Genomic DNA, 120,804 nt, shown 5'->3' on the forward strand with positions numbered 1-120,804 from the left:
ACAAACCACATGAGTCTGCGCAGGGCGAAGACTCCCCCAACAACATGGTCAACGACCACGGGTCTGCGCAGGGCGCAGACACCGCAAAGAACCACGCAGAGGCCGGGCCTCTAGCGGAGAGCGAGCTGAATGACTTCAGCTCGGATGCAATCAGTTTCATCACCAAAAGACAAGCCGTGATTCGGTTTGTCCAAGACACTATAGCAGCTTCTGTTGATCAACAGAAGCTGAACGCAGACAATGCGGGCAGAGGCAACACAAATGAATTTAAAGTTGGTTCATTAGTTTTGTTAGCTACACAAAACCTGCCTAGACATGCAGTTTCGGATTTCGGAGTAAGCAAGCTTGCTCCGCGCTTCATCGGGCCGTTCGCTGTGTTGGCACGGCACGGCAACGCTTACACGCTAGACATACCGTCTAGCATGCGCCTCCATCCGACCTTTTACGTCGGACGGCTGAAGCCATACCGGCAGCACGAGCCATCTAGCTCGGCTGACCCGAAGCCTCGGCAGGAGCCGAGGCAGAAGCGGAGGACTTGGCCTCGGCGACGAGCAACCTCTCCTCCAGCGCGCGGACGCGCTGGAGCAACCCCTTCATCTGGGTCCCCAGCTCGACCTGGATGTTCGAGGCGGTCTGCGAGACCGCCGCGACTTGAGCCTTCTGGTTCGCCAGCTCCTGTTTCAGGGCGGCGAACTCAGCGCCCTGCAGACGCTCCACGGCGGTCACCCGGTCGTGGAGAGGCGCATACTGATCAGCCCGGGGCTGATCATACCCGGGGCGTGTTCCCACCCCCGCCACCGCCGATCCGTGACGCCCACGGCTCAACCCGCTGAATTGTTGAGCGGATGGTTGACCATAGTACCCGAAAACGAACCCTGAAGGGGCTCGTTTTCGTATTCGTTGGAGAGGATTTCCTCCCCATCGAGATACATGGGAGCCGCGGAACGTCTTGCTGGAGGACGTTCCGGAAATGGTGAGGGCGTACGAGGAGCAGTACGCGCTGGCACAGCGGAAGTAGTGCGAGCGCTGCGATCATCGCCAGCGCCCGAACCCTCACGTGCTAAGAACTTAGCACGGAGCTCTTTGAGACTCTCGGGCACACGGAACGACGTGTACCCGTTCAGGTCGCGGTCGCTCATGCGGACCGCGCCTGGGAAGCACTTCGTGCACTGAAAGCCCTCGGGCACAGCGCACGGCACATTCGCCTCCTCAGCAGCAACATGAAGTTGCTCCAGTTTTCCACGCTTCGAGTACGTCTCGAAGCGATCACGCGCTTGCTTAATCCGATCACGGTAAGCACTCGGCCTCTTGTTGAAGTTTTCAACAAAGGCGTTCCAACTTTGACAAAGTGCCTGCCATTCGGGCGCTTTGCTGCGAGAAGACGTCTTCTTGCTTTGAAACCATCGGAGCTCATGAAAGAGTCCGATGTAGTAATCGCGCTTTTGATGCGTTTCCGCATCAAAGTGCAGCTCGGCAACCACAGCGTCATCTTTGATGGTGCTGCATACGTACAGCGGCACTTAATTCGGAGGTACCGAGATCCCACACCGGTCCGCGATCTCGGACGCGGACGGCATCCACGGATCGCGCGCTGCGCCTGCAACGCGCGGAGAGCCTTGAGCTTTGACATCACGCGCTGCAGCAGCAGCGCGCGGAGTACTGAGAGCCCCAGCGGAAGCGAGTGGGGTATCGCTCTCAGTACGCGAACGCTTCGAACTCGAAGCGTCCGATTCGTCCCCTTCGCGCGGACGAACGTTCTTGGCGTGAGGGTCGAGCGATTCGCTCGACACTGAGTCTTTACGCTTTGAGGGCGAGTCCTCCTCGCCCTCCATATCTTCATCGTCGTCGTCGAAGTCGACGACGTCGCCGTACTTCGCCTTCTGGCGTTCGAAGTAGTCGTCGATGGAGAGATGACTCCCCACCGACTTTGTGGACTTCTTCAGAGGCGCGCTCATCGTTGAATGAGCGCGGATTTCTTCTCCAAACGCGGAGAATTGACGAATGGTCAATTCCAAAGATTGACGTGCGGGGACCCCGCGCGTCTAACCTTATGGGGGGGATGGTGTAACGGTTACACGCACAAGTGGCTGCAAGCCACTTGTGAATTTAACAGATAGGTTATCTGTTAAACGTTTTGGATACTTCCTCACATTGGTGTAAGACACACCAATGGATACATTGAAGTGGGCCACCACAATGAGTGGTCCACACATACCCAAAAGATCCTATTGGTAGAAAGCAGCATCTTTCTACCAATCAGAGACATGCATATTAGCGGGGCTATGACAGCCAGCCGCTGCCAACCCTTTCATAGATGATAAACAGTTTTTAGCAGATTTTAGAGGAAGATCAATTTACAAACAATACAGTTCTCATTTTACCTAATCTAAGTCACTTGGAATCCTTTCTTACTTAACTTATATTTGTGTATTCAAATATAATTAACATAAGTAATTACTAAGTACTTACGCTTCCTCATACACGTTGCGCAACGTGTAAGCTAAAGTAGTGAGTCAAGTTAGACCCACTACACAGGACATGGCGAACGCGACCTTCGACAGCGGGTCGACGATGCGTCGAGCCGCTATGGCTGTGTCGAGTTCGACAAGCCATCGGAGGAGAGGCTCGCCCTCTCTTCCCACGTAATTGCTTACGCTCAACTTTAATGGTTGAGCACGCGGTGTCGTCCCGACGACGCCGTAACTGAGGAAGCAGCATCACGCTGCTCCTTCATGATGAACCCCAGAGCAACACCATGTTGCTCTGTCGGCGATAGCGTACGCAACATCGTAGCTATCGCCGCCTCCCCAATGACTGTTGACAGTCGTTGGAGGGCCTCCCACTCTGGATCTGACAGGTGGGGGCAGTCGGCGCGTGCAACATGCGTTGCAGGCGTATTGGAGCTCTCCATGGGCACCTCCGTGCTCATGTGGTTCTCGGCTCCGCGTTCGTACACCCTGTACGAACGTCAAGCAGTCGGTCGTTGGACGGACTACAAAGTGCTACCAGGTGTAGTGGGTCTAACTTGACTCACTACTTTAGCTTACACGTTGCGCAACGTGTATGAGGAAGCGTAAGTACTTAGTAATTACTTATGTTAATTATATTTGAATACACAAATATAAGTTAAGTAAGAAAGGATTCCAAGTGACTTAGATTAGGTAAAATGAGAACTGTATTGTTTGTAAATTGATCTTCCTCTAAAATCTGCTAAAAACTGTTTATCATCTATGAAAGGGTTGGCAGCGGCTGGCTGTCATAGCCCCGCTAATATGCATGTCTCTGATTGGTAGAAAGATGCTGCTTTCTACCAATAGGATCTTTTGGGTATGTGTGGACCACTCATTGTGGTGGCCCACTTCAATGTATCCATTGGTGTGTCTTACACCAATGTGAGGAAGTATCTAAAACCTTTAACAGATATTTATCTGTTAAACCATAAGCGGCAATTGCCATGCACAAGTGACAGTTGTCACTTGTGACCGTTGTCATGCACAAGTGACTGTTGTCACTTGTGTGTGTAACCCCGTTACAGATTCTATATCCCGGCTGTCCAACCAATTCGACATGTCTCAATTTTGGCTCGAATCCTGGGACTCTGAGGCTGGGAATCTGAGCTGGGGGCAAAATTACGATGTTGGCCCCATATCTCAGCTGTGGCACCCCACAGCCGAGATGAAATCGGACGCCGCACGCCACGCCCTCTTCCCAGACCCCAGACTGCACATCTCAGGGTCTGGTGCACAGGCAAACCCCAGACCGAACTCCAAATCGCAAAGTCTTAGACTTTTGACATCACTCTAAGGTCCCAAAACCCCTGGCACTCCAAACTGTTAGATCACCAATCTGAGATCTGGAGTCTGAGACTTAAACAACCATGGGGCTCCAAATCACAGATCCAGAAGGCCAGGGCTCAGTTCTCTGCCCAGCGTCCGACTCGAGGCCTGGAACCTCAGATCCGTGGCATCTAGAGCGAATCTCAGACCTGGGGGTATGGAGGTCGCTGCAACTCGATGTTCGCAGGGCCCAGTTTCCAGATGTAGCCAGACAACTTGAAGTCTGTACAAAGACCAGACTTATGTCAACAAATATCCACGTTTCAAGTGACATGTGGCCGGTACGTGGTAGGGTTTGGGCTTCTGGCTGATGGGTCCTGGCCTAGAATTGGCTCGGACCTCGTCACAACCCAAACCGGTTAACCGAACCGGTCCAATACGACCACACGTTGATTCGACGAGCAGGTTGATTGGACGAGTAGTGTAGAATGATGGTTGATTAGACGCACTAGTTGATAGGACGCATGGCCGCGTGTCTTTACCACTAGCCTAGGGTGTAAGCTCCAACAATCCAATCACTTCTGCATTTCGATTCAACCCCCCCCCCAAGTGACCTTCTTCGCCTCGCCCCAAGCCTCGGCGGTGTCTACGACCATGTCAACCAGTGCAAGACCCAACTACGACCTTTTTCAAGGCCGACGTGGAGGCAGTGCGGGGCAAAGGGTGACTTGAGGACGATTAGGCGGTCTAGGAACTGGTGCGATCCATGATGCGTAATTAGATTCAAGCATTTTGCGAAAGAAGTGCTGATTTCAAGTGAAACAGCAGTCGCTCTTGTGTGATAGCGCAGTGCACGAGACATTCCGGCTTTCTACATACACGAGAGAACTAATATTAATAGTAAGGTACGCAACATAGAGATGCGGATGATGGTACCATTTATTAGTGCTGGGGACGTACCGCTGAACGGATAGTCTACGATCAGTACGTTCTGCGGGGGGTTGGACCGAGTATAGTCGTAAGTATGCTACGAAAATTTGTGTAACATACACATAATCAATTCGGCATTAAATGGTGCTAGTGGTGCTGCTTGCTTCGTCCGCAAAAATGGCCCCGAACGCTAGCTGCGTACGCCAGACGCTAAGGCTCGCCGTGTTCCACCACCCTTGGCCCGATCGCCACGATGGACTACCTGCTGAAGCCCAACGGTTAGTCTTGAGACCGAAAGAAGGTTAGGCCTGGCAAGGACATGGGTCACGCATGGTGGCGTGCAAGCCCCGCACAATGACTCGTGTTGCCAGGCAGAAGCTACCAATAACAGCAATTGCGCTAGCCTGACGCTCGCGGACGTTCTCAAGTCGCCGCTCAAGCACCAGCAGAAGTTCTCGGTCTGGATGACTGACCACGGCGTGACGCTGTCGGATGGGCTCGTGCTCGCAAGCCGCCTGGAGAACTACAACGTGTCGATTGAGGACACGCCGGAGTACAACGAGCTCTAGAAAATGTCGTTCGCCGAGTTTAAGTTCAAATTTACGTGGCTAGTACTGCCCCGAGGGACTGGAGTAGTGTCTAGCCTCGCGCGTGGACGGCCTCCGAAGCGGTGTGGAAGTGTCAGATGCCGTGGACTATAAAGCAAGGGCGGGGTGCGCCCATCAAGAGCCAGGACATGTGTGGTTCGATCACGGGCGCGGAGGAAGGCACCGCCATCGTGTCGAGCGGCAAGTTGCCGAGTGTCTCGAAGCAGGAGCTTGTGGACTGCGACTACGATGGAGGTTGCATGGCCTTGGATTGCGGAGCACGGCGGCGTTTGCAAGGAAGAGAACTAGACCAAAAGCGCAGGTTTTGCCGCAAGTGCTCTAGGTCAAGGGCATCTAGGACATGAACCCGCAGAGTGAACGCGCGCTTATGGTGACCGTGGTGCAGCAGCCCGGGTCGGTGGCTATCGACGTCGAACAGAAGGCGTTCCGGTTCTACAAGTCGGACGTGTTCAGCTTCATGTGCGGCACAAGGCTGGGCCACGGTGGGGTAGCCATAAGCTATGGAATTAAGAAGAAGCTTTATTGATAGCATGCACATGTATTTGCCAGCGTGCTTTCTTACTGGTGACCGACACGCCAGTTTTCAGCTATGAACACGAGGTCTCTCAGTAAGGTTGGTGATAGACTACTGTGCTTGACTGTCACAATATTTCCGCTCGTGGAGAACGCGCGTTCCGACAGAACTGTCGTTGCCACAGTTCCGAGCCACTTTCTCGCGAGCCGGCTCAAATTAGGGTAGTTGCCAGCATTGACCCGCCACCAGTCGAAGGGACTTGTGGCACTCTTCACAGTCGTGACAGCGCCCAGGTAGCGAGTGAACTCATTCTCGCAGTCTTCTTCCAGCTTCGTGGGCCGAGCGGGAACGATTTCAGGGCCAAACATGTGATCGTACATGTAATTGCGCACTTGCTGCTTGCTTGAACAGGGACTGGGGTGGAATGTTCGCGATCTTCACTCGGCAAATTGACTCGAGCCAATGCCGCCATTGCTTTTACGACTTCCTTGCATGCACCTGGAGTGTCCGATGTGACATTCGTTTTGCTACTCGCGGATACAAAAACGCAACCCATTTCAGCTCACTCGCCTCCAACGCTTGGAACCGCTTCGTATACAGCAGCTTCTCGACATTCGTTCATCATGCGCTTGGCTTCAAAGACATAATTTTCGTCCCCAGCTTCCGCGACAAGAGCATCGAAGAGGTCGGTTCTCTCTAAATGTTTTCGTATACCCGAGAGTATAGGCAAGCCAAGTGGCGCTGTAGGATATACCTGACCTCTGAATGTATCAGACGCAACTGCAAATGGACCCAGAAGCACCTGCAGACACTTGATAGCAAACCATTCTTCAGGTTTCGGCCGTCGAAGCTTCTTCTCCATGTCTTTGAATTCTGTGCGGCCTTCGGGTTTCTTCAGGTAGGCAAAACATTTTATCAACGCACCTTCAAGGGATATTAGTCGCTGCAACATTCCCTAGCAGCTGTTCCAACGGGTGGGGCAGTCAACCATGGGTCTGAGAACTTGGTCAAGCTTAACATTGCAGTGTTGAACCTGAATTTTCTCCAACCTGTTGTTTCCTTTCGGAGACTTGCGAAAGTAAACTGCTAATGTACGAAAATGCTGCACAATTTTCCGCATTGTGCTCATATCATTGCGACGGAGGCCCGCAATTGCGTCGTCCAGAAATTCTTCCATCTCGTCAATTGCGAGCTCTTGCAGCACTTCGATGCTGCCTCGATCCTCGCTTGATAATACTGCCTCTCCTTCACGTTCTACAATTTCTTCTATGCTTTCAGCAGCAACTTCATCAGTCCACGCAGGTTTGTCGGAGTTCCCACTCGTCTTCGACTTCTTGACTAGAGCGCCAGCAACTACAAGATGAAGGCTGTGTGCAATACATGCCATGTGCTTGATGCGCAGCTGGTTACCGGCAGAGACCATGTTGAATCCGCTGTCTCGAAGAAGCACCACACACAAACGCTTTGGCAATGCCCAATTCGCTAATATACGAGTTATGGCGGCTGCAATCGCACTCCCTGTGTGAATACCAGGAAACGCAAGGACTTCCCGTGTCCAATTCATGGGAGTAAAATTTTGATCTACGTAATGTATGGTCAGCGAAATGTAGCTCTTTGCATTCCTTGCTGTCCAGATGTCCACCGTGATCGAATAATACTCGCAGCCTGTTGCAATGTCTTTCCGAACGCGCCTGCGGTATTCCTCCGCCAACACGATGATCTCCTGCCTCAACTTTGCTCGCTTTGGGAGCGTCAACGTGACCCAACCCAAATCTTCAGTAATGAATCTAATAAACGCGACGGAACCAGCGTCCTCCACGATGATCAACGGTCTGAAGTGACGAGTAGCCCACTCACCAAGAAGCTCGTTGAATCGCTTCTGCACCTTCGCGGATATTACACGAAGCTTGCGTTTTTTTTCGTGGGTCCTCAGCTGCGGCAAATGCGTCGTCGAGGTTGCGAATAACAGGCTCTCCTTCACCACGTTCTCGCGGAACTGTTTGTGCGGTGTAAGCTGCAAGGTCATCGGGGTGCCGTGCCTCAAAGCGCTGCGGCATTTTGCTTTTTCCAACTCGAAATTTCATAGTAAGACCACGCAATAAACAATAAGCTAGCTCCGAACGCTCGTTGGTAAGGTCATTTCGCGGAATTTGCCAGCACTCCTCCTTCCGTACTAGACGAGCAAAGTGCCACACATCTTTCTGCTTTTGGCGTTTCATGATGTAGAGAAGTAACCCAGTTTGATCCTCTGCTTGTCTTCGCAAGGCATCTACATCAATGAACGGGCGCTCGTTCTCGATTACGCGAGCATAGCGAGATCTTGCAGGCTGCGGCGAAGGCGATTGCGTCAAATGGGGCAGCTCTCGTTGCTGCTGCTGCTGGAGTTGGAATTGTTGGAGATGGAGCAGTAGCTGTTGCTGCTGTTGTTGGAGTTGTTGCTGCTGAAGTTGCTGTTGCAGGAGAAGTTGCTGCTGGTGTTGCGAGGATGGTGTCGGAGGCGGAACCTGGCTACGGCGACATTCAGGTGTGCGAAAGCCGCCCAGTTGGGTTTGGTGGGGAGCGTCCATATTGGAGTATGACATCCCCACCTTTGACGCAGAGTCCGCGGCCTAGACCGAGTCGAACACCCTTGAAGCGCTAATACTTCCAAATTGTATTGATGGGGTTTGCGTCATCAAGGTCGTGAAGAGAGGTTCACGGACCGCAAGGAGGGAATACAGGGATAATACCGCTGAACCCCCGGAAGTAGAGCAAACGGGAGTTCGTGTACGATCAGAAGCAGTACGTCCCCAGCACTACCATTTATACGGTATTTGTAGCATATTTGTTGAGTGAGCTCTACCCGACAGAACCGTATCTATCTCACGAAGAGGTCTAATCAAATTATTAGAGAGATTTCGAAGGCGCTTTCACTGGAGCGATTTTTTATGGGTCAACAGCTGCGCAGGTCAAAATTGGATCAACACTTTTCTTTGGTCAACCACGGATCAACTTTGACCATATTTGATCCATAGCAAACCAAGTGATTGTATAACTTCGATACCTCTTATAATCTATAATTTATAATATACAATATATATTATGCTTTTCAAGAACATGTATTAGTAGCACTTGTTTTGTCATGAAAATTTCAGTATGCCCATAGGGTGTGCGCCTAGATAGGCAGGTGTCTATCAGGTGGCGTGGGTTCAAATCCCACACCTGTAGAGGAGCTCGATGCTTGAGGTAAGTGTCGTGTGGAAATCCTCCGTCAGATCTGAGACATAACCAAGGATTTGGGTCGTCCGGCACGCTCTTCTTAGGAGGAGTGAGTCTCCTATAAATCATGCTGATTAAAGGATCACGAGTAATAACCCACCGTGATAATTTGGTCATTAAGTCGTTTGGCGGATGGTAAATGGGATCACTCCCTGGACACAAACGTTCTCGGTTGGCAAGAGCACTCGACTTTACCATTTTTTGTTGCAAAATACTACTATACATTGATCAAGTCACTTTTTGGTCCGGTACACAACAGTTAGTCCTACACATTTTTGATGATTTATTTTTTGTGAACTGACTAAATCAGGAAAAATGCAAGTCTACCAAAATAAAAGATATGTTTCTTATGCTAACTACTTAGCAAGTTCGGGTCCTAATATTCAGGTGACATGGACCTGGTTGAATCATTATCTGAGTTAGGTTCATCAGAGTCAGAGTCATTGACTTCCAAATCAGAGTCAGAATCAATTTCAAACTCCGAATCAGATTCAAACCCTGGTGCACGCTGGGAGTCGGCATGGACTGGGGCACGGGCTCTACGGTTCGAAATGTCTCCCAGTAGATGAACATTCTCGCGACTTTGCTGCTCGATCACATTGACGAATTGGGTGATGTCTGGATGAGCTCCAGAGAAAGCTGAATTAAGGGTGCGGTTGTAGCGTTCGAGTGGATTGTTAGTCCGATTTACGATATCCTCGCTCACACTGTTAATATTCCACCACTCTGGGACAAACTTGTGGATCCAGACTTTCTTGAAATATTTCCAAAACTTCTTCCAGTTGGCCCTGGAGTAACTGATTCTCCTGTCGCGGCAGTCGCGTTTAATCATCGACCGGACGTCATGAACGCCTCGAAGGGTGATATCCATGCGTCGAATCAGTGTCAACCTGTCCATGCAGCCTTCCCGCATAGCCAAATCAAATTCAGCTTCTGAAATTTTCAACTTAAGCATCTTTCGACGGAGTGCTTGCTTGAAGTGAAACAAATATCCGACGATTCTTGATTCTGGAATTGGCTCTGAACGGCTTTAATCATGGCGAACGCAAAATCACACACAACATGCGCAGGGGCCATCTTTTTCTTAACGAGATATAAATGTTGTGAAACAGCCGATCGTAGACTTGAGACGTTTTTCCCGTCTTGAGGATGTACCAAACTGGTAAATAGAGCCGATATAGAGTCGTAAAGGATCACGATAACCAATTGGTAGAAGGGCGCCGGCACACACCGATATGTTGCGTCGACAAAAATTGAACTCTGGCGCTGCTTCATGCGATCCATAAGCAGCGGGTGAGCCCAGCCGATCAGTCGATGTTGTACTTCGTCTTCGTAATAAGTCACATGGAAGTTGAAGAACTTCAATCCAGCAGTCTCTTTTACGTCACAAAGCGGTTCCCGCTCCAACCGACCAAAAGTCTCCCGGCCAAAGAGCTTCGCACGGGTCCGATATAGTCGACCCAAAACTTGCTTTTTTGTCGCCCCACGTACTATTTCGTTTTCAGTCCCGTAAAATTGGTCGCGCAACATACGCCAGACTTCCGTCGGAGTCAAAGTGACATCTCGGACACAGATTTTATCCGTAACCAGCAACATCTCCTCCTGGCGATCGCTGATAGGTGGTGCCGGTCCAGTCGGGATTCGGTGAAACCCAGGGACACAATCGTGCATGTGCTCACCGGTCTGTGTGGTACCAAGCGGCCCCACAAAGAGCTTTGACATGCACTTGGTGCGTCGGTAGGCGCTGCAGCGATAGTGGTTGGTGTCCGTCCGGACGTTGAAATGGTACCGAGCGTAGGAATAGCCTCCAAAATGGACAGTCCCCGTTTCCAATCCGGCGGCGGGGGGATCGGCTGAACTGGCGCAATTAGCAGAATCGGTATCTTCGGATGACGTCGGCGCTTCAACTTGGTTACCATCACTCTCTTCGACTTCCGAGCTTGATGATTGACCCAGCAGTATAACCGTTTCTGTGTCGCTGAACTTGGATCCATCGGACAGGAGCGAGTTGGACATCGATTCATCGGAGGCGTATCCTGCGTTCATGGGGCTTGGTGCTTGGGTGCGGTGCGGTTGTGGTGGTGGTGGTATTTTGAACTTGGTAGATTCAAAATGACCGCTTAGGCGCTGTACGAATAACACCAAGATTTCTGACCACCCACGTTACTACGAAACGACTTAGCGAGCGATCAGACAACTGGCAATCGCGATGGAGCAATGACGATAGAGCGAACGAAGTAACAATTCTCAGCAACCCTACAATAGTGGGGTAGATATTAAGTCACAACAACACACAAAACTCCAGCGAATTCACAATTGTCTAGTTATCCCACAACGCTCTAACATATAGTTAACGGCCACGCAAGCGCACGACGACATGAGAAACCGCCGGTCTTCCACTTTTTTACAGCTAGTAGCATACCCTCTTCGTCGTGATAAAATTTGATCCAATTTTGACCATAACAAAAGGTTGCCCACTTTTGACCAACTTTTGACCCATAAAAAGTGTTGACCCAATTTTGACCTGCGCAGCGGTTGACCCATAAAAAAGGTTATCCTTTCACTACCACTACCACCAAAAACGCTTTTTAAAACACTGCTTCACCTAAACCTTCACTACAAAATCCTAGTGACACGTGACAACTTTCACTACCCTCACAACCATCCATATTTGCGGTCTGCTCGCCAAGCAAAACCACAGCACGTCTGAACGCGTTGCACTTGTGGACGGCAAGCGCAAGAACTTCTCGGGCGCTTATGATGCCCTTCTTCTTAAGCAAATTATCGCTGACGAGCCCTACAAGGGTGGCTACTGCAAAGAAACGGAGAAGTGGCAGCACCGTGCTGCTGCCAGCACGTGGCAGACGCCCTAACGACTTCTCGCGCAACAATGCACTCGGCTTCCTCCACGGAGCAGCGGTCACCGCGTTCAGAGATGATGACCGCCGGTAGGCGCAGCAGCCTCACCAGCCTAAGGATACCGTCCACAGGGAACCGAAAGTCGTGCTCAGCGTTCGCGTCCGTGCACGCGAGTAAGTTGAACCGGACAGCCGGTATCAGAGGCCGCTCGGGTGCGTGCACACCGCCGGCTGCCATCAGCTTCAACCACGTATCCTCCTCCCGTGCTGGACGAGCACAGCGCGAAGCTCAAGTGCTTTGCTCTGCGTCAAGCGCATCGAGATACACGCACGCAACGCTTGTGACGGATTCATGTAACGATACATGATTCGTCAAATTCTTCATACGTAAATTGTCAATTGGTACATTTGGTGTACACGTCAATTGATAATTTGACCAATGATAGTTGAGAAGAAGTTTTTGTCATTAGTTTAGCGAACGTAGCTACAACAGGGTAGTGCTGCAACTTGCTAGCGACAAGTTAAAACTTAATGCCATTCCTCAATTTACCGTCGTGTGTGCATTACTACGTAATAACGCTGTACTTGCTCAGAGACAACATAATGGTGTGCTGCGCCTGGAGAGCGACGCCGCTGGTGCTTCGGATGCGCTGCGCCAGATGTGGCGAGCGCGAGGACACTGAAGTGGGCTTAGTACTCTGTGTCAACGCCACTCCTCTCCACCGTACCGTAGTGAACAGTAGACTATTATGAATATTTTCCGGTAAGGCAAAATGTCAGGATAGTAGAACCTCAGAAAACTAAAAGCCTCGAAATGGCTTTCACTATCACCAAGCTCGGGCTGTGAGGGTAGTGGTAGTGAAAGCGCAATTTCGAAACCTCTCTATTGGTGGTGGTACGTTTATCCTTGGTGGGCACAGTCCGGGTTCTGTTGGCGTGATACATACAATAATGAGAAAGTAAGTGAGTCCGAGAAGCATTCGCAGACCGTACGATCCTCCAGGTTGAGCGCGACGGTAACTGCTGCTCATTCTTCTTTGCCGATGATTCAGCAACGTTGGTTTCTGCACCACTGCGTCACCGCGCGTACATTTACCAGGCGCTGGAGTTCGGTGACAGGGCTTTCTCTTCGCGTATGCAGCATCAAGCACGTCAAGCGGCAGGAAGTCGAGGAAATCGTCTTGCAAGGACTTCAGCGTATCAATGCCCGCTGTGGTATGAACAGCCAGCAAGAAATACTTCAGCGGAGGTGTACCGGACGTCACCGCACAGGTACCTCGATACTACGTAGAATAGACTCACTGTCGCTGGCTGCCGTTCGCGAGCTACGCTACAACACATCGTGAGCGAGCGTGGACCATGTGCTGCAAATGGCAGCTTCTGCAGCCAGCAACGACACGTAAAGACACTGGATAGTATGCATCAACGACACCATTTGAATGAAACGAAACTGTCTATCTCACAAAACGGAGCGAGCACCGAGCGCAGCAGTCAAGTGTCCAAATGAGGCTTTTTTCCAGTTGGCAGAGGCTGCTACGGGCGTCCGGACCCCCGAGCAAATGCCTCTACTTCCTCTTCCGCAGCGTCTCCTCCTCGCTCTCCTTCGCTGCTACCTGGGCCTCGATGCTCTTGACCGCAGCCTGGGCGGCCTCCGCCTGAGCGATGGCCTTCTCGCGCGCGGCCTGCATGGCCCTCATCTGAGCCTCCGCCGCCTTGCGCTGCGCCGCCATTTGCTGCTCGGCGATCTGGTTCATAAACTGCACGGCCTGGGGGAAGATCTTGTCGGGCCAGCCCTCACCTGCAGCAGCAAAATAAAATAACAAGAGCGGAAGCAACGTCAGCGACGAGCAGAGTCACCGACCGATTGCCCTGCTGGGGACGGCAGCGCGACGTACCGGGCTTGAGCTCCTCGGCTTCCCGGCGCACGTCGTTGATCTCGTCGTTGATCATCTCCTCGGCCAGCTTGTAGCTGAGGTAGGAGCCGTCCTTGAGGATGTCGTTCTTCTTGAGGCGCTGGATGCCCGAGCTCTCCGACTGGATCTTGCGGATGAGCGGGATGTCGGCCACGGCGCGGCGGAACAGCAGCTCGAAGCACTTGTCCGTGTTCTCCGGGTGCTCCTCCTTGCCCTTGCGGTATTGCTCCACCTCCTCGGGCAGCGCGAAGTCGAAGCCGTTGATCATGGCCTGCAGCGACTCGTCCACCTCGTCCGTCTTGCTGGGCAACAGCACGCGCGCCGCCATGGCCAGCAGCACCAGCGTCACGCCCGTCACCGCGATGGCCACGATCTGCAGGTCCGTCAGCTCCACCATCGCCGCTGTTTTGCTGTGTCCGTTGCCGTAGTCTCCTTCCCGTCGACGTCTGCGAGTTTGGCGAGTGACTGACGTCCTCGGCCTATGCCCCCACTCGCTACGTGTCGGCTCGACAGCAGTGTACCGCTCCTAGCGGTACATCGCCAATTGTGGCAGGCGCGCGTGATTCGCTGAAATTCGACTCATCTTTACACCCAATCGTATACGTTGGCGCCAAAAAGAGTGATGATCATCTTGCATTTCAAAGATGGCGAGCAACATGGCGGCGGCCCAGAGTGCGCAACACGCGCTGCTGCGCGCGCGGGAGCTGTGTCTGCTGGGCGACTACGAGCGTGGCATCCCGGAGTTCCGCGCCGTGCGGAAGACGCTGGAGACGACGCTGGGTGGCGCCCCCGAGGCGCGCGAGGTGCGTGTATCCTTTTCCCATAAAAAAAAGGAAGAATGCGCACTAAAGAGATATTATGTTTTATTATTATTATTAGTTCCTAAAGGACCTGCAGCGCGAGTACCGCGCCATCCTCGAGTACCGTGGCACGCTGCAGGACTTGGCGCTGGCCGCGAACAAGGTGCAGGACGCGCAGAGACGCAGCAGGGCCGCGAGGGAGAGGAAGCGCCGCCAGCAGCAGGAAGAGCAGGCGGCCGAAGCCATTGCCGCGGAGCCCGCTCCCGTCCAGAGAGTGCGTGCTGTTGGCTGTGGAGAGTTTGTAGCTGCAGAGCTGCTGCTAACACCGCGGGTGTTGTTGTGGGTAGTGGGAGAAACCACAGCCGGCTAGACGGCCGAGGACGGAGCAAGTTGTGGCGACTGCGGCCACTAGACAACGAGCAAGGGAGCGACAGGTGCCGCTGTGGATGCATCGAGGAGAGCCACGTGCGACCACAGTCGCGAGGTGGGTATTTACCGGTGGATACTTAGTGTTTGTCATTAGTTTTAGTGTTCACTTTTTGTTGCTGCTGTTGTTTAGAGCGCGACAGTTGCAGCAATCACGCAAGAGCACAGCGGTCTCTACGACCAGAATGAAGAGGACATCTCTCGGTAAGACTTTGGTTATCTGTTGCTAGGTGCTGTTCACCGACGGAAGTATGAAGAAATCGTTCACCGCGAATTTATTTGAGCAGAAAATAAGTCGCGGAATGTTGCAAAACGGAGCGGGGAGTCGTCGATTTCGAGTACAGATGCGAAACAGCGAAAGACTGGGCAGGGCCCACGACCGTCCAAGCGTCGCGAAAGTGTTCAGAGCACAGCTAGCTCGACCAACAACGAGTTGAGCCAGGAGACAATGTCGGGGAGAGTGAGATACTCTAACCTCGCCAAAGAAAATGATTGGGTGGATCGGGAGCTGATCGAAGCTATCGAGCGTGATATAGTCGATCACGGGGAGAAGATCACGTTTGAGAACATAGCAGGTCTTGAACATACGAAACAATTACTGCAGGAAACTGTCATGCTTCCGCAGATCGCGCCCCATCTCTTTACGGTACGTTGCTAGGTCCAGATTGTGCATGCCGCCGATAGTTTGTTAAACTAATGATTGATTATTGCTGTGCAGGATGGACTTCTAAAGCCGTGTAATGGCGTCCTAATGTTCGGTCCACCAGGAACCGGGAAAACACTGCTGGCTAAGGTAAGTGAAGCGTTGTGAGAATTGTAGAAATCTCCAGTTGCTAATGTTGGAACGTACTCTACTGCAGGCTGTTGCCCACGAGTGTGGAACGACGTTTTTTAATGTGTCTGCTTCAACGCTTTCATCCAAGTATCGAGGCGATTCAGAGAAAATGGTTCGAATCCTGTTCGATATGGCTCGCTATTATGAGCCCTCAATCATCTTCATGGACGAAATCGATGCAATCGCGTCAGCTAGAGGCGCAGCAACAGAACATGAGGCTAGCCGAAGGTACGTGCACTATTTTCCAGCATTCTATGGGATTGTCGGCGCCACTTAACAAAACCTTGTTTGCCTCATCAGGGTCAAAACCGAGTTACTCGTTCAAATCAACGGTGTTTCGTCCGGAGAGCATGAAGGAAGTCGGGTGATGCTTTTGGCGGCCACCAACCTTCCGTGGGAACTCGATGAGGCCATGCGACGACGACTCACAAAGCGTGTGTACATACCACTACCTGGAGCTGAAGCACGGCGAGCTCTTTTTGAGTTTAACATGGGGAAAATTGACGTGGGTACGGATGTGAAGCTGGACGAGCTCGTGGATGAAACTGAGGTAATTATCACAGAAGCCGTGTGAGGCATCCTTGTTCTTACCGTATACGTGCTCCCGTGCTGCTTTTCAGGGCTATAGTGGAGACGATATCACGAACGTCTGCGAAACAGGTGAGCTACGATTTTTGCAGCATTGCTCGTAAAGTGTCTAATGTGTCGCTATCACCATCACCATCACGTCCAGCCAAGCGCATGCCTGTGAAGCGCGTATATACGCCAGAGCTGCTCCTAAAAATGCGTCGCGAGATAGAAGCTGGTGAAGATTTCCGCGAGCTCGAGACAGAACGACTTGTCGTCACCAAGGTAAGTTTCTTTTTACTTGACGTGGCAAAAAGTGGTCAAATCCAGGTGAAACTCACGCCAAGATGTGAATGTAGGCGGACTTCGCGGAGGCCCTAGCCAATGTTTCCAAGTCTGTAGGGCACGACCAACTTCGTCGATTTGAGGAGTGGGAAGCCGACTTTGGTTCTAAATGATATCGTGGGCATCGTGCACGTCAACCCAGTTTGTTCTTTCTCTAGCGTTCGCATGGCCATCTAATTGGACAGCGCCACGCTTCTGCTGTACGCTTCCCCTCCACGATCTCCCGTGGTCTTTAACAAACTTCCGACGTGGACTTCACCTGCACACCGCGCCAGCAAACATGCTCGGTAACGATCTCCCGAGGAATAATGCGAATGGGGTCGGGTCTACGAAGAGACGCAAGCTGAATCATGCTGAGCTGAAGGTGTGCGCTGTACTTGTGCTCGTGTGCAACTAGTGCTCATTGCAGACATTGATTGTCACCACAGGAACGTCTCGGAAAGGAGATCCGGTTGTTGGAGTCCGAAGTAGCACTGCTGACAACTCGGAACCTACCTGCGCACTTGGTAGTGGAGGGAGACCCCATTCTGCGGCCCCTTGCTCTAGAACTTGCTGCGCTCCAGTACACAAGGCAGGCTCATCAGCTTCATGTGGCAAAGATGCAGTCCGCTTTATCGCGAGGCCTGGTGAGTGTGATGTTTTTATCGTTCCTCATTCTCTATCGGGAGCAATCTCTTTGACTCGGTGAAGTTTCGTCGGTATGCAGATCGATCAACCATACTTTCCTCTCTACAGTCGTATCTGTCTGACTAAAGATTGGAATGAGCGACGTTCGACCCTCCAACGTATGCGAGACCAAAAACTTCGCCGCGCGTACGAGTTTGTCATGTCCACGTCCCACCTCACCAACTCTGGTACAACGCAGTTTTCCGAGAACCGGTTCGAGAACGAGCAAGGCGACTTATGTTGTGTGCGCTTCGACACGGTCCATTTTCCAGGAGCCGTTTCACTCCAGCAAGTTTTCGACGGGCTATCGTTTTTCATGGTCAACATGGAGATAATAATCTCCGAGGAACTGGGCCACGTTATGCTTCGTGACGATTACGACACCATTGAGGACGAGGCATTCCATAGCCGATTTGTGTCGACGGATAAACGTGGCATTATAGTGGAGGGCAACGCTATCTCATTTCGGCACTTGTTTAGTGGAAACGATAATGGTTATATCACTGAGCCTTGTGGCGTTGCCATCGTTGACTGTGTCGATGACGATGAGTTGTACCCATATCGCTCCAGCGAGCGTGTTCGAAGAGATTCATCGGGTGCAATTGTGCTGACTGCTCGCAAAATGCGAACGAGCTCTGCAAGTGGATACGAGGAGGAAATGGTTGTCACGATGCGGAGGGCTACCTTTTTGAAAATCCGCCGGCCAGAGTTCCCGTTGTCTGAGCCTGCGCTTCAAGAGCTGCACGATGACATGATGCAGTGGACTGATGTAATGGTCAAGAGCATCCGCAGCATTGTGTATCAAAAGCAGTAGCTACAAAGATCAGATACGTGCCATACCAGTATATTGGCCATCGCCATTGGCCAGCTGGGCCTGCTGGCAGAGCTGGGTTTTGAATCTGGGCGGGAAATTCGAATTTGACACGAACAAGATGGAGCGGCAAGCACAGAGAATGCGCCTCACCAAGCAGCAACAGATCGACCTCTGTGCAATGCGCACCCGCGAGCCAACGTGGAGCCTCGCGACGCTAGGAGAATGGGCTCGGGAGAAGTTTGCGCTGGACAAGGCGCCGGGCAAATCGTCCGTCAAGAGGATCCTGGACAACGAGAGCTTGCTCAAGCGCATTGCGGTCGACTTTCGCTGCCGCCAGAAGGTGCCGCGGGCGTCTATGGTGGCCCTGGACTCCTTCCTCGTCGAGATGGTGCTGTACGCCGAGCAGGAGCATGTGCCCATTTCTGGGCGGATACTGATGATCCTAGGCCGCCTCTACGCGGAAGCCCTCCGTGGTGCAGCAACGCGTGGAATGCGCTGGACGCCAACACCATCAAATCTTGTTGGCGCCACGCCGGATTATACGTGCCAGACACAGATCAGTGACATAATTAACTAAATCAAGTATTTTGTCCCATCAATGGCCTCTAATTGGCTCATACCACTTGAAAGTTGTTATATATCAGGCGTTCCTTATTCACGCCCCCGTCTGTAGTTCATCCGCCATTAGCACTTGTCAGGAAAACGTCGTGTAAAACTTGTGGTTTCTATGCATTTCTTCGTGCACTGTGCACGAAGATTTCACCGAATGCAGTTATTTCAGGCATACAAAAAGCTAGTGGGTTCACGAGAATGCAATCATTCACTAGAATTCATCGTGCAATTTGCACGATGGGACTCGATGCGTGATCAGCTCGAAAAAAGAAAGAAAATATACATTTTTCAGCGTAAGTTTTGGGTGCTCATCTCTCTAGCTAGTGTTTTCCACGACAAGTGATCTAATCTTCGTTCTCTGCCCCTACTAGACACAGACGAAAACGGAAGACGAGATTTGATCTGCTCGTACAGAAGGCCAGCACAGTTGGTAGAGCTTTTAGCTCGGCGCAGCTCGGTGTTTGATAGTAAGCCTTCTATAACCTGCATCAGTCGCTGGAGCTCAGCCAGCCGAACCTTTCCAACTCGAGTAGCCATGTCATGCTTTGACAGCATCCGTAGTGCAGGTGATCCAACACACCAATGCTGCCATATTAGTCGGAGGGTCCTGTTAGGAAGTACAAAATCTTCTGCAACTCGGTGAAAGCCACCACCCCATTGCTGTAGCTCGAGAGGTGATTCCGTCGTGGAAACGACATCAACAGTCCTTCTATCCGGTTGTTCGCCAGCTAAATTGATACAACTAAGTTGTGAACGAGCAAGAACCGCAGCAAAAGCTGATTCCAACGCCTCGATCGTCATTATTGAACCATGGACGTGCCGTTTAAGTGTATTCTCGAAGGAATTAGTCAGACCGTGTTTTAACGAATCAATTTCCACTTTGTACTGTGCCAAGTTGACCATTATTCCCACATGTGGAGGAATTCCACTTGGAGTGATGGGATCATTGACTTGAAAATTACGACAAACAACTCGTTGGCGAAGCCACTCAAAATGCGATCGATTGCATGGTGTAAATAAAGAGGTAGTGAACAGCAGGTGATTATGTGGCAAGTGTTCGCGTAAGAACGCAAAGTGATACAGTATTGAAGCAAGACCGAACTGACACACCATTCGCAAGCTTGGTGGTGCTTCAGAATAGACGGTATCCATAGCAAATTTTAAACGCTTTTCTAGCTCCAATCGATCTTCTTCAGAGCTGGTTACTGGGCTAAAAAAATGGGGTAATGTAGCAAAGTTTGGTGAATCAAAGGGCAGACCAGACCCATAGCGCCCAACAATCATATCACCAGCAGCCTCAAGTCTCACATACTTGTCCTGGACCCCAGGAAGAGTCCAGCCAGCGCGAAGACATATTGACGCAGAGGATGGACCTGATGTTGAGCAACTGCTAGCGTATGTAGAAGCTCCTTTCCTCGCCGAATGAGTGCCAAAATCCTTCACTGTCATCCCTAACTTTGATAGCACATTTTGCAATACGTCTTCACTTAGCACGCGTTTCAGTAACTTGAAAAATCGACTGTATTGATTTCCACCCTTGAATAATTTTCCATCGCTGGCGAAGCCCAGAACAGCAAAATAAATCCCCAAGCCCAAAATCGGACAAATCTCTGGCATCGTCGGATTGGCGTAAATATGGCGAGGATCCCGAGGACGACTACCGTCTTGGTCGTTCTTCATGTGTGCTAATTTTATGGTAACGGCATTTTCTTGCCACGAAACATGTGCATGTCGAATGGTTACTGCATTCTTAGCGCGGCACATTAAATTCCAACAAATAAGTAAAAAGGAGTGACCAAAAACATCTTTCTTCTTGGTTGAGCGCAGCATAGCTTTGGCAATCTCTTTGTACATCGAAAATGAGAACGGCTCCTTACCCTCAGTAAGTCGCTCGTTGTTTCGCTGTGCAGTGCGGGCAACAGTGTGATGAAGTCCCTTGAAAAATCGTTTCATTTGGCGGTCAAAATCATGAGGACGTGAGTGCTCAGTCGTAGCGTACAGATACACTAAAGCCGAAAGAACATTACCAAACGTGGACTTCCCTCCTATACCGCGCTGCTCCATCGAGGTTAAATAGCGCATGCAATCCTTAGTCGTTAGCACCTGCAGGTCCATGGGGCTCTCCAAAGGTTCACGTGTGAACCATTGAGATATGCTGTCATCATTGACGGACTCCAGTGCGAGAAATTGCCTTGTAAACAGGACTTCACGGTGATCACGATCTGTGTTGGCATATAACCACCCCACAAGCTGTATCAATGCACGACAATACACGTATTTGGTGGACGCTGCGGTGGTGTTGCCGAGTACTTCATCAACTCGAGCGTCCAGGGCCTCCATGATGCTGTTGTGCGACTGTTCACTAGATTTGAAGTATCAAAATATTTTCTAAAATAGACTGCGTGCACTTTGCACGACGAAATCCATTTATCTATACATGAATAATTAATACGAGTAGCGCGTTGTCGTTTATTGAATGCTGACGTCGGTTTCTTCATCAGAAGATGACATGCCCTCATTGTTAGAGCAGATTGATGCCATTGATGCGCCGCTATCAGTCAGAGCCCAATCTTCGTCACTCATGCTCGCCTCGCTAACGGTGTCGGTGTCTGCATTTGTGTGGCTCTCACAATCCCTCTCCAAATCGCTCAGCTCTTCGTCCTCCGATGCCGCCTCCCTCTCGAGTCGATTGTCCTGACACTCCTCCCACATTGTTGACCTCGCCAAGCGTTTACGCTTCGAAAATCAAAAGCGATTGGAACGTCCGCAGCGACGGTCACCCGATCCAGCGCAGGATCACGAACAGTGTACGGGAAACCCTCTCCCAAATCACACTCGTCAAGGCTCCTGATAAAGTTGTGCACACTAATGCATGCAAAAATTACAGCTTTCATGTTGAAGAACTCATAATCCATGCAAGTCCTAAGCGCCTTGAATCGCCGCTTCATAATCCCAATCACTTGTTCCACCACATTTCTCACTTTTGCGTGGCGAAGATTATACAGCTCTTTAGCTTTTTGCGGCCTGCCTGAAGACTTTGCCCACTCTTTGAGGTGGTAGCGAACACTCCGATATGGCGTCAGCACCTTTTTACTTAGCCCGTAGCCCGCATCCGCCAAAACGTAAAAATCTTCCGGCACACTATCAAGAAAGTCACTCCACTGAAGTACCATAGAGTCGTGAGCACTGCCTTCTGCTCCAACGTAGGCAAAACACACGTTGAGGTTCCAGTCACAAGCGATTAGGGCATTGGTCGTGATAGATCCCTTGTGGTTTCGGAATCGCATTACATCGTCGCTTGGTACCACGACACGGAAGTGTGTGCCATCAATGGCACAAAGGGCTTGATCAAAGTAAGGGTAACGCTGCTTGAAGTCATGGTCGGCATGACAACCGCATTCTGTAACCCCTTAACAATAATATACACGCCGTTCAGACGGTAGCTGTGAATCGTCGAGTAGGCCAAATCGAACAACACTTCCTGTGACCGGCATGTTGCTGCTGTTTCGATCCAGTGCAAGGCAAGAGCAAGCACATCTCGTTGCTCTCGAACGGCCAGCGTGATGTGGTCTTCACAGCGTTCAAAGAGAGCATCGGAAGCTGCAGTATCCAGTTGAAAGTGGTCTCTAAATAGAAATCGACTCGACGACGCGTGGATTGCCTCGAAAAAGCGTTTGCCATCAGAGGTTGTAAGCCCCAACTTCCGCACCACCTTGAGATGTGCTTGTTTTCGGGTCTCTCGCCGTATGGCGCTTAGACGTATCATTGCAATGTAAATGAGCGGGAGCACTGTGCTAGCTAGCATGCTTTTCACGCTATAAGCACAAGTAGCAAGTGTTAGTCAGCGTTTCAAAGCTTGCAGTAGACACGGATTTTACATGACGTACAGCGGCGCCTTCACGCCTGCTGCAGCGGAAGCTTCTCCAGTTAGTCCTGTAGCTACAGCAGCACCCTCCTGGGTCGAAAACCCATCCAAAGACTTGTTAGTCACGAGAGCACGGGACTAATAGTAGGAGAACGAAAATGTGGACTAAGAATATGCTGTCCGGTTGCTGTGTGAACCACACACTCAGCGGCGTTATAAGATGATTTTTGTTTGAACACGACCACCGCTGAAGTGATATTTTGCTTGAGAATATTTTTCCTGCCGAGTGGAGCCGGGAAAATCACGATTTTTTTAAATGGCAGTAGTGTCGAACACGGCCATAGAATTTCCCACAAAAAAAGAACACAGTGCCAACTGCATTTTCCGTAGATTTTAGGGAATTCTGTAACCGTTGAAGTGTGGTTCTCCCTCGACGCGATTTTTATCGCCGACAGCACCGGCATATTCGCATGGGTCCGTTCTTGCGCGGCAGTAAGCTGTGACTGAGATCGTATTGGGGGCTCGTAAACATCACTGATTCCGGATCATACTCGAATGTTTTTTTTATTCACCCAGACACTCTCAAATAGGTCACGTGACACGAGTGCCGAATGATCTTGAGTCACGTCTGTGCGGAGCACCACAAAATCTCCACGGAAACCGGGAGCGATCTCACCGAGGACATCCTCGCGCATGCTCCACCTTTAGTGCACAGCGCCAAGGCTTCGTCGAATGAGAGTTGCTCATCTGGCAAAAACACATCCTGGGGACAGCCAGGCTTACGCTGATAAATCACGTCGTAGATGCCTTGGAACGGATTGCACGTCTCGATGGGTGCGTCGTTGCCTCCAGAACACACGACCCTATTCTGCAGCATTCACTTCCAGCAATACGAAAAGGGAATTATGTTGTCTTCCAAGCGCTTGCGGACATATGCTGCATCCGTCACAGTAAAGGACATTTGGATGCTGTCGATAACGCCTTGCTCACGCATCTGGGAGATCAAATCTTCACCATGGATCTAGCAGTGCGTGATGGGGCGTTTTTCCGGTCCAACATGAGCTTTGGCCATGGCCGAGCACTTTTGGTTGCTCGGGCACTTGCTGTACTTCCACACGTTCGCGGACCCTCGTCTTGACGAGCATCTGGCTCTACAATCGACAGTGGCGTGCCGGATTTTATCTTCCTAAATGTCGGGAATGTACATGTACTACATATATATTCCCGACATGATGTAGCGGTTTGAACAGATGGCGCCTTCACAAAGACATGTTTTCCCTCAAAGACAGTGTTTGGACGGCACTCGCTGCTCATCGGCGCAACTCGAAGCTACACCAACAGCTCTGTAACATAGCATATTATGCTCGCGAATGAATCGGCAATACCTAAAATAACAGGAGAAGATCGCGCAGAGCTGTCGAATTGTCGAAGGCAGCGCGTCATTCAGGTCGGCACTGGGATCTAACTAGTTAGTACACGTAGGTACCGATAGATACATTGCCTGTTGCAGGCCAGATTGCAGTCCTCTAGCACTACACGCACGTTTGCTTCTTATGCATTATGTATTTACAAAACATCTGACGGTCAAATCAGCGGGTCGATGAGTAGGGTAGCAAAGTCGTGCACTGCAACACACCAGTGGATCACCCGTCCCAGCGGGTGACTTGGTTCCAATGGAAAGAGCAATCCGGCGTTTCATTCCAGTGGAACTGCAGTACTGCAGTGTGTATGTAGAGCTTGCACTTACAGTAGCGCGGAATGGGCTCTATTTTTCTGTATGATAATTTGCTTGTGACGGTACACCATTTTTGAGGATTTTCAAGATCGAAACGAGCTCAGATCACGTGGGCCAGGTATTGTAGATTTTCTCGCTCTGACCGCACACCCGTTATCGGTCGGGAATCCCATCACGGGATTTCTGTGTTTCTGGTCCAAACAAGTGGGAAAGACACGAATGCACGAACCGTGTTTACAATCCATAATAGAAAGCCTAATCTCAAGCATGCCTCAAGCAATCTCGAAGCCAATCCAATTATCGAGACGAGAAAACTTTGTTCGACCAATGGCCAACTTCGCGCTCCCCTTTAAACCGGTTGTAAGGACCACCTACAGGTCCGCGAACGTGCTCGCGGTACATGAATACGGTAAATGTATTTTCTGCTCGTGCTCGTGGGATGCGTACCTAATCCTACGATAGGCATGTGCATTTTTTCTCATACAAACATCAATGGATTTGTATGCGATAAAATGTGGACGACATACGGTACTCGGCCTATCTGCCTGCCGCCACGAACGCCGACCAGGCTACCGTTCCAATGCTGGCGCTATCGGAGTTGGGCACTTCGATTAATGCTCCTGCGAACGAGAACAAGCGGTCACTGCGGAGCTACACAACTATGGACGATGATGACAACGACGAAGAAAGGTACGCCCATATCGCACATTATCTTCGACGAGTGAAACGATCTTCGTATTTTGTTGGATACTCGAGCTTTAGAGACGATCTGTGAGCGAGAAATTGTTACCTCATGCAAAGGGAACCCTCCGTTCGTTTTGCTTAGCGGCATTACTGAATTCTACTTTACAAATATTTGCCCAAGGCGTGAGATGGAATAGTACCTAAACCGCTCAACCAAATTTTAGGTTACTTCGTTGAGTTGAGGGTTTTATCGAGATCCCGTGTACTCAGTCTGACCACCAAGTTGTAGGCAGTCTCCCACGTCCTGATTGAACCGCCGACCACAACGATATGAAATACTGCATGTAATAGGAGTATAGTAGACTTTAGACGCCGTAAGGCTCAAAGCTAACTGCACAAGTGTTTTTGCTTTTTTTTCCAGAAACAAAATATAAAACCTCTTTCTTACCTACGCAGGAGGCCTGACCGCCTAAATGAGCATGACCATCGGGTCCCCGCCGTCCTGGATGTACATGACCTTGTTCTGCTCCTCCAGCTCGACCAAGACCTTTTCTAATTCGGCGAGCGGCACAGCTTCGCTTCTGGAGCGACCAACATTCAGCCGCGACAGGATGTCCGTCAGCTTGAGGCTGTCGTTCTCATCGTCCATATTGGAATCGCTGCCCATCTCGGACAACACAGCCAGGACGTCGTCCGCCAGCGTAGTAGAACTACATAAACAATAAAGCACACAGGCAATTTTAGCGTACAGCTGACAAAGGCGATATTAATGCCGCCAACGCACCTCCATGAAGCGCGGTCTCGTTTCCTTGACTTCTCGGCGGCAGGAGGTTTTGTCGGTGTGACGGGAGTCTCAATCTCAAGTTCTGACATGGCCTTCTCGCTGCCCATTTCATGTAGCTGCGGGGTCTCGGTTGGCCTTGTTGGCGCTGGTACGTCGTTTGAGTGAGGCTCGGATGCGTCGTGGTACAGGGCAAAGCTGATGAGCGACATGGCCTTCTCTGCGTCGACCGCCTCGATTGTCTTGCTCAAGCGAGCTTTCGCGTGCGCTGATGCGAGACGGATGAGCGTTTCCAAACTACGTGCCGTGACGGGCAATGTCCGTGCGTTCTGCTGGGAACGCAGCTCCGCGTACCCTTCCGAGATCAGCTCGATCGCACCGTCCGTCAACACGGGCTGGTAACGCGTCTTCGCGTAATAAATGTATTTCTTGAGGAAATCAAGCGTGAGGATGCCGTTACCGCTGCCTTCGTACGACGAAGACTGGTACCCGCCGTGCAGTAGCGGGTCGAACTTCTGGAAAATAGACTTCTTGGCTGATTCGCCCGAGCGCTCGCCATTGGTATCGCTGAGCAGCGCCATGTGATCTGTAGAGCTCACCTCGAACGAGAGGGGAACGCCCTCTTGGCCAGGGCGAGTGTACCTGTGCATGCGCAGAACGTGATCCGAGATGTTGCGGTCAGCACCACGGTCGAGACGATCTAGCACCACGAACAGCAAGTCAAAACGCGACAGGAGAGAGTCCGGCAGACCGATGTTCTCCTGAGGTTTCTTGTTCTTGTTGTACTGACCGTACACAGGGTTAGCAGCAGCCAGCACACTGCAACGGGCGTTCAGAGTGGCGTGGATACCAGCCTTCGCGATGGTCACAGTTTGCTGCTCCATGACTTCGTGAATAGCCACACGATCCGCTTCACTGTAATCCAGCGCCAAGTCAGCTACAGCATATCCAGAACTTCATGCCATTTCAACTTTACCTCATCTTGTCGAACTCATCAATGCACACAATGCCTCGGTCAGCCAGCACCATGGCACCAGCTTCCAGCCGACGCTCCTTGGTGTCCGGGTCGATGGTCACAGCAGCCGTCAAACCGACACCTGAGGAACCACGACCCGTAGTGTTAACGGCCAAAGGCGCGATTGTCCGAACGAAACGCAGAAGCTGAGACTTGGCTGTTGACGGGTCTCCCACCATCAAGATCTATAGGCCGTAGACAAAAGCGAGTTAGCACTACACCACCACCTTCTACACTACAACCAAAATCCCACTCACGTTGACATCACCACGCAGATGTGTGCCGTTCTCAAGGTTCTTTTCGACACCTCCCAGCAGCTGCAGCAGAAGTGCCTGTTTGATCTCGGCGTGACCGTAAATGGACGGCGCGATGGAGCGCGACAGCATCTCGAACGCGTCCTTGCGCTTGGCGAACTCTCGGACGTTCACGAGGTCGTCCGGGGACATGACGATGCCGTTCACCTCCTTGCCCAGCAGCTGCACGTTGTTGGCGATGAGCACCGTCCTGAAAACCGCCGAGGACGAGGCCGTGCTGTTGCCGCCGAGCGGTCGATAGATCCCCACGACGCGGATCCTGTCGCCGGGCTTGCACTTGTCCACGATGTCGTTCTCCACGATGACCTCGCAGGAGCGGGGCAGCTGTCCGAGCGGCGCCGTCTCGGGCGTCTCCTGCATGCTGAGCATCTGGTAGTCCTTGTACTGCGAGAGGCCGAACTCGGTCTCGAGCAGGTTCCCGTTCTCGTCCTTGGTCGGGTACACGCTGGACGTGGGCGCTCCAGTGATGGACGTGTTGTCCCTGTACTCGCGCGACAGGATGGCGTTCGTCTCCTTGCAGTAGTGCACGGAGCGCACGACCTTGGGGCGCACGGCCGAGCACTTGGTCACGATGCCGTGCACGCACACCATCTGCGTGAGGTACGAGGCCAGCAGGCCGCGCGGGTTCACGTTGTGGTGGCCGAAGTCGCCCTCGAAGCCCACGTGGAAGCGCAGGTCCTTGGCGGCCTCGGCCTCCTTGCTGCCGTACATGCTGTCGAGGTTGAACACGAGCTCCTTGACGGCCTCCTCGAAGGGCGGCACGAACTCGGCGGGGCTGCGCAGCAGGCGGTTCACCACGTTGTCCTGCTGCCCCGCGGCGTCCGAGAACGAGCCGTCGTACTCGCGCAGGTCGTTCAGGTCCACGACCAGCCGCGTGCTCTTGTGGTGCATCATGCTGCGCAGCTTCTCGGCGTAGTTGCCGTAGCCGGCCTGGTCAATAACAACAGCGAGAGAGAGTTGTGACACATTTTAGTTTTTTTAGATTAATACACTGGAGAATAGCACGGGAGTTTTCAGCGGCCACGCACGTCGCTCTCCAGGAAGGCCTGGAAGTACTGCTTGTGGCGGCGGAAGGCCTCGTCCAGCGCGTCCTGCTGCAGCTCCATGGCGTCCGTCGGGTCGAGTCGCAGGGGTCTTGCCGCGCGCGCGAATTTCGAGTGGCCCTCTCCCCGTTCAAAACGGGCGTTGAAGTGGGGGGTTCGGAAGAGTGACACTCTGCGCGCTGATTGGCGGACGTCTCAATTCGAATTTGAATTTGGACTTCCCGCCAGTTGACGGTGACTGGGGTAATGTATGGGTGCAATTTTAGAACGGGGACAGAAAATTGAGCGGGACTATTTTTTTTTTGCGTTGCTTGAGCATCTGCGACGTGTGACGAGATGGCTACATGGCTGGCAGCGGATGGCTACATGAGGTTGCACACCTCGGACGTGATCCGCACCACGTGCTTCTTGACAAACAGGTAGTTGTGCGGCCGCTCGTCCTCCAGCGCCTTCTTCTTGCGCTGCAGGTCGGCGATCTCCTCGCGCAGCTTCAGTCGCTCCTCGTCGCCTAGCCGCGCCATGCGCTCCAGCTCGCTATTGATCTCGACGAGCTCCGCCACCTCGCCGCGATGCCGCTTCACGGTGCTGCAGATCCACAGTACCAGCTTCGTGTTGCTACGCAGCGACTCGGGGATGTCCGTCAGCCCGTCGTTGCCCTCGCAACCGACCTCTTCCAGCAGCGGGCACTCGCATAACGTGTGTGGCAGCAGAGTGAGCTTGTTGTAGCGCACGTTGAGAACGCGCAGATGCTGCAGTCGTCCGAGCTCCTGCGGAACTGCAGTGAGGTCGTTGTAGGACACGTCTAGCTCTTCTAGACGCTCGCAGTACTGCAGCTCGATGGGCAGCTCCTCCAGGCGGTTTCGGTGCAGGTCCAGCTTGCGCAGATTCACGCATCGGGCGATCGTAACGGGAATTGAGGCGATCCTGTTGTTGGCCAAGATAAGCTCGCGGAGAAGCTCCAGATTGCCGATCGCCTCGGAGATGTGCACGAGCTGGTTCCGTGACACATTGAGCACAAGCAGGGAGTGCGCGTACGTCCACACCACCTCGTCCAGCGTCACCCAGTGCTTGTCCTGCAGGTCCAAGATGCCATTTTCGTCGGGTATCAGAGACGCGTCGACGAGCTCTTCCATCTCCAGGACCCGCGTACACTTGGTAGGTGTGAATCGATGATGTGGTCATATGTGCCATCAATTCGCTATGCTATCAACAAGAAAACAAGAATAGCAAAAGCAGTTTCAACATTTTGGGAGCAACGCGCAGCTAGGTGCTTCAGTGTATGGCGCTATTGCGCTGTGCGCAGCACCATCGTTCGTCTGTATACATGTGGTGCTCTGCCTCTATGAGGAGTAGTCTGCAGCATGGGCATAGCACTCGACGGTTTTCACCAATCTGCCCACAGACGAAGCACTTCCTCAAATCTGAGGAATTCGGTTGAAGTTGAAGAGCTGCACAGTGCTATGGCAGAAGTTCACACGCCAACAACCCAGCGTATCGATTGATAAGGCCCCTCTTCAGCAACATCAGACCGACAAAACCTGTTGTAGCAGCGGCAGTACATCGTCATGAGCTCCACCGCTGAAGTTTCGGCCATATGGCTTTGGCGCAGCGATTGAGCTCGTTCGCTGAAACTTGCCAGCAGTGCCATCAGCTTCCCAAACCAAGTTCAGTTTCGTTTCGACGTGGAGTTCACCAACAAAAATCGAGTATCCGTCGAGACTCACCGGAAATCGAGCGCACAATCGCGTATTTTGACAGATCGCACACGACTGTAGCCCTGTTGAGTGGCACTAGATCGAACCCTACTCGATCGCGTAGACTTCGGGAGTAAGACAGTGAAAGCTGCGATGTGTCGCGGCGGCCGAAATCGAGGAAGGGTAGAAGAGAGTGTAGTGCTTCACCAAGAAACGGACACCTCTATCGCAATGGAGCCCGAACAGGATAGTTGAGCTGGGGACGATTGCTACGCACGTTATCGCCGCAAGTTGCGCCGAACACCCGGGGCGTTTGCGGGGATCCTCCATTCTGCCATTTACCAACTACAGCTCAAACACCTTCAAAAGAACACACAGGTGAAGCTGCAGCACGATGCTCGGTAAAATTCTGCACTCGCGTCTCGTCGTCGCCGCCATGACCTGTGCTGCTCTCGCGCTGTCATCTTCGGTGGTTCTCGCTGACGCCGAGGAACTGTGCTCGGTAGTCCCGTACTCGTACGGCGGGGCAATGTCCAGCTATCCGCAGCTGACCACGGCGCTCAGTACGCTGGAAAACTACGCCATCGCCTCGTGGTTCACGGACCGCATATCGTCTCAAGATCGAGCGAACTTGATGTCTCGCATGCTGACGCAATGCCCCGACGAATCTCGCCTCACCATTGTGGTCTATGGCATTCCCAACAAGGACTGCGAGGGCGGATACTCTTCATCGGGAAGTGTGACCAGCGCAGCCGCATATCTAGCGTTCCTGAAAGAGCTCACAGACGCTGTTGGTGATCGCAAGGTGCTATACGTTGTGGAGCCCGATGCCGTTGCCCTGTTAGCGCAAGACGGCGGGTGTGGTGGACCGGCGGGCTATCTCGAAAACCTCAAGAGTGCAGTCAACGCATTGTCCGCGAACGCCAATGCTCAGCTGTACCTTGATGTGGGGTATTGGATGCTGACCGACTCCTCCAGTGCCTCCAAGATAGCCACGGTGATGCAAGAGCTTGGCAGTGCTGGGCGAGTCAAAGGTATAACCATCAACACGTCGAACTACCGGTCCAACGAAGAGTGCGCCGGGTACTGCTCGACCTTCCAGACAGCTATGGGCTCCGATGAGATGCGTTGCATCGTTGATACCTCCCGTAATTACAATGGATCGCCCACGACAGACTGGTGCAACATCCCCACTGCAGGCATCGGCAAGCCGCCGACGTCGAACACAGGATTCGCAAACCTGGACTACTTCATGTGGATCAAACCTCCTGGAGAGAGCGATGGCTACTGCTGGGGCGGCCCCGCCGCGGGCTCGTTCTGGCTGGAAGGCTTCACCGAGCTGTGGGATCAAGGCTACTTTGTGAAAGAGTTGGGCATGCCGAACATCGGCGAGACTGTCACTAGTTATACGTCGGCTCCAACTTCAGCTCCAACTTCGGCTCCAACTTCGGCTCCAACTTCGGCTCCAACCTCGGCTCCAACCTCGGCTCCAACCTCGGCTCCAACTTCGACTCCAACCTCGGCTCCAACCTCAGCTCCAACTTCGGCTCCAATCTCGGCTCCAACTTCGACTCCAACCTCGGCTCCAACTGAAGCACCAACTGAAGCACCGGTGACTGTGACTTACACGGAAGCCCCTGTGGTTGTGACAGCAACTCCCGACACAACAGCCCCAGACACCACGGCGCCAGTGACATGGTCGTACGGCACCGGTGCGTGCAGGATCAGGAAGCGCTTCCGTTTGTAGACTGCGTTTCGTTCGTCCAGTTAAACTCGTCGTAGATAGCACAGTCAGCATCCGCGCGATCTGGTGGCATTACTTCACATCAAACGTCCAGTCCTGCAATAACACAAATGCATTCCTTATCATTTAACTAGGGCTCCCCGAAGGCTGGGACAGGAGTATTTTTACTTAAGTTGTGTTTAGCTACGAGGGTATTTCATATTTTCTACGGGCATATCCTGCGCCTGCTTCGCAGCAGCAGCATCTGCTCGGGACGCTGGCAAAGTAGAGTTAGGATCTATTTGCCGCTCTTCTATAAGACCGCAAATGTCTCGCTTTGACTTGTCAATGCTATTGTAGTCGATCAAACCGCAGAACGAAATGTTATTTTTCCCAAAACACCATTTCTGCGATTGAGCTGCACTGTGTCCTCCAAAATGGCAAGTCCAACCGGTGGATAATGTACTACTAGTAGTTAGGTGTAGGCCCAGTGTGGCAACGGGATCAAACTGGTTTCCTAGACATACAGGACTTGGTACTACTAGTACTACTAGTACTAGTAGGACATACAGGACTTGGTACTACTAGTACTACTAGTACTAGTAGTACCAAGTCCTGTATGTCTAGGAAACCAGTAGTAGTAGTATAATCCTATTTGCACTAACGTTGCTTCTTACCCCAGCATAATCCTATTTGGGCTGGGATAGCAGCACTAACGTTGCTTCCTATCCCGGTAAACTTTCTCATTGTGAGTTCGGGAACTTCGTATCCAGAGACTCGATATGAAGATACTTCGTACCGAATCTATCTCACAAGGTGAAAACAAACTTAGTTAGAGGCTGAATTGGATCGATTTGCACACTCTAGGATGCGGAAATGAAGACGAGTCTACGCCACCCACGTGACCTTCTCGGCGATGGGCTTGCGAGCGCCCTTGGCGATCTTGGTGCCTTCCTTGGGCACGCCGACGTAGAAGAGGCCGAGGCACTTGTCCTCCTCGCCGAGGCTCAGGTGGTCCTTCATCTCCTGCGACATGGTGATGGGCGGGCCCGAGCTCCAGTAGGCGCCGATGCCGTGCGCGGTGGCCACGAGGTGCATGTTCTGCACGGCGCAGGCCACGGCGCACATCTCCTCCCACTCGGGGATCTTGCCGCTCTTCTGGCGCTTCATGCAGACGGCGATGACGTGTGACGAGGCCGTGCAGTTGAAGACCATCTTCTTGTACTTGGTCTCGAGGAACTTGTCGGCGGGCACCTTGCTCTTGTACACGCCCGCGAGCAGCTCCCCGAGTTCCAGGCGCTTCTCGGGGGCCTCGAACACCACGAAGCGCCAGGGCTCCGTGCGCCCGTGCGTGGGCGCCCAGTTGGCGCTCTCCAGCATCTTGTCCAGCACGGCGCGCGGCACCTGGCGGGCGCTGTCGTAGTCGGGCGGGAACACGCTGCGGCGCTCGGCGATCAGCTCCTCGGCCGTCCAGAGCCTGTCGCCGCCAGCGTTGCGCACCGTCGTCTTGGTCACAGTCTTCACCGTCTTCTTGCTGCCCGCCAGCTCGGCGCGCAGCTTGAGCGCGTACAGCGCCAGGGCCACGGAGGACGCGGTGGACACCGCCGCGAGCGTCGTGGCGGCCTCGGGCATCTCGGCGGTCGGGAAAGGGACAAGTGCGTGGCACGCGGTGAAACGGAAAGTGAGCCAGGAGGACCAGATACAGTACACAAATTTTGGAACGACCCACTTTTGGAATGATGATCGTTCGGGGTCTTAGCGTGTAATCACCATCCGTCTGCTGCCACAGATGATTACTCGGATCCGGAAGCCGCCACCGACTGGTGGCCGCCACACCGCCAGCACGCTTCTTCGTCTACAATTGGCTGGACGGACCGCCGACATCATGTTGGCCGCACAAGCTCAGGCGGCGCTGCGTCGCGTCCTCCCTCGCACGCTCTCGTTGCTCTCAGCGCCGGCGTCCCTGCAGACGCCTGCGTCTTCCCAATGGCACCGCAGTCGCCGTCAGAAACCCTCGCCTGCCTGGATCGTCGGCGCTTCCGCCGCTGGATTGGCAGCGGCCTCTGCACTGTGCGAGCAATCCCCCACGCAGGAGGAGGAAGAAGAGAAGACTGAGCCCCCTGTGGCCGCTGGAGAGGTGCGCGCGGACCTGCCCACCTTCAGCTTCGAGGAGGTGCAGAAGCACACGGGCGCCAACCGCAGCGGCACGTGGGTCGTGTACAAGCACGGCGTGTACGACATCACGCGCTTCATCGCGGCGCACCCGGGCGGCACCAAGATCCTGCTGGCGGCGGGCAGCTCCATCGAGCCCTTCTGGCAGCTCTACGCGGCGCACAACCATGCGGACGTGCACAAGGTCCTGGAGAAGCTGAGGATCGGCAACCTGCGCGACGAGGACGTGCTGATGCTCGAGGCGCTGCGCAAGGAGCGGTACGGCGACGGGCCGTACAGCAAGGACCCGACGCGCCACCCGGCGCTCAAGGTGAACTCGAGCATGCCGTTCAACGCCGAGCCGCCCGCCGAGCTGCTCATGCAGTCGTTCATCACGCCAAACGACTTGTTCTTCGTGCGCAACCATTTGCCCGTGCCCGACGTGGATGTTGAAAATTTTACGCTGAAGATTTCCGGATTGGGAATCGGTGAGAAGCAGGTGGAGTTCACGCTGGACGACCTGAAGAGCAAGTTCAAGCACCACACGGTCACGACGACGATACAGTGCGCTGGAAACCGGCGCGCAGAGATGTCGGGCGTGAAGCAGGTGAACGGATTGAGTTGGGATACGACGGCGCTGTCTACGGCTAACTGGACGGGTGTGTTGTTATCGGACGTGCTGGCGAGTATCGGAGTCACGGACGAGGATTCTCGAGATGGACAGTGTGACTGCGAGGTGGGGGAGAATATGGGCACGTGCAACGACTGCAACGCCGTTATCCAGCACGTGCAGTTTGAGGGACTAGACGCTGACACTGAAGGAAAAACGTACGGCGCATCTATCCCTATGGCTACGGCACTAGACCCTCGGAAGGACGTGTTGCTAGCATTCGAGATGAACGGAGACACTATCCCACGTGACCACGGCTACCCGTTGCGCGTTATCGTGCCTGGCACTGTTGGAGCTCGCAACGTTAAATTCCTGCATCGCATCGTGCTCTCGAGCGAGGAAAGCCCGAGTTTTTGGCAGCAGCGCGACTATAAGGGCTTCCCGCCAAACGTTGACTATACGCGCGATGATTTCTGGAAGTTTGCCGGCGATTCAATTCAAGAACTTCCTGTGCAGTCCGCGATTACAGAGCCCAAGAACGGCTCTGTGCACTTCGTGGACGATGCATCTGACAGTTCGATCGTGACAGTAAAGGGCTACGCTTGGAGCGGTGGTGGCCGCAATATTATTCGGGTGGACATTTCAGTGGACGGTGGCAAGACGTGGACACCAGCCGAACTGCACGAGTCTGGTAAGCGTCAAAAGTACAACCGTGCTTGGGCGTGGACTCCGTGGGAGCTAGATGTGGAGGTTCCTCCAGGCACGAAGAAGTTGGATATCTTGTGCAAGGCAGTAGATGCCTCCTATAACGTGCAGCCTGACACTATTGCTCCCATCTGGAATATGCGCGGTGTGCTGAACAACGCCTGGCACCGCGTGCACGTTGCGGTGGAGGAGGCTGAAGAGGAGGAGGAGGAGGAGGAGGAAGAAGAAGTAGACGAAGGGGAAGAAAAAGCTAAGACACCTACTGTGTCTTAGAAAGCGAAGTTATTGCGGGCACGTACACACTAACAACGACTGTAACAGCGTTCTCGAAACTAACGAAATTGTAAAACATTAATGCCTCCCTCGAGCTAATAGCGCTTGGTGTAAAGCACTCCACGCACAGTCTTGAGCATGATGTCAGACCATTGTGCAATACCATCGCGCAGATCCTCGAACTGGGGAGTTGACAGTGGGAAGTCGGGCCGGTAGACCTTGTAGAACGCAGCACGCCGCATCGTGACAACCACACCGTCCAGCGGATCATTCAGCTGGCTACGCTTATCTACCGTCAGTACAACCGCTGCAGAAATATCCTTGCGGACGCACTGAGAGCTGTAGGGATATCTTTCGTCTTGATTGACCGAGTCCGAAACGATGACAGCGCAGGGTTCTCCGCCATACCCTTCATCATCAAGCATGGCTCGGTACGAAACCACGTTGCCTTCTGTCGTAATTCCGTTCTCGTTCGTCGAGCGAATCCGGGTGTTAAAGGCCTCATCGCCAACCGTATCATAGTCTTCGCGCAGCGTGATGTGGCCCAGCTCCTCCGAGATAATAATCTCCATGTTGTTCTTGTAGAACGACAGCGCGTCGTACACTTGCTTCAGAGACCTGACCCCAGGAAACTGGATCGTGTCGAACCGGACGCAGCACAAGTCGCCGTGCTCGTTCTCGAACTGGTGCTGGGAAAACTGCTTCTTCATCGGGTCGTTCAGTCTATCCACCCCCATGACGAACTCCAGCGCAGCTCGAATCTTGTCGTCCCGCATGGCCAGCAGCGCAGCCCGCCGCTCCGCACGGTCCTCGGTGAGGCTGATGTGGCTGTAGAGCGGGTAGTGCTGCTGGTCCGCCAGACACTGCGCCAGCGCCGACTGCATCTTGGCCACGTGCAGCTGCTGCGTGCGCATCGCGTACAGCAGCGCCGAGTACTCGGCCGCCACGGGCCGCAGCACCGGGTCCGCCTGCAGCGCCACCTTAGGCGACGCGCTCCTGGTCTTGAGCACGGCCACGCCGGACTCCAGCAGTCGGATCTCCTCCTCCAGTTGCTCCTAACCAAGTAAAAATAAATAAAAACTTTAGTATGGATGCTTTTTTTTCTTTACTTTTTTTTTAACGTGTGCAGCCCCTCCCACCTTCCGCTGCGCGTGGCTCAGCTTGCGTCTCTTGTCCGACTTGAGCACTCGAGCAGGAGACGCGTCGGGGCTCAGCTGGTCCACGCGGTTCACAGTCGCGTAGCTGCTCGTCAGCATAATTGCGTTATGGTCTCGTGACTTATTACCGATATTAGCCCACTGACGCTTCACTTCGTACTCAGACTCAGCCCACAAACAATCATTCTGTAATCGACCCTAATAGACAGGCGTCTCAAAATTAGGCAGAAATACCTACCTACCTAATTTGACCTCGATTAGGTATTTTGGAAAAAGTCTGAATAGGTAGTTCTTAAGTGGTTCGATACAAAATGGCTCAAAATCCAAATTAGGCATCCGGGTGGTATACTTTATTCAAGTGAATTAGCTACGTGGACTCCTAGCGACGCGTTCAGCTAGATCGACCAAAAAGAAGTACTGCGGCGACTGGAGTTGGCCTTCCATTGCATAGTTGGTTAGAGCTGTTCTCTGCGGGTTCTTGACTTGCTTCAAGACGCTGAACTCACTCTCAACTGAGTGAGTGCCGGGCGATATCGCCGCCACTCCAGCGACGAATGCGAACAGTAACGTGTAATTGCCTCCGCAGTCCACATCAGACCACGCATCAAGAAACGAAGATCGATCAACACTGTCAACGCGGTGATGAAAAGAAGTGTCGACCTTGTATCGCTCGATCATATCATGTCTCTGCTTCCAAATGTCATGACTTGCTGTCGGACCATACGCAGCGGTCAACCGAGCCTTGTGCGCCTCAATGAGATTGTGAAACTGGAGATCGTTGCAATTCATCACATCTTTTGGCGTTTCTGGCGCGCGATCAGGAGCTTCCTGGTCAATCTCAATTTTGATGCGGCTCACACTGCTGATCAATGCATCTACTGCCCGGCTCATTCCTTCAATTAGAGCTTGTTGTGCAGACTCTTCCAGCGCATCGTACAACGGTAGAGGAAAACGATGCTCCGCGTAGATGAATTTTGATTCGTTCTTTGTCAATGGCTGGGGCTGGGGCGGTGCCGTCTTTTCCGTCTGATTCATATTTTAGCTGTAGTGCATTTACTAGGTTGGAGAGTGCAGAGTACTGGGCCAGGCCCGCATGGTGATGTTCTCGTACTGCATTGCGCGGAAACAATGACGAAAATGTGGGGTCATATCCCACATTTTACTTGCACTCAAAGGCTGAAGGCCAAGCTCAGCCTCGTATTTGGGGGACCATTTTTGTCGCTGCTGCAGAGGGGTGATTTTAGTTTGCACAAGGGCAGTGTTGACACAGCGGTTTGCACCGGTGACTTTTGGCTGTGGTGCGGTCTGTTGGTCTCCACGAGCTCCCTTCTTAGACCCTCGCCTTGATCCTTTTGTCTACCCCATTCGCGCTAGGAGGTGGAGAGCGCCGAAAGGTGGAATGCACAGGCAGCGACGCGAATAGAATGCGAGCTAGGGTGGTTTCAGAATTAGGTATTTTGAAAAAATAGGATTAGGCATTTTGAACTTTCCCTTCACACAATACCTAATTTTGATAGGCCTGCTAATAGAAGCCCGTGATGTTGCTGTCAAGGCACAAGTACATGTATCTGCACCGCGCTGGAGCTCCCCGCTCTGCTTGTCGAGCGTTGCACTCGACGTCGTCGGTGGGCGGGAAGCGGTGCTGGTTATTGCCGACGCTCTCGGCTGCTGGACTCGCGGCCGCTGCTGCGGTGACTCTGCGAGACGATGAGGAAGGCTGCAAGGCGGGGGAGGTGCAACCCCAACTGTCCTCGTTTTCCATGCAGCAGGTGCAGCAGCACTCGCAGGGGTCCGACGCCTGGGTGGTGTATAGACACGGTGTATACGACGTGACGGAGTTCGCACGCGACCACCCAGGAGGCAACAAGATTCTGCAGGCGGCGGGGAAGTCCGTGGAGCTCTTCTGGCAGCAATCCGAGCCCCACTCGCGTGCGGGGGTCCCGGAGACGCTGGAGAACCTCAGGGTTGGCAACTTGAACGAAGAGGACTTCCATAGACTGGAAGAGACCAAGAAAACGCTTTCGACTAGCGATAAGGACTCTGCAGTGCAAGGATACTTCTTCATTGAAGGTGCTCCGACGTCTTCGGTGCCGGAGGTGAATCTGGACGACTTCGAGCTGAAGTTGTGTGGAGTGAAAGAGGTTTCGTTGTCGCTGGCGGATCTTCAGACGCGTTTCAAGCACCACAGTGTTACCACGACGATCCGCTGTGCTACGCCTCGAGCGACTGCTGTCTCTGGGGACAAGTCGACAACGCCGTCTGTGCGAGTTCCGGCTAAGTGGACGGGTGCATTGCTTGCCGATGTGCTGGCCTGGGTTGGAATAACAGCTGCAGATTCTATTGAGCAAGTACGTTTTGAAGCGCTGGATACTGATGCGCAAGGGAAAGCATTTGGTGCCTCCATACTGGCGGCGACGGCTTTGGATCGAGAAGCTGGTGTGTTGCTCGCGTTTGAGATGAACGGCGCTCCGATTCCGAAGGAGCATGGGTTCCCGCTTCGCGTTGTTATCCCTGGGACGACGGGCGCGCGCAATGTCAAATTCGTCCATCGCATCATCTTTACGTGAGGGTAGTCCTGTACAGTACAGAACAGCAAGCTCAACTCAGAAGCGACAGCGTTTACGGGACGTAAACGAAGCTTACCTCTATACCGAATTTGAGAATTCCTACATGTACCCCAGGGACAGGATTGACAGTGCCGAATTTGAGAATTCCTACATGATACCCCAGGAACCTTGAAGTTGTTGCGTTGCACGTGTACACGAGATGTACAGGTGAAATGCACAAGAACGGTCCTATGATAAAAAAAAATGCAAATGTAACAATACACGGGTACTGTACTCATGTAGTTAGGCTTCTTCCTCGAGCAGGACCAACCATACTTTTGCAAGCACTGTCACTCCCTTCGCTACGTAGAGTTGGTCCAGCGAATAAGCTGTTCTTCAACCTCCGGCAGCAATGTAGCTCCCGCCCCCATCGCACGAGCATTAAAGTGAGCGGCTGCCCCCGACTCACATTGCTTTGAGATGAAGTCACGCTGCATGAACCACGAATAAATCTGCCGCTTTTTCACCCTCTGCTTCGCTACTGATAGCATGGGCAAGAACTTCTTACAAGCTTAAAGCGGTAAGACGCCGCCACACGCGCTGACGCTGGCCGGGGGGCCTGCTCGCTCTTCGCAAAATGACTGGTTTTTTGCTCGGTTTTGCTGCACTACGTGCTGCCATCTAGTAGATCTCGAGTAGTGCTCACTCCGCTGAGGAGCTGGACGCACGACTGAACAGATTAGCTATTAACAGTGAGGGGGAAAAGTCTGCTGTAGGAAATCTCAAATTCGGTATGTACTTAGATTAGATTATCTAACTATCGTATATGGAAAGTCCCCATCTTCCATGTGTATAACGACCCCTCTCTGCGGTACAAACTTTTTTATCTAACTTCCCGTAGATTCCGATTTGGGCTCAGATTTGACGAATTGGACTCGATATCGAGATATTGCCGCTATTAACGTTAATATCAATACATGTGCGTAAGTACACGTGCGCAAGTGTAAGTGTACACCGTGCACCGAGGTTTACGGTGTACGGGCTTTCACAAGTGCGTGCATTTTTGGAGCGTGCAGATGTTCAACGAGAGCTGCTTCAAATGCATGAGGGATGCTTTTCTCTTCCGATTCTTGCCCTACGACGGCGTCATTCTGACGCAACAGCGGATTGAGTCCCTCTGCGCCCTCAATTGCGAATGAAAGTATTCGCTGGCTCCTGTTCCAGTAGCCCAACAAAGGATGGAGATTCTAGTGCTACATGTACAGCGGCTCAGCTTGGGAACATTTCGTGACGTGTTTTGCTCACCTTAACTTTTTGTTTACAGTTGGTTGCTGGCCTGTGGTGCTGTCGTCTGAGTGAAAGCTGTAATGGTGCACATCCGAGTGCGAATCCTCCGACTCGTTTAATAGTGAAATTAACCAGAGAAAATGTATTGAAGCCAAAGATGAGGGAGAGCTGTGCTGCGTGATCTTCGGACGCGAGCATCGTGCTGTTCGAGGAATCAAGAACCATGTCATTTCCGTTTGTGCTTCCAGCTGGAAACGTCGATAACCTTGGCTCTATATCGATGCTGACGATTCGGTCTCTCGCTGCTTCGGCTTTCGCCTGCGCTCTTCTGTCCGTGGGCCCGTCGCAGGTCGCTGCCGACTACACGGTCAAGGCCAATGCGGCCTCGACGGTGCAGGGTTCGTGGGACGGGTGGGGTACCTCGCTGTGCTGGTGGGCCAACGTCTTCGGAGAGCGCGCGGATATCGCCGATGCACTCTTCACGCTAAATGAGACGGTGACGCTGGATGGCGCAACGTCCGGAATCCCCGGTCTCGGATTCAACATTGCGCGCTACAACATTGGTGGCTCCAGCAGCAACGTCGTGGATGACAGCGGCACTGAGGTGTCCATGAAGACATCCGAGAATATGCCTGCGTTCAAGTTCATGGAGAGCTTCTGGCTCGACTGGATGAGCAAGGACTCGACCACCGCGAGCTGGAACTGGAAGGCGGACGCCAAGCAGCGTGCGATGCTTTCGCTCGCTAACAAGCGCGGTGCCAATGTCCTGGAAGCGTTCTCGAACTCCCCGCCTTGGTGGATGACGAACAACCACGCGACTGCGGGCGGAGACAACGGAAAGAAGGATAATCTGCAAGACTGGAACTACGACGAGTTCGTGCTGTACTTGGCTACGGTGGTGAGCCGCGCCAAGTCGGACTGGGGTATCAAGTTCACGTTCGTTGAGCCGTTCAACGAGCCTTCCGAGACCTGGTGGGAGTATCCGGGCAAGCAGGAGGGTTGCCACTTTTCTGTGGATACTCAGAACACCATTTTGCCGCTCCTGCGCAAGCAGCTCGACGCGCTAGATCTACAGGACGTGGCGATCGCGACGTCGGACGAAAACTCCGCTACTGAGGCCCTCGCTACGCTCACCACCATGTCGACCAACGCCGATGTGATGGGAGCCATCGAGAAGGTGAACACGCACGGTTACCAAGGACTTGAGGCGTACCGTGGCCCTGACCGTGGAGCTCTGAAGACTCTCGCGAACAAGCTGACCAAAAATCTGTGGGACTCCGAGTACGGAGAAAGCGACGCTACTGGTTTGACTATGGCCGAGTCCATCGGTCTCGACATCAACGAGATGGGAGTGGCCGGGTTTGTGTACTGGCAGGCGCTGGACAGCGGCGGCTGGGGCCTCATCCAGTCCAACCCGGGCGACAACTGGATCGGCACGCCGAACCCCAAGTACTACGTGCTGGCGCAGTACTCGCGCCACATCCGCCCCTCCATGAGCATCCTGGCTTCGGACGACGCCAAGACCGTGCTGGGCTACGACTCGGCGAAGAAGCGGCTGGTGGTCGTGACGGTAAACACGGGCGACGCGCAGACAATCACGTTCGACCTGGCGAGCTTCGCGACCGTGGCCGGACCTGTAAACGCCTGGACGACGGAGACGAGCGGCAAGGGGGCTCTGTACAAGGCGAGCACCGTGAAGCTCTCGGGCACCTCGTTCAGCGCCGCCTTCCCTGCGGCCTCGGTCATGACGTTCGAGATCGAAGGTGTCACGCTCGCTGCTGCTTAGTTGGCGTGCAAATCGAAGACACAAGTAGTAGCAGCTTTTTATTGTTTCTTGCAGTGCTGGTCAATGAAAACCACAGAGCTTGTTGCATTTTATTCACAACATACTGTCAGTTGAAGTCGGCCTCTCCTCTCTGATTCGTCAAATCCCTTCCCATTTTAGTCCAATCCCGTCGCCTTATTTGATTGGCAAGACGTCCAGTGTGGGGCTGTCATGGCGAGTGCTCGAGGTGTCGGCAGCGCCGTCTTCAGGATGCAACTGCGCGGCCGCAAGCGCGATTTCACGTCATCCGCTGCGGTGACCACCAGCAAAAGCGTTTTAACTGCCAAACCCCAGAAGAAGAGAGCTGTGAAGGCTAAAACAACGTCTGTGGGGGCGGAAGCCGCCGGGCAGAAGGTGAAGGTGGTCGCGCCTTCCAGTTCCAAGTTCCCGGTGCTCTCGGCGTTGAAGGAACGAGTGAACCAAAGCTCGAACGACCCTAAAGTTCTGCTGGAGTACCCGAATTTGGTCCCGGCGCGATTGATTCGCCGCTACAAGCGCTTCCTGGCTGATGTCGTGCTGCTGGATGGAGCTGCCAAGGACGGTAGTGCCAACACATCAGAAGCTGGAGGGGAGGAAGAAGAGGTGATCACAGTGTACTGCCCCAACACGGGGCCCATGGTGGGACTGCTGGACGGACTACCGAACGCCCGTGTGCAGCTGTCGAAGAGCAGCGACCCCAAGCGCAAGTACGCGTACACGCTCGAGATGATCCAGATCCATGTGCGTTGAGTTGTTGCCGTGAGCGGAAAAAGCGTGAGCGGGTTAATACTAATGCCGCTGTTTGTTGGGGTGGAGTAGAACGGAGAGCGGGACGTGTGGGTTGGCGTGCATTCTACGTCTGCGAACCGAATGGTAGAGAAGGCGCTGGCGTCGCGGTGGTTTCCCGAGCTCGGAGACTATGATTCTGTCCGGCGCGAAGTGAAGTTCGCCAAGAACAGCCGCGTGGACTTTGTGCTAACTACGAACGCTGAGGATGGCAGTGTCACTCATGAAAAGTATGTCGAGGTGAAAAGTGTCACGCTCGCACTCGGAGGGAGTGGAGAGGACCCATCACGCTGCGCTGTGTTCCCCGATACGGTGTCTACTCGTGCACAAAAGCACGTCATGGAGCTCACGGAGCTGCTGTCTGCTAACAAAAGATCTAAGAAGGGGACGGAGGAGGAGGATATCGAAGCTGTAGGACCCAAGCTGAGCGGGGCCATCATCTTCGTAATTCAGCGCGACGATTGCACCGAGTTTGCTCCATCTATCCAGCACGACAAGAAGTTCGCCGAGTTATGCGCCGTAGCAGCCAAGAGCGGGATTGATCTACTAGGCTATTCATGCGCACTGAAGCCGGATGAAACCAATAGCTCCGGAGTTGTGAGCCTAGTAGGACCGCTGCAAAAAGCTGCATCATAATTTGTATCTCTCCATCGCTACTAGAAGTAGCAATTGGATTGCAGCCGAGAAAAGTTGGACCTGACGGCTATTCCATTTAAAAGTGGAAATACTTGTGCAGTTATGTTTGGACTCGACGTCTATTTGTTCTTGTCGTCGTCCTGGTCCTTGTTGTTGTTGTTGCTGCTGTTGTTGTTGGTGTTGCTGTTATTGTTGTTGTTGTTGTTGTATTGGATGAGCGTCATGTCCACGTAGTCTTCCATGCTGGAGAAGGCCGCGAAGTGGCCCCACGGGTTGGCGTCTGCGCTCTCTGCTGCCTGGGCCGTTGCATCCTGTCGCGAGGTCGCTGTCTTAGCGGCCTTGGTGGCGTGTTGCAGCGGTTTGGACACCTTCGTCGAGAGCAGGCGGCGCGACAACATGGCTAAATTGTTCACCAGGATTTATCAATACAGTATTTCGGAAAATAGCCCAGATTTGTGAAGACTGGGGCACTCAATCGTTAGAAACTGTTCGTTACGTTCTCAAGATAAAACATGCCAGCTGGTACTCAACCAACATGTATTTGCGGAACCCTCACATACAAGGGACACCGAACGAGCGACTGGATTTGCAACACTCGTAGAGCTATCCTCGGAGTGGATGGTGTTTCTAGGCGTTGATTCCGACCAAATCGACGTTCGCCCACCACTGCACCTCGTCTGGTCATTGATAGAGGCTGAGGTGGTGACCACAGCAGCAAGGACAACAGCGAAGCCGGTGTTGGAGTTGGAAGGGTGGTTGGTGGGGCGGATGTGGATGTCTTGGAGAATGCTGAAGTGGGCAGAGCAGTAGGCTACGGGTGCCACGGTGGCACCCGTAGCCTACACTGCCACCTCCAATGGTTCGTTTTCGGTAGCAAACTCTGCCCATCCGTAGAGTAAACAAGTCGTACGTAATGCGTGTCATCTCGCTTTGTGATAATTGAGCAAAACGCACAATTCAATGACAAATAGAGCAGTGCGATGCGGCGCAATCTACTTCTGCATGTTGCCACTGGCACTCATCATCTCGATTTACGAAAGTCGATCATACATCCAGTTGGACTTGAATTGTGGGTATTCATTCCCCGGCCGTCCTCGGAGTCTTGGACTGCTACCTCAGAGATTCATCCCTTTTCCTCTTGGACGGCTTGCAAGCCTCCAGCAGAATCTTGATCACGTGGCGCACTCGTTCAGCGGCACACGCACACCCTTGTCACTCCACACAAGGTCATCAGCGCGGCGTAGCACGCGCTGGTCGACTTTGGTTGTCAGCGCGACATCGGTAATGAAAGTCACGGGGCTGCAACGACGACGAAGAAGGGGGACATGAAATTCTGGACCACGTCGAAGCCTTCGCCACTGCCGCGGTTCACACTTGGACACCAAGTTGACTGCAACGTCTGATTAGCCAATGGCAGCACTGTAAAACAGGAGGCGCGTCACGCGGTGACGTCGCGCTTCAGAAACGGCGGTGATGGGTGATGAGTGTCGAGGCTGACCCTACTCGAATTAGCAGGGAATGCACTCAAGAAAGTGGCACCACAGTAAACTTATCTATGACCATCACTCACATACTACCCATATTGACAAGGCAATATAATCAAAGAGGTTTTATGGCGGCTTCGCACGTTGGTGCTTGCACAACTTGCACCGGAAGCCGGCTCATTTGCCTCCGTCCCCCGCTCCTCACGATGCTCGCGAGCTCGCTCCGCCGCTCCGGCGCCTCCGCGCTGCGCCAAATGCCGCGCAGCAACCTGCCCAGCCGCCGCGTGCTCTGCTCTGCACCCAAGGAGCGCACGGTGAGCGCCGCTATCCCGCTGTCTGTGGGCGTCGCCACTGGTCAGTCCGTTAACACCACTCTAAACGTCTCTAACCACTTTATCTCTAACCTATTGCAACTGCCAATGCAACATGCAAATGCTCTCCAACTGTGTTATCCGCAGGCGGCCTCGCTGGTGTCGTCTCGGCGCTCACGGGCGTCGGCGGGGGCATCATCCTCATTCCGGTGGGTCACCCCCATGCAAGTATTGTATCACCTTCCTCTTCACTTTTGCCTAACAACTACCGCAATGCTCTCCAACTGTAGGCTATGGCCAAGTTCACGTCCCTGACGCAGCAGGCCATCAACGGCACGTCCCTGGGCGCCGTTGCCATCGCCGCGTCCGTCGGCGCCTGGAACTACCTCGAGTCGGGGGCCTGCAACGTGCCGCTGGCGCTCACCACCACCATCCCGGCCATTGTGGCCACCAAGTACGGCGTGCGCACGGCGCACCGCCTGACCAGCAAGAAGCTGTCGCTGGTGGTGGGCTCAGCCATGCTGCTCTGCTCGCCGCTCATCTTCCTCAAGAACAGCCCGTACATGCCCAAGTGGAGCGACGGCCAGCACCCGCTGGACCTGCAGTTCTTCGTGCCCCAGCAGAAGGACCTCGAGAAGGCGCGCAACTCCGTGCCCGAAGGGGAACCCCACCCGTCCGTGGCCGCCACGTCGGCCGCAGTGTCGGCCGAGTACATGGAGAAGGTCAAGGCGGACTGGCAAGGCTTCGCGCTGGTGAACGCCAAGTACGTGTTCGCCGGAGCTGCTGCCGGGTTCATCTCTGGGCTCTGCGGACTGGGGGGAGGCATCCTCATCACGTCCTACCTCACGGCGGCGAGCGACATGCCCCAGGCGACGATCATTGGCACGTCGCTGCTATCGGTGGTGCCCACGGCGGCGTCGTCGACGGTGTTCAACGTGCGGGCCAAGTCGATCCACTTGCCCACTGCGGCTCGCATCGGCGGCTCGCTGGCTGCTGGTGTGTATGTGACCTCCAAGTACATTACACAGGATGTGCCTGAGGACGTGCTGCGGGGCGTGCTGGGCACGACGCTCGGTGCCGCTGCCATCGTCATGATGCGTCGTGCCATATAGACTCACTTTAGCATACTAGACGTGCAGCATGATCGAAAAGAAAAGCACTGCATTTCCACACATACATGACCGTGAACCGGGTGGGGCTCTCTCGCCTCCGTCTCTAATCGCACAGTTACTTGTTTTTCTTCTTCTCGTATACGGGTTCGTGCGTTTTCGGATCCACGCCAAAGATGTCCACGTAGTCCACGGTCGGGATGCCCCAGCTCGTCGTCATCTGCACGAACACGCGCCGCAGCAGCATGCCCTTCTTGCCGTTGATGGTGGTCAGCGCCAGCACATTCCCGTGTTTGTCCATACGCAGCACACAGTCGCGATCACGCAGCGAGGCGATGGTCGCCAGGTGCTCGCCCGGCACATCCGACGGCTTGGACGTAACACCGTACGCCGTGTTCCGCTCAATCATGTTGAGGTCCTCGCGCGGGTTGCCCTCCTTCTCGTACATGATCCAGTACACCTTGATCGGCGTCGTCGCGTCCAGCGACTTGCCGTCCGACGACTTGCACCCCGCATACACCACCGTATTCGAGTTCTAAAACACCGCCACCGCAATCACCACAGTCAGTACGTACCACCTCCCAATAATGTCGACCACACTCACATTGCTACGCTGGATAATAAACGCCACGTTGGGCTCCTCCTTGGCCACCATCTTCAAGTTCTTGTCCATGGGCAGAACCGCCTTGGACTCCTCCGCTCCTGCATCTGCACCAGCACTACAACAACTACAATAAAACTCATCATCTTTCTCCTCTCTACAGCTACAAGAGACAATGACCCTCACCTCTCAGCAGCAGCAGCTGCAGCAGCTGCAGCCTTCTTCTTCTTCTGTTGCTTCTTCTTGGCCTTGGGCGACAGCACCGCCTCCTTCTCCTTCTCCTTGGCACTGCCGTTGCTGGCAGCAGCAGCCGGAGCAGCTGGCGCTGCTGCTGCAGGCGGCGGCTTCTGCTCCGAGGCCCTGGGGGACGCGACCTGGGCGCCGCTCTTCTTGCCCTTGGCCTTCTTCTTCTTGAGCGCGTCGCTCTTGCCGCGCTGGATGAGCTTCTGCTTCTCGCGGATGAGCGCGTCCACGCCCTGCAGCTCCTTCTGGATGGCCGCGCGCCGCGCCTCCAGCTCCTTCACCTCGTCCTCCAGCAGCGCCGTCAGGTCCTGCTGCTCGCGCCGGAGCGCCGCCTCCAGCGCCTTGATCTTGCTCTCGCGCTCGTCCAGCTCGCTCTGCAGCGCGCTCACCACGAACTGCGCCTGCTCCGTCGTCTCGTTGCCCCACAGCCAGCTCATCACGGCCAGAAGTACTTAGCAGGTTATTGCTCGATGGCTGGGCAGCGACAGCGACAGCGACAGCGACAGCGACAGCGACGCGATGCAGCTCGTGACGTGGCGCCGGCCGATTGCTACGCCCGAAAGAGTCAGTAGATGGGGGCGGAACGACGTCACTGGAGCGGGGGACGGGACATGGCTACAGATACTTTTTTCGTTCTTCAACGTTGAGAACTGTTCTCATTCATTTCTTTTTGGAGAAGAACAAGAAAAATGGACTCGACTTTCGTTGCTGTGCGCGTTGTGATCCGGCTGCCGCCGGATGTGGACAATTTGGGTCATGTGGTGCGGCTGTTGCACGAGTTCCTGTTCCCGGACATCTCGTTGGAGGCGATCAAGCACAGCAGCTTGCGCCTGTTTCTCATGACACTGCACGCCGTTGAGAGTAGCGAACAGTTGATTCACTACCAGAAGCTGCAGCAGTATCGCTATGCGATGTATTTGGTACCGAACGAGATGAAGGTGAAGGAACATGCGCTCACGGCCATGAAGCTGCTGAACGAGCGGTATCGCTATCCCCACTTAGGTCTCCACCGAGCTGTAGATGGCGTGGTTCGGATGGGCTACTTGCCGGCACTTCAGTAGCTTTTTGCTGTTGTGCCATCTACGGTTTTTCGTGACGTGGGTTGGAGCAGATGGAAGATATTTGAGTTTGCCTCGACAAATGGTCACGACGACGTAGTGCGCTGGCTAGTGCAGGAAGATCCTGGCTGCGAATATGACGTAGCGGACGCAGCAGTAGCGGGTCATACTGATTTGCTCAGGTGGCATTTACAGAATGCCAAGTGTACTGCGTATTCAATTGGGGTTGCAGTGGCTGCCGTCGCCTTCACGGGCGACCTTGAAACTGCGCAGCTTCTGCACGGACTGAGCACAATTCCGTATACAGTTTCGGTGTCGAAGGTAGCGCTAGATGGCCACTTGAAGATTCTTCAATGGATTCATGAGAACGATATCGGCGAGTACTGGGAATTCGGCCCGTGGCAGGCTGCGACTGGCGGCCACGTCGAAATACTGGAGTGGTTGCACGCTAGCAAGATCGTAGACTTCGACTCACGCGCAATGGACTCGGCAGCTGAGAATGGACGGTTTGAAGTTGTCAAGTGGCTGCACACGAACAGACAAGAAGGTTGTACAACCAAGGCGATGGATGGCGCTGCGAGGAATGGTCATCTTGATATCGTGGAATGGCTGCACGAAAATCGACGTGAAGGATGCACGCAGGCTGCCATGGACTCAGCGGCATCAAACGGTCACTTGCACGTACTCGAGTGGTTGAAAGCCAATCGTAAAGAAGGTTTCAGTGACGAGGCAATAAAGAATGCCATCAAGAAAAATCACGTGGAAGTCGCGCAGTGGCTTCATAGGAGTCGTGGTGGAGGAACCGATCTTCAGGGGTGTATTGACGCAGCCGCTGCTGCCGCTGGGTATCTCGAAATGGTGTCTTGGCTTCACCTAAGCGGTGTTGACCGCTGCTCAGAACGTGCGATGGATGACGCCGCAGCTGATAAATACCTTGACGTCTTGAAGTTCTTGCATGCTACCGGTCATAAATGTTCCGACAGATCTATGCATGGAGCAGCAAGGAACGATTTCTTGGAGGTGGTAAAATGTTTGCATTTGATTCGGGGTATGTCGTGCTCAGATGAGGCGGTGATTTCGACAGCGAAAGTAGGTCACATTGACGTTGTGCGTTGGTTGCTTTCTCGTTGGTCTGGAGAGTGCCCCGATGAAGCAATTGAGAAGGCAGCATTGCATGGACACTTGCACGTGATGAAGCTTTTGGATTCTTCCTCGAAACTTCCCGGTCTTTGGCCTCAACAAGCGCTGAAAGCGGCCTAGTTGGGAGGTAATTTGAAAATCGTGAAGTGGTTGTGGCCCCGCGTTAACGAGCGGTTGTATCCGGACTGTGAGCTTGATGCTGCGCAAGGAGACGACTTGGGCGCGCTGGAGTTTATCCGTACGAGATTGGATCGAAGTCTCAATGCTTCGATTTATGCGTCAGCACAATACAGAGGCTATACGGAGATTGAGATGTGGTACGAGCATCATTTTGGCAACACATACAAACGCAAACGGAGTGCAGGTAGTGAACGCCAGTGAACACACCACGCGCTGCAGTGCGTACCTGCCCCCGTTAATTCAAAATCGAGGCTAACTACAAACATAAACACTTCACAAAAATTAGCTCATTGGCAAACCGCTTGTATTATGGCGCTCTATCGTCGCAGCTTGCGGCTTTCAAACTTGCGGAACCGTGACACGGCCCGATCGTCGCTAGCCTGGTTCTTGCCGACTGCACACAGCAAAATGTCACCAAACTGTCAAGCACAGCTCCGCCCCGCTCTCTTCAACATAAAACCCCACATACCTGTATGGAATCCCCGCTCGCGTTGTTCGTCTGCAGCCCAACCCACCATCCACAACACAACTCGTCAGCTCTCCTCCCTCCCCTCCAACAAAACCCCTCCCGCTCACCTTTGTTCAGACTCTTCATCTCCGCCACATAGTCGGTCTTGTGTCTGTTGAAGTCCGCGCTGAAGTTGGCGGGCAGTGCCGAGCTGGCCAATCCCCCCACGGCGTCCCGCTTCGCGCCTCCTGCCTTGCTCTCCTCCAGCGCCCTCCTGGTCGCCTTCTCCGTGCGCTCCGCGTAGGACGCCGGCAGCTCCACCTCTGCGATGCCAGCGTTGCCCATGAGCATGCCTCCCTGGGCCGCCTCGTCGTAGCCGTTGCTGCTGCTGCTGGGCACGTCCGGCTTCAAGTGCTCCGGCAGCTCGAAGAGCTTGTCCTCGGCGGTTCGGAGCGCGTCCAGCGCCTCGTCCCCATTGGCTGCAGCCTGCTGCGTCTTGCGCTTCTTCTGCAGCCGCTGCTCGATGAACTGGTCCAGCAGCTCCTGGTGCTGGTCCCTGTCCGAGGCGGCGCTCTGGCCCGTGAACTGGCCGTCCAGCAGCGTCAGCAGCTTCTGATTGGTGGAGCCGCCGTCCTTCTTGGGGTCGTGCAGCCCGTACTGCGCGCTGTCGGGCGCCCTCTTCGGCGCCTTGGGCGGCTTCTGCGCCGCCAGCTCCTCCCGCAGCAGCTGGTCGCGCAGCCGCTGGTCCTCGCGCAGCTCCTGGATGGAGCGCTGGATCCGCTCCACGTCCGCGGCCTCGTCTGCGTGCTCGGACGCGCCCTCCGCCTCATCCTGCGGCCGCCGCGAGCGCTTGCGCCTGCTCTTCTTCTTGAAGCTCACCTCCATCCGCTCTGGTCACTGCAGCGGGGGAATGGCGGGTGGTACAGTGTGGTTGTGATTGGATGAAAAGAGAGGTGGGAACGGACCAATGAAACGAGAGTGCCGGCATTATGGTACAGTTCCGAAGTGTGGCACTCTGATTCACAGTCTGAACTCCCTTGAGCGTCACGCTTCGTGTGAGTGAGCGAAAACACTCGTCCAGTGATGACGGTACACTGTATGTAAGCGATGAATCTTGGATCGGCGGAGTGGCATGAAGGAAGGGAGCCTCCCTTAGCGAGGACGTTCCAACAGCGAAGTCGCCGGTCCCGTGCAATTGACGAAGCAGCCACGCTCTATGGTTGCGTGAGCGCGGCGCGATGCGACAATGCCGCTTGTTTTTTTCGGCACCTCCGATCTGAATGGAAAGCGCGTTTGCAAACACGCGAAGCCCGCCGCGAAGTTGCAGGTAATACATTCGACAACAGCCTGGGTCGGCCTCGAGTTCTTCGGTGTGAGGTCTGTAGCTGGAACTAACACAGTTATCGCACTGGCGCTGGTTTCACCGTGAGCGGGGTGTCTCTGCCATGTATATCGGAGCCCAAAAAAACCGCTCGGCTGTTTCGAGTGCACCCCGTCCACAGGACAAGCAGCGAGCGTCTCAGTACAACCCGCAGGTGGATTGTCGGCTGCTTGCGGTGCTTCGCAGCGCCGACGCTTTTTTCAGCCGATTCTCCCGCAAGCGCGGAATGGACGTCAACTGGTTCTAGGGCAGCAGCCTGGGCCGAAGGAAGTGGTCGGTGGCCGTTAATAGCGTAGAGGCACTCCCGCCACCGCATGGGGCAAGCCCGCAGTCGCACGTCTCGCCAGTCAACCTCCGCTTTGTCCCGCGGCATGCCACCCCTAAAAAGCGCATCAGAGGCCCTAAACAAGTCCCTAAAAACCAGTCACACTAGCCGTCCCGTCCCGTGCGCGCTTGCATGAGATATCCCACTGTGTGACCGCAGGCCCCGCTCGCGGTTGTACGGAGCAAAGTGCGGTGAATTAATCCATTATCAGAGGAATATCAAGTTAAACATATAAAAATCAACCTTACAATGTCCATTCATTGCATCTATTCTCGCAGGCAAACCATCTGTCCCAGTTCGCACTTCTTCGCGTACTCCACTCCCTCCCAAGTGTTCAGTTCGTGTGTAACCTGATCGAACGAGCGAGCAGCTCCCCACCAAGGCTGCCCGGTCCTGCATTGCGTTGCCCTGCACTGCACTGCCCTGCACTGCACTGCACCACTTCAGCCAGAGAGACGATGGCGCCGAGGAGGGATCCGGCCACGCCGTCCACCGCCGCTTCGCGCGCGGTACTGCAGTCCAGCGGCTGGCAGGAAGACCGCTACAGCTACGACAGCTACGACGCCGAGGTGCCCGCCATGATGGACCCGCACAGCGAGGAGCTGCTGCCGCGCCCGAGCCTGCTGGCCTTCCGCCCGTCGCGCATGCTGCGCGTCTCGCAGCAGCAGCACCAGAACGCCATCTACAAGCAGCAGCTGCTGCGCGCCATCGGCCGCCCCAGCGACGACAGCAGCGGCCGCCCCACGCGCACGTCCGAGTCGAGCGACGACGACTGGTACGAGGGCAGCGAGGCCGGCAGCTCGGACGCCGGCAGCACCTACTTCCCGTCGCCCGTGCAGGCGCGCAACCGCGACCAGCGCGCGGTCTCCACCGTGGACGAGGACGAGGAGAAGGAGAACTACGTGAGCAACAGCAACAGGCTCAACCGCGCCGAGTCGCTGCTGGCCGTCATGGCCATGCCCGCGTCGGGCCCCATCCCGCTGCTCGAGCGCATGGACAGCGAGGACGACGACAACGATATCGACACCATCATCTGCGACCCCACGCGCCTGCCGCGCACGCTCATCGTGGACGAGGACGGCTTCACGCTGTCCCGCGAGAGCGTCATGGTGCGCGCCGCCAGCGTGCCGCGCGGCGGCGTGATCAAGTCCGGGCTGCTCTTCAAGCAGGGTTTCGGCCTGCGCTCGGGCGGCTGGAAGGTGCGCTTCGTGGTGCTCACGAGCACCAAGATGACCTTCTTCCGCGAGGAGCACGGCCGCAAGCGCGGCGAGATCGACCTGGCCAAGTGCAGCGGCAAGGGCATCGAGATCATGCCGCGCGACTCGGTCTTCGACGGCTCGCAGGCCACCATGTGGCGCTTCGCCATCCGCGGCAAGAAGGGCCGCGTGCTGCTCAGCGCCTACACGGAGAGCGAGATGAAAGACTGGCTGCGGTGTCTGCACGTGGCGCTGGCGGCGCAGGGCTCCGGCTTCGGCCGGTTCACCGATTTTGTTGTGCCCAGTGGCACGTTTTTGGCTGAGAGGAGTGGCGGCCTGCTCCGTTCGTCGGGCCTCCAGTAGTGCAATTGGGGGCGACTGTGTTAGAAGCAATGAGAGAAGGGGAATGAGTGAATTGAGGCGGCCACTGGCGCCTCTCATCGCAGGCGAGGCGAAGGAACCCGCGGCCTGCTCATATGCGACCTGAGTGTTAAAACGCCGCCATTGTAATTTATGTTGAGACCTCCGACGTCGCACTTCCGCTGCATCGCTGCTCGCTCGTTGACGATCTACCTTTGAATTCTATGAAAACTAATTGAACTTGAAAGAGCTTGACTTGGCGGCGTGGTGGCCGGTGCTGGAGCTTGACGGTGTGATCCTGTGCTTACATGATGTATTTCGTCGGCATGTAGGCGAAGAAGACAAGTGCCATGAGCAGCAGCAGCAGGTCCGAGTGATTAAGTAGCTGAGCTTGCAACGACATCGCGTACAGCTGAGTTGGCGTGCGAGTCTTGGTCACAAGGGTGGTTTTTGGCATCGTCGGGTGCGGGTGCTGCTGGGGTCGTGAACGCGAACGAAGTCCAGTTTTCAAGCGCTGGAATGCAAGCCTCTTGCGAGTCAGAGTGGCCTGGAGTTTGAGAGCCTCGAAGACGCGGAATTTCAGTGCAAGGTTGGGAGCACTCGAGCGTCGGTGCTGAGATTGAACGTGCTCATGCAGCGCTCGAAGAACTTTACGGCAGATCACACGGTCGCGCATCGACATGGTGCGAGTTGATTTCTCGACACCACTGGGCTCATCTTCGTCGCCGCTCATGTACTCGGCGCGGTGAAGGACTTCGGAGAACTGGGAGCCTTGGTCGGCCCGAGTGTCATCTTCGTCATCACTGCAGTCTTCACTTTCAGCGGAAGCATCCAAGGACTCCTGCACGGTTGACGCGTAGTCGAAGTTTGCTGCGCCGCAATGCTTGCACATTTTCTCCGAGTGAGACTCCGTGCGCTGGGCGAGATTCGAGGAGGAGGAAGTGTCCTCGGCGTAGTCGAAAGGAGCCGGACGATCGTCTTCAAGCTCGCAGATCTCGTTAGCACAAGCGAGCAAGAATTCCTTGCAGTGGTGCAGTGAGCCTGTCGTCAAACCTTTGGCCCGTCCACTGCTTCGTAGAGCTTGCTTGCGAGGACTTGGTGGCGGCACCGGAATTTCGTATTCATCACGGTTCGATTTTGACAAGGAACCGGACTTGTAGACGAAGGATGGTGGCATCGAAGCCGAGTCGGCGCCTTGAAGCTCGCGCAGAGCTTGCACGCATGCACGTTGCACGGTTGGTTCGGTCAAGGGAAGTGCAGCAGCAACCTGAAGCACCTCCTGAGCTCCAGCCAGAGCGTTCACGTCCTGGTCCAGCAATCGCAGCACTGCCTGAAGAACGGAGGCGCGGAGCTTGGCTTTCAGTGGCCCGTGGAGCAGCGATCCCGGCATGCGATCGAGTTCTTCATCGGGTGCAGTGGCGCCAACCGACGACGACTCCAATGCGAAAGCCGAGGCGTTCTGAAGGTGCTTCTTGATCGGCGACTTTGGGAACTTCGTGGCTGAATACTTCAGTGGTGACGACGGTGACAAGAGTGCATTGATACGAGGCTTTCGAGGCGATTGAAGCTGGGGCTGCCCCGCGCGCTGCATCTGAAGATGCGACACCGGCCTGATCATGGCTGCGGTGGTGGTTGGTTGACTTGAGTTGAGTGCTCTAATTTGAATTGTGACGTTGATACGCTTCAGTCTGGTGTATTGGCTCGTTCCTTTCTAGCGTTTGAAGATGGTCCTTTGCGACTAGGAACCATCACGATCTGGTAATGTTATCACTTCAAGTAAGGACTCGGGGTGAGATCCTGGTGCCCTGATCTCGTTTACGATTGCATCGGTGGTGGATGCGAAGAAATGGATCAGGCCAAGATGACTTTGGCTCTTTATTTAGTTGGCGTCTTCGATTTCCTCGATTGCATTGCCTGCGAGCTTGGTGCTCTGAGCGTTTCTGCACTCTATCTTAGTTTGTTGGGTGGTTCCTAGTCACCGCTGCAGCAGCATTGATATCAGAGCATTCGTCATGGCTCCATCACGGTCGAATGTGCACGATAAAGATGGTGTCGATGAAAACGTTGAGGCGTTCGTTCGGCATCCTCCAATGGGACTATCAACGCTGGACCTACTTGCTCGGACTTCGCAGCTGGATGGAGTCACACCATGGCAAGACGAAGGCGTCTCGACAAAAGTTCGCCGAGAAATGCATCAACTTGCAAAGGTCGAGATGGCCGAGTCACTGCGAACTCAACTGGTACGAATTGAAGCTAGTGGAACCATGTACAAAGCTACGGTAGCTAACGACGCTTTTCATTGCCGACTACAGGCTGACAGGCCACGCGTGCACGATATGAACACGCTCGGACTTCCAAAGGACCCGCCACCACTCGGCGCGCAGCTCTACAAGACGAAAAGGCCCAATTTCGTCCATGGTACACCGATACAGCGGCGGTTAGTCGCAGGGAAGCTCATACGGATGAATGATCTCGAGGAGTGCATGCTGAACTCGTCCGCTTCGGCCCCCGAGCTCTCTCGCGCGATTGCCCGACAGATCAAAGGATTGAAAGAGTATCCCGAGAGTGAACAAGACACCTTAGATCTGGCTATGAATTGTGCTGCGAAGGCCACCTGCAGGGAAGAACAGAAAGCAACGCAGCCACTACCCAAGCGCGAGTTGGATCCAGCCGAGCAAGAGCGTATAGCTCTACGACAACAGGAGAACCAATTGCAGGCGAAGCTTCTGTACGTCACGCAAAAACTAACACGGAAGTATAAGCAGCAGCTTGCCCCCCGAAGTAAGGGACCGGCAGCTACCTGCAAGATTCATTCTCTAGCTCAGAAGTGGGAAGAGCAGCACCAAGGTCCTGAGCACGCAAGCTCTGTGTCGGCCTCGGTTGACAACGACCGCTACAACCTGTACGCAGCTGGCCGGTTTTCCACGCAAACCGAAATCGACTACTATCCACGGAAAATCGAGCCCCGCGAACCAGCCACAGATAAGCATCGTCGCCATACCACGCATACCAAGTACGGCAACGCTCTAGCGAAAAACAAATGCAGTCTACGTGGACCGTTCTAAGCGAACTACTACGTAGTAGCATATGCACACGTCTTGCCTCGATCATTGTTAAGAGGTTAACAATAAAAATGGTATCACGGTTGCCGCTCATTTCACTGGTAGTAGGATCCTATGCGCGTAGTGGAAAGTAGCTGCTTGACGCGTTCGTCTTCTGCCGAATACTTCGCTACCGAAGGCGCGAATTCCATTCGTTCCTGAAATCTCGGCGACAGCATCCGCGCGATGTTCATCGCTTCAAGCGAAGAGTCTTGTCGATCTACCAGCGCCTCAAGTTCAGCCTCGGCTGCGCGGCGTTGCTTCTCGCGTCGTTCGCGTAGTCTCTGCACTGCCTGAGCCGGAGCAGCTTCACCTGCAAGCTGGCTACGAGCTTGGCGCTCCTGTTCAGCAGCCAGCGCTTGTCGCTGCGCTTGAACCTCTTTCTCCTTTGTCAGAGCCACTCGCTGCTCACACATACGACTCTGACAGCATGCACACACGAAGTCAGCTTTGGATTTAAGTCGAGCACTTGGTAGTAGCTGCCGAGACGTACGAATTCCGCCATTTCTTCGGGCGTGCGTTGCTGGTGGTACGGGTTCGAGCTGTCACGGCTAACAGCGCGTATACTGCTCGATACTAACTGAGAACTAGCAGGGGCAACTACGGTAGAGTTGGTGGTGGTGGGTGGAGAGCTTCGACGCGGGCGGTTGAAGACCTCCGGGTAGCCTGTGCGGATCGCCAGCAGCTGCATCCGCTCCTGCATGAGTTCTCCACGTCTCCGCGTCGCTTCTCCATGCCTTTCACCTACAAACCACCACCAATAGCGATAAGACAGAGTTCAGCAGCACAGGAATCCCATGTACGCAGTTTGCCTCACTCAAGTGTGCCATTCGTCTACCAACTTCAACGTCAACCAGTCCCTTGCGACTCGTCGAGACGACAAAACTTCAGCTTTGCTCTTCTCTATAGCCGACGCGAGTTGCGTGCGTCCGACTCGACTCGGTTCAACACTTGACACACAGCGCACGAAGTGGCGACCGCACGCAACGAGAGAAGCAGAGAGCCCACAGCACAGCCAAGGTTTATTCCGCCCTTCACATCTCCAGATTTAGCGAGCCAGAGACTGTGCCTACAGAACTGGTACGCACACAACTCGCACACAACTGAGCCGTTACAAAGCAGTTGAGCTCTCCCATCACCAAGACCATCACCAAGACTACAAGACCAAGTCGCCGGTACGAGAACGCCACGCTGGCCGAGTCAGGCAATTGAAGACACACACCAGACGCGCCGTCCCACGTCCGTTAGCCCCAACTCCGCCGTTGCGGCTCGGCGTTTCCTCTCAATCACTCCAACTCCACCGGGCGTTTGACTAAGACTAACGAGCTGCGATGGCCTGCACGAGTCCCAACCAGTGGGCGCTGGCGTCGCCCACGGCGAGCAGCAGCAGTCGGAGCAGCCGCGCGCATCTGCCCAGCGGCGACCGGCAGGACGAGGCCGGCGACGTCGATGCGCACGAGGAATTGGACCGCGACGACGCGCTGCTCGACCACGTGCGACAGTTGATCGTCGACTTGCTGGTGGACGACGAAGGCCGCCGCAGCTCCAGCTTCGCGGCGGCGCACGATGCGCTTGAACACAGTGGGGACGGTGGTCGAGACGCCAAGCGCCGCAGCAACAACCCCGAAGCGGAGGAGGACGGCTCGGCTGCGAGGGAGCGGCTGCTGGAGGACAAGCTGGCGCGCGTGCTGATGGAGCTCGCTGCTGAGCAGGACAACCTGCGCTTGGCGGCGAACGCTGGCAACGCGCTGCTGGAGGAGCTCAGCACCGCGCGCGAGGAAGTCGACGCTCTGCATGACGAACTTGAAGCTGCACAAGTGGACCAAGACCGATCGGCGAGGGACGCGCAGCGACTGCGCGAACAGAATGCAGCGCTGGAGACGGAACTGCAGCGCTACGACGCGCCGTACGGCTCTTGTGACTCTACGGGGCAGCAAAACGCGCTTAGTCACTTACAGCAGCTACAGCAACAGCAACAGCAGCGACGGCCGTCAATCACCTCCCGCTCGGGGAGTTTTAGCAGAGCGGACTCATGCGAACGCTGCGCTTCGCGCGAGGTCGAGCTGACGCAACTTGAACAGCGAGCAGATGAGCTGAGACGGCGCTGCTTGGAGCTGGAGCTTGCGCGCGAGCGGGAACTGCAGCGGCAGCGGGAGCTCTGCGAGGAAATTTCACAGCTGCAACAGCGCAATAAAAACCACCATCTCGAGACTGCACGCACACAGCAGGACCTGGAGTTCGTAACCACGCAGCTTGAGCAGCAGACGCAAGAGGTCGAGCGCGTCCAAGCTGTGCGAGACACCTTGCGCCGAACCACCCGCCGTTTGGAAGCGGAGAACGAAGACCTCCAGGCGCGCCTGGCAGCTCGAGATGAGCTTGTCGCGAAACTGGAAAGTAGCAAGGCGCGCGCGGCGACACAGCTGCAAGTTGCGGAGAACCGAACGGCGAGTGCTCAAGACGAGACGCGGCGAGCCACCGAGACCCTGGAGCAGTTGCAAAAGCAACTGGAAAACGCACTTCGTCATCAGCAGGAACACACTGGACGTGGAAGCAGTTCCCCACCAGGTAGCCGTGAAGTTGATACGGGGCCTCGCGAGAAAGAAAACGATGACATGGAGCGGCTACTGGAGGATGCCACGCGCGAAGTTGCAGCGTTGCGTCTTGAAAACAGGATTCTTCGTCGGCAAACTTCGTCGGAGGCGAGCTCTGAAGGGAGTCGGGTGCGAGGCAGGAGGCGCAAGACCATGTGTACGGGGAGTTCCGCGATGACCGCTGCCGACGTGCTGGCGCTTGATAACCGTGGACCTTATGCAGCAAGTGCCAGCAGCAAAAGCGACAGCGGGAGTGACATTGAATCGATTGCCACACCACCTTCTCAACTGCCGCCGTTAGAGTTCGAGACCATCGACAGAGCTGGTTCAACAGGAAAATCAGCTGAGGTTTTGTCGGGGGACGGGAAGAAGCGCCGGAATATGGCATTGGAGTTGAGTTGGGTCGATAGAGCCGCTACATCTGCTGCCACGCTTTCAGCACCGGAAGATGGATGTTCAGTAGCCGAGTTTCATCTTGAAAACAAGCCGGTAGCGTTGGACGGACCGTCGATGAGTAGCCTCAGAACGGTTGAAGAGAAAATTGTCGATGACGAGCGGGGACGTGGAGCGGCTTCTTCTGTGCCAGTCACCATGGAGCCATCAGTTGTCAAGCGCTCGGCGCTTTCGCGGCTTAGCCATGTAAACGAGCTCTGTGCTATTGGCGGATCCACCGAAATGAATAGTCCGGATGTGCGTTTGTATGGAATGGAAGGGGGGCGATCAGTACGGCGATCAACCAGCAGCGGTGCTGAACATTCGCGGACTCGCGAGCTCGCCATCGATGAACTTAAGAAGGACGCTGCTGAGTCGCCACCTCAGTCGCCATTGTATCTGGGGCTGTCGTTCATCGCGTGCGCCACTGCAGCCACCGCAGCTGGGTTGCTAGCCCGTCGGTAATAGATGATAATATATCAACGTCCTTGTGTGTTTGCAGATTCGAGTGGCTGATTATTGCAGTCGTTGGGTTATGCCGCATCATTGTTTTGCTGTGCTCGGGAAAACACGTCACTGTCGTCGACGCTTGTTGCCGTTACCCCGACCGGCATTTGAACGACCATTATTGACACTGGGACGGCCATTTCCTCTTCCACCGCGAGGGACGCTGTGACGCGAGGGCACGCTCCCGCTTCGGCTGCTGCTGGGCCGAGCACTGCTAGCGGCATTCGGCCGGCGCCGATCGCTAGGACTCACTCTCGGGCGTCCTTCACGAGGGTTTGGTGCCTGTGCTACCATTTGAACCCTTCGGTCAGGACCAGGGCGTACAACAGGCTGCCTTCGGTCATCACTACGACCGCCAATAGCTCGCCTCTTTACCGTTTGCTTTCTAGCTGGCAATGGCTGCTCGTATTCGGCATCGCCATCGTCTGCGTAGGCGTGGTCATCGTATTCCTCGTAATTGTAGCCGTCCGTTCGCCTACCGAGAGGCTGCCGGCGCACGACTACCGGCCTCTGAGGAACTCGAGGTCGAGGAGCCTCGTATGCCATCCGCTCATCGTAGTTGTGGTCATATTCATCCACATCATATTCGTCCTCAATGTAATCGCGCTGGCGAGTGTTAACAGGCCGCCGACGTGCTGGTGGGGGTAGACGCTCTTCGTATTCGACCTCATCAAAGTCACCATCATAGATGTACGTATCGTCATCCTCATAGTGATACTCTTGTTGCGGACGGCGGGGCAGTTGGCGACGTGGAGTCTGCCGTCTGGCTGGTAGTCTAGGAGCTTCTTCGCAATCTTCATCATAGTAGTCCTCCTCCTCGGCATTGTCCTCATAATAGGGATCGTCCTCTTCGACATATTCGTCCTCATCAGCACCGTTGACATAATCGTCCTCTTCTTCATCTCGGCGTGAACGCTTTCGCTTCCGAGGAGGAGCCGCACGCTTCGATGAAATGGCATCTCCTGCAATAACCTGCAGCACCAAGCGCTGCGCACGAAGCACGCAGCTCATATCGCCAGTGAAAACACACACTCGGTTTTCGTCGTCGTGAGCGGCTAAGAAGTGTGTGTGGGCGCCAGACTTTTCGGAAATCTCTCGGATCAGCTTTCCACGTTGGTCCAGCATAAACCCACATATCCTAGATGGGAGAAGGACTTTAACTGTGACTTTGTCGCCCTTGCAACCAGTTGAAGAGGGGCTAAACGTTCTTGGACACTTTGAGGAGGCCAGGTAGTCCCGCAGCTTTGCGGTGACGACACGCCGGGCGTGTTCAGTCTGCTTGGGGTTGCCTTGCATGTGAAGAATGCGGTTTATGCTACCGAGAGGCAGGTCCTCCGCGGAAGGAATTTGTAGGCGCGCACCTGTGCGCTCAGTGATGTTTTTGACTGTGGAGCCCTGCGGACCGATGAGGAACCCAGCGGCGTGATACGGGATGGCAAAGTACTGTCCAAGCCGTCCATTAGCCACGCTTGCTGACACCTCAGGACGTCCGCCAGCTTTGCTTTTAATCTCCTCCACGGCTGCAGCGATGGAGTCCACCGGCCCAGTCAAAACCACGCGGCGCTCTGTGGTCCCGGGAACCACGTCCTCGCCCACGTGGATCGCGGCGCCAGTGTCGCGACGGATCGCGGCTAAAACACTTCCCTGTCGCCCCATCATCTTCCCTACATCTTCGCGCTGGACCATCCAGTTAAACGGACTTGTGATCTCCAGCTCAGGCTTCTTCCCGGACGACACAGCTACGCTCATGACTTTCGTGATGGAGGTGGCGGGTAGTGCTACAGGTGGTGCCTCGTCCGAGAGGTCCATATAGTTTGGGTCACGCTTGTCCGCTCGATACGCGCGGATGTATGCAATGATGAGTCGCTGGGCTAAGCTGATGCACCTGGCTTTCCCGTAAATGCGGAGCAGCCTGTCGTCCTTGAAAGGTGAAGCTTCAGGATCGCGAATGGAGAGTGTGCAGTCTGCCTGCTGACCGATGCTTTGGATCGGCTGGCCACGGCGCTCCAACAACGCAGCAGTGGCATTAGATGGGATCAAAATGTGCAGCATGTGTTGGAAATCTCCGTGTAGCTCCGAGTCTTCGTACTCGTCCGGTGTGAGCTGCGCCAGTCTCTTCAGCGTCGTCGTGGTATTAGTAGTAGGTGACGCGTTGGTCCGGGGCTGCTTTTGCTGTGCCCTTGGAGGAAGCTCGCGCTTCGCGGTTTGCTTCTCCTCACGTGGGTCAGGGTGGTTATGGTGCGAGTTGTTCCTCGGCTCTTCAAGAGCCCGGAGCTGCTGCAGCCTCGGGGTGTTGCTTCTGCCGCCCGTCAAGTCAGCGATGCGGGGCTTGGGCGTTGAGCTCAGGACAGCAACCCGTGGATGCTCCTGTGCACCATCAGCTTCGGCCTTCATAGGGACATCTCCCGAAGCCTCCGAGTCCGTTGTATAGTGCGAGTTGCTGCCATTTCCAATCGAGCCAGTCGATGCAACAGCGCCATTCGACCCTGAACTGTCTGCATGGGGCATGGTACTGTCGTCCGAGGTTCCGTTGCGCCGTCCTGCAGCTGGAAGGCCTCGATCTTCACTGGGCACGCGGTTGTGGGCGTTGCTGGACGCTGGCGACGGCTGGAGGTTGTGGCTGCACGTGCACTTGGGCGTCCGCAGCTCCTGCGGGTGTGGGCGGCTGCTGGGGGCGAGCGGTGGCTCCGTGGGCTCGGATTTGATGGGCAGAGGACTGTCGTCCAGTGCCTCCAGTTGGCCGTTGAGCTCCGGCTGCAGACCGCGGTTCACGCGCGCGCGGTCCAGCAGCGCCAGTAGTTTGGACTTGCGGTCGGCGTCGTCGCCGTCCCCGGTGGAGGGCGCGGCGGCCTGTTGCATGGAGAGAGAAGACGGCGGGGGAGGAAGAGGTGATGGAGACCAATTGAGAGATGGAGACTTGAATCGGGGCGTTATTTCGAGACGCAAATGGGCGTTGTGGTGTGTCAAAAGGTGCTGATTGTGTCGAATGGGTAGGCCCGATTTGCTTTGGTGAACCGTGGAATCGCGCCAACGAAAAAAGCTCCATCCTGGTGAGGAGCTATAACAGCCGCGGCGTTCCCAACGATTTTATTAATTGAGGTCGTACATTGTATCAACGCCACACGTGATGCTTCGATGCCAGGCGTCGTGGTTACCGCAAGAAATCTCTGGTAGTGAAGTGGTTATAGCAAAATGGATGCAGCAGTTGCAGCAAACTGAAGTACACTCGTCCGCGCGGTTTCAAGGGAGCATGCCTGAGACGAAACCAGCTCGGCCGATAGCTCTACGGGGAACATTCCTTTGCTTTACAGGTCTACTGAGCACGATGCACCCTACTTGTCACCATTGCCCGACGAGCGCCTTGCCAACTCGGCACTGCCGAGGTCGGCCCGCAGGGGATGAATGCCGAATCGAACCGCCCGAGTGGGTTGCACTGCAACCTGCAACTTGCAGACGATGAAGGTGAATGAGTGTCACACACCTGGCTAAATCAGGCGCGTCATCCTGGTTCAGACTAAGTTACAACACAAGCGTTGGGTACAACCACACTTCGGTGCGAATGTCCCTGGGCCTTCCTCGAGACTGCAACGAGCGGCGTTCGATCCACACGTACGAGCACGAGCAGCGGTGACAACGGCACAGCCGAGCGCGCACACGCGCGGCCAAGGTGTCGCCTGCATAGAGCTCGGCCTCCGCTGATCGCCTCCGAGTTTCGAGCAGTCGATGAAAACGTCACAGCGATTACGTCGCTGCTTCTTAAAACCTGTATATTGTGATACGATATCACAATATGAAGACGGACTAGAATAACCGACTCATACTAACGAACTCATCTCCCTCTCTTACAGCAATATACCTGCCACATCACATGCTGTCACTATCTCTGCTCGAGAACTAGATTTTGCCAGCCGACAGTCAACTCGGACCTGTCTTTACACCCACTCTTGCTTTCACTATGCCGCCGTCTGGCCGCGTGAAAAGCCAGCAACGTCACGGTGCTCGGGTGCTGGACACTGCGAGCAAAATGCACTCACAAGAAAATCGAGGACGTTTGCATTCCGCAGCGCGCCCTCATCAAGCTCAGCTGAGTGCGGCGGAGGTAGCAGGGCCGCCGCATACTGAGGTCAAGTGAAAGGCTGTCGCAGAGCTGTCTGCCGACCTCGCTCGACCGTCGCCCTTTCAGCAGTTCCATCCTCTCGGCGGCTGCCCGTTAGTGACTTCCGAAGTGGACACGGTCCTCCCTCGCTCGCGCGTCGTTGACTCTCTAATCCGCCCCCAAGGCAGCACAGCGCAGGCAAGCCTCACCGCCATGACGACGTCCACGGCCGTGGCCAAGGTGCCGATGCGGCGCGGCCAGTCGCCCTGGACGCGCTCGCGGCGGCTCGCCAGCAGCGCCAGCAACTCGAACGCCGTGGACATGGAGAACTACCAGGGCACCATCTACTTCGCGGACATCAAAGTGGACGGCTCGACCTTCGTGGTGCAGGTGGACACGGGCTCGTCCGACCTGTGGATCTCGTGCTACTACCTCAGCGGCTCGTCGTGCTCGTCCACGTGTCCGTCGGACGCCACCACCATCTCGTACGGCTCGGGCGACGTGTGCGTCACGGGCACGACCGCCGACATCAAGTTCGGCAACGTGGCCGTGGCCAACTACGTCGTGGGCGTGGCGCAGGGCAGCAACGTGGACCCGAGCAGCTCCAGCTCGCTGCTGGCGGGCGACGCCGAGGGGCTCTTCGGCCTGGCCTACGACTCGCTGGCCTCGCTGCCGTCCAGCGGCGGCCAGTTCATCGACTACGTCACGAGCTTCTCCATGTACCTGACCAAGGAGGACAACGCGGCCGGCAGCTTCCTGCTGCTCAACGGCGTGGACGACGAGCTCATCTCGTCCGACGGACTCACCCCGTACACCATCAGCCTCAAGTCGTCCAAGCCCACGCACTGGACCATCGGCATGACGGCCATGCAGCTTGGCAACAGCACCGCCGTGTTCCCGTGCTCGACCGCGAGCAGCGGCAGCTGCGACAGCATCGTGGACTCGGGCACGTCGCTGCTGGCCATGCCCAGCTCCATCTACTCGAGCTTTGTGAGCACGTACCTCTCCGGCTGCCAGCAGTACTCGTCCGGGTCGGAGATCTACATGTGCTCGAGCGACGTGGACCTGCCCCGCATCGCGCTGACCTTCGGCGACGTGACGTTCTACCTCGAGAAGGAGGACTACATCATCGACCTGGGCTCGAACAGGGTCGTCGTCGAGGTGCAAGCCACGTCCAGCAGCAGCGGCTCGTACGCCAACACGTGGATCATCGGGGAGACGTTCCTCAAGATGTTCTACACGGGCTACAACGTCAACGAGTCGGTCACGTTCTACTGCGTCGAGAACAGCACGTGCACGCCCGGGTCTCAAGCAGTCTCCTTGCCGGCGTCGTCCGACTCGTCCGGTGACAGCACAGGCGGCGGTGGCTTTGGCGGTGGCAGCGGTGGCACTTCGGGGACCTCCTCCAGTGACGACAAAAGCCACCTCGTGACGATCCTGGCGATTGTGCTGGGCGTCCTCGCCTTCTTCTTCCTCATCGCAGTGGTGACGTATCTGTTCCGCTGCATCTGCCGACGCAAACGCGCCTCCCGACACGAGCAATCGCTGCAGCCGGTGCTGGTCGTACCCGGTGGCTACTACCAGCCGCAGCCTGCCGTCCAGCCCTCCCAGGGCTACTACGCCCAGCACTAACCAGTAGCACGCAGTTTTGGTATCTATAAAGTAACATCAGCTCCTGAGCACTATCAAACTACAGGGACCGACGACGTCAAGAGGAACGTATGAACGCGCGCGTGTGTACCGATACAGAATTCATATATATTTTCTCTTGCAATTGTTCCGCTGGGCGAGCGTGCATTCTTTAGTCGCTGATCTGCAGTACTTCGGACAGGCAGATGTCCAGCAGGTAAGCGGTGAGCCCCCAGATCACGTGCGGGCCGCCGGTGAAGACCGGGGTGGCGTTGCTGTGGCGGACCCAGTTGTCCTGGTCCATGAGGTCGCGCAGCGGCACCGTGAAGAGCGACTCCACCTCCTGCTCGTTGATGGCTACGGTCTGGTCGCTCATCTCGCCGATGAAGCCCACGACGGGCGTGACGGCGATGCCTGTGATGGACGTGACGCTGGACCAGTCGCAGCGCAGCACCCCCAGGACGTCCACGCCCTGCGGCGCCAGCCCCACCTCCTCGTTCATCTCGCGCAGACACGTGCCTTCGATGCACGAGTCCGTGGGGTCCACCATGCCTCCGGGGAAGCAGACCTCGCCCTTGTGCTTGCCGACGGTGAGCGACCGCAGCGTGAAGAGCACGGACGGCTCGCCCTCGAACGTGCACAGCGGGATGACCACGGCCGCGCGCGCCGAGTACGCCTTGGTGATCTGCCGCGGCAGGCGACTCAGCCGCTTGCGGATGCGCTCGAGGTGGCGCTGGCCGAAGGCGTTGGCCAGCGGCGTGCTCCTCTGCGCGTTCATGTCGAGCTGGGCAAAGTCTGTAGAGTGCAACACCACCAACGGATCAGCTCTTCCATTCCGCCAACTAGAGTAGACAAGCAGCAGACATTGACGCACCGTGGTAGGGCTTGAGCACCGCCTCGAGCTCGTCCAGCTTGCCCTCGCTCAGCAGCTCCGCGCACAGCCAGAGCGTGTACTCGCGGTCCTGGTAGGCGGCCGCCAGCGCCGGCGCCGTGTAGTTGTTCACGAGGAAGCTGGCGTCCATCCGGGGCTTCTCGAACTCGCGCGAGAAGGAGCTCGTGTCCTTGGCCTCCTGCTCCTGGTGGTGGCCGGCAGCCCAGGCGGCCTCCGCGTCCTCCGTCGCCGCCCCGTGCTGGCTGCTGCTGTGGTAGTACAAGTGGTGGTGGTGGTGCTGGTGGCTGTCGCTCGAGAGCTTGGCGGCGTGGCCCGACGGCGACAGCTGCGTGTCGTTCTCGCTCTCATGCACGCGAGAGGCCGAGCCGAACGCGCGGCGCAGCGCCGAGGGCAGCGGACGTGGGCGCGGCCGCGTTAGTGCGTGGCGGCCCGAGGCCTCCAGCAGCGTGCAACCGACTCGTCGCATGGCGTGGTTGGATGGGTACAGTACGGTACTTGGCGTGTTGAGGGGAATTAGTCAACTGGACGGCCCAAGTCGAAGCGTTTCGTGCGCGCGCGTGGGCTCGTTGCTGCTTGGCTTCTCGCCTGCAGGCGGGATTTGCCCTTGCCTTGCTGTTTCGGGTGGAGTTGCTTCCGCGGGTGCCAACGACGACAGCCACGTGCGGCGTCTTTGGGCGCTTGGGGACAGTGGAAGGGTCCCCAAGTCTGGCCACCTAGAGTAGTGTGGTGCGGCCAGAGGCATACTTGGCGCGCGTCTGGCGTCACGGAAAGACGGCGCCTGCCACACCACTTGCGGACCTCCAGACCTCGAACAGGACTTCCAGCTGGACACGCGCGCGACTGGATCTGCATGCTTGATTGCATGGATCACGCGCAGCCAATGGGCGCGCTCCGTATCGACAGTTTTTCTGAAACGGAGCTGCAAAATGCTCGTACCTAACCGAAACGTGTGGGTAACTGATGGTGTTCCCAGTGCTCGTTGCTGCTGCATCCGCAGTGCTCTCGCCCATAATAACCCGCACTACCCCATGCAATTTCTTCCCAACCTTGGATGATGATGACTGGTTCCGCCACCGGAGACCTCTGGTGGTTCCTTCGCAAGGCTGCAACAGCTCTGTTTTTGCTGCACAACTTGATTGATGAAGGCTGCGAGCCTTTTGTGCTGTTGCCCCGGGAGACTTAACACGCCTGTAGCGGGCTCACTTAAAATTGTGCGTCCATCGCCGATTCTCGTTCATTGCTACAAATTAGTTGCTGTTTTTCCTAGTAATTAGCTTTCTAGAGCGTTCATTGCTTTCTTGAAAATGACCCCTCACGGTGAGCACTCTTCTCTAAAAGGGTTTGTACGTCGTCTATAGAAAGTTACGAAAGGTTCGCGTCCCATAATAAAACAAGTCCGCGCTGCGATTGGCTGGCGCAGGCCATGACGGCCCACTGTGAAACTTCAGAAATCGAGTGCAGCTGGTTCTGCCTGGAGCCGTCTCTGCTTCGAGGTGGCGCTGTCTCATGTGGCGCGTGAGCTGGAAAATTGCCGCACGCGCCTTAACTCAAGGCTTCAGTGTTCGCGGGCAGATTTGCGAGCGTCGCTTGAGATTCCCCGCGCCGGATGGTGCCGCTTGATGAAATTGGCGAATTGCAGGTTGCCTTAGCGTCCTAGCCGCAGATGCTGTGAGAAGCCAGCACTTGAAAAGGATGTCGCTGCAGGCATTGCGCGGGCGGTGATGTCGTGCGTGCGAATGCTGCTCATTGTCAGCGCGCGGTCGGTCGCGACGAGGTTTGTACATCCAGCGTCGCCATTACCGCCGCGCTACGCCCGCTCGTCATAGCACGCGGTTCAAATTCGGGGCAAGAGCGGGCGAACGGTAAACGACGAGGTCCAGGCCGAAGCACTCGCTCGAGACCGCCACTACGTGCTTGGGGTGTTTTGCTACCCACGCCGGTGTTTCCTGTTGTGAACGACATGTAGCAGCACAAGAACACGTTCAGGAGCTATTGTCTTGATTTTCGCTCTCAAAAGCATGATTTGCTTCCATTCTAAGACCCACGGCAATGCAGCCTCGACCACATGATCGCCCATCGCGCAATAAAGCCTATCTGCTCGCCTTTGCCGCTAGGATTCGACAGCATCTATCTGCATTCCAACTGTCATCGCAGCTTCATCGACATCGTTTGCGAGACTAGTGAAATAACTCGGCATGTTCGCCCGCTGAGGTTCGACCACGCCTCGAGCTTCTTCACCGCAGTCGCTATTTGCTCTCGTGCCAGTTGCCCATTCTGTTTGGAAATCACAGTAGACGAATGGCTTCAACTTCGCATCGCGACACAAACCTACGCCAACTCGTTCTTCCCGACACAACCCACCGCCACAATCTGAGTCGCATGCCAGCGCCGATATTCGCGCACCTGCACTCGTCGCCGCTGGTTGTGCGGCGCCGCGCGGGCGCCAACTGGCGCAGCCTGAGCCCGCACGCGGGTGTGAACGGCTCGTCCAGCGGTCTGGAGGCCGTGGAGCTCATCGACGTGAAGGCGGAGCGCCGGCTGCTGCGCCAGACGCTGCGCGAGAGCGGCCGGCGCCTGGCCTGGCACTCGGAGGTGGCGGACCTGCACGCCTTCCGCAAGGTGCTGTCCTTCGGCTGCCGCGCGCTGCACTTCTCGGGCCACGGTGTGCCGGGCCAGGTCATCTTCGAGACGCGCAAGGGCGAGGCGCAGTTCGTCTCGCAGCAAGAGCTGCAGGAGCTGCTGCTGGCGGGGGGCGCTGAGAGCCGTCGCCCGAGACGCCGACGCGACAAAAAGATACGCCAGAGGCTGATCCGACGACACAAAAACGCGGAATCTAGCGAGTCCAGTTCTAGTTCCAGTGAATCTAGTTCTAGTTCTAGATCGAGTTCTAGTTCTAGTTCTAGCTACAGCAGCGATGACGCTACGTCGGGGCTCGCCGTCACAAGTCACAGGGTCGAGAGGGGCTGGGTGGCTCTATCGCCGCCGCCCAAGCCGAGAGTTCCGCTGCAGTTGGTGTTCGTGAGTGCATGTCACTCGGAGAGTGTGGCCCAAGCTTTCGTGAGTGCGGGGGTGCCCCATGTCGTGGTGGTCTCGAAAGAGGAGAAGGTGCTGGATCGCAAGGCCATGGAGTTCGCCAAGGCGTTTTACACGGCGCTGTTTGCAGGCCACTCGGTGGCCAAAAGCTTCCAGATCGGACGCGTGCAGGCGGACATTGCGGTGACGAGCAACGGGGGTGGCGTGGGCGGAGGACAGTCGGAGTTCAAGTTGCTGGGAGACGGAGACCATAACGACGCACCGTTTCGAGATGTACCCGTGGGTGACTGTGTGGAGACTGATATGGGTGGTCGGCGAGGCGGGAAGGTGACGGTGAACGAGTGCGATGCTGTGGCGGAAGTGTTTGTGGGGAGATCACTGGAGGTGCATCAGGTGTTCAAGTCGCTGGTGGAAGGTGCGCGGCTGGTGAGCATCACCGGAGAGCGCGGGATCGGGAAGACGGAGGTGGCGCTGCAGTGCGCGCAGTACGCCACTGAACGCCGAGTGTTCAGCCACATATTTTATCTACGGCTGAATGGGGGCGATGAGGGAGGGCCGAATGACAACGTGTGTAAGCAGCACGCTGATCTTGAGCCGTCGGCGCTTGTAGGTAAATTTTCAAAGTCCTTGGGTCTTCAAGCAACATCCCTCGACGAGCTCGCAGAGCAGGCACGACAGCGGTGCGAGACGGAACACCAAGGTGACGGAAGCAGTTTTCTGCTGATTCTGGATGGATGTAATCGCGCACAACGACTGAATCCGCGTTTCAGAGCTATCGTTGCGATGCTTCTGCGTCGTGTAAACTCGCTAGCGTTCCTACTGACGGGCGACGGGAAGTTTGGTGCGATGGATGGTGTGGGTGAGAAGATCATTCCTGTTGGGCCATTACCACCAGCGGATGCTGCGCTGCTGTTCACTCTTCGCGCGCCAAGGAAGATAAAGGCGCATGAAATGGGCGGTAGCACCGATCTCGAAGCATTTGGTGAGCACCCCATTATCAAGAGCTTGCGTGGCCACCCGCGGACGATCTGCGCAGTACGTTTAGTTTGTCCATTGTTGACTATATTCTGAAGGTGTCCAACCTTTTCTCTACGTGAATTGTAGGTGTCGCAGTTTTTGGAGAACAAGGATATGGAGCTGGACCAGCATGAGTTCTTGAGTTATATTATTCCCTCGGTTAACACAGGGCTATGCATGAGCAAGTTAGAAGGCACTGCGTCATCCAATTGCAGCCTGGAGTTGCGAAACGATCAGGAGATGCTGGCACTAGCTCGGACTAGCTCCATGGATGGCTGCTACTCTCATTCTCACGAACACCACCATCACCATCATCACCATGGAATCCCGTCTTGTATCGAGGAGGGCTTAGAATATCAGCACCGACTGCACGGATCAGAAACACACGAGGCTGCACCGCGCCGGATGAAACTTGTTGCGTCTCAGTCGGATATTTTCACAGCCAAGTCACCTCTAGGACTAACGAGCCAACAAATGACGAGCAGTGGTGGCGAAGTGCAAGACGTAGACTGTCCACCATCCAGCACGCGTCCACTGGTATCGTCGCGGAGCGAGCCAAGTCTAACTGGATCAATCGCAGGGCCAACTTCACTTCAACAAATCTGTCTGCTCAAGGTAGCGGATCACGTGAGGCCCATTATCCAGAGTGAAGGCGGCAGTTTGGTGTGGGCACGAGCCGTTGTCATCAATGCAACCCTTTCAAACCTTGATCGCTCGGACAAAGGATCAAGAGATGGCTACTCTGCAGCCGTCATGCGTCAACTACAAGAACTAAAAGATATCCCTTTGGATTGGATCGCACCGCAAGTGAGTTGTTTCTTTGCGACCAAGCTCAAAGGAGATGCCGCTAGGCGTCCGTTGTCTACGCGTAGTATCGATTTCCTGAGCAAGAGCACACTCGTATGGGGCAGTGAGGGCGTTGCACCGGCTCAACGTGGTGGAGCAGTGAACCTACGTATGTTCGCCGCATTCTGGGGGTGGTTCCGTCCGCTGGTTGATTGCATTTTGTACTCGACCCTGTGGCCGCACACAGAGCCGCGTTTGCTGCATGGGTTCTTGTCCAAAGGTGCCTGTGTCAGTATGCTGGGGCGCGCTCCCCCAGGGACTTTTCTACTGCGCTTCAGCGAGACACGTTTGCGTTCTCTCGTGATCGTGTACGTGCGTGATGATCAGTGCGTACAATTCGTGCCGGTGACCTGGCAGCCAGACCGTGGTGGCTGGTTTGTTGCACTTCAAGGAGACACGGCTACTGATGGCGCCGAGAGTAATGGGGTGACATTCCCGACGCTGCAAGAGTTGATTCTCAGTGTCAACGTGCTGAAGTTTCTCTTCCCGCAAACGCCGAAGGAGGCAGCCTTCACGCTGCAAAATTAGATGCGTTCGAACCTCCAAGCTGTGGAATAAGTAAGTGTACTACGGAAATGTAAAGTTGTAGTTATATTGTCTGGGTGCTTGCTGGTATTACCTTCTCGATGTGGGTCCTGGAGATAGCTACAACTTGCGGACGTGATGAGATTGCCATTCAGAATCGGCAAAGTCAGCTCCAGGTCGGTTTTGAGTGACAATCGCAGCTAGTGACAACTTCGCTTTGACAACGTACGTTCAATTTCTGTAGACTTGTGCGCTGAAAGGCCTCTGCTTTCACCACAGTGTTAGCAGCTTGCGCACCCCGCCTTGGTCGAAACGTTCGCTCTATCGTGGCATTCATGTGGGGCGAGACGATCCCCGTAGTCAAAGCCGAGGACGGCGAAGTGATCCAACGACAGTTGCTCAACAAAGCAATGCAATCGACCTGGATGTAAACCGTCGGTAATAAACTTTTCACCTTTCCCCGTCTCCGGCTTCGACCGTGACGATCGTCTTGCCCTCCTTTCATCATTCATGGTAACGATCGCCACTCGAATCTTCCTCTCCACCCTTGTAGTCGCCGCTCTCGTAGCTTCTAGCACACATAACCCAGCAGTCCCCACCACAGCTTGAGCGCAACTTACCTACCTAGATATTTTCTTGTCTTGTCCACTCGACACGTCCGCTTTCGAAATGAGGAGAGCGAGTGAAGTGGGTTTCTGACACAAAATGACTAACTAACGAGTGTCAACGGGATTCAATGCACTGCGACAGTAAAACAAAATAAAAGATTCAATGCCGCTCGGGCATTTTATTAAAGTTACCGCACTAACGATCAAATTTGACGATGCAAAAGCTAATTAGAGTGATTTCCACCGCCGAGCCTTTAAATGCACCCCGCGTCAAGGTAAATCACCTTCTCACGCCTCGCCATAACCTATCCGTGATATACGTTTCTCCACAACTACAATGAATGCAGTAGCCAAGAAGCGATCAGCACTTTGATCCATTGTTCAAACATAGACTCGCACTGCCTGTTCGTTGTCAATTCTCCACACGTGGCCGTTTAGGTTTCTGGATATGCGGTGGAAGTTCACCACTGCTCCGTAAGCCGTTGTACACGCGACACAGCTGTAGCTGTCGCGAATTCACCTCCGCTTCTACCAGTACATTCGGCCACCATATCGACATGCTGGACCCAGGAACAAGTGCGCAGCGCCTTTGGTTATAGTGTGGATGACACCCCCAGCTTCTTCACTGCTTGGCTGCGGAGAAAATCATTTCCGGGCAATGCAAGAGATATATTAGCAGAGAAGACAGCGACTCGGAATGTAGTAACATCGGGTCTGCATCGCATACACAAACATGCAGAGAGAGCATTAGTCATCTGAACGCTCGCAAGCCCCAACTAGCTACAACGACTACTCTGGCGCAACGCGCATGTAGAGCACCCGTGTACACGTCAAAATGTCCTTAGCATAAACAACAAAACAATCACGAACGTCTCCTTCTCACCAAAACGAGCAACAACAGCAACAACTAAAGAACTAAAAGAACCAATTGTTGACGGACTGCGTGCGACCTGATCGTACTGCGTGCCTCCTTCCATTATCGCAACCCGTTGACTCCCATTCCCTCTCGAGTAATTTCTCGGCGCTCACACGTAGATCATGCGGTTGCGAACGTCCGCGTGCACCTCCGCGAACTCGTAGTTCGACGCGAGCGAAATGCTCTCGGAACCCGTCGTTGACCCGCCCCCTCCTTCTCCTCCTTCGTGCAGATAGATCTGAGCGCGCTGTGCAGCCAGTTGCGCGCACTTCACGGCGTGGCGACCGAGACCGATCGAGTGCAGCGCGGGGACGTGAAGCCAAGGTGGTAGGTCAGTCGCTGGATGTCTTCAGCCGAAAGATTGTTCTCGTCGAACAACACCGTGTAGTGACACGGCACGCTGGTGCCTTGAGGGCTGCTATGCCCGTACAGGTAGAATTCAAAGCGGTGCGGGTCGACGACATCTGAGTCGATCACGGTGCCAGGACGCGCGTTGCCCTTCTTATCGCCGTCTCGAGGGTTCACGGGGAACGTTCGCAGGTTGTGGCGTTTGTTGGCCACGATGTAAGTTATCGGCGGTGCCTTCCAATATCATCTAGAAACCTTTACGAATTGCACGAACCTCGCCCTGCAGAACGCCCAGCATCCGGCCTTCGTCCACTCAGTCCCGATAGTAAATAATGTGCGCTGGCTCGCGCTCCGTGCTTTTGTAGTAAGCCAGGAACAACTCGCGCAGCATGCGCGGGAGGTGCTGGATGTCGTTGGAGACATTTTGAGCTTCGCAACGCGAAACATACTGGGCGGAGTACCGGTCCATCGACCTGCGATTGCCGGCTTGTCCATACCTGGTCGAGGGTGTTCCACTGCAGCGCCAAACACGATTGTAGGCGACGAACTCACCAGCGGTAGCGGCTGCTGCAACACGGCGTTCTTGCCGCTCAGCTTCAAATTCACCTTCACACATGTATTCTCGCATACCGCTGGGGTGGGCTTCAGCAGCGTTTTGGTTTGAATGCATTGGCTGGGCAGCCCCAGTACGATGTCCGATGTGTACTTGATCCGGCCGTACTCCTCCGGGTCGTCATTTTGTTTCACCACCATTAAAAGTTGCGGAACTCCGTGGCTGTCTTCACGTCTCTTGAGCTCGTCGGAGCAGAACTTAATCAAACTTTCCAGCTGAATTATGCCATCATATTCCTTCTGATCGGGATCTGAGAAGTCAAGGCTGTGCCGTTTACCCACGGCAGTAAGCTCAGCCAGGAAAGTCTTGAGGTCACGTTCTCCCACATTCGCGAGCACTATTATCCCCCAGTTCTTGACGTGCATTCCATCCACGAATTTCTTGCCCCTCAAGTCCCATTGTCCGCTTGAAGGCTGCTCCGACACGTTCTCGTACTGCACGTCCGGCGCGTCAAGTACATGCGATCTCGCTCGCTGGAACCTTTCCTCAACCACTAAGCCAAATGCTTCCATGTACGGGTCGTTGTTAAACTTCGCTTCGAGGACTCGGGCTTTAATGATGTCTTTCCGGATTCTTGGGTCTTGGGCAGCCAACCTGGTAGTCTCTCTCGAATCGTTTTCATCTTCGTCGTAGCAAAGCTGTCCTCTCGTCACCTTGCAGACCTCAATGGGGAGCCATATCTCCTTGCCCGGTCGCCGGCCGCCAACATTCACAGGGGGTAAATGAGGGAACCTCAGCCTAACGCCGTATCTGTCGAGGAAGTACGCAGCAACTGACATCTCCTTACCAGCGATAGTGATCATGGTCTTGTCAGCCGCCAGGGAACTCACGCCACTAATCCGACGCGAACGATCCGAGCGGTGGGTCGACTCGACTGCAATTCTCCGCACCGCACGGTCAAGCGTGTGCAGGTCTTGGTCTGAGGGATGACGTAAGTCGTCGAGGCTGTTCACGGATAGTGCCCTCGCCACCAGGCGACTCAGCGGACCCTCGGCATATCACACGGTGGTGGTTTGATCCACGTTCAGCAACTTCCGCTGCGTCACCCGAAGCGTTTGGCGATATCCCCAGCATAATTCCTTTCCACTAGCCAAGGTTTGAGTTTGCGTCGTAGTGATCAGCTTCGAACCAGCAGTAATCAATATCTTGGAACTTTGGTAACGCGCTACAACATCGAGCGCCTGGAGTAGTGGCTGAACATTCACGTGCGGGTCTGTCAGGTAAGCGTCCATGGTCAAAGTGGGGATCACTGCCACAAACTTCATCGTGACAACGTACGTCCGACCTCTGAAGACCCGCGGCTGTGCGCTGCGACCCGCAGACTCGGGACTCGTGGAGAGTGGTCGGACATCCTTAAATTCTTTCGTCCTCCGCGTGAACATGCCCGGCGAATAGAGGGAAGCCCTTCCGTCATGAACCACTACGAGATCTTCAAAGTCGGACTTGTATTGCTCCAGAGCCCCATTGATCACGCTGGTCACCACCGCAGTTGGGATCGGGCGGTCCGGTCGCCGTCCTGTTGGCGGCAGCGCAGGCCCTGTGGATGCAACGGCTGGAGACGAGCTCGGTGCAGTAGATCCCTCGGTGGCAGTCTCACCCCGTGCAGAGCCGACCGCGACGTTGTACTGGAAAATCTCGTTCGGTGGCGACTTGAGATGCACGGCGAAGAAATTTACATCCAGGTCGATTGCGTTGCCGTGTCGAGCAGCCGCCGTGGGTCGACGGCAGAACTGCACCGCTTCTTCTAGCTCGGGATCGTCAGAGTTGACTTGCTGGGCCTCGGCACGGCCACTCCATTCGTTGTGGCGCTGGAGGTCCTGCGTGGCGTGGCCTATCTGGTCGTAGCCCGAGCCGGAAACAATTCCAGCGCCAGGGCCCTGCCTCCCACGACCTCCACCTCGACCCCCACCGCGACTTTGTCCGCGACCTCTGTCTTGATGCCCGCCGTCGTGTCGGTGTCGACCACTGCCTTGCCGTTCTCTGCTTCGGCTGCGGCGGTTGTTTCGTCCACTTTCACGGCTCCAGTTGTCTCGACCATGCTCATCATATCGCCCACGTTTCACGCTCCGATCTTGACCACGCTCATCATCTCGCCCACGTGAGCCGCGAAGCTCCTCATACTCCCCACCCCATTCACCGCCGTACCGTCCTGCACACATGCTTCACCACGTCCTTTTTGGGATGCTGAATTCCCATCTTGGCTTGCGAGCTCCGACATGATACGACCAGTTAACGGGATTGAAGGTGCGACTTGTAGGCTACCAGCACCCCACAAGCTCTGCTGCGAAACTTCTACAAGGGACCAACGGGATTCACTTCGATGTTAACTGCTGCCGTAACGCTGGCCCAGCGTAATTCCAGGAACCAGCGCCTTGCGCACCAGCCTTGAATCGTGCCATCCTTTCCGCTCCAACCTGCCCCATGGCCTCCCTAGTAATAACGGCTTGGCAACGCTGACCCTCGCTTGTGCTCAGGCTCCTGGGGACGTGGTCTTGTGTTTTGTCGTTTGGTGTTTTTCTCGTAAGTAAAACAAACATGCCTACCTGGAAATCGATCGAACGTCTCGTCAGAGAAACTTGATTTTCATCTGTAAGTCACGGCAATTATTTACTTGATGTTTGTAGCTTTCAACTCACTCGAGCCTCCATGTCTTCCTTACAGCCAGCTCTTTTCGTCCGTCCTGCAGTTGTTGGATGTAGCTGCACACCGAAGCAGTGATGAGGTCGCCGTTCAAAATGGGGCGGATGATCTCCAGGTCTGCCTGGACCGCAGGGTGGTTCGGCAGCATCTCGTAGCGGTACACAACCAGCCAGCGCAGCGTCACCGATGTTGTCTTTCCCGTCAGCGGGTCTTTCCGAGGCGTCACCGTGAGGCCGCAGATGCTGTACTGCCACGAAGCGGAAGCGGACACGGGATACAGCGGATCATTCGTCACCGCGTCGATGTGAACCATTCCGTGAGTCGGCGTCAGATCCGAGCACAAAACGTAGTTTTCCGCCCAAGACCCTTGCGTCCGTTTGAAAGTCGAGCGAAGATAATGCGCAGGGGACTCCGCGCTATTGAGCAGCTCGGCTGTTGTGTCGACGCCAAAGTGGCGATTCAACGTCGCAGCCATCGAGTCGAAGTAGGCGAGCACAGCTGCATAAACCACCTCCAGCGATGAATGCGGGATATCCGAGATGAACACGCTCGACACCAGTGTGCAGTCTTCGCAGCCGGTGATGTCGATTTGAGAGAGAGGCATCATCGGCTGATCAGCGCTGCCTGCTCCATTTTGCCTCGCTAGAGTCGTCATTTGTGCAAACTTCTCCACAATAGAAGGCACCGTCGCAAGAGATCGATTGTTGTGCTCGATCAGGATCCTTTCGCGCTCCTCTGCTTCGCAGCCTAGTCGAGTGTCGAAGTGTAGCTCTTTGAATAGCTCCTTCCCACGAGAATACAAGGGATTGCGCAGGACTGCTGTCTGTAATGAGGCCAACATAAACTGTTGCTGCTGAAGGAGCTCTTGGAGCTCTCGGCGCGCTTTGTCGCTCTGGTGGGCGGTATACTTCTCCAAAGCACAACACTGTGCCGTGGCCCGTGTGCGTTCGTCGGGTATCTGCTCGGCCCACTTAGACTGGAGAGCTTGGAGCTTGTATTCCATGGCCGTGGCCACTGTTCTCATCATACGAACTTTGTGTGTGGTGGTAAGTCGCTCCTTGCCGTTCTGCAGTCCGTCAGTTGCTGCGAGCGCGACGATAAGTTCATCATCTTCGGATATCTGACGACGCTTCTTGGGGGCCCCGGCCTGCTCACTGCAGTCTTGAAGTCTTCGCGCCGTTCTCTGATGTAGAATTGCATCCATTGGGCCTAATCCTTGGGAACGCTTGGGAAGTGTGGAGCTGCTGCCAAACACAAGAGTGAGCAACGCAAGTCCACAACCCAGCAAATCGTGCGTTGCCAACAGTTTGGCTACCTCGATAGGGAACACCTGTTTACCAGTCCTGATTGCTTAGCTGTGCAGACAGCCTGAGGTTGTGCACGGTAAAGTATAATAACTCGGACACAATATACCGGTAATAGATGCTCACAACTGGTATACATCTACATCATGTGAACCTCGGACCTTATGGCTCACAATGAACTTCGCAACGACTCCAGGTCTTCGCTGCTTGAGGAACCGGCCACGAAGTCTCTCGGCTGTTTTTACATTTTAATTTAACAGCAAGGCATACCGTCACAAGCCTGAACGAGGCATTTACTCGAGTACTTAAGTAATACCCAGGGAAGTCGGCATTCCTGGTGGCTTTCCCAATGCCACCATAAGCTTTTATCATAACCAGTCGGTCTGGACTGCTGAAACTTTCGCTTGGGGCTTCATTGGTGGTGACCCACCTCCGTTGTGCAACGCCCTATTGCAGTTTGTCAGCATCAACACGAACAGGGGGTAAGTCTCGCATGGTAGACGTGGCAATCGCAGCTACAGTGGCAGCTTCGCTTTGACAACGTACGTTCAATTTCTGCAGACTCGTGCGCTGAAAGGCCTCTGCTTTCACCACCGAGCGTTAGCTGGCCCAGCAGCTTGCGCACCCCGCCTTGGTCGAAGCGTTTGCTCTATCGTGGCATTCATGTGGGGCGAGACGATCCCTGTAGTCGAAGCCGAGGACGGCGAAGTAATCCAACGACAGTTGCTCAACAAAGCAATGCAATCGACCTGGATGTAAACCGTCGATAGTAAAATATTCACCTTTCCCCGTCTCCGGCTTCGACCGTGACGATCGTCTTGCCCTCCTTTCATCATTCATGGTAACGATCGCCACTCGCATCTTCCTCTCCACCCTTGTAGTCACCGCTCTCGTAGATTCTAGCGCACATAACCCAGCAGTCCCCACCACAGCTTGAGCGCAACTTACCTATTTTCTTGTTTTGTACACTCGACACGTTTGCTTTCGATGGGTTTCTGACACAAAGTGACTAGCTAACGAGTGTCAACGGGATTCATTCAATGCACTGCGACAGTCCCAAACAAAATAAAAGATTCTCTCCACAATAATTTATTGGGCGAGGGCTCTGACATTAGAAAATAAATGATTTTCTTTATTCCAGCTATTTCATACAGCATGACTCATGCTCCCTTATCATGCACATAGGATTCTTTCCACAAGCTCCCGCCAATTCATGCCGGCCAGTCGACTATCTGCCGATTTGGAGTCTAACACTTTTATACAGCAATTGGACTCCGTTTGGTGAAATCGTGGTAACACTCCAAGGAGTTAAGCTCGCTGGCATCTTCGCCAAGAAAAAAAGCTAAGAGGTATATATGACAGAAGCTAGTTCATTGTTACCAAAATGCCGTCCTCTCGGTTCATCTTCAACTAAAGCATTCATGCTTACTTGCCTTAGCGACAAAAGTCATATGAGTACGGCCCTGCTTGCGTCTCACAAAATTTCTGAAGCTCGAAGCGTACCCACCCACCATTTATGCCACAACATCAAACTCGCGAGACGGAGTGATGCTCTTCGCACAGCGGAAGCCCACCATAGGAGAGCGGTCGTAACCTTCGCTGATCGTGAGGAAGCGGTTGTGGTGCTGAGAATCCAGAGCTTGTGGGAAGTACCAATTCGGGTCGCTGTGAGTGGCAGAGATCGGGTAATAGCTGCTGCCTCCTCGAAGAACAACTCCACATGTGTGCACGTCACAGAACTGGTCTGTCATCTGCCATACGTAGCCGACAAGATCTTCCACAAGGAACTTTGTCGAGCGAGCGCTCTGGAATGATCCCACAGGGCTCAATGTCGGCACTTCCTTGCCATGAACAATCTTAGGCAGTCGGGAATTATCAAGGTTCGGTCCCCATGGGTAGACATCGTAATTTTCACCATTCGAGGCGACGTACTGCCATTCCCAGTCATGCGGAAGGCGCTTGCCGTAGTAAGACGCATAAGCTTCGGCGTCCTCCCGGGCAACATTGACAACGGGGCTTTGATCCAAGCCCGAAGGAACGCTCCACGATGCAGGGGCACCCTGACGGTTCTCCCAGTGGAGCAAGAATCGGTCCAACGTCTTCGGAGTGTAGCCGCTAGCCTTGAGGAAGGTAGCGTACTGAGCATTGGTCACCGGGTGCTTATCGATCATGAAGTCCTGGATGAACAACCGCGTGGAGTGGTTGTTCCATGGGCGGTTCTCCCAGGGGAACTGCACTCCCGTTCCGAATTGAGCAAAGTTTGGCGTCCAAGCTGAGACGGGTTCGATCTGCACCCCGCTGACATTGAACCACCAGTTCTCAGTTCCAGACACGCGAATCATGTCATCGGTGTTTGTTCCAGATTGCGAGCCGGTAGTAACATTGCTACTGTTGTTGCGAACAAGCTGCTGCTGAAGCAAGTTCCTCGTCGTGGAGTATTTCGCCAGCGGCTTGGCAGTCATAGTCTTCATATTGTTGAGGAATTCGGTCAGGTCGTCGCTAGACTTGGTGACGTAGATCGCTCCAAACGCACGCGGCTCCAAGGTCACCTGCACGACGGTGCCGTTGCCGCCAGACTTCTTCTGAAGCTCTACTCCGTGGTACACGTCGTATACTCGAACGCCTTCGCCAGACTGCACTTCAGTGAGAGACAATTCGTAGGTCGTGGTGTCCTGCACAGTGCTGATCACCGTGTAGAGCGCTTGTCCGTTCTTTTCAAAGGCAAATTCGCTGGCGTACAACCCGTCGGACGTCATCGCATAATACGGAGTCCACTCTCCAGTCGAGACAATGGATCCGAACTTGCGCAGGATGGCAAACATCCTCTTGGCAGTCTCATCTTCGCGTTCGGTCATCGCGTTCCAGATGCCCCACACGTTCTCCCACACCACGTAGCCGGCACCGTTGAAGAACGACATGAGGAGCTCGTTGGTTCTATCCAGCGACCAACGCGCACAAACCTGCACCATGTGCCTCGAATCGAGGAACTTGGGGCGCGCAACGGGCGGGAAGTGCGAGAAGCCGTAGTAGTAGCCCCAGCTCATCGGGTTGTGGCTCAAAAACGCCGTGGGCACACCACCCTCCGGAGCTGCGACCAGCGGTTGACTGCAGTTGTAGAAGGACTTCGGCACGCCGTACATGGTGTCGCCGTTGAATCCATCGGCTTGCAGCTCCGGGACCGTCTCACTCAGTGTCGTGATGTCGGCATTATACATCCGTACCATGTCCTCGAGGCCAGTCTCATCGCGCGTACCGACGTCCCATGGGTTGTACGGGATGATTACTCGAATGCCTCGACGGTGGAAGTCGGCGATCACCCCTTTGACGCCATCGACGCCACCGGGAAGGTCACGGAGCAGGTCCCATTGGTTGCGGTTGTCGACGCCGATGTTCGGGTAGGCCGGCCAGATCAAGACACTGTCGATGGTGCCGACCCGCTTCTGCATGCCGTCCACATACTTGTCCACCGTGTACTGCTGGGTCTCGCGGTCGTAGATGTCCCGGTCGTTCATCATGAGGAACACCTGCACGAAGCTTTGCTGCGTCCACTGGGCCTCCTTGATGTTGTACACGTTGCAGGCGTCGGTGGGGCTGTAGCGGTTGGTGGCCAGCTCCATCTTCTTCCAGGTGGCCCAGTCACGACGCCATTCGTCCAGAGTGTCGGGGCTCGCGGGGCCGTCGATGACTTCGTAGCCGTCGGGTTGTTGGTCCCAAGCCACCGCTTGGCCCAACAGGAAGCAGGCTGCCGACAGGTAGAGACCAACCGAAGCGCGCATGGGGGACTTGATGTGAGCTCGAGACCGAAAGTTCAGGAATGACGCTGGGGAACGACGAACTCCGCCAAAAGATCGTCGAACGTAGCGCTGCGCAGCCACCGGAGCCATCTGATTCTGCGTCTTGAGCGCAGGTCCCAGCGCCGGCAAAGCGCGTTGGAAAGCTGCGCACTGGATGTGCTCTGCTGGCCTATACTAGAGGCCAGCAGAGGCTCTACAGTGCGTTCACGTTCACGTTGAAGCCCAGGTTTGATTATTTTAACAGATCCGTGAATCAACCGGCATGGGACAGGCAATTTTAACACATCAGGACAAATTCAAATCCCTCGTATAGTATCTCAGAGGTTTTTTTCTTACCGCATCGCCCCTGTCCTAAGCGAACTGCAATGTACTAGTATGCAGTTTACGGTACATCTGTTGCCAAGTCTCACAATAAAATAATAAAAAGTAAAAGTTATAGTAATTCTTGGTATTTTGGACCAATCAAAAAGTATGGACACGGCGGGAATTGGAGAAGGCTAGAGCAACCGAAAATGAAACCGGCTCTCCGGGATGGATGTCACGACCCTCAAATCCCCAAAACGACCGCTACGAAGGAGAAGAAAGTGGCCCGCTTAGGCAATACGGTAGCTACGAAGATGTGTTTACCCTCATAGAATAGCTGGGAGAGGGGACGTCTATCCAGTGGACCAGGAAGCGCGGGAAGCAAACGCATCTACAGATATGAAGCCGCCAATTTGGCTGGCTTTGGCGTGTTTGCGTTTCACCCTCTCCCTGTAAGAATCGATGCTCTACCGATGAACTCCTAAACATTCTATTTTACAGAAAATATATCAAAATTAGACGATTTTCGGTGTATCGACCCTATTTGTTCTGTGCATTTTCGGTTGCTCTAGCACGATCCGCGGGAATTGAACCCGCATCCATCCGCATAAAATCGCGGTGCTCTTTCCCAATTGAGCTACGTGTCCAAGCTCGCTTGGTTACCTTCGCAATTAAGTCTCATCAAAGTAATGTGTTGTATTGTGCATCTAGAAAAACGCATCGTCGGAGCTGCTGGGATAATCATCATCACTACAAACTTGTTTGCCTACAGCGCCAAAGGCATCTAACTGAGCCAAACGATCTGTAATGTGGTCAATGCCTAGATACTCAACTGGAGACTCTACCCTGCGCGTGTCACCTAGCAGCTCTGCGTTCGCAAACCCGCTAACAGTCGTCTCTGCACTAAGGTCGATCCAACTTTCTGCAATCCAAGACGCAATATCAACGCGCTTTGGCGCCACTATTTCGAAAGCTGCGCTCGGTTCTTATTCTTGGACGCGGCTAATCTCCACTCTAGCAACCTCTTGCATCTTGTTTCTAGAGATGACTGCAATTTGTTCATCAAGCTGACGCCGCTTTTCCGCTCGCTCTTTCTCACGTGCATGATGGTCAACAATCTGAGCGCGGAGGTAGTCAACCCAGCGCTGCCGCAGGCGACATTTAAATGGCTGGTTCCACGCCACGTCAGCGGGTTAGCATACATACGAATACCGTGGAGGCACCTTCATCAGTATGACATTGATCGACGCAGCATAGTCCAGCACCTCCTGGGTCCAATGTCCCGAAAAGTCATCCCACAGAAGTAACAGCTTCTCGTCCATGTTATCACGATAGGCGAAATAGTACCGCAGAAATTGGAGCGAGATGTAGGAGTTCCACCATGCTGTAAGGTTGCCGTAGATGCGACAGCCATGTAGCTCTTGAAGGCCAAACACCTCTTTCCACAAACGAACGCTAAAGCCATGCCGAACTGCGTCATTTTCGTCTTGAATGTTCTTATGTCGAGACGTGCCGCACTTGTAAATGACGAACGTCGCATACAGGTTTCCGTGCCAATCGCCCAGCAACATCACAGTGGCACGCTCCTTGTCCTTGCCGCTACACTTGACCCAAACCGTCTTAGCTCCTCTGCTGGTAATAGTCTTTCTAGGTAGGTACTCGAAGAAGACAGCTAGAACAGCACCACACACACACATCGATTAGTGTAGCTAACAAAACCCAGGTTTATGTAGTTGTTGTTTTTACCGGTTTGATCAGCGTTGTAGACGTTGCTGATTCCGTGCTCAATGATTGCAGCTCGTACCTCCCTGCTAAACTTCTCCTTCGCGAGTGCTGCGTCCTCTGGCGTGGTCTGGCCCTGGCGAGTCCGCGCTCGAATAGATAGCTTGTGTCTGCGCATGAACCGACGGCGCCATGAATGAGACGCCTTGAAAATTGCGAGGGAGAGTCCTTCGTCGGCTGCAACTTCCAGCGCCTTGTACTTAAGCATCTGGCACGAAACAGGACAGCCATCCTTACGCATAGAGTTGATCCACACCACAATAGCAGCTTCAGCGTCACTAGAGAGGACGGTGCCCTGTCCACTGTAGCGTAGATTCTTGAGGTGACCCTTTCCTTCATCACAGACCGCTACAATGTGACCCTGTTGCTTTTTCCATTTTGAAATCCGCTTCTGTTTCCGCAGAGTATCGGACTCGCTGCAATTTGGGTAGAAGTGTGCAATAGCTTCGTTTACAGAATAGCCATCAGCCAGGAATTCGAGAAGGCGGCGCTTGTGCGTATAGTCGACTGCAATGCGGGTGTAGCGCTTTGGCTTTTTGCCGGTTCCTGTGGTGTGTGGTCTACCCATAGCACTTTGAACACTGAGAACGAATGGCTGGTGGCAGCCTATAATTAGCTGGTCAACATGGAATTTTAACTACAGACATGCGGTGTCAATGCATTGTTTTCATTGGCTATAATAAAATTCGCTTAGGACAAAACTTCGCTTAGGACAGGGGCTATGCGGTAGTTGTCCATGTCCAACATGATATTTTACCGTATTAACGACACCTATCGATAACAAGACTTCGAAGCAAAGTCTTGGCAGACTAGAAGCTCTCCTGGTGTCAATACTCGCCCAACTTCAGCCGACGTGCACTCATTATGAAGCTGAAACGCTATAGTTTGATGCTGTGTTGCTGTTGCTTTTTATACTCGGCTTACGGCATCAGTTATGGTACAATTTGTCGGTGATGAAGTGGAGGATGAATTGCTGGCAACATTGACCGGGACTCATACTTACATCGCTAGACACGCTTGTTTGAGGTGAAATGTAGTATGCTAGATCGACAAGAACCGTGGGGTCATTTTGTGGGCAACAACGGCTTCGGTCGGCACATATTGGTAACGTATACGACCCAGAAACCACTCATGTTACAAATCCCGGTTCACATTTTTTGGCCGGTACAATAGAATAGGGGATGATTGGTTATCGGTCAGAGCGACGAATCAACAGGTTGAACCACTGGTGTATCGAGATAAAGCCAGTGCACGGCATCACCTGAGTAAGCGCAGTGGCAGGGGGAGATTGTTGAGAAGAGCTACGATGATAAGTCACGGACTACTGGTAGTGCAAGCGACGAGAAATTGACAGACGAACGGTTTTACAGCGAGAGCATTTGGAAGGTGAGCAGATCAAGTTACTTGTCCGCGTTGACGGTCAAGTTTTCTGTTGGCGTATTTTATTAGAGCGACTGCGAACCTCACTCAATTAGATGAGAGGAAAGTGTATGGTGTTCGCGTGACGTTCATCAGATCTGCTCACTGCTGGACGACAATGTTGATGCTTGCCCAGCACAATCACGCTTGTCTGAAAGTGTCGATTCAGCGCAAACCAAGTAAAACCAGGCCCTCGTTGGATGACTGCCTCTGTCGATCCTTCTGCGGACATTCACATCACCATTTCATTTTGCGCCGTGCTGTCCAATCGTTCATAAGCAACTGAAGTGCCAAGTAGGCACTGTTCCCATGGGATGTTGTGTTTTGGATGCATCGCTTGGGACCGGTGCTCCGTCCTGTTTTCGACTTCCATTTCGGACTTGCAGAGAGCTGGCGCGCGGATCTCTGCAGCAGCAGAACAGCATATTTGTCGGAGCGTGCTTCTTTCTCTGTACATGTAACCGCGGTCCTAACTTTACTATCGGCACTTTGATGTCGACGTCAATCTCGTGCTCGAACTTGCGGGCGGCAGCACCGAAGGGCGCAATTCAGTTCACGTGAAGATCGAGGTGTCGTAGTCGTACGGTAGCGGTTGATGAGCTCGATCGCTTCTTCCAGGATGTCCACAGACGCGCACACCAACACGGGAGCGAAGATGTATTCCACATAAGCGGGGTTGTCGACGCTAGCGTTGTTCAGGGTCGTCGGATCCACGATTTTACCGTTCGGATTCTTAGAAACCTTGGTGTTGGGACTGTCCAACAGAAACTCGATACCTTTGTCAATACTTTCTTGGATGAGACGCTCCGCACGCTCCTTCGCCGCGACTCTGATGAACTCGAATTGGTTTATGCCAAGCACGACAATTTCAGGTTCGTTATGCCGCGCTTGACGAATATATATCCTTGTAGGCTTTCGACAAGGGCAAAATACATGTAATAACGAATGATGTCGTCGCGTGAAGGAAGACATCGAAGAATTTTCAAGTTGGCGAAAGAGGTCTTGTCGATAACTGCAGGAAATTGCGGCCCTCGCCGTAACACGCACTACTGCCGGGATCCAAGCATGCGCTAACCTAACTTAACTTTCACACACCACTCGCCATGTCCAGAGGTCATTTTTGTGCCCCATTGATCCAGTGCAGCAGTAGGTACTACGTTGGGTCTCGCTCGACAACTCGTGTTAGAGAAACACCGTCAGGCGTACAGAGAGTGCAGTAGCAAGCCTTTTGTTGGCACAATGAGACCACAAACTTCCATGAAGACCAGATCCCAGTAGACTGTTGAACCTCAAACGTACTGCGATCTTGTGTTGCGCTGCCTCAGGTGTAGCATCTCCTGACTGCATCCACCCGATTAGCCCAGGTAAACGTTGGAGGGCAGCTTGATCTCGGTTGTGCAAACATTTTATGAATGTCGCGATCAGCCTTGGATCACCAATAAACCCCAGTGACATCAATACACGTATGCAGTGGTCGCTGCAGCGTTGTCAGAGAGAGAGCCCTGCACCGCTGCGTTTGCTCTTCAAATGTGAAATGCAGAAGTAGCGTTAGCGTACCACACACCACTTTCGCGTGCACTTCCAAACATAATTCCTGCCGAAGTCGTCCAATCACAATCGACGATCGGCTACATCATACTCAGTCCAAGTGGCAATTATCTTACTTAAGCGTTACTTGCTTCCCCCTCCCCCTCCCGCTGCGCATTGACGATTCGAACCTCGTGTCGATCCACTGGTGGGTGCTCCAAAGGCCACACACAGAGAGTCGCAGAGCGCTTGGCAGCATCGGACGCCGCCGCGCGCAGCAACTCGATCTCGAAGCGACGCACAGGCGCAGCACAGCGCACGTGCACCCAAGCTCAGCCAACCAGGTACGGCCTGCTTCCCACCAGTAACAACGGTCAGCAGTTATTATAGGTGAGCTCTGTGCCCCTTCATGCCCAGAAGCTATTTTTAGCTCAAAGGGGGAGAGGACTGATGTCTGCTGGGCCACACAGCTGCCACACCAAAAAGTGTAGACGAACAAGAGATGGCTACACCCTTGCATCAACTGACATCCAAATGTTCGTGCAGACCGAAGCCATCGCCGATCTGCGACGAGGCAGCGTCCACGAGCATTTCCTCCGAGTGTAGCAATTGAGCACCAAGCCAGGCAAGCTGGGGCAGCGGCATGGGGATGGCTTGCGACGCCGAGGGCCGCGCGGTGACCGGTGAGCGCGTAGTGGCGCCGGGCACCGCCGGCGCGTGCGGCGTGCAGGTGCAGGCCGAGGAGACCAAGTCGGACGTTGAAGCTCCGGGGCTGAACCCGGAGGAGACGGCCATGATCCTCACAAGTCTCAGCAAGGGCTTCTCCGGCAGTGGCGGTGCTTCTGGTGCCGTGACGGCGGCGGGCTCTCCCGACTCGGACCACGATGATATGGGCGACTCGGACGACGACGAAGACGCGGAGCACCGCCGCCACTTCACCGCCATCGGCGGAGTTGGAAAGGTGCACCGCGTGCAGCAGATCAACTTTGATGGTCCGAAAGGCAGCAAGCTCGACTTCACGGATGATGCCGGCTTTAGTCACCGCTTCCGGAACGAGAGCAACCGCGTCAAGAGTCTTGTCACCAAGCACATCTCGATTGAGGAGCTGCGCGCGCACTTTGATCGCCCGATCATCGATGTGGCCAAGGACTTTGGCATCTGCATAACGCTCATGAAGAAGATCTGTCGCCGCAACGGCATCAAGCGCTGGCCGCACCGGCAGATCCGCTCGCTGTCGAAGAGTATAGCGTCCATGGAGGCCGCCATGCTCAGCGCACACGGCAGCGAACGGGAGAAGTACCGCGACCAGATCGTCAACTTGAAGATGAAGCGCGAGTCCGTCATTGCGGACCCCAACAAAGACAGCTCCATGCGTCCCAAGACATCGCCGCCGTCTTCGGTGCACGGCGAGTCTTCGGTGCACGGCGAGTCCTCCGGCCATCGAGTTCCTTCTCACCACGTGTCTTCAACCCCCAAGATGACCCCACGACCCGGCGATGATGTCCATGCCACCTTGCAGGGCTACCCGGTAACGCCTACAGTCAAGATGGAGGGCTTGGCTGTTGGTACCCCACACCCAGCGCCAACTTCGAGCACGTCCACCATTGGTCCGTCGAAGGGTGGCCGCTGGACCAGCGAAGAGCACGCCGCTTTCTTGGAGGGCATCCGCCTGTACGGGAAGGACTGGCGTCGTGTGGCCCAGGTGGTCATGACGCGTAGCGCAGTGCAGACGCGTACTCACGCCCAGAAGTATTTATTGAAATTTGCTGGGCGCTTCCCGTTCGACACCGATGGAGTGCTGAAGGATCACCACCCAGCCCCGGTGCACACGCAGTATTCGTCCAGTGAGAAGCCTGTGGCATCCATGCTGAGTCCGACGACGAGCGTGGCGTCGAGCAACACTGTCATGACTCCTGCAAGCGACGACTGCGCGAGCAACGGGTCCTGGAACTCAGAAGAGGCTCAGCCTCCGACGAAGCACGGAGAGGCCATGGCCATGATCTTGAACGGCAGCCCGCAGGTGGAGCCGGTAGCGGGGGTCCATGGAGCCAACGCCGGAGCCGCATCACTGCCGCCATTGCCGTCGCGCGCAACGACGATCAAGGCGGAGGAGGCTGCACCAGTAACGTTCCAGCCGCAGCCATTCGCGCAGCAGGGGACGCCGCCAGCCTCTTTCCAGTTCTTCTCTCAGCAGGCACAGCCTCAGCAGCAACAGGTTGCGCCGTAGCTGGTACAGCCTGCTGCATTGATTGCAGACACGTTGTCGCGGCACACTCGCGGCGTGCGCGTTTAGACAGTTTTGCGTGAGCGACGTGGGCGTATTAGGGCGCGCGGGTTCTTGCCCGAGCGCTCGGTCTCGCTCGTTCACAGCCCCGGGGCAGCAGCACAGCAGCACTCGGTTGTAGGATCTCGATTTTGACTAGTCGTAGTAGGAGCGGAGCGAGGAAAATAGACGAACATCCCCTTGGAGCTCATCGCGAGGACTGGCGCCGGCTGCGCTGCTATCGCCTCCAGAGCCACCCCGCCGTCCTCCAACACAGAAGCAACGCAGCAGCAAAACCTGTGGCTGTCACCGCCGCTGCGTGTCCTTGCGCAGCCGTTTGAGCGTCAAGTCTGACTCGTCGGCATCCCTTCGTGCGCACAACAACAATGCCACCAGCCTCAGAACCCCCAGGCAGCAACTACCCGTGACCACCAGAATGGAGACCCAGTCGTGCGTGGCGCAGGACTGTGGTCGACACGTCGAACGAAGGAGAAGAGGCGAAATAGTTATCATTTTTTCTGTGGGGGTTTTCATTTGTCACTCAAGAGTTTGGCTTTCTCTCTTCTTCCTCTTCGTCATCTTCTCACGAAGAGGCGGTGGGATCGAAGGTTTAGTGCTGCTTGGCCTCCACCTCCTTGACGAGCTTGGCGAGCTCCTCCGGGTTGTACAGCATAAAGTACTTCTCGATCTGCGGCAGGTAGTGCACCTTGCCCTTCTCCATGTTGAACCAGTACACGTAGGACGCGTCGTTGTGCGCCACGCCCACGGTGCGCACGTCGTTGAAGGACGGCACGAGGATCGGGTCGTCCTTCGAGTTGCCCTGCGTCTCGTCCGACTCGAGCGGGTCGCGGTTGAACTGCGTCACGCCCACCTCGGCGGCCTCCAGCTCCTGGCGCTCGCGGCCCACGGCGTGCTCGAGGTCGTCGGGGATGCCGCCCGTGGAGGCGAAGCCGCGCGCGGCCAGGCGGGCGGCGGGGCGGAGGGGGGCGAACACGCGCGTCACGAGGCTCATGCTGGGCTTGCAATTGCGGGCTTTAGACTGGCGGCTGGGGCAGGGAAAGCGAACTGAGGCGCGCGCTGATTGAGCGGTGGAGATCGCGAGGAGGAAAAACACGCGCTTAGAAATAGAAATACGATAGAAACGGACCACCACCGCCAGAATGGGGCGGAAGCGACCAATGAAAAACAGACCCAATTTTTTGCCAGTGAATGACGCGCGCTATGTGCTGCCCAGATACTGCAGGCAGGATCATCGGTACGATCACCTTCATTTCGACTGTTGACAGCACCGACTTATATATTACGATGCGCGTACTGGACGCTCCAAACGCGACCGTCCCCCTTGGCAATTGGCGCCACGGCTGAAGGACCGGAGCTACTAGTAGTAGTAATGCTATCGTTACCTAGTCTGCGGTACTCAGGACGAAACTACGGTGTCCCTCTGCGATACTCGTTTACCTAGCGTGCAGGAGTCGCTTTGATACCAATTCTTCCACCGCTTCCTATTGCGAGAAGTACGCAACACCCGACGATCAACACTACGATAATCATACTTCGGGAATATTTACCAAAAGAATAGGTGAAATGTGAAACCGTTCATCCTGAGTAAAGCAAAAGTAAATTGGAGCCGATACCGAAGAAACTCTGCTTCCATGAGCCTTCCACGCTCTGCTATCAACGCCTGACATGCAATATATCCGCGTGGAACGCCCAGTTGTGTTGGCAGTATTTGGGTCTTTCCCTTTAGAAACGCGTTAGAAATGCTCAATCCAAGGAATGGTTTCACACAAAGACACGTGCGAAAAGTCGGGTAAAAAGGGCGATCGCGGGCACAATGTACCACCGAATTGGTACAGGTCAGGCTGCACCACCACAACGCACACCCGACACTCGCTTCAACATTGCATCGCCGTGTGCGCATTGAGGATTCCCCATCGACAGCGATTGAGTGCATTACACTGCCGAGCAGTGAGTTATATTCGCAACTTTCACAGATCGTCGTACTGTCATCTACTGGTGGCGCATTGGAAAGCGCACCAGCTAATCCACCGAAATCACCTCGACGCTGCCCTCTTTGGGCGTCTTCTGCTCGTCTTGCTGCTGAGACTGCTGTGGCTGTTGCGGTGGAACTGGCACGGGGCCCCCCATTTTCTTGAAGAATGAATCTATAGGTTTCACCGACTTCGCTGGAGACGGTGTAGTAGCCACAGCAGGCAGGTTCGATTTGGCTGGGGTTGTGCTTGCAGACACAGCCGCCGGCTGCTTCGTCGGTGTCTTCGCCTTAGGGGGCGCGGTCTTCTGCGACTTCGCCTTCGAGGGTTTGGACTTCTCCGCTACCTTCGCTGTCTTGACGGTCGCTTTCTCAGCGGACTTCACTGGCTGCACGGGACCTGCAGGCTTGACTTGATCTGTAGTTGAAACAGCTGCAGCCTTCTCCTTCGCCTCCTGCGCTCTCTTCTCTTCGGCTTTCTTCTTTTCCTCTTCTTGCTGCAGCTCCTTCTTACGCTGCTGCTCTTGCCGCAACGCTTCAAGCCGCTTCTGCTCCTCCTCATACTCGCGGGCCTTTCGCATTAGAGTCGACTCGAATACAGGATCGCACAGCAGCTCTCCAACAAGACCCGGGAAATGAGCCTCGGCACATGTGGCGGTGCCGCTCTGGTTACACCAGAACGGACCCACGATTTGGGGCTCGAGCTTTGCTGGCTTAACAGTTTTGACCTTGGCCCGCTTCTTCTGAAGCTGCGAGGGCAACTTGTGCTTTGTTGGTGACGATGGTCGCTCAGCACGATCCATCCTCTCATCATCGTCTGCCGGAGCATCGTCCATGTAGTCAACTTCATCCTCGTAAGCCAGCCACTGATCTTCGTAGTCCAGATTATCCTCGTCAGATTCGTCAGCGTCGTCGTCGGCATCGGACAAACTCTCACCAGGCTCTTCCTCTTCCCATTCATCGTCACTATCTACGGAGTAGTCGAATTTCGCATACTGTGCTAACGGCCGCCGACCACCACGGAAAACGCGGCTTCGAGTGCTGTAGGTACCGTAGTACGCCGGTCGTACGTTTTCATAGAACTGCAGTAACTTCATCGCACCTAGCTTCGGGTCACGGAAACGCTGAGCACTCCATCCCTCTGGAGAGATCGTGCCCGCTGTGTTCGTGGGTGCACCCCTCCTGTCATTTAATGACGAGAAAATTGACTTGTGAGATCCAGAGTTCGATGCCCCAGGCGATGTGTCCCCGCTAGATCCCAAGAAACTAAAAGCCGCGTCCATGCGATCGATCTTCGCTCTCCTGCTTTCACACACTCCGCTGGTACTGTCTGCATCTTGGTCGCCAGTCATGTCGATAGCGGATGCGCTAGTACCAGCACCACTTGCTGCAGCAGAGTCTAATCCGGAACTGGATTTAACAAAGAACGACGCAAACTGCTTTTGTCGCTTCGAAGACTCGGCTTTCTTCTCTTCCTCTTCGCGTTCACGCTTCCGCTTCTCTTCATCTTTAGCCTGCTTCCGTTCCAGTCCATGCCGCTTCTTTTCCTCAGCAGCCTGAAGTTTCTCCTGTTCCTTCATTTCACGATCCTTTGCTTTTTGCAATTCAGCATCCACCGCAAAGCCGAACTTTCCAATCTTCGCCTCCTCGGCGCTCACTTTTGCTTCGTCTACTGGCTTCTGATGCAAAAGTTGGACAACCTTCGCCAAAGCTTTTAATTGTTGGCCAAGGCGTTTGCGATTTTTACGCATACGCTTAATAGTCTTTTGGGCGTCATCCACGAAGTACTTCTCGGGGTTGCCAACCTCCCACACCCACAATGCATCGGCGCTTGTGTCTTCGAATACGTTAGCTTTCGGTGGACGAACACCGTGAGCCGTGCGCTGAGCGAGCATCTTAATCTCCATTTCTATCGCAAGAGCTGTTGCTCGGTCTACTGCTCCAGTATCAGTGCTGCCGTTATCTTCCGTTGTCACTTCCATATCTACGTCATCTGCTTCGACCTCTTTTTTAAATGAGGCTAGAAGTTCACCAGAAACCACCGAGAGACTGACAGTCCGACCTTGAAGAACCTTTACCATGAAACACTTCACTTCGTGAGGAAATTCGACTGATGATGAGGTCGTAGCTTCATCTGCAGTCTTACTAACGGAATTGGCTTGATCGTGCAGCTTCCGCCACGTTTCAGATAGTGCTTGTCTTGCTTTGTCCTGGTCGACAGTAATATCCAAGTTGATATCCAGCGCAGCACCAAATATGTCTTGCATGACCGTGTCGCTCTCTTGCTTGGATTGCAGTAACTCCATGAACTGCTTTGTTAGTTCATCAGTCTTCAGCTTATAAGTGTCCACGCGCGCTTGGGTTGCAGGATCCAACGGTTCCACCGGCGCAGCCTTCACCTCCGCTGCAGCAGCTTTCTCTTTCATCTTCTGTTGCCGCTTAGTTGGTGTTTTCGCTGCCTTAGTACCTTTCGCTCGCGCCGCGGGCGACTTGACCGCTTTGCCCTGTCCCTTACCATTTTCCGTAGTAGATTGAGCAGCACCTTCGTCCGCCGACGTGGACGCGGCGGTAAGATCAACGACGCTCTCTTCAGCCGCTACATCCTCCGTAATTTCCTTCTCGTCTCCCTCATCTTCTCCCTTTGCATTTGCACCAGCTTCTTCGCTGACGTCCACAATGTCCTCTTCATTGACAATAGCGTCGTCCGAGATGGGGGCTCCGGCAGGGACCGTCTCCCCACCCGTCTCAAGCTCAGCACGAGCTCGTTTGGCCTCGGGCGTGCTGAACACGTCCTCGTCGTCATCCAAGTCGTCTTCGTCCTCATCATCAACCACTGCATGGGGAGAAATGAAGCGAGCCGCCGGCTTCTTAGGCTTCGGCTTGGGCTTGGGCGACGCCTTGGTCTTTCCCTTGGCCCTCGCTTTGGCCGGCGTTTTAGCTCTGGGCTTGGCAACTGCTGCCTTCTTCTTGGGCGGAGTCTCCTCCGTTTTACCTGTTTTCTCCTCGGAATTAGCCGCTTCGGCCTCCGATTTGGCAGCAGGCGACGCGACTCGAGGGCGCTTGGCAGCGGCGCTCTTGGGCTCGGCTTCCGCCTCGTTCTCGCCCACCTTCTTGGGCGAGAAGAAGGAGGAGATGGAGGCCTGTCGCGGGCCCTTCTTCTGCTGTTTTAGCGGCGGAATTACAGGCAGAAGGTCAGTTTTAGCATCTAGGGACGTGTTGAGCGTTGTAGCGCGCGTTCTAGAGCGCTTTAGAGCCCGAGAAAGGGACGGAAATGCAGCTGGGACGCACCTCCACCATGCTGGCTGTAGGTTCGAGCGACGGAGGGGCTGGGCACGCCGCGCAGACACCAGGCGCTTCACGTCGAGAGGCTCCCGGCTTGGCGCTTTGGCGTTTGGCGCGCTTTCCCAAGGACGACGGATCGCGGAAGAGTGACTGATCCCGCGTTAGAGTGACGTGTGGTACAGAGTTCCAACGCTGCAGAGTTTGGCTACATGTACAGTTGAAGTTGACGCACAGATAACTTAGATAGAGATAGTTGTGAGTGTTTGACGCTTAATGTCCTCGACGTTTAACTCGACCACGAACTCGACGACTAATATCTTGGGGTTACACGGCCTTATGGCTGGGGAGCACGCGGTGGAGCTCCGGCAGCCTTTGGTCGCGAAAATACGGCCTTGAATGCGGCTGCAAATGCTGATGTCGGCAAAGCCGTGAATGACGGTGCGGTCGCTGCGGTCTGAGTGGCTGTTAGGCCTGCTGAAGGTGCTGCTGGTGCGGCTGCGGGTGCATTGCTGGGTGGACCGGCACTCCCGGCGGTGGAGATTGTACTGGGAGGAGGCGGGTTGCTAGTTGGTGCACTAGGGGTGGTAGCTTGGACTGCAGTGGGAAGAACTGGAGCTGGGGTAGTCGCACTTGCATCACCAGTGGCTGGCTGATCTCTATTGGAGGCGGCACTTGCCGCAGCTTGTTCCGCCGCAGCCTGGGCTTTTCTAGCCTCAGCCGCCTTCTTAGCTTCGATTGCCTTTTCTCGCTCCAGTTGCTGCAGCCGAGCTTCCTCCGTGATGTAGTACTCCTCCACCTCGGTCATCTGCGCCTCAAACTCCGCCCGTGACACGAAACCACGAGAGTACAACTGTTTTTTCTCCTCGTCACGAAGTTCCTCAGCAATACGATTTGTAACTTCGTGAAAAGTAGCGTCGATATCCGCTGTGGCGCCTCCAATAAACTCCATCCATCGCTGTTTTCCTGGGTTATGAGAGCTGTTCCCTTCTGCAAAGGGGTTTTTGGCCTCATCACCCTCTTCGGTAGTAGCCATTTCAACATTCTCACTGTCTGCTGCGCCTTCGTCTCCGTCCTGTTGATTCTCGCCACCTTCTTCTACTTCATCTTCTTCATTCTCCTCCTCCTCCTCGTCTCCTTCTTCTTCGTCTTCTCCAGAAGCAGGCGATGAAGCGCGTCGTATAGCTCTTAAATACGCTAGATATTCACTGTCATGTTTATCGTGTTCAGCATCCAGCTCGCTGTCGTCAATCATCGAGCCAAGCTCGCAGTTCCAGCAGATATTCTCGTCGCCATTTTCCTTCGCACACTTCTTGTGGTAATATTTTGTGCACGTAGGGCAGCGGATTAATCTGGACGGCACTCCACTTTCCTCGCACAGTTCACACATAACCTTTTCCGGTTTTGTCCGTTTGGGCTCGCTATCGAGGGTCGGGACGTACCACGTCCCCTTTCCGGATACAATTGGAGTTGCAGCGACTGGGGTGGGTTGGCCAGCACCTCCAACTTGGTCATCCATAGGTAAGTGTTTTTGCTCAGCCGTGGCTGCGCGTGGCGTTGGCGCTGGAGATTCCGAATCGCTATCAATGCCCTCCGAATCACTCAAATTCGTCAAATCCACGATGTTCAAAAGTTTCAGCTGTGATCGACTCACTTCTTCGGGATCATCTTCTTCGTCAACATCTTCCCCGCCACACTCACGCATAAACGATAAAAAATCTGGACTGCAGTAACCAAGCACGGGGGTTTCAACAGGTACATCGCGAACGACTTCAAAAGGCGCTGCAGTAACCTTGACAAACTCCACCCCGTCAACCTCCGACAAGACTGCAGCTGGTGACTCCGAATGCCGCCGTTCTTCACCCACGGTCGGGACCGCTTCTGGGTGTTTTTTCTTGGGTAACAGCACGTTGGCATTACCATTTGATTGGGTCTGCTCAGAATCTGTCGCTGAGGTTGATGATGCATCTTTTGTCTGAGAAGCGTTTGTAGCAGAAGCTGGTGCCGACGACGGTGCCTTGGGAGCTGTGGCTGTCGTCGTCGGGGTCGGCTTTGTTGTAGTAGAAACCGAAGGAGCAGGTCTTGATGCCACTGGAGCCGATACTGGTGGAGAAGTTGACGGTACTGCCGCTGCCTTGGATACCCCTGCACCTGTTATCGTTGCCACTGCCGCACCAGACACTGAGCTAGCTTGAACTGTAGTCGGCGGTACCTTAGATGTCCGCTTCGATGCGACAGATGATACTGTCGCTACTGATCCTGTCGCTGTAGTTGAATTCGGCGCCGGATTAGCTGCGTCCGGGGGTGCGGATGTAGAACTCGATTTCACGGGAGGTGCTATTGTCGACACCACTATGGGGGGTGTTGATACTGCAGATTGCGATTTCGGTTTGACCAGGGTAGCGGCTGCTTTTGCTTCTGTGGTATCCTTTGCAACGGCGCTAATAAATGCTGGCTTGGTTGTCGACGGCAACGGTGGCATAGCGGCGGTTGAGGCTTGAGCTAGTTGTATTCCACCATTCGATTTCGTACTCACCGGTGCCGTTGCTGCACCCGATCCCACCGTCATTGAAGTTGCTGCGTTGGAACCAGCTGCGACAGCCGAGTGCACAGTCGGTGGGTGGCTTCGTCGGGCCACTGCCAATCCATCGAACACAGTAACGAAGTCCGCCGCCTGGAACTCGACGGGTTCAAACACCCGAGACTGGAAGAGCGGGTCCTCTTTCTCGGCAGTCTTTTCCTCCACCGCCTTCGATTTGCTCACAACTAAAGATGCATTAGCATCAACCGTAGCCTGTACACGTTTCCCTGCTGTCGAGTCCGGCCGCGCGTCCAACGCCTGTCTTTTCCGGAGTTCTTCCGCTGCCTTCTGCGTCTGCGTCTGTGTCTCCTTCTCCGCCCCCTTCCTGTCCACCACCACTGCAGGCGGTGGTCTCGGCTCCGCAGGCTTCGGATGTACTTGCTTCTCCTTCGCATCCCTAGCAACTACAGGCGCCGGCTGCGACGCCGACGACGTGTGCGCGCGTTGCTTCGCCTGTGCCGCCCCTGCACTCGTCGGCTGCGACTGTGCCACGCCCCTCTCCGCCGCGCGCTTCCTCATCAGTGCGCCGGCTTCCATCGAGGGGAAGTCGCTCTCTCGGAACGTGGTCGAGGGGAACACGCGGCTCTGGAACAGCGCGCGCTGCTCGTCCTGCAGCTGCTTCCTGAGGGCCTCCTCCTCCCGCCTGCTCCTGCCCTGCTGCTCCTGTCTGTGGCTCTCCAGGCTCTGCTGAACCACCTTCTGCACCTGCACGTCGTCCTCCTCCTCGTCGTCCGAGATGAGGTCGATCACGTCCGGCTGCGTCTTGGCTCTGGCCTTGGCCGGCGCTGGCTTGGGCTTCGGCTTGGGCTTGTCCTCAGCGTGTCGCTTATTTGAGGCGTTCTTGCTGTCCTCGAGCCTGCGCTTCTTGGACTGCGCGAGCGAGTCCTCATTGCGTCTGCTGTTTGAGGCGCCGTTGGCGGCTGCGGAGAGGGCGGAGGCGGCCACGCGCCGCGCCGTGGGGCGGAAGGCCAGCGGCTTGGAGCGGCACGAGTCGCACACGTCGTGCTCCGAGCTGAAGTTGAGGCAGCCGCACTCGCGGCAGGTGACGCCGCGCGCACCCCGCGCCATTATTGCTCTGGGTGGTGTCAGCAACTGTGGCATGGTCCAGCTCGACGCTGATTGGACGATATTCGAATACTACCGGTAGATAACCGGTGCGTGCCAAAGAGACAAATGTAGCCATGTGTCACGCAGGGGGGTACTAGTTGCAGTTGCAGTTTTGTTGCAATTTTTCGTCCGAAATAGAGTGCTAGTGCTCGGTTTAGCGCAATAGTTGCTGTTTATGGATTGTAGTGAAGGGGGTTGACTGCGGACCGCCATGCAGCCAGGCTACGCCCGGCTACGCGGCAGTGAGGCGGACGCAGGAGGGGATGTGGAGGCTGAGGAGGAAGATAATCGACCGGAATCGGATGCAGCGGTGGAAGACAACTACGGCTCCTTGTGGGACGACGTGGACGGCAGCAATGTACCGGAGGAGCTGAGGTCGCCACGGGATCACGATGCACACTCCATCATCGACGTACTGTCTAGTCAGCTGCAGAACCGGGAGATCCCGCAGTATCTCGACGAGTTCGAGGTCGTGATCCCCGACGCGGAGGTCGTGGTCGGTTCTGTGCCTATTGAAGAGATCCAGCAGCGAGAGCAGCAGGTGGAGGAGGCGAGGCTCCGGCAGGCCGAGCTGGAGAGCAACTTATATCGCCAGCGCGAGATTCACTTAGCGCAGCAAGAAGCGCTGGCTCGAGAGCGATTATTGCAGGAAGCACGACGGAGACATGCTGAGCTGGTACTGAAAGACCGACAAGCGGCTGAAGCCATGCAGCTACGCGCACGAAGAATTGGGCACGTGTTTCAGCAGGCTGAAACACATTTGACGGACACGCTGAAGAAGCAGGAGGCTCGAGTAGAACAGCTTTATGGGGCGTTGATGCCGTCGCGCGTGCCACAGAGTCGAAAGCGGTACCGGGTGGAATGGGCTCGAATACCGCTGACAATTCGCATTAGAGGAAGGATGCTGAACGCTGTGAAGGATAAATTGCCGCCAGGTCAGTACGTTATGGTGGCGACTTTGTACGATCGTTTGGGCGGGCATGCACTACATTGGACGAACTGGGATCCAGAATTATCGCCGACAGCAGAAGCGACCAGCGATAGTAGAACTCAAGTGGGTCGTCCTAATTTCACGCGGCCATTTCATCACCGCGGGCGCTTCTACAATACGGAGGTTGTCGTGAATCAAGACATGTTCGTGGTTTGCCCGCCAGAAGTGGAGCTTCGACCAGGAAACACTCTCATCTTCGAGCTGTTCCTGCTATCCCAAGCGACAGCGGCGGCTTATGCCGGAAGCAATGTGATGTCCATGCCCAAGAGGAGACGGCGTCGAGGCGGTCAGCTCCTAGACCAAACTATGGCAATGCAAACCGACCACGTCGTAGCTTGGGGAGCCTTGCCTCTAACCACGCCGGATTTCCAGGTCGTGCAGGGGACATTCAAGCTACCACTACTGCGCGGTGAAATGGATCACACGATGGACAAGTATCAGGACATGGAGAAAATGTTCCAGCACGACTTGTCCTCGTGGCTCTGCAATTTCTATCTCCAAGTGTACCATCTCCCCAAGCCTCCTGCCATTTTGCTGCATCGATCCCCTCGGAAAAAACACGCCGGTGACGATGGCTTCGATGCTGAGATTGATGAGCGTGGTGGTCTGCTACGACTCATGCTACCAGAGGTGGAAAACAACCACCAAAGGTATATGCGTAAGATGTCGACTTTACCGAGCAATGCCGACCAGACAATTCGGAAGCGGTCGCAATCTCCCGTTCATCGACGGAGTAATGGCGAATTAAGCACCGATAGAGCGCTGCTAGATAGCGGCGAAGAATCCCAGCTTGCACACGCGAGCAGCGACGGTAAGCACCATGGCGCTGGGGTCGTGAAGCCGTACTCCTCAGCGTCGCCTTTGTTGGTGGACGAGGAGGAGGCTACGACTACCAAGAAAAAGAGGGCTAAAGCACCTCCGCGATTTTTGTCTCCAATGCGGTGGCGGTGGAGGCGATGGCTCACTAGCTTCGGTCAAACCAGGAAGACGCGTGTCTACGTACGTGATAGTGCTTCGAGTTCTTTACAAATTGCTACCGAAAAGCTGACAATGACGATGCTCTGTTTTGCCAACTCGATGAATGAATTAGTCAGGCGACGCAGTGGCAATGCAGCAAAATCACAGGCATCTTCACAAAACGATTTCAGTTGAAGAAGAGAAGCAAATGCAGAACGGGAGCGCCCGATTACTGTCGGGCCAGGCTAGCAGTCGACAATTGGGCCTTGACGGTGTGCGGGTCGCAGATCACTTTGACAGTATCGATCAAGATGTGGAAATACCCGAAGACTGCGATGATGCAAGTTTAGTTGGACGAGGACAACAGCTAGACGTGGAGAATTACACTTTCTCAGTGAATGCCGCTGCTTCCATGGAGACGGCTCGCCATCAACGATTCCACGCACAACGAAAAATGCACTACCTGAAGCATGAGCTGCTGGTTGATCTGGGTTTTTCGAACTGGCATACGCTCGAGTTCTGGAGGCTTATAGCTATGCTGCTGTTTTCTTGCTGGATTCGGCTGTACGTCCACTACTTGACGCAGTGGCTCTTTTTGCGGGGCAGCCGCGTTCCTGTGTACGACTTCCAGCCACAGTGGACTACGTGTGTTGTCAAGTATACGTGGCAGACTGTCGCCACGCACGTCGAAATCGGTTTGCTCGCGTTGGGGGTGCTAGGAAATACGATGATGTTTGCCTTCCTATCTGGAGCTGCCGCCGTAGGTCAGCGTTACGTAGGAGACCTACCAGCGTTCGGCTCCAACTTCGTAGCTTGTGCTGGGATCGCCACCGTACTGGATCCGTTCCTAGTGCTCCTAGTCGACGTACTTTCACATCACTACGGTTGCTCTCAACTTAGCGAGTGTGCAGTATCTCTGACAGCTTCTGGCTGCACCTGTGTCACTGGCGACTGGTTCAAGCTGTATGTGCGTTTCCAGGCACAAGAGGGCAGTGGTCTCGTCGGTATTTTCATTGTTGTCATCCTGTACGTGGCTCTCACGTGTTTGTCGCTCTTGGGGTTGTACATCTACCTGCTCTACATTCACATGAATGGTCGAATGCTTGACGTGTATCGCCGCATTCACGGCCACGAAGACACGTTCTTCGTGCCTCATGACGCAGAGATATCGCTTCAGGAACTACAGACGGTGTGTACTCAAGCCACACGCTGGAAAGGTCCGCGCGGCACGCAGCGCAAGGTGTTTGTCCACGAGTACGCGCTCTCGGATCCGCTTGATCCACTCTTCCGCGAAACCAACACGCATATTGCCGTGTACAACGTTGAACTCGACGGCTCGCGGGAGCTACACCGCCACTTCCTCAAAATGCCGGATGGAGCTGTTCTAGAATTATTCGGCGAGCTGGGAGAAAACACGGATGGCAACTGGAAGAGCGATGCTCCGCAAGGGGCTGCGTCTCTCGCTCTGCTTTACAACATACTCCAAGATGTACAGCAAGATGGCAATTCTTCCTCGATGACTAGCGCTGCTATTTTTGAAGGGCTATAGCAGTTCAATAGATTTGTGCCAAACGTCCTCATTCACGTTAAGCCGGACGTCGAAAGTAACGAATGCTAATGTAAGTTAGAAAACGAAATGAGCGTGAAAGCAGTTCATATTCCACGACAAACACTACTGTGTGACAGCAGTAGTAGTCAACCCACTCCTCGAAGTATCGTTATCAGGCGAATCGCGACGCAACTGGAATCGAAGTATCGTTATCAGGCGAATCGCGACGCAACTGGAATTGCCGCATACTCACCACCTGGAGCGAATCGAGGCGTACGGCCGGTGGTGTGTTCGTTCAGACGACCTCGAGCCCCCATCGCTAACGTCCGTTCAGGTAAAAAGCATTAACACCTTCACAGCTATCACGACCTGTTAATGTCGACGGGAAAATGTGCGGGAACTCCGCCAATGCGACATGGTGTTCGCTGCAAGTCCTTGAACAAACTGGAACAAGAAGGTCACTATCGGGAATACCATTGTTCTCCGCAGCAGAATCGCGAAGTGCAGATGCATCCATGCTTCTAATCGTGTTCGTCACAAGTTCACGCAGCGATCCCGGGTCAGCAGCAGCACGTGGGAATGGAAACAGATACTGGCTGTAGAATTGAGCTGCCCACACCGACGAAATTCCGTTTCTTCGAGACCAGCTTCAGCCCCAGGGGCACAGAATTCGGGGCCAGGACAAAGCATTTGATCAGAAACTGTTTGACTGAGAGACTGGCCGGCTCGGTGGCGAGAGGCTTTTTCGCATCAGACTTCGCTTGAAACGCGTAATTCTTGACTCCATCGGAGTTCACCCAGCATCGCACACCAAGGCAGCCACGACAGAGACCGTGTCTAGTGCGGCCACGCTCGGAAACGGCGGCAGACCATGGTGAGATCGACGAGAAGTCCCTATTCCCTGGAGTAACTCGAACTGACTGTTCGGTGTCCCAAGACGCTCTGACTAGAGTGAGCGGGTCCAGGAGTCCAGGACTAACTTCTCTCGGATGAAGAGGGAGGGCAAGAAGACCACCTTCCCGGTGCCCGGCTTCTGCAGCGAACTTGCTCGCTCAAACTCGATAGCCATTCGCACCACCGAGCAGAACGGCTTCAAGTTGGTCCAGAATTTTTTCGGCGCCACGGGCATCACACCGTGCCGACCCCCGAACACTCGGCCCACCTCATCCGCGAGCGCGGGGGCAAGTACTAACGTTAATACCTCGCGTTCTCCACGCACAAGGAGTTCAAGCAGAGCACTGACACCCGCGAGGGCGGAATGAACCCCGCCATGCGCAAGTTCGGCACCATCATGGACACGCAGAGCCTCACTTTCAGCGTGACGGATAACGGCTATCTGAAGCACCGGTACGGCGCCATCGACAAGAACAAGTCTCGCTTGACAAGGCTGGACAACGCCGCCAAAAAAGCGGTCAAGGCGCGCCACCCGGACAAGCTGCACACAAAGCAGAAGGCGGCCAACGCTCAGGCAGCCAAGAAAGCGAACGTCAAGGTGGCCAAATCGAAAGAACAGCGTCTACGCAGTTGTCGCGGAGAGAAATACGGCACACCAACGCCGTGAACGACTTCCACCACAAGATCGCAAGCTGGATCGCCGCGAACTTCAAGACGTTCCAGCTGCCGTCGTTCCAGACGTGCGCAAGTACGAGGAAGAGACAGCCGCGGATGGCACGCCCGAGTCGCTCAGCCAGTTCCAGGGGCGCGGCAGGTAGCGAGCTCCACGGCCGGGCGGCATGCTGGGTCTCCGCCACTTCAGCTTCGAGCTGCGGCGGTACAAGATGGAGCGAGCCGGTGGACGGCTGGCCACCTGCGATGAGGAATACACATCAAGACGTGCTTCAACTGCGGCAAGGACAAGGAAAATGTCGAGAGCGAGGTGTACCGGTGCGCGTTCCGCCGTCCCGACATGGACTGTCACGGATCTAAACCGTTCCGTGGAAGCGTAGGTGTAGGATGCAGGCGGGAGACTTTGAGGGGACCCCGCCAGGCGAAGTTGAACTTATAGACGTTCTTGGCAACGACTTGAACAGAAGAGAGTAGATTTCAAAGTGTGTATTGTGAGGATTGGTTTGCTCTGCCTACTGCTGATCGTCGCGTGGTTTCGAGATCTCTGCTGGAATGGTTTCGAGACCTTCGCTTGAGGGTCGTCCGTTGCTTTTTTCCCCAACTGACCTTCACGACGGCGACTTGGTGCCCCCACGACGTAGTCCTGTCCGAACGGGGGTCCACCATGTCTGCAACTTGGACCGAGACCTCGACGGCGCCAAGAACATATCATCGTCAAGAACGTCGACATGCTGTTCTAGCCCGAACAATAAACAAGCGGTGCTGCCATCGTCGCGGAGTTCTGCCGTGCACGGCGCTACAGGCCCACGAGCCGGCGACTATGGAGAAGAGGATAGTTGCTAGAGCTCCTTGGGCGTATCACCCATCCATCAGTTTTAATACTAAGTACTTGGATTTGGCCAGTCGTGAATGGCGGTTGATCACTGCTCGGTGTGTAACTACATTCACAACGTGGAGCAGCAAAAACGGCGTGCGTAGAGTTATCATGATAGAGTTATCAGTGTTATCATGATATCATGATAACTCTACGCACGCCATGTTTGCTGCTCCACGTTCTGAATGTAGCTACACACCGAGGATAACTATCATGATATGGATCGTAAGGTACAGCTATTTACATATGATCTTTTCTCTCTACGCATTCCTTCGGAATCTGAGGACAAGAATGCATGCATTTATCATGTTCTTACATGTATGGCACGATCAGCTGGTGTTCCCACAGTTTCACAACCATCGTCGCCATTCTTACCGAGAAACACTTCTTAGTTTGCTCCCTGAAGCTCAAGCATTGTCTTCACCTCCCAGCGCCGACTTTCATGAGCCTCTGTCCGTCGAGCGCCGTTCTTCCACCAACGGTCCCTCAATTGGGGTTGTTGATGAGGAGTTCGACTAGATCCGACGCCGATCGAGACCTCAAGAAACGTAGATGGTCCTCCCACTCCGACAACGACGCATTCTGCAAACAGAACGAAACTCGCGCGCAAGGACCTAAAACTACCCGCAAACAAGGTGTTAGTGCTGCTCATGAGCTCCGAATGCTGAGAGCGGAAGTGGCGTCTATGGAAGAACAGCTCCGTGGCTTGAAGCTCAAGTGGACTTCGACACTACCGGATGAACGCACGTTGGCGGCAGCATACCGCTCGGCCTTCCAGAAGTACGCGGAGATGCAGACAGAGACAACTCGCAGTGAACTGCAGCGTTCGCTTTTGGAGCAGCAAATTTTGTTCGCTACGTTGCAGACCGCGGTTCTCCGGGCACCGTTGCACTCCCGTGGGGCGGACATCCACGAGATGCTTCACTTTGACACGCATCTCGGTCGTGACCCGACAGACCGCGACAAAATACTGAAGGCACACTTCCAGCGGGCTCTCACCGCGGTGCCATCGATCATGACTCACATTACTGGAGTCGCCATCAAGAAGGACATTGCAGAGCGAGGTGAGCTCAGGACACCGCTTTCTCAGCTGGAAGTCACGGGCTGCGCAGACTGTACACTTGTCTCGAGCATCTTCATGTCGGAGATCCCGCACACTTCGATGGAGGTGGTGTACGCAGGCGTGCTGGCATTTTTCGACTCCATCCCGATGTGGATGAAGCGCCACTTTGGCGTGGACGCCACGCACACGAGACTCAATCGGCCGGACTCGCCGATAATCTACTGGAGATCGACTCTAAATGGCGTGGGGCTACCTGCGATCGTGAACCACATCGTGTGTTCTGAGCTCACGCCGTCCCATGGAATGGTTCACATGGACGCCATCACAAATGACCCGCTGAATCCAATCCCTTGGGCCAGCCCGTTGCAATATGGTATCTGTGGACTGACATTTACACCTCACAAGGACCCGACAACTGGCAAAACGGTGTCCATCACGCTCCGATGGGCAGCTGTGTATCGCTACAGCTTGCTGCCGAACGACCCTGCGCTGAAGGCGGATCTGGAGATCGTCCGTCCCATTTTGAATGGCGACCTGATCACTTCGTGCTTGTGCGACTACATCCAGGAGAAGCAGCCCGGTGTCCTTGGCCTCGCAAACTAACAAACATATAAGACATTCTTGGCCTCTCAAACTAGCAACACTATAATATAGCTATATTATAGCTCTATAAACCCGACGATACTTAATCTTGAGTCTTTGGGCTGGTAAATTCAGAGTAAGGTATTTAGAGTTGAGTGCTGCGTCAGATTGGTTGCGTTCCTTTCAAATCTCCACGCAGCGCATCTTACATGTAGTCAGAGCGGCGATACATCGGCAGGATCGACGGCAACCCCGTTGCAACTGATAGATAATGGATCAGAGCATCACTCTTTCACTCGACCACCAAACTTTTCGTTAGGTTCAGCTGGCCAGACGGTCCTCTTTGTGCAAGCGGGCAGGACCGTGAGAGGGGCTGCTTCTTGAGGAATTACCTTATCAAGTGAATGTTTATGTACTTAGACGTACTTCCGGTACATATAACGGAAAATGCCAATTAGTGCACTGTATACAATCGAATTGAACACACTTCATTCTTAACAAGGTACACAATTAGGAGGAGGTAAACTATTGCCTAGACGGAATCCTCGGAGTCCCAAATCGTGAACTCGTCCAGATTTTCGAGAAGACCCTCTTCAACATCGTTGTCATGGGAATCATCGTCGCGAGAGAGCCACTTGCGGCAAAATAGTTCTCCGTAGACGTCATGGCGACTGATGTGCCAATCTTGGTAACAGGGAGCGAATCCTGCCGCTGCCACAGACCGAGTAACAACGTCGTCAGGCACATTGATTGAGTGACTCCTTCTCTTCCACCAAAATCGGATTTGAGCCGCAGAGATTTTCCACCCACGCTTGTTCTGGAAGTGCGTGGCAGCCCTTGCTGGGACCTCTCGGTGCTCCTCGAACCACGTGACGACCTCCTTCTTCTCCGACATGGTCTTGGCGAGGCGGGATCCAGGCATGGTGACGTTGGTTGGTTGGTGCAGGTGCTTGTTGTTGACAGCGAATTGAAAACTGACAATATTTCCGCAGCGCAAGTGCCGACTGTCGTGCTCTAGGATGCCAACGTGAGGTATACTAATTGGCGTAGGTACAATAGGAATTGTATAGTCAAACACGCCTCGTGAAACGCATGCGGGGGCTACTATGTTCGCCCAAACCGTCGGCAATGTGCTCCTCTGACTAATAATTATCGGATTCTACCGGGGGTATTCTATTTGGCACCGCAATACTAATTGGCATTTTCCGTTAGGTGCCTAACAAAGTACTTCGTATTGGAATCGTTACTAAATCTGTTAAGTTCGCACCGCACCAATGTAGCTATGTTTGTAAAAGCCTTTATGGGAAAGACTTTCACGACCTGCCTACCTCCGCCGCTACCTAATTAAATGCGATAATGAAATCGAGACGAGACGTCAGCCGAATCTCCAGTTGTATGGATACTATGGAAAACTGATCTGGAGATAGTCATTTAGATTTTGTCGCCCTATCAAGCTGTGTGATGGGAGTCGCCAAGACCATATTCTTAATCTTAAACAGAGTAAAGATATTACATCGAAGTATTATTACGATAGATGCAGAAAACTTGTACCTAGCATTCACTGTTAGGTAGGTAGAATATATTATTTTCTACCTTTCTAGGTATTCACTTATTTGCGACCACTGAAGACACATGGAAATTCCACCTAAGTAGATTTGCACTTAGATAAGGTAATTCCTCGCTGCTGCGAACAGAGAGCACGAGTTGTAGCGTCGACAGCTGAAGTTGCGGGCGGCGCATTACTCCTCGCAACCGGACCACCGCACTTGCACTTGTAACAAACAAGTTGTACGTACTATTTTGCACGTTGAACGCACTGCGACTTTCTGTGTGGTTGGCAAACAACGGAAGTCTTATATGCAACCTGGAAACGGAAAGTCGGAACACAAATCATTTCCAGACTGAAGAGCATGAACACGCAGAACGAAGACATAAGAAGCCAGGACTTCAGTAGGAGAAGGTCAGGGTGTAGGCTCTGTCTGGTGCATCCCATCCGAAATCAAACCCAAACAAGTGCTGAAAGCGCCGAACCTGCTTTGCTCGTTTCGCGGAATTGTGCCTGGCACGTAAGTAAGGAACGACGCTCGACAACGTAGAAGAGTGTCTAGTGTTGTCGCATTGCCTGGTTACTAGTACATATCCAGCAAAACTGTAATCGCCTGGTAACCAGCACCAGAAACACCTGAACGCCCCAGATCCTTATGATCTGGTCGCCGCAGCGCCGTCGGTGGTTTATGCCGTAGATAGGCGAGGCAGCTGTTCAGCTCGGTTGATAGCCAACCCTTTCTCTCTTCCTGCAGCCAGAGATCACAGTTCATTTGACGCTCAGTCTCGCGCGTTCCTCCCCATTGTCTCGACCAGCTCGAGCATTTCAGCGGTCCCATGACATCTCCCCCCGAAACAGATTCTGACAGCAGCACGAAGAAACGACCCGTGCACGATGATTTAATCCGCAGCTTCACTACAGCTCCTGAAGCGCGTCCGCGTGGCAGGCCTCGGATGTCGAGCAAAACCCCTCTCAGCGCTACGCAGGAGATTCGGCTCTTAAGAGCTCAAGTAGCGACCATGGAGGACGAACTGCATGGATTGCAGTCCAAGTGGACCAAACAGCTTCCAGACCCACGGACATTAAGCATCGCTCAACGCTCGGCACGCGAAAAGCACCAAGTGGTGCAGACCGAGGCTGAACAAAGTGAACTTCAGGAAGTCCTTCTCCAACAGCAGTTGATGTTCGCGACTTTGCAGTCGGCCCTCTTGCGTGCGCCGTTGCATTCCATTGGGAGGGACATCTTGAAGGCGCTTCATTTCAACACACACCTTGGACGAGATCCTGAGGAGCGGGAGAAGGCGCTCGTCGTTCACCACGCTCGATCTCTAGCTACGATTCCTTCGCTTGTGGACAAACTAGTACAGGGGCCGATCAACAGGGTCGCCTCGAAGAGGAGGAGCGCAGACGTAAACAAACCCGTGACTCCACTCTCTCAGATCGACATCACGGGCTGTGAGGACTGCACGCTCGTCTCGAGCGTGTTTATCTCCGAAATCCCCCACACCTCGTTGAAGGAGGTGTACGAGGCCATTTCAAGATACTTCGAGGACATTCCAAATTGGATGAAGCGCCATTTTGGCATCGATGCGCTGTGCACAAGACTCAATGACAAGGACTCGCCGGCCGTGTATTGGCGCCTGAAGCTGAAGGGGAGCGGGATACCAGCGTCAGTGAACCACGTCTTGTGCTCGGAGCTGACGCAGTCGTACGGCATATTCCACATTGATGCCATCACGGATGACCCACTTCACCCCGTGTCTTCGAAGGATGTGGTACAGTTCGGGCTCAATGCGATTACCGTCACCCCTCGAAAAGACCCGGATACCGATAAGATCGTGTCCATGACACTGCGATGGCTGGTAGTCTACAGATACAACCTGCTGCCTGACGATCCGACCATCAAGGAGGAGCTGGAGATCATCCGGCCTATCCTAAATGGCGACTTGATCACCTCTGCAGTGTGCGGCTACCTCCAAGAGCAGCAGCAAGCAAGCCCATGAAAGCGGAAGGCAGCGTCGTGTAAATGTGCTAGAAATATTACTGTAGTCGTCGGGTATAAGCTTACCGCGCAGAGCTCGATATCCGCAGCATTGCGTGTTCGCGGGAAATTTTAAGCGTGTTGGGATTTTGGTCGGCCCGCCCATAATCCTGCAATGTAGTATTTGTACATTAGTTGTCATGTTCAGTGTATTTCCACCTCACCTTCTGTATTCCCAGTCGCACAACGAATGCACTAAATAAATAGGGCAACGCCAGCTATTCCGTGTAGTGGTGCAGCGTTTAATATTACAGCTTTTTGCGGCGGTGCTGCGTGGAAAACGCTAGTCAACAAGAAGGCTGCTGTCAGGAGACAAGGTGAGCGAGGAAGGTCGACAAGTACTAAGTTACGCGCTAATGTTTTGTAAAGGCTTTGTCGAGGCGGTACATGTAAAGTCGTTTGGCATGTTTAATACGGTGCAGCAGCGAGCAGTTTGTCCAGTTAAACGCGAAGGCATTGTTCAAGCCCATGAATTATACAATGACAAACATAATGTGGTCCCATTCATGAGACAAAAGCGCCCGATTCTGATCATTGCATTTGAATTGCCCAGCCTGCTTGTGCAGTGCACAATGTGCACTGGTATTTTGCGTCCGCCAAAACCGTGCGGTGCTACGTTGCGTGGAGCGCTGTACTGCGAGAGACACCATACAGTAAGCCGACTCAGAGACACCAAGTCGTTTCCCGGCGCGTTCATTCTTCAAGCAGCCGAACACTTGGCGGCACCCCCTGGCGATTTGCGTGGCGGGTTGTGGACACGCGGGCACGCAACTCAAGTCTTGGAGGCCATTCCTCGCTCGACTTCCGACGTCGAATCGCCCCCACCTCCTCAGCACAGACTTCATGAGCCTTCGTCCTACCAACGTGGCCCTAATGCCCCCTCCACAGAAGCTCGGCTCGCCGCGCAGATCTCATAGCTATCCGGAACCAGGAGTCGACTCTCAAGTCCCCAAGAAACGTCGATGCCTGAGCGAAATCCCCGAAACTAACGAAGAACTCATCCTCGCTCTTACGGGAGCTAGTCGTCGCCCGCGCGGCAAACCCCGTGACCCCAACAACGTTCCCCTTACTGCCACGCACGAAATTCGGATGCTGAGAGCTCAAGTGGCGAACATGGAGGAAGAACTCCAGGGATTGCAGTCCAAGTGGTCAGAGCAGTTACCTGAAGAACACACACTGTCAACAGCTCGTCAATCTGCTCGAGAGAAGCACGCGGCTACCATGGCTGAGAGAACACACAAGGAGCTCCAGCAGCTACTTCGACATCAACAGCTTCTGTTTGCTACGCTGCAAACTGCCGTCCTGCTTGCCCCTCTCCACTCGATTGGCAACGAGATGTACGAGGCGCTGCACTTCGACACTCAGCTTGGGACGGACACTGCGCAGCGCGAGAAAATGCTCACAGCCCACAACGAGCGGTCCCTCGCCACGCTGCCGTCTATTGTGGACAAATTCTCACAGGCAGCAATCGACAAGGCGTTGGCGAAGGAGGATGGCAGTGCCACGGAGAAGCCTGTGATGCCGCTGTCGCAGATCAACATCACCGGTGGCAAGGACTGCACGCTGATCTCGAGCGTCTTCATCTCCGAGATCCCGCACACGTCGCTGGAGGAGGTGTACGCTGCTGTGCTGGCGTACTTCGACTCGATACCGTCGTCCATGAAGCGCCACTTCGGAGTTGAAGCAAAGCGCAAAAGACTGAACGACCCAGATTCGGCTGTCGTGTATCGGCGGTCGACGTTCAACGGGTCGGGAGTTCCTGCGACTGTGAACAACATCGTGTGCTCAGAGTTGACGGCGTCGCACGGTATGGTTCACATTGATGCTGTGACGGATGACCCTTTGAACCCCGTTCCAGAATCGGCCTCGTCACAGCTTGGCATTTGCGGTCTCACCATCACACCCCGAACGGAACCAGTGACGGGCAAAATGTCGAGCATCGTGCTGCGCTGGGTCGTGGTTTATCGCTACAGCATGCTGCCTCATGATCCCGCGATTCGAGGTGACTTGGAGATCATTCGGCCCATTTTGAATGGCGACCTGCTCACAGCGTCGGTGTGCCATTACATACAGAGGCAGCAGAAGCACCACTAAAGTCCTCAGAAGAAACTACTGTATGAAAAATATACGTCTTCAATCCCGGATGCATAATATCCCGCGTACATCACATAACCTTAGGGCCTAAACCTTTAGGGACAAAAGAGGTGAACTGCTTGCAGATGGCGTCAGGCAGCGTTTGGTGAGTGGACACCGGGATCCCATACCGCCGAATTTTGCGTTAAGTTACATGTACCAGTGGCCGCACCGACATTGTACAGGACATGTACAGCATCAGCGAGTGCGTCTACAGCGTTCGTGCTCGCTGGAATGGGTCACTGCAGCCTTCACATGAGCAGGGGCGCTCGGAATTGCCAGCGTCTCAAGGAGTGAGAGGCTCCAGAGCGATGGTGAACGTGGCAGAAGCAACCAAGTGGTGGAGCTCCTGATTTGCTGGGTTGTGGGCTCACCTACCGTAGCAGCAGGCTGCTGTAAGCAGCTCATTCCTCAATTTCGCACTCGTCACATACACACCGTCTCGAAAGCTGGGACCAGTCGACCTGCCTGCCCAACCGAGGTCATGAACCCCCGGCCTACCAAGGTAGCTCGCATGACCCCTCTTCCAAAGAACAACTCATCCGGAAGGTCTCAAGGCTGCCCTGAACCGGAAGCAGACGACGCTCACTCGTTGGTGACCATAAGGGGCCGCTCGACCAGCGGTAATACTCCCGCGGCATCGGCACCGTTACCGCGACTGGAGGCACCCGAGAGAGTACGAAGTTGTCCTGGACCCGTCGTGGGCACTGGCCAGGCCGAGAATAATAATGACCGGAGTGATAGACCCCGAGGTCCCGATGAAACTCAACTTGACACCATACATGAGATTCGGATCCTGAGAACGATGATTTCATCCATGGAGAATGAGCTACGAGTCCTGCAGTCCAAGTGGGTAGACCAGCTACCAGACAAGCGCATGTTGGCCATTGCACAACGCTGCGTTGTCGAGAAACATGCAGCTAACCAAGCTGCGGCTATCCACGGGCAGCTCCAGCAACTATTCCGACAGCAGCAGATTCTATTCGCCACGATGCAGACGGCCGCTCTGCGCTTGCCTCTCCATTCGAGCGGCCGAGAAATGTTCGAGGAGCTGCATTTCAACCCTCACATGGGACGGGATCCAGCCGAGCGGCTGAACATGCTCCAGCTCCATTACCAGCGATCACTAGCTACGATCCCGTCGATCGTGAAGAAGTTCTCGCAGTTGGCTATCGACAAGGCTATGGAGACCCAGGACGACAAAAGTGATGCGGGCCAATCCTTGTTGCCGCTGACTCAAATCGATGTCACTGGCTGTAAGGACAGCACGTTGATCTCGAGCGTGTTCATCTCGGAGATTCCAAACGCGTCGTTGGAGGAGGTGTACGCAGGTTTAATTGCGTACTATAGCTCCATTCCTGAGGTGGTCAAACGCCACTTCGGGATCGACGCAGAGCGTAAGATGCTCGATAACACTGGAGTGGGAATCTCCTACAGGCGCTCGATTTTTAAGTCAGCACATTCTTCCTGGACGGTCAACAACATTTTCTGCTCCGAGCTCACGCGAACGCATGGAATGGTAAACATTGACGTTGTGACGGATGACCTTTTGCACCCGATACCTGCTTCCGCTTCGTCGCACTACTGCGTTTGCGGTGTCCTCGCCACACCTCGAAAGCAACACATGACGGGGAAGACCACGTCGGTGATGCTGCGACGGATCATCGTGCATCGCTACAACATGCTTCCGCACGAGCCTGCGGTTATGAAGGATGTACAGATTATCCGCCCGCTGTTAAATGGCGAGCTGATCAACGCCTCGGTATGCGACTACATTCAGCAACTGCGACGACAAGAGCAAAGCTCGTAGCTGGATTTTGAACATAATAACACGATTCTATTGTACACGACGACTTTGTGCAGCTCACTTGCCTCATGACGCCGTATACATGTACTGTACCTCGTCATCGAGAGTTCTTGAGAGTTAGAGATCACTATAATAGTACTACTTTCATTTGATCTTAGGAAGGTGGAGTTCGGACAGAGCTACATACAGGGAGGTCTTGTGCGAAGACGGTCTCCAATAGGAATAGATAGGTCGACTCGGGTGGGAGGCCTCAAGCTAACGGGTCCTGCTGCCCGAAGAGGAACTCGAAGAGTTGTCGCGGGAGGTTCTTCTGGCACAGGCAAGCGTCCGACTCGATGATGGAGCACGTCGCAACAAGCGACAACAGGGCGTCGATGAAGCGCTGCACCGCCTTGGTTTGCTGGTTTTGTGAGAGCACCAGCGTCAGCACCGAGCCAGGTAGCACAGCGCCGAGGAGCAGAGTGCGTGCCACTTCACTGCAGAACGGGCAGTCCATGGTGGGGTGAGAACCCTTGCAGGTCGCGTACAGCTCATCGCGCAGAGCGACGAAGTCGGCGAACTGCTTGTCGATGTGGGCATCAGGACGTTGGCCCTTTGATGCGGCCTTATGGCTCGTTGGGATGCGCGTTGCGGACTGCGAGGGAGTGAACACGTCGATGGCGTAGCTGCCTCGGCTGCTGCTCGTGGGCGACACGAGCGCTCGGCGGATCTGCTTGAGCTTGGTCACGGTCTGCATGTGGCGCGAGTACCGCTCGGGCATGAGGTTCATGGGCGTGAGGCGTGCGAGCCCGCCGACAATCACCAACGGGCTGCGTGAAGTTTGCTGCACGACGCTCGTCATGGCCTCGGATACTGTATGGTGTCTTGGGAGCAGGACTCGTGCGCAGTAGCGAGGAATCTCAAAAGTGAAGGTGGCGGCAGGCGGCTAGACTTGTCGCGAGCGCCTTGGCAAGCCAACCACCACGCGTTCCGGTCCTTTGCGACCTTCAACTGCACCGTCTCGTGGCTGAATGCGCGCGGGCGAAGCTGAATGCGAATGTCCCGGTGCTTTGCAACACGGACACCGCTGCACCTTCGAGTTCGGTCCGACGGCTGACATCTAAGTCCTGGGTGAGATATCGATCAGACCGCCATAACTCGCAACTAATATCGCAGTCTGCAACTAAAAAACCCACGACAGGAGAGTACATACTTGCCATCGGATCGAGAACGCTGCAGAAAATGATGCCGAGCCTCCGAGATCGACCGTTTTTTAGGGCGGGAGAAGCCGAGCGGACCGGACCTTCTTGTCGCGCATGAAAACGGCGTCGGCCTCGAGCTCGTATCCGTGCACCGACCGAGAAGGCGACAATGAACTCGACGCTAAACTGAGTGAGGTCAGCCAGCGAACATGTTCGTGGGGTGCTGACTTCTTCAGCTTTTCTGTATTTGCTAGTCGTGGCGCTGACTTCTTCAGATATCCAAGTTGAAGCTAATCAATTGCATACATGTCCATTGGAGCTGTACTTGTAATGCTGGCCTGAATGTGACTGGTTGCGCCTTGTATTCAGCGTCGCTGAATCAGCGATGAGAAAGGACGAGACGAAGTTTTATCTTCGTCTTAAAATACATGTACATGTACACACTTCCCTCCAAAACAACGACCGACCGTCTACCGTACAGAGGTTTTAGCTGAAACTTCTCTACATGTAAACCTCGCACGACCACCCAACAAATACTGCGAACCATGACTTCAGCAGCAAATGAAGTGTAGGATTTGCAGAGACTGAATCATTTTCAGCTATGGTTCTACTGAAGGCTCTGTTGACCATCATGCATCTCCAATATCAAGAGCATCCAGACTAAAATAGAATTATCGATTCTGTATTGTATTGTTGTGGGTCCTATGCAAACCAGTCTGCAATAAACGCTTTCACAGGCCACAACCCCCTGTTTGAGCTGTCGGCTTGTGACTGCGCGTTGCAGCTCTGGAAGGGTATTACACGCTGGTAGAGCAGATTTGAAGTTGAAGCTGATGAAAACTAGCCTTTTAATTGGTTGTTGACATGGCTTATCCTGGTACTAAGTATTATAGTACGAAGTAGGCCGTCATATGTGGCGCACACGAAGAGGAAATATACCAAAATCACCTAATAGGGGGTTTCAGAATCTACCTGCTTGTATTTGTGTTCACAAATACAAGCAGGTAGATTCTGACTTTACAAGGCCCTTCGCCAAATCCGCCTACGAAATCATACGTGATTCGTGGTTGTGTGGTCGACGGATTTGGTTGGACTATAGAGTCAGTGTCAGCGATCATGCCGACATAGCACCTCAGGAAAGAGGACTTCCTCGCGCTCATCCTGTGGCTCGAGCATCCACCCAACTTCGAGAAGTGTTTTGGTGTGGCGAAGAATACCTCGGTTGGGAAGAAGTCCTCTAAAAGTGATGAAAATGGCCGCTTCGCTGAAGAAAAGAAGCGAATCAAAGCGGAGGTCGGCGTGAGGGCTTCCCAACGAATCGAGAGAGATATGCTTGTACCAACAACAGTACCGACGGGTTCTTGGAGTACACTTTCTTTTTGCTTGGCCTTCCTACTGGTCTCTTCTTCTTTGTAGCCGATGCACCTGCAGCAACCTTTTTCTTCTCTCCAGATACAACACGATTTTTTCCTGCAGAGGTTGCAGTTTGTCGGATGGAGACTCTGGTAGAACTGGGTAGTAGGTTAGGAAACACAAGCCGCAGCATGACATCTTCTCCTAGAGTAGCCTTAGCACGGTCAAGAGCACACGTGTACCAGTGGATGGGCGTCTGCTTGGCATAGTCTGTCGCGATCCCCTGAGTTGCCAGAGCGCCGTTGCACGGGCTACAGGGGGTCTAACATAGTTCTGGCTAATGGAGACACGGTGGTTGCAAGTCTGACCTGGAAAAAATAATTAATTCAATTTTTCTTCAATTTGTTTGCGGTGACACAGGTTATCGCCAGATGCATCAGATGACTGTAAGATACACGTGTTGCCACCCTGTAAGTCCTCGGATAAGTTCCGGTTTGTGTTCGATTGTCGGTCATGGCCAATAAGCATGTGTGCCTAGTGTGTCCTGAGAGCATTTTGAGTTTCTCCTGGTTAAATTAGTAAGGGTAATCGGAACCAACTTGGCCGACTTTTTTCTAAATGATTCACGTTTCAACAATATTGACTCAAAAAATATGGTGAGCATACCGATCGAAAGCTGTGCGCTTCAGCTATCTCCCAGATAGCTCCGAGCTGAGACTACACGCGAATTCAGCGACTTCCGACGTGTTCAAATGTTCACATATTTTCAGAGGCCCCAAATGGTTTGGGAGCCTTCTTGCCACCCCATTACCATATGGATTTTCGATCAAAATCTATACACATTGTATTCAAAAGCTGAAGTCGGAGGACTCTGGTGTGGATCTAGATGCCTGTTCTACTTGCTCGGTAAAGCTCAGCGTAGACAATGACGTTGGCAACGACCAGCTCGGAATAACGTCGGGTAATGTCTCCGCTACCGGGCTCTTCTGCGTCTGCTTCGTTGGCCTTCTCCTAGTGCTGTCTACACCTTTGCTCGTCCAAACTAAGAATAGTTTCAAGCAAAGCGATACTGTAATATTTGACCTTTTCGCAAAATTGACACTACTTCTACTGATCACAAACGAATCAGAGAATACTTGCACACAAACCGAGACTGCCCTCCGGTGTTTGAGTTGACAGCGCACTGTACTTGCAGGTTGGCGCCCTTCGACAGTGGCAGCACCAACGTAGCTCGCTTGCCTTCTTGGCACGACCACAGCCTCGTTTGCAGGAGACGTTGTAGTTGGTTTCATCGAAGTACTGTAGACGACGAGGTCGTCATCTTGCTGGTGCTTCTTCAGCGCCTTCGCAAAGACCTGGCGCTTAGTCCTGTTGACCAGGTTGTTGCATGTCATAGGCTCAATCAGCGTATGTTTGGCCGTGAATGTCATGCGACTTGGAGCCAGTCAACGCGGCCGGCGCGGTGGGCAGCGAGGACGCGGAGCTTCTCCCTCGGCTGGCGAGTGCTTGGGGAGTGAGGCTTGGCGGGACATCTGTGCGCGAGGAGGGGGATCGAGTTGTGAGAGACGCCTGCCTGGGTTGGAGCTCAGGGCTTCTCCCCGCGCCTTCGCGCGCATTTTCGTGCTAGGGCGCGCTCACCACTCATTCTGCGAGCGCGGGAGCGCGCAAACACCGGAGGCGCAGTCTCGGTTTGTGTGCAAGTATTCTCTGATTCGTTTGTGATCAGTAGAAGTAGTGTCAATTTTGCGAAAAGGTCAAATATTACAGTATCGCTTTGCTTGAAACTATTCTTAGCATGGGTGTAGAATTCGACCCTTTCGAACAGAAATTCGATCTTTGTGCCGCTTGAGAAAATCAGCCATCCATTTGTCAGAGGGACCTGCCCCACTGAATTGGTGTTCGCGACCATCTCAAGAATAATTCCATTGAGGCGTAGGCGTGTAGCAGTAAATCCGCGCCTAGCGAGGTCGATCAGTCCGTCGACTATGCCTTCTTCTTCGCCGTCTGACAATGCGGACTTGCGTTCAGGCATGATACCAACTTTAGCTCCATCTAAATAGCGAGTCAGTGTACGAACAGCAACTCCATACACCCGTTTCGCTGCTTTTTTTTAGAAAGCTCGCCGTTCTGACAGCACACACAGATCTCTTCAGATCCAAATCCGTCCACTGCTTGTAGTTCCTCTTGAACGGCTCTTGCTTGCGCTGGACCTTGCCAATCTTGGTCTTGCTTAGCCGAGTAACTGCCATGCTATCTACAGTCAAACCTGTTTATATGAGGCCCCGTTGGTGGCCATCTACAACAATGACTCATATAAAATGGACTCAGTTAAAAATTATGTGGTGCACGTAAAGAAATCGCGCATAATTCGCTGCCGCTTTGCCTTCACCGTAGTCTCCCGAACCAAAGCGGTCACGGTCTGTAAAGCTCTTCGTTCTCTATCAGTTTGCTCTCCGCATTGAAGCAAAAATGCAGGCAGCTCCATGCAGTGTCTCAGAGCGATGGCAGGTTGAATTGTGGGTTCCTGGTCCTCCTCCTCCTCCTCCTGCTCGTCCTGCGAAACTGCATCACTTCCTGCTGCTTCGTCCACTATCACATCTGGCTCGTGCGCAGGCACGTCCTCGTCCACTGCCAGATACTCACTAGCGCTCACAGCGCCCTCCCACTTCGATAAAATCGCTGTCAAATCCTCTCAGCGAGCATGGGGTTGTTCATGTCAGGATTCTGCTTGAGCTTTAGGTGCACTTGGAGCTTTTGTTCTAGCGTCAGACAGGAGCGAGGAGACATTGCGAGGGAAGGGGGCTTGCGTTGGGCGTTGGGCGTTGAGCAGTGGGGGCTTTGAAGAGTGTGTGGTCGTGAACAGTGTGAATCAAATAAACAGGTTAGACCTAATTTGGTCCTCCAAAATGTGACTCATATACCTTGTATACATATAAACAGCGGTTATACAAAAACTAAGTAAAATATTTGGTAGCAACAAAGCTTGCATCAAATAAATGGCAAGGCTCAAATAGGGAGGATCATATAAACAGGTTTGACTGTATCTGGTAGATTTGAGAATGACTTCAGGTTGAGCACTACTATGTGCGGGTAGGAGCAGTGTGGGTAGGAGCTGCTTCGAGGAGACAGGAGCAGATTCACAGCTTACGCGCGGATAGACGCCGAAAGCAGTTCACAAAACATAAAAATAACTCTCGATTGTTGAAGAAATTCGCTTGTTGAAGCTGTTTTGGCTCACATTCTATACAGGTGGCGAGTTGGGTATCTCGGCAAGTTGGTTCCGATTACCCTTATTATAAATGAAGCCAATACTGTAGGCGCGTGGCAGCGAAATCTGCATTGGGGTCCGTCACCACGGAGATCGTTCTCACAAGTCCACCACCAAATGCGTGCAGACTCTGCACTGCAGAGCAAAATTCTGAGGCAGGACAGGACAGTAACGACAGCTTTTACCCACATGGAAAGATCTCGCGATCTGCTAGTGATGACATGCTTTGCGCCACGTTGCGACGTGGCTCGATGTTCCAAGTGGCGGAAAAGGCTAGATAGATGTCGTTCTCGCGTAACGTGGTGCACGCTGAGCCGGCTGTCTTTGGTTTATCTCCCTGGGTGATAGCAACAAGTAAGCCCGAGGCTTACCTGCAAATATGTCGACCCGTGTAGTGAACGGCCCTGATGAAGTTCACGAAGATCACGCCACTAATGCGCACGGCGCCGCGCTTGGTGTACAGCAATCAAAGTACTACAGAAAACACTGTGCCGAAACACAAGTTTTCGAGCTCGACTGTAGCGATCGTGTGGTGGTGTTGCCGTTGAGAAATGCCGTGCGTGGAGGGCTCGGGCGAGATGTGATGCTCGCTGAAAAGCAGCCGGAGCACAAGCTACCGAAAGCAGACCAAGCAGTAAAACAGGGATCACGAATACGATTTGCAGTTTGGGCGCACCTTAATCCAACAGCTCATTCCACAATCACCGCCCTATCGCACCCCAAAAGAGCAGGATGCATTTTCGTCCCGTAGACCCGGTTCTCATCACCCCCAATCTGAAAAGGGACTCGCCTCGTCGAGCTCGAACCTGGCCAGAACCAAGCACTCGTGATACTAAGAGGTGTAGAGGATTGAGCGAAGTCTCCAAAGCCAACGAAGAACTCATCCTCGCTCTCACAGGAGTTGGTCATCTCCGACGTGGCAGACGCCGCGATCCCAACAGCGTCCCTCTTACTGCCACGCACGAGATTCGGATGCTGAGAGCTCAGGTGGTGAGCATGGAGGAAGAACTCCTGGATCTTCAATCCAAGTGGTCCATGGCGTTGCCAGACGAACGAACCCTGGTTGCCGCCGTGAGATCAGCCCAAGAAAAACACGCGACGGATCTGACTGAGAAGGCGCACAAGGAGCTCCAGCAGCTACTTCGACATCAACAGCTTCTGTTTGCTACGCTGCAAACTGCCG

General features: G+C 54.4%; 34 protein-coding genes across 36 annotated transcripts; 17 read left to right on the forward strand and 17 right to left on the reverse strand.

Annotated features, from left to right (window-relative positions):
• Positions 1-4,959: 4,959 nt before the first annotated feature.
• Positions 4,960-5,275, forward strand: IUM83_06585 (papain-like cysteine protease C1; the record flags this gene model as incomplete). The annotated part of the gene is made up of 2 exons (XM_067930808.1): positions 4,960-4,984; positions 5,052-5,275. The coding sequence occupies 2 exons, from the start codon at positions 4,960-4,962 to the stop codon at positions 5,273-5,275; spliced, it is 249 nt and encodes an 82-aa protein (XP_067789695.1).
• Positions 5,276-13,509: 8,234 nt separating this feature from the next.
• On the reverse strand, positions 13,510-14,254 carry IUM83_06586 (Sec62/63 complex, subunit Sec66; the record flags this gene model as incomplete). The annotated part of the gene is made up of 2 exons (XM_067930809.1): positions 13,510-13,742; positions 13,840-14,254. The coding sequence occupies 2 exons, from the start codon at positions 14,252-14,254 to the stop codon at positions 13,510-13,512; spliced, it is 648 nt and encodes a 215-aa protein (XP_067789713.1).
• Positions 14,255-14,501: 247 nt separating this feature from the next.
• On the forward strand, positions 14,502-16,943 carry IUM83_06587 (putative katanin p60 ATPase-containing subunit; the record flags this gene model as incomplete). Its single annotated transcript, XM_067930810.1, has 11 exons — positions 14,502-14,660; positions 14,737-14,931; positions 15,005-15,141; positions 15,217-15,287; positions 15,371-15,729; positions 15,802-15,876; positions 15,944-16,146; positions 16,219-16,468; positions 16,539-16,578; positions 16,652-16,770; positions 16,845-16,943. 11 exons carry the CDS (start codon positions 14,502-14,504, stop codon positions 16,941-16,943), a joined length of 1,707 nt encoding a protein of 568 aa, XP_067789786.1.
• Positions 16,944-17,110: 167 nt separating this feature from the next.
• On the forward strand, positions 17,111-18,310 carry IUM83_06588 (uncharacterized protein; the record flags this gene model as incomplete). Its single annotated transcript, XM_067930811.1, has 4 exons — positions 17,111-17,194; positions 17,259-17,456; positions 17,537-17,684; positions 17,769-18,310. 4 exons carry the CDS (start codon positions 17,111-17,113, stop codon positions 18,308-18,310), a joined length of 972 nt encoding a protein of 323 aa, XP_067789788.1.
• Positions 18,311-25,675: 7,365 nt separating this feature from the next.
• IUM83_06589 (DNA replication licensing factor MCM3) lies at positions 25,676-26,568 on the reverse strand (the record flags this gene model as incomplete). Its single annotated transcript, XM_067930812.1, has 2 exons — positions 25,676-25,916; positions 25,991-26,568. 2 exons carry the CDS (start codon positions 26,566-26,568, stop codon positions 25,676-25,678), a joined length of 819 nt encoding a protein of 272 aa, XP_067789787.1.
• Positions 26,569-26,582: 14 nt separating this feature from the next.
• Positions 26,583-28,422, reverse strand: IUM83_06590 (DNA replication licensing factor MCM3; the record flags this gene model as incomplete). The annotated part of the gene is made up of 5 exons (XM_067930813.1): positions 26,583-26,629; positions 26,778-26,902; positions 26,964-27,187; positions 27,260-28,246; positions 28,345-28,422. The coding sequence occupies 5 exons, from the start codon at positions 28,420-28,422 to the stop codon at positions 26,583-26,585; spliced, it is 1,461 nt and encodes a 486-aa protein (XP_067789814.1).
• Positions 28,423-28,721: 299 nt separating this feature from the next.
• IUM83_06591 (DNA replication licensing factor MCM3) lies at positions 28,722-29,492 on the reverse strand (the record flags this gene model as incomplete). Its single annotated transcript, XM_067930814.1, has 1 exon — positions 28,722-29,492. The coding sequence occupies one exon, from the start codon at positions 29,490-29,492 to the stop codon at positions 28,722-28,724; it is 771 nt and encodes a 256-aa protein (XP_067789803.1).
• A 3,172-nt stretch (positions 29,493-32,664) lies between these two features.
• Positions 32,665-33,408, reverse strand: IUM83_06592 (uncharacterized protein; the record flags this gene model as incomplete). Its single annotated transcript, XM_067930815.1, has 1 exon — positions 32,665-33,408. The coding sequence occupies one exon, from the start codon at positions 33,406-33,408 to the stop codon at positions 32,665-32,667; it is 744 nt and encodes a 247-aa protein (XP_067789801.1).
• Positions 33,409-33,565: 157 nt separating this feature from the next.
• On the forward strand, positions 33,566-35,515 carry IUM83_06593 (Sulfite oxidase; the record flags this gene model as incomplete). Its single annotated transcript, XM_067930816.1, has 1 exon — positions 33,566-35,515. One exon carries the CDS (start codon positions 33,566-33,568, stop codon positions 35,513-35,515), a length of 1,950 nt encoding a protein of 649 aa, XP_067789802.1.
• Positions 35,516-36,233: 718 nt separating this feature from the next.
• Positions 36,234-36,771, reverse strand: IUM83_06594 (uncharacterized protein; the record flags this gene model as incomplete). Its single annotated transcript, XM_067930817.1, has 3 exons — positions 36,234-36,238; positions 36,321-36,570; positions 36,655-36,771. The coding sequence occupies 3 exons, from the start codon at positions 36,769-36,771 to the stop codon at positions 36,234-36,236; spliced, it is 372 nt and encodes a 123-aa protein (XP_067789799.1).
• Positions 36,772-38,210: 1,439 nt separating this feature from the next.
• Positions 38,211-39,239, forward strand: IUM83_06595 (Sulfite oxidase; the record flags this gene model as incomplete). The annotated part of the gene is made up of 1 exon (XM_067930818.1): positions 38,211-39,239. One exon carries the CDS (start codon positions 38,211-38,213, stop codon positions 39,237-39,239), a length of 1,029 nt encoding a protein of 342 aa, XP_067789800.1.
• A 1,546-nt stretch (positions 39,240-40,785) lies between these two features.
• IUM83_06596 (RxLR-like protein) lies at positions 40,786-42,291 on the forward strand (the record flags this gene model as incomplete). Its single annotated transcript, XM_067930819.1, has 1 exon — positions 40,786-42,291. One exon carries the CDS (start codon positions 40,786-40,788, stop codon positions 42,289-42,291), a length of 1,506 nt encoding a protein of 501 aa, XP_067789766.1.
• A 249-nt stretch (positions 42,292-42,540) lies between these two features.
• On the forward strand, positions 42,541-43,731 carry IUM83_06597 (Sugar fermentation stimulation protein; the record flags this gene model as incomplete). Its single annotated transcript, XM_067930820.1, has 2 exons — positions 42,541-43,050; positions 43,129-43,731. 2 exons carry the CDS (start codon positions 42,541-42,543, stop codon positions 43,729-43,731), a joined length of 1,113 nt encoding a protein of 370 aa, XP_067789797.1.
• A 119-nt stretch (positions 43,732-43,850) lies between these two features.
• Positions 43,851-44,129, reverse strand: IUM83_06598 (uncharacterized protein; the record flags this gene model as incomplete). Its single annotated transcript, XM_067930821.1, has 1 exon — positions 43,851-44,129. The coding sequence occupies one exon, from the start codon at positions 44,127-44,129 to the stop codon at positions 43,851-43,853; it is 279 nt and encodes a 92-aa protein (XP_067789804.1).
• A 1,292-nt stretch (positions 44,130-45,421) lies between these two features.
• On the forward strand, positions 45,422-46,638 carry IUM83_06599 (4-toluene sulfonate uptake permease; the record flags this gene model as incomplete). Its single annotated transcript, XM_067930822.1, has 3 exons — positions 45,422-45,569; positions 45,674-45,735; positions 45,817-46,638. 3 exons carry the CDS (start codon positions 45,422-45,424, stop codon positions 46,636-46,638), a joined length of 1,032 nt encoding a protein of 343 aa, XP_067789815.1.
• A 115-nt stretch (positions 46,639-46,753) lies between these two features.
• Positions 46,754-47,916, reverse strand: IUM83_06600 (SCP extracellular protein; the record flags this gene model as incomplete). The annotated part of the gene is made up of 3 exons (XM_067930823.1): positions 46,754-47,170; positions 47,240-47,354; positions 47,423-47,916. 3 exons carry the CDS (start codon positions 47,914-47,916, stop codon positions 46,754-46,756), a joined length of 1,026 nt encoding a protein of 341 aa, XP_067789698.1.
• A 252-nt stretch (positions 47,917-48,168) lies between these two features.
• IUM83_06601 (Ankyrin protein) lies at positions 48,169-48,540 on the forward strand (the record flags this gene model as incomplete). Its single annotated transcript, XM_067930824.1, has 1 exon — positions 48,169-48,540. One exon carries the CDS (start codon positions 48,169-48,171, stop codon positions 48,538-48,540), a length of 372 nt encoding a protein of 123 aa, XP_067789701.1.
• A 1,634-nt stretch (positions 48,541-50,174) lies between these two features.
• On the reverse strand, positions 50,175-51,190 carry IUM83_06602 (uncharacterized protein; the record flags this gene model as incomplete). Its single annotated transcript, XM_067930825.1, has 3 exons — positions 50,175-50,251; positions 50,327-50,356; positions 50,434-51,190. 3 exons carry the CDS (start codon positions 51,188-51,190, stop codon positions 50,175-50,177), a joined length of 864 nt encoding a protein of 287 aa, XP_067789828.1.
• Positions 51,191-52,469: 1,279 nt separating this feature from the next.
• Positions 52,470-53,570, forward strand: IUM83_06603 (uncharacterized protein; the record flags this gene model as incomplete). Its single annotated transcript, XM_067930826.1, has 1 exon — positions 52,470-53,570. One exon carries the CDS (start codon positions 52,470-52,472, stop codon positions 53,568-53,570), a length of 1,101 nt encoding a protein of 366 aa, XP_067789697.1.
• A 301-nt stretch (positions 53,571-53,871) lies between these two features.
• Positions 53,872-55,158, reverse strand: IUM83_06604 (uncharacterized protein; the record flags this gene model as incomplete). The annotated part of the gene is made up of 1 exon (XM_067930827.1): positions 53,872-55,158. The coding sequence occupies one exon, from the start codon at positions 55,156-55,158 to the stop codon at positions 53,872-53,874; it is 1,287 nt and encodes a 428-aa protein (XP_067789699.1).
• Positions 55,159-55,780: 622 nt separating this feature from the next.
• IUM83_06605 (anthranilate synthase component 1) lies at positions 55,781-56,632 on the forward strand (the record flags this gene model as incomplete). The annotated part of the gene is made up of 2 exons (XM_067930828.1): positions 55,781-55,807; positions 55,880-56,632. The coding sequence occupies 2 exons, from the start codon at positions 55,781-55,783 to the stop codon at positions 56,630-56,632; spliced, it is 780 nt and encodes a 259-aa protein (XP_067789700.1).
• A 92-nt stretch (positions 56,633-56,724) lies between these two features.
• On the reverse strand, positions 56,725-57,498 carry IUM83_06606 (uncharacterized protein; the record flags this gene model as incomplete). Its single annotated transcript, XM_067930829.1, has 3 exons — positions 56,725-57,090; positions 57,162-57,412; positions 57,486-57,498. The coding sequence occupies 3 exons, from the start codon at positions 57,496-57,498 to the stop codon at positions 56,725-56,727; spliced, it is 630 nt and encodes a 209-aa protein (XP_067789638.1).
• A 501-nt stretch (positions 57,499-57,999) lies between these two features.
• IUM83_06607 (uncharacterized protein) lies at positions 58,000-60,156 on the forward strand (the record flags this gene model as incomplete). 2 transcript variants are annotated; one of them, XM_067930830.1, is made up of 2 exons in its annotated part: positions 58,000-58,658; positions 58,726-58,735. In XM_067930830.1, 2 exons carry the CDS (start codon positions 58,000-58,002, stop codon positions 58,733-58,735), a joined length of 669 nt encoding a protein of 222 aa, XP_067789639.1. The 2 variants fall into 2 exon arrangements, with proteins under 2 accessions (XP_067789639.1, XP_067789640.1); XM_067930831.1 differs by having other exon boundaries at positions 58,000-60,156.
• Positions 58,840-64,617, reverse strand: IUM83_06608 (far upstream element-binding protein 3-like; the record flags this gene model as incomplete). The annotated part of the gene is made up of 3 exons (XM_067930832.1): positions 58,840-59,151; positions 60,574-63,048; positions 64,504-64,617. The coding sequence occupies 3 exons, from the start codon at positions 64,615-64,617 to the stop codon at positions 58,840-58,842; spliced, it is 2,901 nt and encodes a 966-aa protein (XP_067789829.1).
• On the forward strand, positions 64,508-65,926 carry IUM83_06609 (pepsin-like aspartic protease A1; the record flags this gene model as incomplete). Its single annotated transcript, XM_067930833.1, has 1 exon — positions 64,508-65,926. One exon carries the CDS (start codon positions 64,508-64,510, stop codon positions 65,924-65,926), a length of 1,419 nt encoding a protein of 472 aa, XP_067789830.1.
• A 169-nt stretch (positions 65,927-66,095) lies between these two features.
• Positions 66,096-67,281, reverse strand: IUM83_06610 (nudix hydrolase 3; the record flags this gene model as incomplete). Its single annotated transcript, XM_067930834.1, has 2 exons — positions 66,096-66,718; positions 66,798-67,281. 2 exons carry the CDS (start codon positions 67,279-67,281, stop codon positions 66,096-66,098), a joined length of 1,107 nt encoding a protein of 368 aa, XP_067789662.1.
• Positions 67,282-69,194: 1,913 nt separating this feature from the next.
• On the forward strand, positions 69,195-71,128 carry IUM83_06611 (uncharacterized protein; the record flags this gene model as incomplete). The annotated part of the gene is made up of 4 exons (XM_067930835.1): positions 69,195-70,528; positions 70,619-70,883; positions 70,953-71,007; positions 71,103-71,128. 4 exons carry the CDS (start codon positions 69,195-69,197, stop codon positions 71,126-71,128), a joined length of 1,680 nt encoding a protein of 559 aa, XP_067789656.1.
• A 9,481-nt stretch (positions 71,129-80,609) lies between these two features.
• IUM83_06612 (SUMF1, FGE) lies at positions 80,610-82,549 on the reverse strand (the record flags this gene model as incomplete). Of its 2 annotated transcripts, none has more annotated exons than XM_067930836.1 (2): positions 80,610-80,623; positions 80,725-82,549. In XM_067930836.1, 2 exons carry the CDS (start codon positions 82,547-82,549, stop codon positions 80,610-80,612), a joined length of 1,839 nt encoding a protein of 612 aa, XP_067789657.1. The 2 variants fall into 2 exon arrangements, with proteins under 2 accessions (XP_067789657.1, XP_067789658.1); XM_067930837.1 differs by lacking the exon at positions 80,610-80,623 and having other exon boundaries at positions 80,833-80,842; positions 80,979-82,549.
• A 5,584-nt stretch (positions 82,550-88,133) lies between these two features.
• Positions 88,134-89,717, forward strand: IUM83_06613 (NLP2 protein; the record flags this gene model as incomplete). The annotated part of the gene is made up of 1 exon (XM_067930838.1): positions 88,134-89,717. The coding sequence occupies one exon, from the start codon at positions 88,134-88,136 to the stop codon at positions 89,715-89,717; it is 1,584 nt and encodes a 527-aa protein (XP_067789855.1).
• A 646-nt stretch (positions 89,718-90,363) lies between these two features.
• Positions 90,364-90,765, reverse strand: IUM83_06614 (Cytochrome c oxidase subunit 5B, mitochondrial; the record flags this gene model as incomplete). The annotated part of the gene is made up of 1 exon (XM_067930839.1): positions 90,364-90,765. The coding sequence occupies one exon, from the start codon at positions 90,763-90,765 to the stop codon at positions 90,364-90,366; it is 402 nt and encodes a 133-aa protein (XP_067789655.1).
• A 1,028-nt stretch (positions 90,766-91,793) lies between these two features.
• On the reverse strand, positions 91,794-98,671 carry IUM83_06615 (Chromatin assembly factor-I; the record flags this gene model as incomplete). Its single annotated transcript, XM_067930840.1, has 3 exons — positions 91,794-94,904; positions 95,032-95,175; positions 97,559-98,671. 3 exons carry the CDS (start codon positions 98,669-98,671, stop codon positions 91,794-91,796), a joined length of 4,368 nt encoding a protein of 1,455 aa, XP_067789660.1.
• Positions 98,672-98,921: 250 nt separating this feature from the next.
• Positions 98,922-102,207, forward strand: IUM83_06616 (uncharacterized protein; the record flags this gene model as incomplete). The annotated part of the gene is made up of 2 exons (XM_067930841.1): positions 98,922-99,645; positions 101,582-102,207. The coding sequence occupies 2 exons, from the start codon at positions 98,922-98,924 to the stop codon at positions 102,205-102,207; spliced, it is 1,350 nt and encodes a 449-aa protein (XP_067789850.1).
• A 1,258-nt stretch (positions 102,208-103,465) lies between these two features.
• On the forward strand, positions 103,466-103,768 carry IUM83_06617 (uncharacterized protein; the record flags this gene model as incomplete). Its single annotated transcript, XM_067930842.1, has 1 exon — positions 103,466-103,768. One exon carries the CDS (start codon positions 103,466-103,468, stop codon positions 103,766-103,768), a length of 303 nt encoding a protein of 100 aa, XP_067789661.1.
• A 10,301-nt stretch (positions 103,769-114,069) lies between these two features.
• On the reverse strand, positions 114,070-114,660 carry IUM83_06618 (uncharacterized protein; the record flags this gene model as incomplete). The annotated part of the gene is made up of 1 exon (XM_067930843.1): positions 114,070-114,660. The coding sequence occupies one exon, from the start codon at positions 114,658-114,660 to the stop codon at positions 114,070-114,072; it is 591 nt and encodes a 196-aa protein (XP_067789654.1).
• Positions 114,661-120,804: the final 6,144 nt, after the last annotated feature.

The sequence above is a fragment of the Phytophthora cinnamomi genome (assembly GCF_018691715.1).
Source record: "Phytophthora cinnamomi strain GKB4 chromosome Unknown Contig50, whole genome shotgun sequence".
Classification (NCBI taxonomy): Eukaryota; Oomycota; class Peronosporomycetes; order Peronosporales; family Peronosporaceae; genus Phytophthora; species Phytophthora cinnamomi.